The sequence below is a fragment of the Pleuronectes platessa genome, chromosome 24, assembly GCF_947347685.1.
Source record: "Pleuronectes platessa chromosome 24, fPlePla1.1, whole genome shotgun sequence".
In the NCBI taxonomy this organism is placed as follows: Eukaryota; Metazoa; Chordata; class Actinopteri; order Pleuronectiformes; family Pleuronectidae; genus Pleuronectes; species Pleuronectes platessa.
The window spans coordinates 5,860,926-5,970,688 of NC_070649.1; the positions used below are offsets into that span (position 1 = coordinate 5,860,926).

Below are 109,763 nucleotides of genomic sequence, written 5' to 3' on the forward strand. Positions count from 1 at the left end.
GGAGAGGACACATCCAGGCAGAAGGACATGCTGTCATGGCTCCCTGGGGGGACAAGGGACAGCCGGGTTACTTTTGACCAGGTAGCTGGTAGCAGTTTAAAGGTGACTCGATAATCTGTGGGTTCACAATCAGGGTTATTCGTGCTAAATATCCCGGTTTACCCACTTCCGGCCTGGTGGTGGCTTTACCTGGTAGGGCCAGGTTCCACAGCGGGACGTCCAGCAGCTCCGCAGGGAGACGGGACATCCAGTCCGGGTTCCCTGCGAGCTGCTGCCGCTGTTCCTCCTCCTCGTCCTCCTCGTCCTCCATGTTCCTTCTTATCATCTCATCGCGGAGCTCGAACAGGCTCCTTCTCTCTCTGTTGTTCGGGAGAAACTCGGGGTTTGTTTACAAAGACTTCCGGGTACGAAGCGTCAGTCACAACAACTTTTCCGGGTTTTTCAAAATTGAAATCGGATAAAGAAAAAAGAAATCGCTTTCAAAATAAAAGCAACATTCTCTTAGATATAACCCAGTTAGAGGTTAAAAGTTTGGATCCGGTTCAATACAGTTAGTTTTAGTTTTATTTTGTCATTAAAAATGGGTGCAAAATATACTATTCACAAAAAAAGAAGAAATTCCACAAATTCAATACAAAATGCTGAAGTTATCACTGCCCTGTTGTTCACCTTCACCACTGGAGGGCAATGTTCAGCCAATTTAATCAATATATATACATATAATATTCATATTGATTTCAAATTAAACTACAGGCAGCTCACAATTACATTCACACTTTTATTAACACAATATTAAAACAAATTTAATACAGAATTCTTACCATGATGATAATATCAGTATTTATGTTATTTATGCTAGCCACAGTTTGTGCGGTTGCAATTTTAAATCACATGTGAAAAGAGTTAATTTAAGGTGGCTTCAGTCAGTTCACTGTAAAATCTAATAAGACAATGAGCTAAATACTTACTGGTAAAGAAGGCAGGCAGGACACAAACATTCCTAATCATGTTAGATTTTCCCGGAAGTGTTTTTATCCTCCAGTGTCCCCTGTTGAATGTAGTTAACTTCTGTGAACCAAGACTTCTCCTCTTCTCGAAATTTCAAATCCAATATTGACAAACATATTCTCAGGAAACTTTGAGTAGTAATTCTTGGGAAACTGTTACCTTATCCTGAATACTTTCTATCTCATGACATATTTTATAATCATGCATTTTATCCCACTAGAAGTGCATCCTTGAGTCTGTAGCTGCCTTAGTTCACTTGGGTCTTTGGTCTTATATTATTTATTATTTATAAATATATTATCATACTAAAACTGCACTTATTTTCCATTATTCTTTCTATATCGCTGCAAATCATTGAATCCTCATTGTGCATTTCAAAATGATTTTTGTCAATTAAAATTCCAAATCACATTTTCATAGGACATTCAGGGCTCCATTTGAATTAACTAAGTGCAATAGGCTTTAAGGACTAAGTAGAAACACAATACATATGTAATTCAATCTATAATAATATACTGCACTGAAATACACTGTAATAAAACCGATACTAATATAATGAATCATTCAATTGATCAACAGAATGCTGTTTTAACATGTGTGTACATGTGATTGTATATTTGTATAAGATAATTGTGATATAACATATGAGGCCGAGGCTCGTTGACCCCTCCACATGCCACCACCTGCTAGCGCTCTCTGGCTGCAGCCTATGAAACTTATGGTAAACACAAGTCAATCATTAACATCACAGACAGTTTATCACGTGCACACTGCCGAGTCCAGATAGTCTCCCCCGGCGGAATGAAATTCAAATCGAATCATTTCAAGTGTAATGCAGTCATTTTGTTTTTGTTGTTGGTCTTTTTAAACATTTCTCAGTCACGGGATGTCTGAGTAGATTTAAGCATCATGGCCGCCTCCTCCCTGCAGCGGCTTCAAATCCATTCCTCCTCCTCCTCCTCCTCCTCTTCTGTGCCTGTCCTGTTTCCCCTCAAGAAATGGCAATCATTTTGGGTAAAAGGAAAAACTAAAATAAACAACCTCAGTCACATTTAATCGAGTTACATGTTTATTCTGCTTTCCAATCATCTTGTGACCTTTAGAATTAACGGAATCTTGTGACGGCCCCCCACACTCAGTATTAACTTAAAGGTAGGCTGCAAGTTTCAAAGTAAGACGGTTTTTCAAAGCGGGGGAAAAGTTTCCCCCTTACTCCTTCTGTGTTCCGGTGCTCGCCTGACATCTATTGTCACAGATTCTCATAGAAATGACCTTTAAGCTACAGTCTACCTGCTCTGTAAGTTATTTGGGGAGCAGACAAATGCAGAGAGGGGACACGGCCAGTCGTCAAATCACAAGGAGGAGGAATGAACAGGGGATGATCATCCGTCCAGACAAATCCCTCGTGTTTAATGTTAATCGATATGGATTAAACGTTCTGTCTCTCTCTTGTTCCGTAGTGTGTGTGCTTCTGTTCTTGATTTACAATAGATGGATATTTCCTCGTCAAGACTCATGCAGGTGAGGGATTGGGGCACCCTCAGCTTCCTCATCGTCACTCCGCAGGGGGTCTTTTACCATTCACAGTCGAATTGCCATTGTCATCTTCTGTCGGGGAATATTTCCATTCCCAAACAATCAGGATTTTTTATCGCTTTTGTATTTTTCTATTTATCCAGTTTTTTTTAGTACTCTTTAACTCTCATATTTTTTCTTAGCCAATGTTTATTGGACTTAGTACATGTACTTGGTAGTACATGAATATTAAGGCAATATGACGATATACACTCTAGGACAGTATACAGTCAGTTTAAATTGTCTGACATTGCGGCATATATATTATACTTTAGTATTTATCACTTTGAAATCTCTGTATCTAGCGGTGATGTAGTGATTTCTGGATTTTGTTGGATAATTTTTTCGCATCACACATGTGACTCGTGCTTAGAATTTGCTAAATACAGAAACTTATTTATCTCCTTTTATAGATTTTCCTGAAATATTCACTTATAAAAAGAAATCAAATCAACCACTTCTAGTTAAGATAGCTCATTCCCAGTCCTTCTAGTAGAGTAACCTGCTGCTCCTGACATGATGATGATAATAACAATAATAAAAATGTCTTTATTTAAATTGATAAGATAAATCCATTTAAGAATAGGTTATCTTCTTGGCAGCCTGTCAACACACATGTATGTTATGATGTACATATGCGTGTGTGAAACACTGTAAGTGGTTGTTGCACGGCTGTCGACATCCCAGTGAACCGGTGCTGTCCCTTTCTAGAGGAATGTACCAGGCGTCCTTTTCATTTTATTTTTAGGTCGCTCCTTTAATAGTGTTAGAGGGTTAATAGGTTTCTTTCAGCGACTAATAAACCAATGAACAAGAACTAAATAAACTCTGTGGTATTAGCAGAGTCGTATTGTTGGAACCGTGGGTCGATTATTTATCCAAACTGTTTTTGGAGCCGTCGGCCAAGTGGACTCATCGTCATCCTTCTTTCATGTCAGAGCCGGGCAGAAGCTCAGGCTTGGTTCACACGAGCAACGCAGATCCAGCACAATTGGAACCATTCACACCAGATCGGGGTTCTTCTCAGGTCGTCTCCATTCGATTAAGTGTTATTTTGTTGTTGTTTGCTCCCTGTTCTTGTTGTTGTTATCTCCGTTTCCTATTAACTGAAATGTACACGTCCTCAAACTGTTATTTATTCGATTATTTATCCAAACTGTTTTTGGAGCCGTCGGCCAAGTGGACTCATCGTCATCCTTCTTTCATGTCAGAGCCGGGCAGAAGCTCAGGCTTGGTTCACACGAGCAACGCAGATCCAGCACAATTGGAACCATTCACACCAGATCGGGGTTCTTCTCAGGTCGTCTCCATTCGATTAAGTGTTATTTTGTTGTTGTTTGCTCCCTGTTCTTGTTGTTGTTATCTCCGTTTCCTATTAACTGAAATGTACACGTCCTCAAACTGTTATTTATTCTTGTTTTCCAGGATTAGCCGTTTGAAAAGAGCAGCTCCATGTGACACAAATTGGGATAATGAGAGGCTAAATGAAATAACAGGATTGAGTACTAGAAAGCCTTCGGGAAAGCACACCCCTCTGCTATGACAGAACAAGTTTCACAACACAACAAACCTGGATAACACATCGCTAAGATCTTTTCTGGGCAGGCGCCACTTTATTTAGTTGAACTGTTGCACACCCGGACCACTGAGGTCAACCCAACCTGATGCTTCTTCATGTCCCGAGGTCTCAGTTCAAAAAAAGAGGTGGACGAGGCTGAATCTAATCTTAAATGTTCATATCGCTGCTAAAAGGCCGACTTTTTCTAACTTTTCTAACTGGCTAGATTTAGCTTTATTCTCAGATTTATTCTCAGTATCTTTTTTTTCAATAAGTCAAAACACATGAAAGTACAGATACGTGCTGCTACACATCAGTTGTGATGAAACTACACAAATCAATGAACTACAGCCAGGTTCACCTCTTTTTGGAGTTGTGACTTTTTCCAGCTCCTGTGTCATCGAATTGATGAGGAGAAAAAAAAAGGGGGGGGGGGATGAGACTTTGCACAAAATGTCTCCACATCGTTTAGAGGGTAATGTTACGGGGTAGCCAAACTCAGGATGAAAAAATACACACATCACAGATTAAATGAGACAACAAATCATGCAAAAATCCCTTTGCTTCTGAGCTGGGAATACAACGTGTAACACAGTGGTGCACTGGATTGTGTTGGGAGTTGTGTTACACCTGCAACCACACCCAGCACATTTCACTGCAAATCTTCGAAGAGTCAGAATAGTTGGACGGGGGATCTATGACTTATTCTTTTTTATCGAACTCTGTTCACGCAAACTCCTCGACACATAAACAATGCTTCTCTTGTGCAAGTCCAAATGAGGTATGCACTATATGCTCCACATGTGATCTCCCTTTTTCCTCTGAGCTGTGTGTGTTCTATGTTGATGTCCGTCATCGGGAGTGAGGGCAGGTTCGAGAGTCGAGGAATCGAGGATGCTGAGGTTTGTAACTTGGATTTATAGGCATCTTAATATGAAGTGACCTGCCCACTCCGGTCACACCCCTGCCTCCAGCTTCCTGCCCCCGTGCGGGTCACTTTCTGCTCTGATTTTATAAAGGACATGAGCGACAGCACTCGACAGACACCTTTTGGTCTCAGGCTGTGAACAGACTGCTACGCTGCAGGTAACATTGGTTTCACTACCTTGTCCTTGTTCTGGTTTGCTTACTGGACATATGCTTTTCATCTTTTATGTCTTTGTGTCTGATGGTTTCAGAGATCTGATCTTATTCCTGTGAAATATCTGCATTGTGATGTTTTAGGTTTAGAGGATTTTTTATTGTAGAGCTTCTTGTGCAGGTTTTGAATTGGTTGGCCGTCATCTTGTAGACCGAGAGATGTTGGGATTTCAATGAATGTCAATTGAAGGGATTGAGTTATACGAGCCCTAAAGGGATGATGCAGTGTTAAGGGGATAAATGATTGACGGAGGTGTACAAATGTTGGAGAAAGGGATAAGAAGGGTTTCTTACGATAGGTGTATGAATGGGTGCATGGATTCTGTAGGAATTGATACAAGTTTTCATAGATCTATAGAGACAGAGGATTCAGAGGTGTCTAATCCATTCATTCATTCATTCTAGAAATATTTGTGCTCCTCAGTTTTATTCACAAAATGCCTGCTTTCTTTCTACAGTGATTCTCACAATGACTTAACAGCCAATGTCCAGTCAATAGCAGCTTGAGAAGCATTGATCAATCGCTGCCAAAGTGCTTTATCAATCTAATCAGACTTTATTCATGTGGCGCCTGAAGTGCAATGATGCAACACAATTTGCTTAAAAATACAGGTGCAATACATATAGAGTACAATGCCTAATGAGCAATAATATAAAACAACATACCTGAGTGATCCATTGGGAGCAGACATTGAAAGCGTGTCTGATTCAAGGGAAAGAGGAAATAGCTTTTTTTAATATTGCTGCATTTCTTCTGAGTTTCCACTTGATGTCTTTACAGTTGTTTAAACAGGATGGATCTCTGCCAAGACTTGATTTGAGGAGATTGAATGATTTTTTCAAACAGGCAACTTTTATTTGATCTTCTATATCACAAAGAACCTTAACTATACTGACAGTGTTTGACCCACTGAAAATTAAAGATAAAAAAATGTTCTACGCTTTTCAAGCACGATACTTGCTGCTTCCCCCCCCCCCCCCTCTTCCATTCATCCCTCCTTCTTCTTGCTCTTTCCGAGAGCTCTTTTTTCTTTGAGCCAGTTAAACCAAATTCAAAAGTCACATCATACACATTCATGTTGAAGTGGAAGTCACTGTTGTATGGTACTCAATTCAATTTCCAGGTTATCTCAGACAAGTTTATTTCTGTACCTCGTACATCAAGGCGGTGTCAATTTGTCAGACCATGTGATCTGCTTTAGTAATTTCTAATGAAACAATAAAATAAGACATCTCTCCAATTCCAGAAATGCAATCCGAGTTTAGAAATGTCACGAGATGATTGATCTTGTGCATATTTTGGGAATGTTTCAGTGGAATTATTTTAATGTCATTGTTTTTGTTTTCTCTGAGACAGGCCAGAGGAGTCAGAGAAGATATTTTTGTCAACATGGCTGAACGCTGCGACTGCACCGAGTGCAAGGAATCCTTATACGGCCAGAAATACATCCTGAAGGAGGAGGACCCGTACTGCACCAAGTGCTACGAGGCCCTTTTCTCCCACAACTGTGAAGGCTGCCAGACGCTCATTGGCTGCACCAGCAAGGTAATATTGGTTACATTTCCTTTCCACCTTTTCTCTTTCATTTCAATTGTTATGTTAATCTGAACGGAAAAGAGATGGAGTCACATTAGTCACGCATAGAGTCATCTTCAGGTCAAAATTTCACTTTGTCCAATATGCAATTCAATGGAAATGAGATTTTTATATAAAGATGGACGATATGACAACTTTCCAAAAGTAAGGCTGAATCGTCTTGATCACATAAGCCCCGTTTCTGTCATTTTCTATATTTCCTTTTTGGTTTTGAATTTGTTATGCAATAAAAAGCGGGGGTTAAACGTTATGATTGACAGCTGAGACTGCCTTGCGATTGGTCGAGTGTGTGTTGGCGGTATCTTAAATATCGACCCAAGATGGCAGCTTACATCTACAGGATTCTTTAGTTTCATTTCAGGATAATGGGAGTCGTCAATCTTCACAGTTTATTATGTTTTTTGTTGTTTTTGATAGTCTGTCTCCATATTGACTGTAAGATCTCATTAGAAAATATTAGGGCCATAGAATAAATAGTCCTGTTGTATGTTTACTGTGTTGTTTCATGTGAAATTGCAATCAACAGTCCTCTTTTCATTTACAACCAAACCAAGCATTCTCTCCTCCCATTGGCACTCCAGGATCTGTCGTACAAGGAGCGCCACTGGCACAGCGAATGCTTCCTCTGCGTCACGTGCAACCGATCCCTGGTGGACCGGCCCTTTGCCTCCAAGGATGACTTGCTGATGTGCACCGACTGCTACAGCAACAAGTACTCTGCCAAGTGCAACATGTGCCTGAACACCATCATGCCAGGTGAGGAGAGAAGCAGAGCACAGAGGGAACTGCCAGGTTAGAGTGGGTGCATGGAGGAAGCATCTGGAATAATGGTGCATTAGTAAACAGCTTATATTTTCTCTGACTTATCTATTATTTTCAGGATTTTCATGCAATAAGGAGCCACCGAGGGGATTTAAATTTGTACACATTTGGTTACTTGTCATATGTAGTCCATTAATATACATATACTAGTGTTTGGTCGCCTTCACATCTTACAGTAAAAAGTATTTTTTTCTAGGTCACAGCTGTAATATAAGAAGCTCAGAAGCTGTAACTAAGATAGTTGTTAGATATAAGAAATATTTTCTGTAGGAAGAGACCAAAATTTATGAGATGGTGAATATGCAACAATGGCTATTCTGCAAAGCATTAGCCGAGACTTTATTACAGGTAAAAGCAGCACAACAGCAACATATGAACAACCATTGGTTAATGTGAGAACCATCCTCCTCCCCTCACCAGGCTCCAAAAAGATGGAGCACAAGGGCAACAGTTGGCACGAGACCTGCTTCTCCTGCAACCGCTGCCAGCAGCCCATCGGCACCAGGAGCTTCGTCCAGAAGGACGCCAGCAACTACTGCCTGCCCTGCTACGAGAAGCTGTTCGCTCTGCAGTGCGTCCACTGCAAGAAGGTACTGTGACGGCTCACTGTGAATTACACTCCCACCGCTCACATGAAGCTATGGCTGCATTAACTCCAGTTGCCGTCAATTGAAGTAAATGCTAAATCGGTACATTTCTGCAAGTGCAATATGCTTTTGTTATTGTTTATGGCTGTGAGGTCACAGAGGGGTCTCTAAAGAGCATTTCCTTCATTTCCTACATTCCTATCATGTCCCTAACTTCCAGCCCATCACCACTGGAGGGGTGAACTACCGCGACCAGCCGTGGCATAAGGAGTGCTTCGTCTGCATCGGCTGCAAGCACCAGCTGGCCGGCCAGCGCTTCACCTCCCGGGACGACTTCACCTATTGCCTGGACTGCTTCTGCAACCTGTTTGCCAAGAAATGTGCCTACTGCACCGACCCCATCAGTGGTAAAGTCTCACCTGCGGTTGTGTCCCATGTGGAACCCTGTCTCTTTATTATACTATCTCTTAGGACTTTTTTAAATCGTATGCTTTTCCAGGAAACACTAATTTGAATTGCCCCTTTCTGGCTAAATCTGGACTTTTAATGGCATTAACCTTAACGTAACACTCCAAATTCCCAGGTTTAACATCATTACTGACTAGTTTTCTAGACTTACTGACGCTCCTGCCGAGCCACAGATACAGTTAAACAAATGTTTTCCAGAGGCCGTGTACAGGTCCAATCATGACCAAACTGAAACCTGTGTGAACCCGAACAGAGACTGCAATTGTAGGAACGAGGGAAATAACAGCGCTGTGTAACTGCTGCATACTTTAAGTCATCTGACACTAATGATAAGCCAACTGTTTCAGGTGAGCTGCCATTGAAACAGGATAAAATGAGTTAAAAGTGCACGTAGAGAAGTGCAGATTAATGACAGTGCATCGTCCTGGGGTCACATGCTTCCCTCTGCATCCTGTGTATCCAATCACCATCAATTACAGGATTATTGCATTACAGAGATCATGAGACGCGTCTCTCCGCTTTTGTCGCAGGCCTCGGCGGGAGCAAGTACATCTCATTCGAGCTGCGCCAGTGGCACACCAACTGCTTCAACTGCAAGAAGTGCAGCGTGTCCCTGGTGGGCCGGGGATTCCTGACGAGCAAAGACGACGTCCTGTGCCCCGACTGCGGCAAGGACCTCTGAGTGAACTCCGGAGCTGGAGGAGCCAATCAGAGAGCATTGGTGCTGTTCTCCTAACCCGATCTTTGTTGCCTCATCTTGCATCATTTAATGGTTTCTCACACATTAACCAGTTCCTGCTGCTGAATTTGTTTTCTGCATGCGCTGATGATCCTGTGCTTTATATTAATCAGTTGAAGCCTTCATTCCAAAATGCATTTTTTTCTGTTTTATTAGTTTCTTCAAATCTTTACATTGTATATCCTCGTTTGGAATGAAAGTTTATAAGTGGCATAAAAACAGTCAATATTGATAGATATTTAGAGCTTAATAAAAGCTCCTGATTATGTTTAAGTGATGGCACTGTGGTATAAATTTCTCTTAACAAAGTCGATTACTAATCCAGTTTCTTCTAACTACATACAATCTCTATGATAGAATCTAATCTGTGAGGCACAATAAAGATTTTTTCGATTTGATGAACGCCCCTCTCGTTCAATGATTTGATTTCTTGCTGAAGCAGAAGCCTTCTCCTGTGTCGGAGATAATGAGGACATTGTGCAGTTTTGTATCATGAGTTGTTGGCAAAATTATGAACACAAAACTTTCAAAGGTCATAAAAAGAGACCGTTAAGTGAATGGCTCAATTGATTGGTAATGTATTTTATCAGTGCTTTCTTGCTAAATCTGGACTTTTAACGGCATTAACCTTGAGGTAACGCAGTCCACACTCCAAATTCCCAGGTTTAACAACATTACTGACTAGTTTGCTAGACTTACTGACGCTCCTGCAGAGCCACAGATGACAGAAGTCCTAAATGGTCATTGGGTTTTCTCACTGATTAATAAGCCACCAAGTCTGCAGTTCTATGTGTCCACAAAATAGGGATTTTTTATCAATTATTCTGCAGTTTAAATGTTTAATAAGATGTTGAAAAAAACAACATTTTCGTCAATTGCCTAAAGTTGCTCTTAATAATGGCTTATAACTTATTTATAAAGCTTGAATAAAGTATTTATTATCTTTTAATAAAGCCATAGGACACAAGTCAAAAACAGTGCTCCCTTCGAGTATTTGCACATTTTCTTTAAAATCTACTGAAGCAGTTAAAAAAAATATATGAATGACTAATGTTCTCGAATAAAGATTTAATATGAAAAAATAAAGACCCAGACCACTGGTATCTGTTGCTGTTTCAAGCATCAACATTAATGACAACTAATCATGCACAAATAAAGATTTAATATGAAGAAATAAAGACTCATACCAATACGTTTCATGCACAAATAAAGATTTAATATGAAGAAATAAAGTCCCAGACCACTAACTTCATGATTAATATTGCTGCTGGAAACAGCATCAATTCTTTTAGGCGCCTGACCGTCTTGGATACTGTCCACCGACAACTGATATTAATATTCAGCTCCATCCAGTCAATGGCTGTAAACAGGAAAGTGTACTTTGAGTATTACAGTAGAAGTGTTAACAGTAAATATAAAACATTTGGCTTCGAAAAGAAGTAATACTAAATAAAATAGCTCATATTATATTATATTTCGGTACCAATGGGCAAAGATCGTCTCCTGTATCAGCAACTGGAGGAATAATACAAAGAACTCCCACTCTGCCCGATTTCAAGATATAACCTCCCTCCTAAAGTGGGGATTAAAAAACACAAAATCTAAATTTCGTCTGATAGGAGTCATCGCTGTTCGGACACGATCTTTGGTTAGCGTACCGGATGTGGGCAGCAGGTGCCACCGGAAGTGTGCTCGTCCATCCCTGCCTGCAGAGAAGAAGAAGCTAGCGGCTCTGAATTGGCAAAAAAAACCATTCATTCATCGCAACAGAAGAGAAATAACTAATAATGTAAGACGTGTTTCTTGTATTTTCTCTCTTGAATCCTCGCCTGTCCATCTTGAAGTTTGCCTCGTCGCAGTGCAGAACGAGGGAACCGCCTGAGAGCCACTGCGGCAGCTAAAATAGGCGGCTAGCTAGGTTAGCATGGCTTTGTTAGCCACATTGCTAAGCAGAACTCCTACCGTTGAGGAGACGAGAGGAAGATGCTCGTGGGGTGTTTCTTTTCAAATGGACAGCGTGTGTTCGTATACATATATCGACATTTTGTTTATAGACAAACTATAATTTAACACTTGTCCGTTTTTAAACGCTCCCTCTGCAAAGATGGGCAAAATCTGGGTGAGGTCTGCAAGTGGTTTGCTCACATATTCATAGTTTCTGTCACTCGTGCATCAGCTAAACTTGGGTTTTATCTGCTTTGGATTCTTTTATTTATTGATTTGCAGCATCTTTATCTGCAGCTCAGTCGATAGGAGATCGCGGGCAGGCCGCTGGGTTTGGCCAAGGCCAGACTCCGTTAGAAAAAGGGGGATGATCGAAGATGTGGGATCATCTGTACTGCAAAGGATCCCCACCCCACCCCGAATAGTTTATTCTCTTCACTTCTCTGTCATCTCTGGTGGAAAAAGAAATTCTCTAAAAAATAGTTTATTGCTTTTCGGCAACATGTGGCATTTTCTAGACTTATTTAATTCAAAAGATATATCTAAAAACGCTTAACATGATCTTCATTAGTGATTTTTAATATGTTTGACAACATAACTATTGCTTATTAGTGTGATTATTTTGTGTCCAGGGCTGAAATGAGCACCGCCCTGCCCAACCACAGAAAGACCAAGCCTGGAGGTAAGTCCTCTCTCTTTAAGGTTATTTAGAGCCGGCAATGTATAATATGTCAACAATGTCAGCTTTAACAGCCTTTAAAGCTGTTGTGGCTCCATCACCTGTGATACTTGTAAAAAACTGTAATTACGACATTTCTTATAGAAAAACCTCAGAATTATTAGGTACTTGATGTGAGCTGTGGCTTTGAACCATCACTTTGCTTACAAATGGAGCCACACACACTAGCAAAGCAAGCAGATGTAATTCCCAGTTCATTGCAGGTATTAAGCCCGGGCCCGTAAACACCGGAGCGTCTGGGCCGACGTCCCAGATTCCCGGTCTGTCCCAGAGTGCTGACGAAAGCACTCCAGCGGAGAGGTCCAGCGGACGCCGAGTCGGGATATTTGCGTCCGACTCGGAGTACGTCAAGCTTGCAAAGCAGGGAGGACACAAAGGTAAAGGATACTTAATACTTTGAATTTGTATACTACACATATTACCTTGTGAAATGGCTTTTATATTTTCTTAAATGTTCATAATTGCAGTGTTTTCATACATATTTTTAATATTATTTTCCCCCCCCTGCAGGGCTGCTGAGTCATGATGTTGAGAGTGAGGATAATCCGGTGAGAGCCTACAATCCAGCGAGCTGGTTTGGAGACAATGAGACAAAGAAGTAAGAAGACACTGAAATAAGCAAATGATGAGGATGTGTCGTCTCATGTTCAGACGATGGGTTTGTGCCGTAGAATGAGAGCTTAAGTGTTTGTTCAATAAAAACTAGTCATCGAGGAGAAGACATGAAATTGATTGTCTGACGATCTCTCTTTTTCTCACGAGCCAGCTGGAGTTGTAAAAATGCCTCTCGATGTATCTGGATGCAGCGTAGAGCACTTTAAGACGTTTCCCACCGAAGCAGTAAATTCACATCGTGTGTCACCGTGGTTTTGTGCTTACAGTGGAAGCAAAGCAACGTCTCCTGACAGCCAGATGAAGGGGGGCAGCCTGCCTCTGGCTGCACCGTTTGGCACTGATAACAGTTCGTCCTGGGAAAGAGAGGCTGATAGCTTTTCCAATGATAAAGATAAGGTGAATGGACCAAAGTAGTCACCCCCCCAACATGGCCGCCATGCCAATATCCTCCATCTTTTATTAATTTAGTTTTAACATCACCTCTCCTTTTTATTTTCACATTATTTTTGCTCCATCGCCGCATTTGCATTTTCGTTAAATTTCATTTGGGTTCAATGCTCTGCTGTGGCTGTCCGGTTATTTGGGGTTAATATTGATTTAACTTTCAGGTAAGTAATGCTTTGAAAGGATCTGATAAAACAAGGCATTTATTTAAGGCGCTATAATTCAATCTTCTTATTTTACTTCATAGTAAAGCCTCTAAAGTTTCTCTTTTATAAAAAACTGATTCATTTCCTTAATATTTTGCATATATCTAGCAGAAGAAGCTTTTCCAAGAAACAGTAGCACGTCAAATGTCGATTTTGCAAACCATGATTGCAAATCTAGTGCAGTATAAGAACGTTTACATGAGAAAATAATATATGAAAAGCACCAATATTTGTCTTTTCAAGAAAATAAAACCTGGATACAGCATATTTATCAAATGTTTAAGGGTAAAATACATGTAAATGATTTCTATATGTGTGTGCTTGAGAGCAAAGTGAGAATATGAATTGATGTTGTTTGTTACAGTTTCTTCACTCATCTTCATTGCATGACTCATTTCCCCCTGAAGTTGTCCTCGTCCTCATCATCTCTCATCATCTGCTGTATCACTTCGATATTGTTTTTATTTAACCTAAATATTTTACAGTAAAGTGACTCAGTCTGGCTGTGATTCTCCAGCGTAAAGATCCGAGTTGTCCTCTTGTGAATTTGTTGTTTAAACGATGAGAGTGTTGTTAACGCTCTCATCCTGCAGATGTCTCCTGATGATGCTGCCGATGAGTTGGAGGATCTGTCCTTAGGCGGCAGTCACAAGAGAACGTGAGTAAATCTGTTGTTGTCCATCTTTGAACAATGGGCCACCAAATATTAAACCTCCAATCTTGATTTACATTTATTTTTTGGTAACTTGTTCACTAAGGGCAAAGTAAAAATCTTGGACACGTGTTTACAGTTTGAGTGAAGTCACAGTGACGGTGCTGTTTCCTGTCGCCTATTCAGGTGTGCTACTAAGGGGGCTCTGCCAGTCAGCATGACCAAGCTGCTGAGTCATGGTTATATTGAGGAGAAGAAGAAGTCTACCAATGACGACGATGCCTCAAGTACGTGTACTGGTTCCAGAGAAGAGATTGTGTTCGCCAATCCTAACATGCAAATATCTGTCACACAGAATGAGAATTACCTGAAAATGTTTTAAAACAAATTGTTAATACACAGATTTGCCTTCCTTAAACATTTTGAAAGCAACCAACCAATCAAACATATTTAACACCATTTTGCCTCTTAAGGCTCAATCTACTTCAATATCTCATATTAATAAGAAACACAAGAAATGACTCAAATGTGCACAAGTTGGTTGTTTGATCATAGACAGAAACGTTTTAAATATAAGATATTGAATTTATGTTTGCTTCAAATGTTGATATATGCGTTTTTATCTGTTTTGCTTTCTAGGTGTGACCTCAGAGCAGACCAGCACCATCGCGACGGAGGATGCGGACGTGGACGATCTGGAGTAGTGTGCACAGGTCCTCACCTTGAGGGAGAAGGGGGGCGTCGTCCTAACACTGGTTCATGGTGTCGCAAACCCACGAACACGCCACTCCGCCCGTCACGGGATTCACTCGCATTAATTGTACATCCACTGACTCTTAGGTTTTTGTACTCATGTTTATGCAACAGGTACCGTCCTATATGTTTTGCTTTAATTTATAAAAAAGGAACTCACACAGGTTTTCGTTGAGTAGACGTGTCGGTGCTCGCAGTGTATTTTTGCGTTCAGTGTTGTCGTTTCTCGGTTTGAAAGACGAGTCGTGCACAGGGCAGGAAACTAACATTTTGGTTCTGTTATTTTGCCAGCTAGTTAAATTTTTAGAATTTAAAACAAGAGACAGCTTCACCCGCTTAATTCTAGACTCTCGTGCGTTTCGCCGGTGGCAGTTGTTAGTTTCCCTCCCTGGTTGTATGAAGTTCGAGTTAGTGAATTTGTATGAAGTGTTTGTGCTTATGAATTGTGGTGCCAGTGACGTGAAACATATTTTGTTTTGATCAAGGGCTCCGGCTTTATGAAGGCATGTCCGCGGTATGTGTGTTTTCGGCTGCGGCGGTGGACATGATCATTCGTTGAGACCGCGACCCCGCAGCCATGACCACATGCCAAAGGGCGTACTGAGGGCGAAAGCCACTGCGGTTTGTGTGGTTGAAAAAGGTCCAAACATGATTTTTAGGTTGCTGCTCTGCAGAAGGTTGCTCTTCTCTTCTTTTCCCAAAAAATCTTGTCTTTTTTTTTAATAGTGAAACATGCAATAGCATAATTTTTTTGTTCAAGCTGCGTTTTTGTGAATCATTCTTGTCCCCCTCCCCCAAAAAACAAGTGCATTCAAAAGCGAATGCATCTGGAAAAAAAGGAACAAATTGCTCGAATAACTCAAGTGACGTTTGCCAATTCCAATAAGAAAAACCAGCAGGTGCTGCAAATTCAATTCTCTCATCAGTGCCTATAAATTAGGACGCTCATCAGTAAGTCAATAACTGTGCCAAGAGCTGGATGCTGGTCCAGATATGTCCGACGCTTGCTAATGATAGAATTATGTTGTTTGCGTTCTGCATGTTACATTTTTTGCAGTTTCCCGCAGCCTCGCGCAACAAGGGATAAAACATTCTGGAAAATTGTCGGAGAGAGCCAGCCTTCTGCAGGCCCACGACCCGAAAATCCATCCCAGTGTAATTCCCTGTGAAGATTAGACGAGGTTTTTGAATAAGTGAGTTCTGAACATGCCAACCAAGCAGTTTTTTCCCTGCTCACATGCAGTGTTTTGACCTAGTAGACACCAGTAGGAGAAGTTAGTTGATGCACAGCCTGGTCCCACCCAACGCTCCATCTCATCACGTGTTTATCTGCCTGATAAACATTTTATTCTGTTCAGATTAGGGAGTTTAATTAAGGCAGCATCATGTTTTTTGCATATATAAACAAAACCAAGCACAGGTAAATCTGAGCACTGTAGCAGCTGCGTGGGTACGATTCCAGTCCGGACTGTTCGCTGCATGTCATCGTCAGTCTCTTGTTTCCTGCTTTTCCACTGTCACTACCATAATAAAGGCAAACATGCCAGAAAAAAAAACAACGAAAGAAACTTCACAATCAAACTTTGCAGCACTGAAAAATACATTTCCTTGTGTTTTGAGTGGTCACAAACGATATGACACTAGAGTTTGTGGTTTGATTCGTGACATAGACCTCACACCTTTCCCTTGTTTCCTGTCTGTCTCTGTCCTCTCCACTTTCAATGAAAATGCAAACATTCGCCGAGCCTAATGGGTGCTTTAAATTCCTAAATAAAAGCCAAATTCAAGAAAAAGGCCTTAAACTAACATATCTTTAAAATAAAACACTAAGGAATGATGGTTTCCTCACTAATGTTAGCCATTTTAAAACAAAAGCAACTCAACACGTTATCAAACATTCTCCGAGGAGGAGTAAACTACCAGATTGATGCCACTTTGACAATATACTTCAAGTCGAGAAATAGATCCTGGGAAATATGGACTGAACGCGGAGTTAGCCTCGGCCTTATATGTTTATTATGTGTAAGATATTGACTGAGTCAGAAACAAAAAATAAATTTTAGGAGATTTTTTATGCCACATAAATCAAAAGGAAGACCAGGATGAATGAACAATCGTTAACTGCAGGTTTATTTGTGTTGTTTATTGCCAAGATAAATGCAAGAAGGAAATGGCAAATAATAGGATGTGCATTTTCAGTATCTGCAGGTCTTAAAAAGCCCTGAATTTACTTTCCGTCAGAGCGCTTTTAAAAAGAGCCATAAATACTTCCCGTTGTCTATTGACTGCTGACGTTTAAATCTTGTTTATGGCAGCCAGGAGATGTATATCTTATTTTTTGTGACGCACCATCACAACTTGCAGCCGACACTCACTACTGCTGCCACAGTAGTGAGGAGCCTCATCTCCTCAAGGGCACGCGCCAGTTTTTTGGCAAAACGTGAATAATTGAATTGTTTGAAAGGGTTGTTCCATTTTAAGGTTTGGTTTCCTTGAATAAGATCAACTATAGCACAAGGAATTGTAGTTATACTCTGCTGAAAACGGTGCAATATAAAGATACTGATAATCATTCCCCCTGGTTCTTAATATTTGCACTGTATGACAGTGAAATACGAATTAAATTCAGTTTAATGTGCTTTTGAAAACTTCTTAAAAAGTATTAAATGAGTTGTTGAACCCTGCCGAAACCTCTGGTGACAGAGATGTGGCTTTTGAAACACTTTGACCTTTTGCGTTACTGATAAATTAATAGTTGTCAAAGCGGTCAAGTAAATCTAACCCCCAAACTTTGAAGTTTAATGTGGAGCCCTGCTCTATTGCAGAGTTTCTCTAACTCCTCCTCGGCTGCTTGCTTATGCGATTGTACTTTAAATGACAGTTTGGCCTTGAGTCATCTAACGGTTCTTTATGAAAAGTAGTTCCGAAAACCGACACTAACACTCCTAATCCTGTCAGGACGTTTGTCTGGGGAATGAAACGCTCTTAAATTGAAAAGGACGGGGGATGTATTTGGGTCTGAGACTTAAAGTTCGAAGTTTGTCCCTATAAACCCGAACCCATTCACCGACTGCGTCTCGAAATGATGCAGCAGAAACACTCTGGTTGGAAACGGCTTTAGTTGATGTGTAATGTTCACACAATATATTTAAGCAGCGATGCATAATTCATCTGTATTATCTGTAGTATTCAAAAAAGTGTTGTGCTAAAACTATAGACGCTTTACTGTGCTTAGTGACACTAGATGTTATTTAGCAGTACAAGGAATGGAGAATGTATCATCTTTGGTTATGGTTTGCTTCATAGAACGGGTTTATTCCTTTTAAACTGTTTAAATCTTCACGTACAGTATTTGTTTTAAAACGTGATCCTGCTCTCCCAGTGAGTTGGTGCCATTATCAGTTTATAAACCAGTAGTGGGAACCTTTTATCTGCTTAACTTTGCAAAGTCTTTTACCTGCAAGTGTTAAAACTCTCCTCTACCAGAGTGAGAAGATTGTGTTCGTAGTGAGAAACTAAATCCACCAGATGCACCTCAATGTAAGACCAAGCTCAATTTGATGACTGCACACAGACTATATATTATCATTTGAATAAATGGGCATGTGCACGTGAATGGGTCCTGTTTTTTCTACAACATGGGGGAAGGTGTTACTCGGTCGTAGAGGAAATTGTACTTTCTAGACTGAAGTTACTTTTTATTTAAATTCTGGGAAATTGCTCAAGAACAGAAACAAATAAAACATTAACTCCAAGCTGAGGCACATCATTATCAGATTGGCCTAAAGAATTAGCCTGATTTCTTCAGGAAAACTAAGTTAAGAGTGAATTAAATGAATCAGATCAGGACATACATTATGCAACTAATCGTTTTCTTGTAATTGTGAATTGGTGTCAAATTTCTGATTATTAGTGTATTTCCAAACATTTTTGGCCTAAAAAGCCTTTATTCATATAAAAATATATCTCTATCTCAACTTTTTTCTGCAGAATGACAAACTTTAAACAACTTTATAAGTAAACATATTATAATTGTTCACTCCACCTTATGTTTGCTGGTATGTTAACCTAGTATCTCATCATTTTGGTTCAATAGCCTAAATTTCTTTGTAATTATTCCAAACTTAAAGAAAAAAATCTTGGCACAATTGCGCATGCATGCGTTTGACACCATTTCCACTGAAGTAGATGTGCCAACTAAACTCTGTTGTCACATCACCTATCGGGAATTCCAAAAGGATCAGTCAGGCTCTTTAGCGGTGTAGATCACGCGCACGCGCAGGCACGCACGCACGCCCGGCCGCCGCTGCAGGCTGCATCCTCTCTCCAGCAGCAGCTCCTGTGCGCGCGGAGCTGCCAGCCGCGCTGCGTCTCGTCCTGCAGCCACCGCGTGCAACGGTGCATCGGCGGATGATCGATTCCTGTATCGTTGGGGGGGTAGAGAAAAATTACAATCCACAGCCGCATGGTGACGTCACGCTGCTGAAAGGTAATCGTGGCTGGGCGTGTTGGTTGACGGGAGGGAGGGAGGGAGGGGAGGAGAGATGTGGTCGGGTGCCGAGCGGACGCCAGGGGTAGATGGGTGCATTGAACTCCCCTCCTCCTCCTCCTCCGCACGCACACGAGGAAAATAAACACACGGGCGCGATATAGGCTGCTGCGCGAGGCGTGCGTGGACGTGCACGCGGCTGTTTGTGCTGTTTGTTTTTGTTGATTCGTCGCGTGGGGAGTGTAGCGGCTGTCACGGCAGCCCGCGGGTCGGAGGATGGATGCGTAACGGGACGGATCGAGCCAGCTGTGGCCTGCTTCTGACAGCAACATCTGGCCGGTGAGTCGCGGGCGGCTCGCTTTTTCTCGCGCGCGCGGGAGGCTTCGGTTCGAGTCCCGCTCTCCAGCCCCGTGAGTCGCGGTGTGACCTCGTCCTTGGCTGCCGGACGGCGGCTGAGGGATCGATGTGCGCGTTTGACTGACTGACAGGCTGCTTGCTGCGTGTGACATGTGATGGAGGCTGTGAATGTGATGGAGAGAATGAACGTGACGTGCTGGGCAATGCATTCAGTGCGGGGGGCATGCAAACCTGCAAATGCAATGCATGAGCTATTACTGTTACTACTGTTTGTGCCATTGCATGCATCACTGGGGGGTTAAACCTCCACTTGATAGCCTCAGGAGATTAATTATATGCATGTGTGTATATCTATATATAAAAAGGAAAGCACAATAATCTTTTCATTGAGCCTCCTTATGAATCCCTATAGAAATCAATAGTACAGGCGCACGTGAGTCTCCTTATAGGAATATTCTCGTGCTATGGGAAGGTCACAGGGGTATAAGAGAGCTTTAAAAACAATATCACCCAGTTTAATGTCAAAGTGAATCCGTGCTGGATTATCATAGTGGGTGAAACACAGTGTGGTGACAACATGGTAAACACTACAAGCTCCCAGTGATTGTCTGTGCATCGTGCTCCTTGTCCACATCCTGACCCGCTTGTAGTCCTTCTGCAGGGTCAGAGAGGGCGCCTCTGCAGCCAGCCGGCCCCTGACTGTCGCGGGGGGGAAGAGGTGGAGGCGATGGAGGAGGGGGACGTGAAGGGGGAAGGGCCCATGGCGGTCAGAGAGGGGCCGGGCGACCGCGGCCTCCCGCCGGACGCCAGCACCACGACCACCACCAACCTCCTGGCGTCTGTCAAAGAGCAGGTAAGGAGGCACCTCTCCGGGTCTCGCTCTCCTCTGATCTTCTCTCTGAATCAAGGATCTTATCTTGTGCAGGATGTGATCCACGTGTCCCGTCTCCCTGAGACCTCACTGCACACCAACACCTGTCTAATTTACGAGGCTACATTCCCAAGGGCAGGTGGGGAAGGTTGCGAACGAGAGACAAAAAAGAAGTGCAGGGCTGCATTTGTACAACGTGCCTTGTAACAAGCTGCATGTTGTTCATATTTACGGTATTTAAACTTTAAATATGCAATATGAAATGAGCAATTGCTGTGTATGATTCCAAATAGCAATCAGCCATCATGAGACAAAGGGCCCCTGGGCTCTGGGGCGAGACCCCCTGATGTCTCTGTGGTGTCTCTGCCTGTTGGCATCTCTTTGTAGTCATTTTTAGATCGAAGCCCGTGACTCACCCAAATTCACCGAGCAAATCCGAGTATTATCTCCAGACGAGACCAAAGAATGCGACGGGTCTCCGGGCTGAACCGGCGGTTGCACCCCCGTAATTGTGGACACGGTGGATCTGCAGAGAGACGACTTGCAGCCGATCACATGAGGTCACCAGATTTTGTTTTTATCATCCCTGAGTAAATAGAGTTCTATATGAACCAACGGCGCCGTTATCAAAGTGTGACTCAGTTCTTGTTTATCCCACATTCCAGTTGCAGTCTTCTGGTTCTGATTAAACCGAAACCATCCCCCTCAAAAAATATGTTCTGTGTAGATTCTGCCTTCTACAGTCACACGCTGTAAAGTTGAATTAATGCCTCAGAAACACTGACACATTGGATTGGAGCATGGAACGTTGATATGAACTAACAGCCTGAGATGTTTTCTGCCAGTTACTTTTTGGGGTGTTGAGGCTAGAGACACTCTCAGCCTCCGTCGCTGTTATTTTTATGTTTCTTGTTTTTCTCTGAGTCTGTCTGTTCTCATAAATGGCTGGACAGCGGCCATGTTCTCAACCTAGTCCCCCGGTGTGTGCCTCTATATCAGGTGCACGGCTATTCAAAGAAAGAAGGCTCTGGCTTTTGAAATCTGCAATTTCTTTTCTGCAAATGGACACTGGTGACACAAGGTCTCTGCTGGTGTGAAACTAAGGGAAGGGTCATTTCAGCTTCCTTGATTTCTGCCGAGGTTCCTCGCTGAACACAGCGGGGAGCGTCCTCTGTCACCCCTCGATCGCCCCTCGTTGCCTCGGAGTCTCTCTCTGCAGCTGGAAACGTTTCTCATCTCACCTGAATGCGTGACTGACGCGTCGGTTTCCTGCAGGTGCAGTGTGCTGCAGAGCAGGAGTTGCAGTTGCTGGATGGGTTTGTTGCTTTGTGGTCTGCTTTCCCCCTCGTGATGGAAACACACAGAGCTCTAGAGCACTCAAGCAGAATCCGATGATTTCAACGTCTGTGTGTTTTTCCCATCAATCATTATTGCTAGGAGCTCCTGTCCATGTTTGATCTGCATGTTCTCAGGTGAGGTGATAGAACAGCTGTAGATTTGCTGGAGTGTCCCATGCATTTCACATTTTGTCGAGGTCACAGCTAGGGTTGTCAGTCCACCCAGGGGTGTTGCAAAAGTGTAGGCAAAGCAGGGAAGTGCCGGAGGCCCCCGAGCTGGAAGGGGGCCGATTACATTTGTCAGCAACAGCAGTTTAGTGGGATCATCCTTAAACTCTATAAAAACGTACAGATGGTTCGGTTGGTTTGATGTCCAACTTTTCTTCTTTACTATTATCTATGTGTATGCATTGCATGATCGTTGTTTGTGATTTGTGATGTGGTTTGGTATCACGTGTTTCCTTTGTGTGGTTGGGGGTCGTTCGGTTTTTCCCCTGGGGCCCAGACAGTCCCCTGAAAGTCCACCGGGATCTTACAGATAAAGAAAATGCGGTGATAATTTTTTCCTCCATCTTCAGGGTGTATAGTTATATTTCAACAGCTGACATATTACCCACCTACACGAAGCACGACAGCGTTCTAAACTTGGACGTCGACGAGAAAGCAAACATTTAATCATGTAGCTTGCTTCCGGAAAAATGTAATCAAGTTGCTTTACCTTTCTCTGCGTTGGAATTCAGGTGGCAGCGCCGCTCAGGCGTCAAATCTACCGCCTGCAGTTCCTCCTCAGAAAAGTTCAAATTAGACATGCTAAATGGAGCACATCAGTTATTGCCTTCCATTGTGTTCAGGCCCCTGATGCTTTTTCCGCTTTGCTCTCGTTTAGCCCGTTAAACGCGGTGAGCGAAAGGCGCGAGCGGGGGAAATACCAGACCAAGCTGGAAACCCAAAACCGGCCCAGTGTCGGTGCCCAGTTGAATTCTGTCACTTCCTGAGCAAACATGGTGAGATTGATCAGATGTTGAGACAACAGCCGGGCAGAGGCACTGCTCCAAAAGGAAAGAGGAGACGTGTGTAGCTGCTCTCTGCGTCGTTCTGTGAAATCAAGACTGGAATATGTGTCTGATCAGAGCTGAACAGGTCACAGGTCTGTCCTCTTCTAGTACACCAAGCATTCTGGGAGTTTGGGTTAACGCTGATATTTATCCTTCAACTGAAGGATAAATGTTCAGTTGAAGGATAAATATCAGCGTTAACCAGTGGTCAGTGGCCAGTGGTCACCTTTTTCTTCCAGTTTGGATCAAAGTCCATTTCACATACAATAATTGGATTTTTGAGAAAGTGTTGGTAAAATACTAAGGAGGAGTTTAAGTATAACTCGGCTGTCTGTTGAATCTAAGGCCACAGGAAGGAACCCGTTATTTTAGTGTAGCTCAAAGATGATTGCTTGGATTTACAACACACAGGAGGGAACCTGTGGGGAGTTACTGCTCCAAACCAAGAAACTGTTAGCCTCACATTTCTTTTTTTTTATGTCACATGAAATATTTAGACCCGAGATACAAACTCTGGTTGCTGTGTTTTTCAGGAGCACTGAGGGAAACTTGATCAGATCTCGCAGGCAAGGAAATAGCTGCAAATGCAACGAGTTGAAATCAAGGAGAGTAAACTATCAGCTCAATATATCGACTCCTCTACTGTATTTATTACAAGTCATTTAAAAATACTTGATAGATTAGTTCCATCTCTAATAGTATATATAGCATCACATATGATTTCATGTCTCCACTTCCTTCCTTTATCCAGAAATGAAGCCAAACTATCCCAAATCCGAACGCTGGCAGTTTGTCATTTGGAAACTTTATCTTTCGTTATTTATATGAGCTTGTGTCAAAATGTGATGAGGCCTTGTTAGGCTCCTGGTGGCCGGCGGTGGTGACTGTGCAGACCAGGTCCCAGTCGTAAGAGCAGAGTCCCACTGTGTGGCCGTGACGCATGGCGCTCCTGAAAAAGAACATGCACGCTCAGCAAAGCTCTCCCCAGGATGGAGGGAGAAAACAAAAAGCTCAATAAAAACGACAACAACCCGGGCAACGTCAGCGCTCTGCACGCTGATTGATTTTGACAATCAGGGCCAGGAAACGCACATGCATCGTCAAAGCCAATTCTCAGGAGCGGCCGATCTCCGTGCGGATGATTGACAGTCCCGTGCGGCCCGCTGTGTCCTGCAGAAGGATCGACTCAGATGAGGCGCCGGGGTCTCCATCTGAATCTGAGGGGTTAAACCAACTCCTTCAATCCAGTTGCGTCACCGCCTGGCTCTGCCTCTGAACTCTTGCTCTCTGACATCTGAATCCAAATGCCTGTTCTCTGTCATATTTCCGGAAAGGCAGAGCGTCTGTTGTTCTGCGGTCTGCCTTGTTGACTCCAGATCACGGCGGCCCGAGGTCTGCCTGTCAGCGTTCGAGGTTCTGCTGCAGAGTCACAGTGGTGGAGGAGGAGGAGGCTAATTCCACTTGATCTGCGCCTGTGAAAATGAAAGAGGAGCATCCACCCTGGGATACTGTTTCCGATCCCGTCAGAGTGGGATGCTCCTCGCATTTCCAGGAGTTGTTTACTCTCCCAGTGAACCCTGCGCGGCCTCCGCCTGCCTCATCTAGTTAATGACTTCCACTGTCTCCCCAAATGCCTTTTGACAGCCCTCGGAAAACGAGCACTACTTGTTGCTCTTACCATAAAAGTGGGCGCTCGGGTGAATACAGAGACCGAAAGTGTTTTAATCCATCTATGGGTTATTTGAGTGGGCGGAGGGAGCAAGAGAGAGATGGAAAAACAAAAGCTGGATGTGCGGCCCTCTGATCTTTCAAGGCGAATGTGGGTGTATCAGGAGCTGCTATCTGCTCTTCTTCCTCTGATGAGTGCTCGGCATGTGATTGTTGATCTTTGGCGCAAAATGGAGGCCGAGAGAGAAACAGAAAAGACGATCACACTTCAGTGAAAAAGTTTCCTTCTGTTTCAAACGAGCAGAATTAGGTTGAACATTTTCAGGGATCTCACAGGTGTGGCCTGGATAGAGTGGATTCACGTCCTGGGCTAAGATTAGACACAGTGCGGAGGAATAGGATGCAGAGGTCTGTGGATGGTGTCACTCGATAAGATGCAGAAGAAACGCTTTGTGACGGTGCACAGTAAGCGTCCGGTGGCCCCCGGCTGGTAGGAGACATCGCCAGGCTTGGCCTCGCATTGGCCTGGCAGGGCTAGGCCCGTTATCCAGACACCACGAGGTGACGTGGCGAGGCCGGAAAACAAGGAGCGCTGTGTGCTCCCGTCCTGTCTCCACGCTGCTCTGAAGTGATGTAAGCAAGATGCAGCAGCAGCAGAGCGGGGCCGAGTCAGCAGTGGGGACGCCGTGAGAGTGTGTGTGTGTGCGTGTGTGTGTGTGTGTGTGCAGCACGTTTTGAAGGCCGTGCTGTTTGAGCGGCACACTGCTGGCTCCCCTGACACTCCTCAGCCTGTCGATAAAACATCTGAAACTGTCACTCTGGGCTCCGGGGGGGGGGGGGTCTCGTTCATTTCCCAAGGTTTCTACCTCACATCCTCCTCGGTGATTAGAACTGTTCTGTTGTTCACCGATCTCGCTTTGTATCACCTTGGAAACCCAGTCACTGATTGCAGTGAAAAGGTTTTTGTCTAGTGGAGCGTATTGTGTTATTTTTAGGCTCTTTCAGTAAATGTTCCTGTGTGAACACCGACCTGAAGCTGCAGCTTGTTGGGCGGCAGCATTACAATTTGTTTGATAAACTTTGATCAACCAGTCAATGCTTGTTTAGTCCACCCAGATATTGGGTTCAACCCTCTTCCACTTGTCCGGGCTCGGGTCCCGGATGGAGCCGACCCAGTAGGGTATTCCAGACGCCACTCGTAGAACGTAGAAAAACAGTGGTTTGACATAATAGTTGCTACTATGTACAATTTTTCATCTTGGAATATTGCCGCAGCCTTTTCCTGCAGTCGCACAATTCATTTAACATTTTTCCATACTTCCATGCAGCCACCTCGGGGCCGTATCAGCCCTTAAAGTGGACAAACATCTCCCCAATTAACTGGGAATAATTGCCGCAGAAAAACCAACACTAATTAACACGGCCGAATTAGCTCTGCGTAGCCGGGCTCCTCGTGGGAATCATTAACGTTTCATTCGGACTAAACCAAAGCGACGTTGTATGAACGCTCCGGTGTTTGTGTGTGTCTGGCAAACTTCTCAAGGTGTTTTCAGAGGCCGACTCGTGGCGTCTGAACCGAGGCCAGTTCACTTCACTTCGGCGTCTGCTCCCAAGTCTTCGCTCTATCGCGAACGAGACGCGAGCAAACAGCCGACATGATGGGACCATTAACTAAATCACTGTACAACATCTGACTAAAGAGGCTGCCAAGGCTCCATGCATCACATGGCCAGAGCTGACCCAAATACAACAGAGCTTTTATCAAGAGACGTAAACAGATGAAAATCTGCCAGCCTGGATTTAAGTGTCTTTTGTAGTTTTTAAGGGATTATGCTTTGAGGGACGTTTACTCTACTGTGCCAGAAACCACGATGTTGTGGATAGAGTGGAAGGTGGGCAGGCAATTCATGTGATGATATCACACATTTCAATCAATCAATCAATCTAATTTTATTTGTATAGCCCATATTCACAAATCACAATTTGTCTCATAGGGCTTTAACATGGTAAAGGTATTCAGTTGTTAAATGGATTTATCCTGATGATTTCAATATCTGCATTAGTTCACTGTTAATGAGATATGAAAAGAAGAAGAAGAACAGGCTTTAAATTGTCGTTATAAAGTTTTTATTGATTTAAAATGAGTTTAAATGACCCTGGGTAGTGTGTTCGGTTTAGAACCCATGAGGATGCATTCGGCGACAGCGGCGAGGGGGGGCGAGGGGAGGTTTACAGGAGCTTGACCCCTTGCGGATACTGCCCGAATCACGTGCACAGGCCTGATATGTGTGTGTTTATGTGCTTGTTGTTTTCAGACTAAAACATTAAACCCCATATGGAGGTGGGATGTGAGCCACGGTTGGCACCGGAGCTCTTTCAGGTCGCGGCGCCGCTCTGGGACTTCGTTTTAAACGAGTTTTCTTTCATGTAAACCTGAGGATCTGCGGAGAAGGAGTGAGAGGGGAGATGAAAGTGACAGCTACAGTGATCCACCACAATGTGAACTAAGACCAACAGATGTGCCTGCAGACACATTTGTGTGATTTTCACAGTTCAGCACAGATTTGAACTAAAAACAGAAACAACAAAGAATAGTTTCTCTGTGGAGCGTTTGGAACAGGAACCACTCCCAGCTGCCACACTGTGGCTGGGCTGCTCCTGCAGGAGTAATGCTTGTATTACCATAGAGGGACATGATCAGGGATACCTTAAATACATATATAGTTAATAACAATACAAGCGTGCACAGTGAGGATGAGGAGGAACTACAAATGCGTGCACAGTGTTATTTTTGATAGTTGAAATATTCCCTGAAAACAAAGGGATCCAAACATACAACTAGCAATCCATTTCTTTTATTGACTCAAACCACAGGAATAAAAGAGATCTTAAATCTTCAGAAACGACAAACAAGGCAGTTCACTGTGTCCCGGTCCACACAGTGACCTTATCAGAATCCTTCACTTTGACATTTCCTGAATCACTGCACGACAAGGTTTCCTGGGAAGCTGCGTGTCTTCCAGTCAGGTGCTTTCTTTTACTTTTTACATTTACACGTTATTTGCAGACAGCTAATTCTCCCGCGGACCTCCATGATGACACCAGCTGTGGTTTTCTGGAAGATTTATGAAGCAGCTGGCGAGCCCCGGTGTTATGTAACAGAATACAAATGAGACGGTGCCAAAACTAGCATCCGTCCAGGAGCACTCTGCAAAAGAAAAAAATCTGTTTCACTTCCACACTTTTGAAGGAATTGGGTCCTCACCAGCTCTGCAGGCTTAAATAAGAGGCTTTTTTTTTACTACTGTGGTGTTTAGGTTGTCAGAAATGACACAAGTGGGCTCTGATGGTTCAATTCTATTGATATTTAGAGACAGATCACATTGTTGCTGCACGCAATCACATTTTAGAAATGTACAAACATCTAAAGCGAAAAAACAAATCTTGTTAAAGCTTTGTTATCGTGAATACGAGAGGGGTATTTAGCCCATTTACTTGTGATTCACTTAAATCATGAACAGAGCTGAAGAGCAGCATCTGATTCCCATTAACCTTCAGTACACATACTCATGCACGTCCTGTTCTCTAGGTGGTGCAGACTGAGAGGAGAGCACAGGGACACAAAATCCGGCAGACCTAAAAAATGTTGCGTCTCTATGTTAACGATCTTAATTACTTCAAGTCTGACCTGTAATATTTCTGCTGTCAACCCCATAGCTTCTGCAGGGGCCTTCAGTTTGTCTGAAAGATCCCCCACAATCCATCACACCCTCCCCTCACTCCCCTGAATCTGTATACCGACCCGGCCACTCCCTAAAAAACACTGAAACCGCGGATATGACTAAGAGCAAGTCGACAAAGATTCCAAGAGAGGCAACGTGATGAACACCTCGGAGCGGTGACGTTGTAAAACAGTTCACTCCGCTGTGATGAATGCACTGGGATGATTCTTAAAATAAAACAAGCAACGGCGTCCCTGTGCGAGGGAGAGAGAGAGGAAGCAAGTGATGAACGATTGAACAAACGATCTGTGCTTTTCAGACAAAGTGCTGTTGGATTAACTGTAAACTCGCAGAGTGGAGACGGAGTCGGCTGAACTGGATGAATCTTTAGAAAAGCAGGAAAACCCCGAGCATAGAACAATCATTAAATCGTTTTAGAATCACTTACAGGAGCAGCAGGACAGGTGTAATGGGGATGTGAAGCTGAAGTGGCCCATGGTGAATATGGACCCAAATTGCCCAAAACAAAATCAGGCCACTTTTGGTTGACAAATCTGGGCCAAAACAACTTTGCTATGTAGGCATCTTGCAATTAAAAGAAGGTGGTGGGGACGTATAGCTCAATCGCTGCCACCGCCGTGCGAGGGACTGATAAGGGGATTAAATTATGGCAAATATGAGAACAGAAGACCCACTGCAGACTCGACTCGGAGGTTTCTGCTTTTTAACGTCTCAAGATTTGACCCAGAAAATCCCGGAAGAGGAGAAAAACCGAGCCAACAGGGAGGCTGTGCATTACTCACACACCTGGATTGTTTTAGATATTGGTCATTTTAAAGGTTTTGGTCTCATCTACTCAGGATTCATTCTTTCTAATGGTTATTCTAATGCTAAGAGTGAAAGGAACCTGCAGTTTGCTTATGATCTTGCCCCTAAAATCGCGATTGAACCATTAGCTGCTCAATCATCGGAGCTTTGCACTGGTATTCTTCAGCTGTGTGTGTAATTACATTATCGGAGCTAAAGTCCATTAAGAGGTTGTGGACACAGTTTTAGTGTTTTTAAATCTCATATCCACTTTAACGGGTTTAAAAAAAAAAAAGGCTGCCGTCCCTCAGCGAGCTCTCAGCCGCTGAGAAATCAGTCAAGTCATGCCGGCTGAATACAAAATGGGTTTTACATTTAATTCTAACTGGCATCAAATAGGTCTTTAAAAGGAGGCTTAAATTGCCGTGTCATGGCGGATGTCGGGTTATAATCACCGACGTAAATGTCTTGCCCGTAGGAGCTGCAGTTTGAGCGGCTGACTCGGGAGCTGGAGGAGGAGCGGCAGATCGTGGCCAACCAGCTGGAGAGGTGCATGCTGGGAGCTGAGTCGCCAGCGGGAGACAGCAGCAGGTGGGTTCTCTCACACTGAACCACAACAGATCGCATCTTATTGGATTTTGTATCTCAATAAATGAATGCACATAATTTTTTAACTCCACCTGGATTACGCAAAAACGACTCAACCGATGTCCATGACATTTTGTAGAAGGGTGAGACGTGAACCAACAAAGATCCTGATAAATGTTTGTGTTGATCCAGATTCAGGATTCTTTTGATTTCTCACAGAATAATGAATGAATCTTGATGAGAACAATCATGCGTCAATAAGGGAGTGATATGTATGAGATGTATAAAAATCCGGATCTATCCCGACTAACCACTTAGCTGAAACTACTAAGAACTAAGTCATATAAACAAAATTAACAGGAGCTGCAACATTGCTTTGTTGTGCACTGAAAGTAAAGGTATATATATGTACAGTATATGCACAGTTTTTGTTTTTTTCATTCCAAACACTGTCTTCTTTCTTCTCCTTGGTCTTATTGAATACAAAGTATTGGTCCGTGACTCTGATTTGATTTACGTCTCTCTCTGCTCTCGCATCTCTCTCCTCCTGAAGCTCATCGGAGAAGTCGTTTGCATGGAGGTCTGCAGGTAAGATTTCCTCCTTTTAACCGCTCATGTTTTATTCTAATCTCAAATCGAACAAGTGAGCTGAAGGATCGGTGCCACAGGTCTCAAAATGAAGTGTTTTCTTCTACTGTTATAAAAGGAAAATGACCTGTTAAGCTACGTAGAGTTTTATACACCACAGTTTGAGATGAGATCAAATCCACAACACTTCGAGAAAACTCTTCTCCCCGTTTAAACCTCCAGAGGCCTGAGAGTTGCCAGGACTCAGCGCAGAGCGGTCAAGCAAAAACAAAACGGTGTCTCCACCGGTTCACGTGGGCTTTGAATTTACTGTTCTGTCACTGACTCCTCTCCCCCATTTCCTCACCCATAGCTCACTGTCAGTGTTCCAATAAAACAGATGAACAGCGATAAGATGCTGCAATTTTCTGTGTCAAAGAGTTGATATATTTCACTTGTAAGATTAAGAGGCTCCTGTCTGCAGAGGAGAAGCTGCTAAGTTGTTTTCATGCAGACTTTTTATCGACAGATTATCAGGGGACGTGGTGTCACTTTTTCATGTACATTCAGTTAAATGATTGGCTGAATGCTTTTAACTAAACGACGGACACTTGGCAGGTGGAGGGTCGTTGGGCGGAGCCATGGAGGCGTCTGGACGCCACCTGGAGGCGGAGGAGGGACTCTATCCGCCCGAGCAGGACCGCCACTCCCTGAATGACAGTGAGGGTCTGTTAAATGTACACTACCTGAACAACATCACTACTAATCAAAATAATTCGATTTTTAGCTGATGTGGTTGGAAACATCATTTTCCTTATTTGTAGAAAAGGCGGCATGCTTCTTAGATTGTTTTGTCGTTCCATTTACTTACTTTTCTTAATTATTAACGGCATTAATTAAAAGTAATTCAAGAGATAAGGTCTAAATTACATTATTAGTTAATTTTGTTATTGTTTAATTGACGCAAGCTACACAGTAGAGGTCAGAACATGAGTCACGAGACTCGTAACCATAAGATATTTTTAGTCCAAAGCTCCTGCCTACCTGGGCTCCAATCTGAACTATGTCTCAATAACATTAAATACCTTATAGTTCATTTAAGATTGCACGCTCACTTGTTATTTATTTAGAATTGAACACTAAATGTCAGTTAATCTGCCACATCAGGACTGTTTGGGTGTGGTTTAAAAGTGTCCTGGCTACATAAACAACTCTTTATTCGTCTATGACATCAGCAGTTTTATAGGCTCTTGTCTTGTAAACCCCCCCCCCCCCCCACACACACACACACTCCTGGCAAGAGACCACATTCAGTGATAAAGAAAACATATAAAAAGCACAGACAACACCCATGATTTGTGAGTTTTCTTGAACCCGAACAACAAATCCCATGAAGCAGCCAAAACTAATAACGATTTAGCCTCCCTCTCTCGCTCTCTCTCTCTCTCTCTCTCTCTCTCTCTCTCTCTCTCTCTCTCTCTCTCTCTCTCTCTCTCTCTACAATTTACAACTTTCCCAACCTGCATCATAAAGATCGGAATCTTTAAAGCTGATCACAAATATCCAAACAGCTGAGAACTGTCATTTTTGGCCAACAGGAGGTTTTGGAACATTTGCCGGGGGGACTATTTTCAGCAGGGGATTAATCCACATTTGGTGCTCTAGTGAGCATTTGGGGCAGCAGGAGTGTGTGGGAGTTAAAATAAACTAGTGTGTGTGTGTGTGTTTGCGTGGGGATGAAGTTAGATGTCACCCACTGGGTCACTGGTGTGTGTCAGGACAACAATGGAGATTCAAGTTGCAGAGGAATAAGCTGCAATTTAACGATTTTTATCAATATTTTGTTGTTAATGTTAATGTTTTGGTCTTTTAATGGGATTTACTGACAGTAGAATTAATATAGAATAAGGGAACTGTGTTTATAGAGCTTTTCTTTTTTCTTATTGAACTCTAAAAGCGCTCAACAGTACAAGGCAGAGTCTCCCATTCACACGCACCCACATATGGCCACCGTCTTTCTATTAACACCATTCATGCAGGCTTTATTTAGGGCTTACTTCGACTCAGGAGGTAGTGATGGTTGCCCATTAACAGGGAGGTTGTTGGTTTGATTCCCGGGCATCCCTTGTCTCCATGTGTCTAATTTTGGCAACAACATCTCCCGATTCAGATCAGCTGAAATCGCCCAAAACATAAGGTCTGTCTCCTCTTTGCTGTCTGATCTGAAGTCTCTTGTTCCGCCTGTATTCACACCGGGAGCTCTGCGGTACAACCACCAGCCTGTCGCTGTTGGACATTAGGCATCTTCACTGGAGCGGGTGACACTCGGGTCCATCAAGCTTCCTCAAAGTTTGTGTTAAAACCACTCCTGCTGCTGTGAATTCAGTTTGTCTCTTCTTCTTGGATCTTTCTTGGACCGTGCTACATTTCATCGTCATTAGTGAACATGTAATTCCTCAGTAGCTGCCTTTGGTCTTATTTATATTCCTTGTTGTTTGAGTGGTCGGAGGAACGGTGTAAAAATATCCTGCACATGTTTCCCCCTCCTTATGCTACAGCAGAAAGTAGGCCAGCCTTATTGAAGCAGCATGAAGGCTTAATGCAGATAGATCCATGCCCATGTATTGATATGCATACTGCCTTTTAACAAGTTGAAAGGCACGTAGAGATAATATGCAAATCAGGAAACCGCAGTGACTGATGGTGATGGCGGCTGCGCTGATGGGTTTGATCGCACATCCCACTGCTCCACTGGGAGGGAGCGATGAAGAGAATGTAAATACCCAGGAGTTTCCTCACCCGCTTTCATCTTTTGTTTCCTCTCAGACTCGGGAGGTCACTCGGCCCAGATGACCACGTACTCAGACAGCGGCTACCAGGACAGCAGCGTCAGCTACTACAGCAACCAGAACGTGGTGCGTTCGGAGCCCCGGGCCTCGATATCGAGGAGCCCGAGGGCGGAGGGCCAAGCCTCCGGGCAGGTAGGGTCACACCACTAGTCACATGATCTTCATCACCAGATGGTGTAGCTGCAGATGAAGATCACATAAAGTGATTGAAAGCTCCAGTGCAGCTACGTCACTTGACCTTGTGATGAGACTGTTTTCGAGGAATCCCCATTTTTTGGCTATTTGTCAGAACGTTGTCGCCTGCAATATCTTTTTCCTTTCTGCCGTGAACAATGATAATCGCCATCCCTCCGGTAATGACAGCCAGCGATCGTGAATCACGAGGAGCATCATCTAACGGCGCACAATCCAATCCAGTCTTACCTTTAAATCGCTCCGACTCAAACTCTATCAGCTAATAATGACACGCTGCCTTGCACGACAGTAGAAGCAGGAGTGACAGATAATGGTGAGCCCATTTGAATTCCCAGTTGATTTATTCCACACCCAGCAGCCTCGCTGGATGGGTTGACATGTCTCGGCTCTTAATTTCCCTCCGCGGCGTTCCAGGCGTGGATGGATTAAGGCGCCACATATCAGCATCCAGTTGCTCAGTGCGTAATTGAGGGGCAGTTTCACATTTGGTAATGGGGATGAAAAAGCAAATGTTTGTCCCTATAAATATGAAATGTTCTGTCAAGTCTAATGAATTTAGACATTTATTCAAAGGCACGTTGAGTTACTCCGACAGACGATAAGGATAATGATGCCCTCCGTCAGACGTGATGAAGCACCCTGCCTCAGAGTGTCTTCTTACTGGTAATTGGCAGGTGTATTTGCAAATGGAAGCAGCACGGTGAACACACGCTAATGTTTTCAGGTATTGAAGTGATTCATTGTCAATACCATTGTGAATATTACACCGGGAATCACGTGGATGCTAATTACAAACAAGTTAAATGTCATTTAATAATGACAGTGGAGATTTAATTTAATTTCACAAAGTTTGGAGCAGTAAGTGCTTGGCTGTCGTGATTAAAGCGGGTTCACTTCTTCTGTATGATTCCTATTATTCTGTACATTGCTTGTTTTTATAGGTAACGATAGATTTTTTTGATAAATAGTACTGATCTATTGATATGTAGAGAATTGTGATGCATTTACATTGTTTTGTGCTTATTCTTCAATTCGTTTTTAAGCTCTAAATTCTCCTTTAGTTTGGTTTTTCTGTAGTGAGCCTACTCATGGGTGTCGGCCTCCGTGCATTTCCCTTGACATTAAACACATGCTTAATAGCTACATGATTTAATTTCAATGGTATTTGCACAAGCATAACGACCCGTGGAAATAAAAAGGGCATTTTACGAAGCTTTAATAAAAACAGATGCCTTCATTAACATACAATTGGTGTTATTTGTCACGTTTACAGTCTCTGGAAGCTGTAATTTGTCTCCCCTCTTCTCTGCAGGCGTCCAGCCGGGTGCTGCGGAGGATGTCCTCCCTCCCCTCCAGGAGCCAGTCTCCTGGCGGTGGCACCGCCGGCACTGTGTCGCCCTCCCGCATCTCCCTGCGCACATCCCAAGGCAGCACCTACGACTCGCCCATCCTCTCCGAGCCCAAACCTCTGGCCGCCGTGTTTGCCGGCACCGCGATGCCGCCCTCCTGCCCGTCACCGACCTCACCGACCGGCGGCATACAGGCCCTGGGTCTTGGGGGAATAGGGGTCTTAGGAGGAGGAGGCAATGGCGGGCGCCTGGGCTCCACCCTCTCCCTGGTGGAGGGGAGGGTTTTGACGGGGTCCCCCCTGCGCTCGGGGATGATGGCGGTGCCGCAGCACTACGGCTCCACACTGCCCAGACAGAGCCAGCCACTGGCCTACGGAGCTGACCCGTACAGCCTGTACCAGAGGAGCGCACTGCCCCGCCCTGACAGCCTCATAGGTCAGTCTGACATTTACATATCCTGCTGTTTGTTGGTGTGGTCCAAATTAGACATCAGTCCAATCAAACTCCAATCCTCCCACTCTTGTTTGAAATGGATTTCCCAGATGTTCCTGTATTTTTCTGCACATGTAAAACATTGTGTCGGTATTTAGCACGCGTCTATAATTAATGAGTCGACATCCAGATCCATCAGTGGCGCTTCCCAAACCTTTTGGGCTTGGAAGCCCTCCAGAGAGAACTGCACTTGCCAAGCCTCATCTCAAGTGTCACACATTCTCACCTCTAAACCGTCTCGTTTGATCAAGTGTCCCGGGCCTGGAGATGCTAAACTGTACAGCAGCTCACAAAGAGGCAAAGATTATGCATAGTTTTGAAATATTACATTCAGATTTTTGTAGAACGCTTCACAACACATTCATTCGGTCGCAATCTGTCATAAAACTGTCACATATGCATAAATATGTATAGAATAAACTGAATATATGTGCATAAGTATCTATATTATTGGATTGGAGCTGTGGAAGGTGATAACATGAGCAGTTTCTCTTGTGTGTAAATGGTTTAAAAAAAGTTAAACCTCTGGGATCTACACTTTAGCATCCTCGTAATGGTGTTTTGATATCGTATCACTCTACACATAGACGTGGACGACTTGTATGAGTGAAAATTATAAAAGTCGGGGAGGTCAGTTTGCATCGTGGACGGCTGCAGGGTTAAATCCAACCAGGTCCCAAAAAAATCTGGGCCAGAAGAGTTTCCTTTGAGCAGCTCACAGTTCTGCAGTAAACAAAAAAAGAAGAAGATTTGAGTGTTTGCAACATTGTGTTCTCTGCAAACTCTTGTAAATAAACAAAGCCATGCTCCGCAGCCTCGATGCCACCGCTGTAGATTTAATAACCTTTCCTTTGTTGGGGGGGACCCAGCACGGCTCCCTGTATCTCCGGGAAGCAGCAGGAATCATAAATAAAGCCGAGTGTTGAACAAAATGACTTTCATACAACTGCAAGCTCGGCAGAGATTTGATCTTGCAGGGAGTTGATTTCATGGAGTTTTTTTTTTGTGTGCACTGGCAGATAATGCCGCCTGCTTTGATGGAATAGTATATTGATGCACGCCGGTGTGGAAGAACAAGGATTCTAATCTTTCTTTTGTACCAGGTAGATGTTTTGAGCTCGGGCTCGACGTGATCTTTTAGGTGCCGGGTGTGATTGATGTGCGGCAGCGTAAAAGAAAACAAATCAGAGAGAGAGAGAGAGAAAGAGAGAGAGAGAGAGAGAGAGAGAGAGGAATCTACGGTTTGAATGAGCACGATACCAGTGGATCACAGCTGTTTAAGTGCTTCCACTACATTTTCCTCTTGTTTCCTGTAGAGAAAGTGTCATGCAGCTGCATCATAAGTCAACACTCGGTTGCACATCATTAATTACAAACAAGCAAACATGTAGCGATGTTTGCTTAATAGGCTCCGACACGCCAAGTAGCTCATTTCACAATAAACCATTTTTAAAAGCACTAATCGCCTAATAAAAGGTTAATAATACGATTTAATAGCTATAATCAGATTTAAGAGCATGTCATGTATTCTCACCAATGCTAATTCACCCTATGAATTAAGCTTGTGTTATATTATATACATTTTCTGTTTATACATATACCAGCAACTGCCATCCATACCAATGTTTATACGTTCATTGTAAGGCTAATTATGGCATTTTATAATAAAGTGTTGCTTGTAATATAACATGCATGAATTGTGTAGTAGAGACAGTAATGGTACATATGATAAACCAAACAATTATTCAATGAACTGATTAAATGATAGGAAGATAAACCCATAGTAAAATAATTATTCATTGTAGCCACAGCAGCAGCAGCAGCAGCTCTGCACTTTTACAACCTTAGCTGCACTGAGCATCAACCAATGAGCAGGGGCGGTTACAGATTGCAAGTTTATCCTTCAGGGCTGCAACTAATCTCATTTTCCCCTATTGATTAATCTTACTTGTTTGTGTTTTGATGAATACTCGTTAATTAAAACTGTGCTTAATGATTCTTTAAGTAGTGAAAAATCGCTTCATGTGTTTTGTGTTTATCTCTAAAGATAATCAATGGACTGAATGATGGAAAACAGAGAAAAGCAATAAATATATCTTCATATATTTAAACCCGTAACTTGTTTCCTTAGCAACAGCTATAAAAATACACACAGTGCATTCAATAAATTAAATGATATCACCATTTAAACCAACTGCAAAAATACAACAACATAAACCAAAGAATAAGTGGCACTCTGGTTATGGATGATTTCAAATTTAGAATACCTTTTTTTTTCTGCTAGTCTACACTCTAAAATAAGTTTTATTTGGTTTGTGGTTTAATCTAAATTATCTGTCAATCGATTTATCATTTAGGATTCGTTGATTGGTTGAGGCTGAGTAACTTGAGAAGGGATCATTCATGTACTGCAGTTCAGTGTCGTCAGGGTCTTGCTGGTGTCGGAAAATTTGACCTTTAACATCGGAAATCTTTAAGAAAAACAAACCTCGTCCTGTTTTATTAACCCATCATCGACCATCGTCGTCTACACGCTGCTGTGCGGCAGGTGGAGGATCGTATAGTCGTGGTGCTGATGCTGCGGCGACTCATCCCTCCGTCCCGCCCCCTGTCACTTCACTAAGCCGCTCCCACTGACCCATATAGGGTTGTTTCCATCACAAAGCCCCGGGGGAGCATCAGCATGTGATTATCAGCTGATGGCAACTTCAAAGCTTTATAATGCCGCTCAGAGCTTGGCTGCTTTAGTCATTTCCATATGATGCGTGTCCATGTGTGTTTCTCCATGCAGCTGTGTGCGCATCAGGAGTAGAGGGACGTTTGTATGCATGTATATGTGTGTGTGTGTGTGTGTGTGTGTTGGCCGACGCAGTGAACTGAGCGAAACGCCTCCTATACAGCCGAGTCGCTTTCATCCGGCTGTGCTGCTAAGTGGCCTAACACGTCGCTTTAAGTCCTTATTCCCAGTTATCTGCAGATCTGACATAATCCCAGATTACATGAGGGAGATAAGCGATAGATGGATATATACGAGATTAGGCTATTACTGATCAGCAACACACGTAGCTTAGGTAGTGAAACCTGGTGAGCAGCCAAAACAAAACAACGTAAGCTGAAAGAGGATCTCACTTCTTTTTATTTTTTTCATAAATTTGATTTAAAAAAACGTCACCACCAGGTTGGGGTTTTGATTCAAATAATAGTAATATTGCAGGGATTTGCTATATATAATAACAGCTGTAAAACTCTAAATACCAGGTGTGTACGGGGCCATTGACCAAATACTAACTGTCTAGAATGAAAAGAGAGAAATGGGATATTAATAACGTCTGAGTCTTTCTGCTTGTTCATGGTGAGACATTATTCTGGTCATCGCTAGGTGAGGCTGTGAAAAACAAGACCAACACCACATGTCCTGACGCCGACTCATCCCAGCTGCTGTCGTGCTGGTGAGAGGCACGGCGGCCACTCGCCATCTTCCCCGTGCGTTGCCGTTGTCGTCAGCAGCGGTTTTTCCATCCTCCAATCTCACAGCAGATCAGTTCAAAGAGCGCTCTAATTATAAAGAGGCTGGAGGGCACGAGGGGGGGCAGCCGCAGCGGATCTGAAGCGCACAATATGCACCGAGCGCTGGTGATGACAGAGCCGTTTCCTCACTGCAGCTCTTCTGCTGATTTACATATTTTTCTTTTCTAATGAACATGAACAAAACTGGACAGTCTCTCGTCGCCAGGCACGCTCCTCTGGAAGGACACTCGAACGTGCACAGTCCTGTCGTATGTGCACCTCTGTTAGATAACTTTACACATTCTATTCATATTCATTTTCACAATTTTAATTACTGTTATTTAGTGAAAAGGTTTCCGTGCTGTAACGGTCAGAAAACACTGTCCATTGCTGCAGCTCCTCTTTTCAGCCTCTGTCTGAAACACTTGGTAATAGCTCTTGCCTCTTTAAATCCTAGGCTGCTACAATCTGCAAAACCAATGGAAAAACAGAAAAATTTGCAATTCTCTAAAGTTTTGGATCAAACTCTATAAACTGGTTGTTATTTAACACCATTATGAATTGCATTACAGTTGCACCAAGCCTAATAATCCTGCCAACACTGTGGTTGTACCTCTACATACTCGTAGACGCCAGTGCCGCTTTGTTTTTTAGATCAATTCCATTTAAACGCCTGCTCATTTAAAGAAAACCCTGTAATTTGGAGAGAATTCTTTTTAAACAATGACATTGCCATACTTAAATCCAAATCAGTACTGTTTGAAAATATAAATATCCACTTTCCTGCCTAACTTATTTATCGGCTCCGCTCGTCAATATCTCTTTTCGTTTTGTCGCCGTCTAAATATTTTGTCACGCTTGTTTGAACCTTCAGGGCTCCACAGCTCGTACGCCGGCCACGTGGGGCAGATGGATCCAGAGCTGAGGGCGGCGATGTCTCCAGACTGCCACATGACGCCCGTCTTCGATGAGCGATCCTTCCACAGCCCTCTGTACCATAGCCCCTCCCACGACCCCCAGGGCTCCCTCTACAGGACAGGTATTGCACTCACACAGGTTCTTCCCGACAAGCGACGGAACAAGACTGTTTAGCTGCTTTAGTATCGTTATGAAAGAAGATTATCTCTCTAAAAAATCTGTGGTGGAAAAATGGAAATCACAGTTTACAGCGACAGCAAACTGTTGTTATTACCGCTCCCCGAGGTCAGAACTTAATTAGGCTGAAACCTTTCATGTAGCCTGCCGCTTCTTAATTGAAGCCTTGGCAGAGTAATTTCAAGCTCAGAGCTCGGTGGGGTTTGATAGTGGAGGATCTGAGGAATCGTTTTGGTTTCGTTTAAGACGAGACGTTAAAACAGTTTTGTATCGAGGATTTCAAACCATCTTCTGCTCATTTAATCACTTATAACATGGTATGATTTTCCCTTTCTGTTTTACCTTGGCTGTATTTTGATCTGCAGCCCTGACGCTGCTCTTCCTGGTTTCTTTCCCCTCAGGCATGGGGACACTCCCACGGACCACAAGCCATGGCAGCCACACGCTGCCATACCAAAGAAGCAGCTACGGGCTGAGCACTGCAGCTCTGTACGTCGACTCCTACAGGACGCCCGGCGAGCCCGGCTACTCGCACCGGCACTCGGGTCTGATGGACCGGGTTGCTACACGCACCCCGTCCATCGAGAGCATACATAAGGACCCTAGGTATGCACATAAACACACAGGCAACGTCCACACTAATACGATTTAATTTTAATGTTGAATCTCCATCATGCCCACCTTCCTCTTTGTCTCCGATCAGGGAGTTTGCATGGCGTGACCCCGAGCTGCCAGAGGTCATCCACATGCTGCAGCATCACTTCCCCTCCGTCCAGGCCAACGCCGCCGCCTACCTGCAGCATCTGTGCTACGGGGACAACAGGATCAAGGTGGAGGTAAGGTGACCGGACACACGGGACAGACATGACTCAGTCCTCAGGTGGAGGAAAGGGCTTCCTCACTCAAAGGTTTCACTCCTGGACAAGGAGAACTTACGAATTCACCGAAAATGAAAATAGATATATTATGATTAATTAATATATACGTAAATCTAAAATGGCTCAAGTAAAATTACATTTATCTAAATTCTTGATATTTTTGATAAAGTGATTGTGTTGCTAACTAACTCTCCAGCAGATGTCCCCTGTTGTGTCTGTGTACATGATCTAGCAAGTAAACATGCTTTGAAATTGCCTTTTTTTCCCGATCTTTCTGCCGAACTTGAAGCCGAAGCGCCATCTGCTCCAACCAAACTTAAGCTCCGACAAGGCCAGAAAGGATGCATGCTCTCTCTTTGCTCGGCTTCCTGTCCACAGTGGTGCAGCGTCTCACCACAGCCGGTTTGGTGCCATTTGGTTGGTCCGGTGATGAGTTTTTAATTAGCCTTTCAGAGTGGGACTGGACCAGCGCCTGCTCATTTAGTCAGAGGGGAAGGTTCCCGGTGATGGTTTGAAAACAGAATGAGAGGCAGACTGGGAGCGTCTGCTGCTCTCCTGAGACCAGTTTGTTTATCGAGATGACACAGGGACGTTTTTGAACATGTCACAGCGACTCTCTGCAGGAAATGCGTCATCGCCACATGAATCTTTTCTTTTTTCCTCTCAAAACTCGCTGGACGCTTTGTCAGTTTGCTATAATAGTTTGTGTTGGAGATTTAAATTGGGATTTTTAAACTCCCATGTTTGCTATCCATAATCACCTGAAATAAACCAGAGGATAAAACTGAGTCATGTTATTTGAATTAAAAATGAATTAAAACAATGCCAGTTTTTAGGGGAAATGACTTGTGCCATGGAATTAATGGTCAGAAACAGATATATTGATTATTGACAGAATATTTCTCACTGTATGTTCTAATTATTTCCTTCCAGAATTTATCAGGATTCAATAAAACAGCTGCATTGATTCTATACCTGTGTTCATTATTGAAAAAGAGCTTCTCATCGGGAGTGTGAAGCTGTTCTGAAGGTGACCTCTTGTGGATCTGTCAAAACATGATTTGTGACAGTGACGCTCATCCCTTTGAATTTGAAAGACATAAATCCAAAAGTGACTGGCTGCAAAATGCATTTTCCGTTTTTCCCCCTCCGTTTCTTTCACATGATTAAATTTCGTTTCTGTGATCTGGAATTGGAGGAGGGGAAGCGCTCTGCTCAGTGTCTAAACGTGTCCTGCGACGTCTGGCTGCAGTAATTTGAGAAAAGATGGTGATGAACATTGGCCACAGCTTTGAATGCACAGATTAAAAACTGATCAGATTAAAGTCTTGAGGACCCAAAGAGGCAGGAGTGTGAACCTGGTCAAGTAGCTCAGTCCTATAGAGGATAGACTTGCAAACCAAAAGGCCTGGGTTTGATTCTTAGTAAAGTCCATCCTTTAACAATCGGATCTACTTGACCAGAGACACACAAGCCTACTTCTTTGAGTTCTCAAGTCCTACTCACTGAGACTGAGTGGAGTTATGAAGTTATACACATGAAAGACTTGAGAACCCAAAGAAAGAGACTTGTGTGAGTCTGGTCAAGTAACTCAGCTTCTTAGAAGATGGAATCTCATAAGAATCAGTTCCACCACCTCAGACTGCTGAGTCCATCCTCCATCAGACTGAGCAACTTGGTCAGGATAATGAACGTTCTGGGTCCAAAGCTCATTTAACTAGTTTTCTCAAGTGAAAATGCTCTATACATATAGAACGTCTGTTTACTCCCATTCCAGCGTCCTTCTGTAGCGTAGAGGAAAGGCAGCAGGTCTCGATAGCACAATGTTCTTGGTTCAAAACCTGCTGAAGTTACCTTTTAAGTTCTCTTGTGAAAATTGTACTCTACATGTAGAACATCCGTTAAAGTTATTCCATTGTCCTTCTGTAGTGTGGGGGTAATTCTAAAGGTCTTTGGACCAGAAGGTTCTAGGTTCAAATCTGACATTAGATAGTTTTCTATTCTCACATACTCCATGCAATAAAAAAAAGAGTCTTAACTAAATTTTGAAGAAAGCAAAGACAATCGTCCAGTTGAATGGGTCTAATGGTTAGAAGCCTGCCTCATAGACCCTTGGCCCCGGGCTCAAATCTCTCAGTTAGAGGATCTACTGATACATCTGAGAATGTGGGTTCAAATAGTCAAAGCTTCAAAGACACTTCAAGTAGTAGTCTGATGCAGTGGCTTAGGCGGTTAGATGGTTGACCCGTACATTGTAGGCCATGGGTTCAATTCTTGCATCGGCCAAGCAATTTTCAATGACCAAACCCAACGCAAATAGTCAAATGTTCTCAGACACTTCAAGCAGTAGTCTGATGAAGTGGCTCAGATGGTTAGAAGGTTGACCTTTAGATTGTGGGCCATGGGTTCAATTCTTGCATCGGCCAAGCAATTTCCAATGCCCAAACCCAACGCAAATAGTCAAATGTTCAAAGAAAGCACAAATGATTCTCCAGTTGCTTGGCTCAAATGGTTAGAAGTCTGCCTCATAGACCCTTGGACCCGGGTTCGAGTCTTGGAGTTAGAGGATCTACTGATACATCGGAGAATGTGGATTCAATATCCATGTGCAGTCATGCTGCAGTCAATTTATCAAGATTAACATACCATGTGTAAAGATAAGTCATTTAGCATAAAAGTTTTTTTTTACAAAGATCAAAAAACATATCTGTTTTACCTTCTACTCTATCTCTCCTCCTACTCTTCTTACTAATCGCATCCTGTATGATCAGTTTAACACACACACTCACACCACACAATCAGACACTCAGACACACACCACAAACTTCATACACACCTTGTGAGCGTGTGTGCCACTCTGACTACTCTGACATTTATTATTATTTTTTTTTATTATTAGACTACCACCTCCTCCCTTTAAAAACTCCTCCCACCCTGACTATGAACTCCTCCTCCTACTCTGAACTCCTCCTCCTACTCTGTATACCACATCCTCCCACTGTGTCCCACTTTCTCCCCTTACGATATGTCATTCACCAGCTACTCGTGCAGGGTTTGAACAAGCCTCTCCTGGACTGGCCGGCAGGCTCCATAGCCGGCACGCAAAGCCCCCACGCCACCGAGCATCGGCACTCGGATCTTCTCTCCTGGCGTTTTTAACTTTACAATTGTTATGTCAATCTTGATAAATTTACCGCAGCACATAAATATTGAACCGACATTCTCCGAAGCATCAGTAAATCATCTACCTGAGAGACTAGAACCCAGGTCCAAGTGTCTATGAGGCAGGCTTCTAACCATTAAAGCCATGCAACTGGACAATTGTCTATGCTTTCCTCGAACATTTGACTATTTGCGTTGGATTTTGGCATTGAAAATTGCTTGGCCGATGCAAGAATTGAACCCAGGTCCAAGTGTCTATGAGGCAGGTTTCTAACCATTTGAGCCATGCAACTGGACAATCATTTATGCTTTCTTTGAACATTTGACTATTTGCGTTGGGGAATTGAAAATTGCTTGGCCGATGCAAGAATTGAACCCATGGCCCACAATCTAAGGGTCAACCTTCTATCTGTCTGAGCCACTTCATCAGACAATCAGACTGTGGGACTTGGCTCCTGAAGGTGCCTGGTTCAAATCTGACCAGAGCCGAACTGGCTTTGGCTTTGTCCTTGGAACAGGGTGTCGGGGAGCAGGTGGATGATGAATAGTAGTATGAAAGACCCCAGTCCTCACCAGGCTCCGTGCAAAGCACAAAGACTGGGTGAGTCCAGCAATGTGTGTCTGGCCGGAACTAGGTTCTCCAGAATAGATGCCCTCTCCCATGCTAAGCAACTACCTTAAAAGGATCTATGAGGCAGGCTTCTAACCATTAAAGCCATACAGCTGGACAATTTTCTTTGCTTTCTTGGAAACTTTGACTATTTGCGTTTGGTATGGGTATTGAAAATTGTTTGGCTGATGCAAGAATTGAATCCAAGGCCCACATTCTACAGGTGAACCATCTAACCGCCTGAGCCACTGCATCAGACACCTGCTTGAGGTGTCTTTGAAAATTTGACTATTTGAACCCACATTCTCAGATGTATCAGTACATCCTATAACTGAGAGACCAGAGCCCGGGGCCAAGGGTGTATGAGGCAGGCTTCTAACCATTTAAATTTAAAAGGTAACATCAGCAGGTTTTGAACCTAGAACATTGTGCTATCGAGACCTGTAGCCTTTCCTCTATGCTACAGAAGGACGATCGAATGGGAGTAACAGACGTTCTATATGTATATTGCATTTTCACTTGAGAAAACTGGTTAAATGAGCTTTGGATCCAGAACGTTCTTTATCCTGACCAAGTTACTCAGTCTTATAGAGAATGGACTCAGCAGTCTTAAGTGATGGGCTTGATTCTTGATTCCATCTTCTAAGAAGCTGAGCTACTTGACCAGACTCATACAAGTCTCTTTCTTTGGGTTCTCAAGTCTTTCATGTGTATAACTTCATAATTCCACTCAGTCTCAGTGAGTAGGACTAGAGAACTCAAAGAAGTAGGCTTGTGTTTCTCTGGTCAAGTAGCTCTGCTTGTTAAAGGATGGACTTTCATAAGAATCAAGCTCAGGCCTTTTGGTTTGGAAAGTCTATCCTCTATAGCAAGGGTTCCCAAACTTTTCAGCTGGTGACCCCCAAAATAACGGTGCCAGAGACTGGCGACCCCCACCGACCCTGGATGTTTTATATAATGTTTCGCACAGCCACGCACACGCAGTATTAGGTCTATGCAAACACAGGCATTAATACAACACAAAAGAACAACAGCCTTACAGCCATGATATTATTTTATAGCAATTTAAGAAATAGAATATAACCAGAATACAGGGAAACTCATATCCTGTAAGAATAAAAAAAGTGCGCAGGTGATGTATGTGTGCGTCTGTATGCATAACGGACTAATCCTTCTGTACTAATGAGGGTAGACAGCAGACTCTAAGGTTTACTAGACAATGGCCACCAGTGTACTGACACATTTTCAGCTGCTGCTAACTTGTAAAGCGAGTGTGTAACTTCCTCTTTCATTGGTCCCTGGTCCGCAGGTGTCTCACCTGGGTGGCATCCAGCACCTGGTCGACCTGCTCGACAACAAGGCGGCGGAGGTTCAGAAGAGCGCCTGCGGGGCCCTGAGGAACCTGGTTTACAGCAAGGCCACCGACAACAACAAAGTGGCGCTGAGGAACTGCGGCGGCGTGCCCGCGCTGCTGCGACTCCTCCGGAAAACAACCGACAACGAAGTGCGCGAGCTGGTCACTGGTACGTCAAGTCGGGTTACATTCATGGTTTTCTCCCAAACTAAGATGAATACATTTCCTACCACTTTAAACATTTTTACACCTTTAACAAAAAAATGGTGGTTGTATATCACTTGCCCCGCCCCTCTTCCCAATAAGCCAATCGTCTGCATTATAATGAACAGGAAGCACATGGAGCCAATCCCTGCACATGCTTATAAGACGCATTTAAGAGACCTTATTTAAATCCTACTCTGGGGCAAGATTGCCAGACTTTTTAAGCTTTTTTTATTTTTTTTATCAGATTAAATCAGATTCAAAACACGTGCAGTTTCTATTTGAGTGAATGTAGTCCTGGCTCTATCCCCATCTCTTCAGACGGGATCCTGGTTTTGTCAGCCTGAAATCTCCCCCTGAAGGCGTAACGATGGCTGCCGAGTGGCGTGACGTGTCTTAAAGGCTTGAATTTGTGTCTTTAAATAATACAAATGCAGGAAAAGTTTGCATCTGTACATCTGTATCTCAATACGTAGATATAGACGATCATAAAGTACTTGTAGGCTACTTTTCTTCTTTATTCCCCGAGGGGTAGATTCAGGTGAAAGCTGCACGCGTGTCGACAAAAACAGATTCTGAATGCAAAATGCAACGCGATGCATTGTGAGTGGGCGTTTGCCTGCTATGGAGGTTTGTTGTCTGGCCGGCAGTGTCTAAATCTGAATGTCGGCTGTTCTGTGGGAGGTGAGAGCGGCGGCGGCGGCTTAAACAGTCGGCGCGCGGCGTCGACGGAACAGATCTCGGCACAGTCCTCGGGACAGATGCTAGAATAAAGTGCTTTGGAAACAGGATGCTGCCGACTGTGCCTGCAGCCACACATACTGTTTAATACCAGGAGATGAAGCTGCTAGACGGAGCAGGCACAGAGGAAAACACAGGAGAGGCCTCAGACGGTTTTAAAACTCTGGGAAAGTCTGGATCCACCTTTTCTCCCTACATGAAGTACAATACTTGATATTCAGGTATATATCTGCAAATGTATAAATACATCACTTTGTTTTTTGCCTATTATAAATGTTTAGGATGCACAAAAACACTCCAAGCTTGACGTTGACATTTTTTTCTGTCTGGGTTTTTTCCCAGTCACTCAACTTTTCTGACTTCCTGCCAGTGTGGAAGAAACTGGTCTCTCACCCGGTCACTGACAAAATTCCAAGATATAAAAAGACTGTAGAACTGAATATTATTTCTGCATTAAATCAGATTTTTACTATACGACAAACAGTTTTGGATGGAATCACATATTTGAAAATCCTTCCCCCCCTCCCTGCAGGTGTCCTGTGGAACCTCTCCTCGTGCGACGCAGTGAAGATGACCATCATCCGCGACGCCCTGAGCACGCTGACCAACACGGTGGTCATCCCCCACTCGGGCTGGAGCAGCGTGTCGCACCGCGAGGACCACAAGGTCAAGTTCCAGTCGTCCCTGCTGCTGCGAAACACCACCGGCTGCCTGAGGTGAGGAGTCGAGCACAGACTTCTGAACAGTTTAGAACAAATGATAAATTCTGCCATTCGTCTTGTTATTTATCAAAGTAAATAAGGAGCTGTAAGGAGCACGTTTGGACAAATTAATCAGCGCTTTGCTAAATATTTATACAACTCCTTACAGTCAGATCCGTCCCAATCCACATAAATCACTTCTCGTTTCCTCATGAAAAAACATTTAACAAAGTGTTCTGCCTCCTTAGCCTGTTGTGTTACCCGGCATGGCATTAGCTCATTAAAATGTTTTCAGTTTTTGAAATGCAAGGGCAACTTTTGAATTTATTAGTCGTCGGCACTCCTGTTTTGCTTTCTGATCTCCATCTTGGTGATTCTGTAAACCCACAGCACATTATCATGCTCACACAATCCGTCAACGGGAGGCTCCCTAATGGAGATTTTATGCAGGCGTGAAGTCTTCAGTGTGCATCTGATCACAGATCTTAAAAGAAAAGCACTGACTGGACGTTTCAGTGCACAGCTCACGAAACAGAACTGACCTGAGCAAAGCATCACACCCCCGACCAATCACGAGTCAGTCTCTGCTCTCAATCATGAGATATTATAGCATCATTAGATGACAGAAAGTAATTTCACATGTAATTTGACTTTTTAGTCCCATTATTTAACATGGAGGCGGCAGTATAGGAGCCTATACTGAAGCCAGCTACCAGGTGGAGATTGAGGCCCTTTGCCAAAGTAACCGGAGGAAGAGAATTTTCGATTTTTTGGTCCAGCAGCAGCAAATTCTCCCTTTGAAGAAGCTAAAACCATCAAATGTTGAACGTTTTTGCTCTGAAAGTTGTCAAAGCAGCTCTACTGGGCCGTGATCCTTTTTCTTTATTGACTAATCAACGAAGCCAGGTTTGATTGTCTCATGGAAACACATAGAGTCTAGTAGCAGAGAGTCGACGTTGCAGCTTTGCTTGCATATAAATGCCAAGTGGAGCTTGAAAGCAGCGTCCAGTGAGTGAATCAGACAGCCGTGCTCTGCAGTCGCGGGCTCTGATTGGCCCACGGCTCGGCTATATCAAATAACTTAAACCTGCTGAGTGGAGACTCCCCAGTTCAATTGGGCTTGAGAGGAACCGGTGTCGTCACCAAGTTGTAATCATCATCCATTTCCTCTGAGTGACTCTAAACAACGCTCCTGCACACGGGAGCCTCCAGGCGTCTCTCTGCACTCCCACCGAAGGAGGCTGTAGATTGATGGTATAGAAATGCATTGTGGGAGCACGTTCCGTTGTGCAGTCGTCTCATGTCAGCCCTCCATTAGCAGCGGCTGAGGGTTCCTATTGGAGGATGGGCTCAATCCGTTACTGTATCCAGGCAGGTTTTCAGCCGCCCTGTGGGGGAATCCAAGCACTGCACCTCACATCTGTGTGTGTGTGTGTGTGTGTGTGTGTGTGTGTGTGTGTGTCTGCGTGCGTGTAAGGAACCTGAGCTCAGCAGGGGAGGAGGCGAGGAGTCAGCTGCGTTGCTGTGAAGGTCTGGTCGACTCCCTGCTCCACGTCCTCAAAGCCTGCGTCAACACCTCCGACTACGACAGCAAGGTGCTGCAAACCCCCCCCCCCCCCCCCCCACACACACAAACACGTGCACTTAAAGCATGTTTCATTTACAGTTTCTTACATGAACCTAAATCCAACTCAGAATGTGAACCATGTCATGAAAACACAATTTGATCATATTTCAAGATACTGTTCATGTTGCTACTCTCACCATTACTACTTTTCTATTACTGGAACTATTATAACCAAGTTCTACTTAATAAGTAACTATGACCAGCACAGATTACATTTAAAAAAGCAATTTGATCATAGTTGTATCATCAATGATTGCATGATTATAATTAGTGTTTCCAGGTAATCACTAAATACATAACCACCTCCGTCCTATTTATTACAGTGATTCTATTTCCCTCCTTCTAGCGCCACCTGCAGGCTCACTCTTCCTTGTGTCCCCTCAGATTGTGGAGAACTGCATCTGCACCCTGAGGAACCTCTCGTACCGGCTGGAGGTGGAGATGCCCTCCTCTCGTCTCCTCGGGAACCAGGAGCTCGACACCCTCCTGGGCTTCTCCTTCCCGGGCAAGGAGCTGGACTACCTCTGCTGGGGCAAGAGGAGGCGCGGCAGGAAGCGCAGCGGCTGGCCCGACGACAAGGTACAAACAGGAGGGTGTGGTGTTCAGCACATGGAGAACCTTTTGAATTTCTGGAGGAGGAGATGTTCCAGGTCTTGATTGGAAGTTTGTGTGTGCAGTGGGATGACGGGGGGCCGATCCCAGGCTTCTCCCAGCCTCTGAGAGGAGCCGAGCTACTGTGGCACCCGATGGTGGTGAAGCCGTACCTCAACCTGCTGGCCGAGAGCTCCAACCCCGCCACGCTGGAGGGGGCCGCCGGGTCACTGCAGAACCTCTCCGCCGGAAACTGGAAGGTAAATTGTTTTAAAAGATCTGAAGCAAAGATTTCAAACCTATAACATATAGGTTTGAAATCTTTGCTTCAGATCTTTTAAAACTATTTTTTAATGGTAAATAATCATGATCGCATTCCTTCAAGTTAACAAATGAGACTCAAAAGCTCAAATACTTCAAATAATCCTGAGTGGTGCATGATAAATGACTTTAATCCATCAAGGGAAGAAGCAAGAAAACCCCCCCCACAGAAATCTATAATGTGAAATAACCAAAGAATCTGTGTGTGTGCAGTTTTCGGCGTACATCCGAGCGGCGGTGCGTAAGGAGAAAGGTCTGCCCATCCTGGTGGAGCTGCTGAGGATGGACAACGACCGGGTCGTCTGCTCCGTGGCCACAGCTCTCCGCAACATGGCGCTGGACAGCCGCAACAAGGAGCTCATAGGTCCAATCACACGCTGAAACACACATGCACCCCCCCCCCCAGCCAACAGATTGATACCAGCTCGGCTGAGAAAAGAGCATTTTCACACTTCAGTGGGGAACAGCATCAGCTCATTGGATATAGGTTTTCATATCAAGCAGGCTCAGGTTTGACAGAGTGAGAACACGTCGCCCCCTTGTGGACTAGAGTCAGAGGGAAATCATGAAGAAGCTTCCACATAAAACCAAGTCATTCATTAAAGTGCCTGATATTCGTATTTTGTATCATTACAGTACAATATTGTTTTGGTTTGCTCTCACAGTGAAAAAGCCACGGACTTCAACCTGCCCATTAGCAAACAGCAGACCGACCCAGTTAGAGAGCAGCTGGTGAACTTAATGGAGCATTTAGCAGCTAAGGAGGCAGATATTTCCCTCAGGAGAGGGTAGAGACCAAAAACAGGGCTTAGAAATTGGGAAATATTTGACTGAACGTACTCGACAGCACTCCAAATGAAGACTAATGGTTCTAGATAACCGAGCCGGGCTTTAAATATTCCCGTCAGTCCAAATCCTCTGATTTATTATTTTGCCTCGTCTCCCACTGCAGGAAAGTACGCCATGCGCGACCTGGTGAACCGGCTGCCCGGCAGCAGCCCGTCGGTGCTGTCGGACGACACGGTGGCGTCGGTGTGCTGCACGCTGCACGAGGTCACCAGCCGCAACATGGAGAACGCCAAAGCTCTGGCCGACAGCGGCGGCATCGAGAGGCTGGTGGACATCAGCAAAGGGCGAGGGAAGGGGTAAGAAACAGCAGACGATCATTGACCTTTAAACTTTAATTTCAAAACATAAACCCTCATCGAATCATTATTCTGGGATGTTATATTTCTTCGCAGGTACTCGATGAAGGTGGTGAAGGCGGCGGCTCAGGTGTTGAACACACTGTGGCAGTACAGGGAGCTGAGGAACCTCTACAAACAGGTCAGTACCAGCACAAAGATTTTAAGCTGTAATATGTAACAACATAATTCACATGTACTGTCGAACAATACTTAAACGATAAAAGACACAGATGTAACCACAGTGAGGATTTCAAACTCGCTTCTTATTTTTAACTGGGCCGATGTAACCTCTGTGCAGGACGGATGGAACTACACCCACTTCGTCACACCCGTCTCCACCCTGGAGCGAGACCGCTACCGCTCCCAGCCGACCCTGCCCACCAGCCCTCTGCAAATGTCTCCGGTCATCCAATCCGGTGAGTGTGGTCGAACCGACGGCCCCAGATCTTCTTTTTCGAACTGTGGACAAGTAATGTTTTAATGAGAAAAATATACTTTTGTGTTTTTGTTCCTCAGGCGGCAGTGCAACATCTTCTCCAGCGATGCTCGGGATACGAGGACACAGTTCAAACTATCAGAGGGCGCAGTCATCTATGCAACTCGACACCTATTACGGAGACAACAGTTTACACAAGCAGCAGTACACAGGTTTGCATTCATGAGCCTTAACTGATTAAAGATCCCTGTAAGGACCCACTGGTGTTTTGGACTTATGTTTTTCTCCCATCTGTGCTCAGGGTCTGAGAAGAAAACACCGTATTTCATCGGGACATATTCTTCCCAGTCAGGGGAGGATCTGAGAAGATCCCAGGTCAGAAAAAGAATGGACACTATTTTAAATCATTCGTTTTAAGTCACATTTTATGCAAACATGTCTCTAGCTTTTTAAATGTCAGCATGTGCAGTGACACAATCCTTATTCCCTGCTCAATAAATCCCCTCTTTGTTCCGGTCCCAGCATCCAGAGCCATTCTACGACGAGCCCGACAGGAAGAACTACAACAGCTACAGAATGTACCTGTCGTCCCCTCAAGGCTTCGGGGAGGAGCAGTACGACGACGAGCCGGTCCACCTGACCCCGTCCTCCCCCGACGGCTACGCCAGCCAGTCCCTCCGGTTCAAAGCCAACACCAACTACGTGGACTTCTACTCCACCACGCGGAGGCCTTCGAACAAGGCCAACAAGTTCACGGGCTCCCCCGACTCCTGGGTGTAGATACACGAGCGCGTACATCGAGCTTTGTCGTCTGTTTCTGTGGGTGTTTGTGTGTGTGGGGGGGTGAGGGGTGCACACGGGTGCTGAATGAAAGATGGAGGATGCATGTGTGCAACTGTGTTGCAACTGTACTGACTGACCAGGGCGGTGTTCGCCATGTGCAGCTTTTGATTAAGTTGCACATGTGTGCAATCATGCAGATAAATTCAAACTGTCAATTTATTTTTGATAGATTAGATGATAAAGAAATTCTAAAACTTAACAAATATTTAATGTTTACTTAAATAATCACCCATTTTTTTCATTTTCTGGAAAATTTGTCTAAATACGTGAAATCCAGATGAAAACTTGACTAAATTGAAGATCAGACTGTTGCCCATGGTAGTAGTGTTGCAGCCTCCTGTTGAGTGCAGGTCGTTCAGAGCTCCTCCCACGTCACTCTAACGCCTGTCACATGACCACCAGGTGGGCGACCCCTCACTGACACTCAGCTGTGAACGAGCCCTCAGAGGTTTCCAACGTGGGAACACAGGAGTGAAGTTTCTCAAAAGAGAGGTGAGGAACTGAAGTAAGTGCAGTTGCCCTTTGAATTAAAACTAAATCTTCAAATATTTTTACATATTTATGACATTGGGTGGACAGGGTTTCATAAAATTAAACATTTTGACCTTTTATCTGCATCATTGTGGATTTTGCGACGCGGAGACGGACGTAGTCAAAAGATGCTTTTTGAGAGAACCCGGCCCTGACCTTGTTGTTCACCAGAGTGTTTGTTACCGTCAACTGGTTTGTTTTTCTCTGCAGTAAAAGTGTGCAGTGCGTTGGCTTTATAACATAAACATCGTCCGCCAGCATTATGTTGAATACAAGTGAAACAAGAAGTTATCCCAGCTCCTCAGCTTGGAGAACTTCTGTAAAAAAAAATTGACACCTGGGCCAAATAATAATTACCAGTAGGTAAGAACACAGGAGGAAACTCTTAACTCTAAAAATGACTTTTAAATATTATTCGACCCGGGTTTGGAGAAGAGAAACTCGTTAATGATAAGTGTCCTCACTCTCGGGGAACCTCTCAAGACTCAGAGAACCGAGGTTACGCCCTGTAACCCGTCGCTCTTCTGTAATGTTGGCCAACAAGTGCAGTATATCATAAAGTACGTGAACTATGTGACAAGAACATGTGAAAATCTATTTGTACAGATACAATGGTCTAACCGTCCTGTTACATTGTTGTATTGAATATGTAGAACTTTATATGTGATAATGTGGAGAAGAGTTTTTCTATTATTTATCGATTCTTTTTATTAATTTACTCGTGACCTGACCAAAATACCCCACCTGTGTGTTCTGTCCAAAAACTGAAGATGACGATGATGTGCAATGTTACAGAGGGAGATGTGTGTATAGGGATTAAAGATTATATCATGACGACATCTGTAATCTCTTTTTAAAAAAGACAAAAAAATGAAAGTTAAATAGATAGATCTTTATTAGCATCTGTTGTAGGTATATTCAGATATGATGCCACAGCCAAAAGAAACGAAGGGAACTAAAAACAATTGTCAAACTCAAAATGTACATCACGATGAGGTAAACACAGTTCACCCTCCCTGAGCATGCCTTTCAACACGAGCTCTACTCCATGCAGTAACATTCACTTGTTCAGGAAGGACGCCTCTGTCCCCACAACCTCCCTCCAGTGATTAGACATCCAATGAGGAGGGAGATAATCTGGCTCAGAGACGTGACGTTGGGAAAAGCAATTAAACCGAAGCTCTGTCGCCTTAAGAGCCGTCGGGTGCTAATGTACATTCAAAAAACATGCTCAGCCGGAAGCACAAACAAAAATCTGACTAGAGGGGAAAGGGCTCTCGTTGAGAACAATCTTTTGCTTTCAGGAAGGTGCAGGGGGCATTTATATGTAAGTTTATTTAACATGGTTGATTCTGAAGTCTGGTGGTCCAGGTGTTTCCCAAGGCACAATGTGTGGCAGAGTGTAAAAACAGACTTTTCAGCCAATCAGAGGGCAGGAATTTCAAGATAAAGGGGGCCTTTAGTTTGTCTGCTTTTGTTTTTTTAACTAATTTAGGGGTTTAAGTCCTCTGACTTGATGATCAGGAACTTTCCAGTATAGTTAAATTTAAAAAGGCCTTCTCCTAATGTCCAAGTCCGAGGAACATCTGATTGGCTGGTCAGTGTCCCTGCAGGGCTACAGAACAATACAAGCAGGCAACAATTTTATAACTTAAAAATCCTGGAACGCAAATAGACTTAAAAATTACAAAACAAATTCCTTTAAATGCAATCTATACACTTTCTTAATACATGATTAAATGCGTGTCTTCAGGGGTGGGAAGCTGATGTAAGTTTGGATTTAAAAAAACTTTAGCGATATTCGAGGGTCATGAGATTTTATACAAACAGCACAGATTATGAAAATACGTTCTAAAGCTCGATGGCGGGTTGTGTGGATGATTGTCAAAAAGGACACAGCTCAAGATATTTGTACAGAAATCCAACAGAGTATTTGGGGGGGGGGGGGGAACAACACATTACGAGCTGTGCGTCAATAACTGCATAAAGTAAGTGAATTTCATTTCCGCCTTAACTTAACAAACTCTCAGTGACCACCCCCCAATCTTTTAAAGAAAGCAAATAAGCATATTTCCCAAAAGTAGTCTTTTAAATGAATGAATGCTGGTTTAGGATTATACTAACAATCTAGGTTGGTCTGTTTCAGTCGTAAGTGAAAAAACAAAGAGATGCAACAAGTCATCTGCTAAACTTTAATCTGTTGCATAAAGTTAGAAATGAGGCCTCTGCTATTTACGCTGAGCAAACGACAAACTGTTGTGATGATCTCCCGCTGGTGCTCCAACTGTAAGGGGCGGGGCTTGTGGCTCCAGGTGGACTGGTCGGCATGCGTGGAGTCATTTCTGGTCCGTCTGCAGGAGGGAACCAAGATAACATTAGAAAGATGCAAAAACGACAGTCTGCTGTTATATATCATGATTATTTATTATTTGCTTTATGTAACAAAAAAGGTTTTTAACGACATTTGACACACTCACAGGGTTAAATTTGCTGTCGTGGTTTTAGTGGGTGTAGATGCCTCCGGCCTTGATGCAGCTGCTGATGGGGGATGACAGTGGATGGTGGCCTGGACGGATGGGCTTTGCTGAAATACAAAAATAATATTTGTGTCTCCTAACATATTTTTGTTTGCGGGGCGAGAGTAAACCACGAGAATCTGGAAAAGATATATCTTCTCACCGATCTGTGCAGAGTAGCCCCTCCTGGTCATGTTCTTGGAGCGCACAGCCTCTTTGATGCGGTCCACCTCCTGCTGGTAGCGCTTGCGGTCCCTCATGGCGTTCTCCTTGGCATCCTTCAGCGCATTCTCCAGGGCCTTGACTCGCTCGGCTGTGGCCCGGAGACGCTTCTCCAGCTTGGGCAGTTCACAGCGAAGGTCGGCGTTGTCTCGGACCAGCTGGAGAGAGAGAGATAGAACTGTGACCTTCCTTGCAAGGCATAAAGTACTTAAAAGACTACGGTTCTCTTTATTTCAAATGTCCATCACCTGCTTGTGAACCTTGGTGAGCTGCTCCAAGTTGTTCTCCAGGAAGGAGATCTTCTGTTTCTGGGCCCCGTTGCCGAGTCCCTCCTCACAATCCAGCTCCGCACTCTAAAAAAGAAAAGAACATAGGTTTAAATGTGGAACTGGCATTTGGACACTGAACAGCAGAGGATGGTGAAGGACCTTTTTGACCCGTGTGGTGAGGTCCTGGATGAACATTTTGCGGAGGTTGTGGAGGCTCTGCAGTTCCTTAGCCTGCGAGAATATATAGAAAAAGTCACATTTCACTTCCTTAGCAGGGGATCGAACCTACGTTACTGTCCAGCTATTCTTGGGTCGGGAATTGAACTGGCAACCAAAGCTTTCAGACTCACCACAGTCTCCTCCAGCCCCTTCAAGTCCTCTTTGGCCTGTTCCCTCTGTTCGTTCAGCAGACTGGACAGAAACCACACACACACACACACACGTTATCCCAACACTTGCATAACCTCTGCACCCCCTTCAATGATTTGCATGGGTACACTGGTACTTACATTAGTTTCTGCAGCTTGGCGTCCTTCTCCTGCTCCTCAGACTTCACTTTATCGTAGTCTGACATGAGTCTCTCCTGCTCCAGTAAAAGACCCTGGTTCAGACTGGGGGAAAGAGAAATCCCAGTAAATCAAATGCTGTTGTCTTCACCTCACTTTGACCTCAAACTAAAAACCTACAACTACTCAAGTGTTTCAGATGTTGTTAGTGCTGCTATAACAGTTTAGTGTGATTGTGTATTGATTCCCTACTCGGTCAGTTCATCCAGCATCATCTGTTTGTCTCGGAGGCGGCTGAGCAGCTTCTGATGAGCCTCCCTGTGGTTCTCCAGCTGCTCCTCAAGTGTCTTCTGGAGGACGGAGACAAAAGGACACATTTGAGACGTTTAGTGTTTATATATTAGTTTGAATCATCGTCTTAATTACTGTAATAAAATGCTACTTTATTAATGTGAATTGAGGGGCCCTGCTAGGTTAAATACTAATGTCACTGTAGGACATATAACATTAGCTCCAGCTCGTGATCTATAATTTCTAGGGCAAGCTCTGAACTGACATTATGTAATTTGAGTGCAGCAGTTCACCTTGATGTCCTCGCCTCCGTCCAGGCGTCCGATGTCCTCCTTCTCCACCCCCGTCGTCTCGTGTCTTTTCTCTGAGGAACAATGGAGACGACAAATTACTTCAGCTTTCGTCCCAGATGATGTGAAATGACGCAAATTAAATGGTATGAATTCGACAAGAGGTTTGTTTAGAAGGGATTTGTCGTGCGCTGACCCTGGGCCTGTAGTTTGGTCAGCTCCTCAGTCAGAGCATCCTGACTCTCCTCCAGCTGCCTCTTCTTCTGCTCCATGTTCTGCATGTAGTCAGTCAGGGAGCGGATCTTGGCCTGGTGCTGGACACAAGGTGAAACCATGGATGGTCATAATTCAAATCATATGGTTAAACATTTAGGGGTAAAAATGACCCCCGGATAGCAGTGAGGTGACGGTTACCTGGGAGATGAGCAGCTGACAGGATGACAGCTCCTTCTCATTGGCCTGGATCTTGCGGTGGGCATCGGCCTGAGCGCTCTCCAGCTGTTTGCTGCGGTTGACCAGGGACTTGACCTCGGACTTCATCTTGCTGATGTAGAGGCGAGCGACCGTGAACTCCTCCTCCACCGCCGAGCCGTTCCCGTTCGTCTCTGAGGACTGGGTGGGTGTGGGGGGGGGGGGGGGGGGCGCAGAGGTCAGACTGGGTGGAATGATGGGAGTATATGTGTTTATACTGGTTGTGTGTGCTTACCTTGGCGTCGCTGGTGCCAATGATGGCGCCGATGTCACTGAGGTCCCGCAGCAGCAGGTTGAGGACCTCTGCGGCTCTCTTCCTCTGGAGGCCGTTCAGCTCCTGCAGCTGACCCAGATCCCTCTGCACCGCCGACAGCAGCGCCTGATGAACACACACACACACACACACAAATAAGATCTAGGTCTTTTCAGTGCTTTCACAACAAACGCAAACATGAATGTGCCTACACGCACACAGTCTCACACACTTACAGTCACACAAAGTCATTCATATGCACACAAATGAAGAGAAGCGCACATACACTGTAGTACACAAGTAGTGGCAGACATATACACAGTCATCCAAACACACACACACACATATGAAATTTCACTAATGAAGGAGATTTTGGATTTTGAGCACTGATAATAAAAATGAAGAGAATATTAATATATTTGTTTGATTATAATGTCAACAAAGTTTAAATAAAAGCAAATTGTCATATATACACTAATTGCTTCTTCCACAGCATTATGAAATGTGACCTTTACAGAAGAACTAAACAAAGGAGGGTTTGTCTTCCATTTTTGGAAAGATTCTAGATATAAATTCGCTTATAAAAATAATTATTTATGATCTTTCCCATCATACAAATCAAATGACATCTTTAAAGAATCATGCTTTAAAGATGGGTGCCTGATCAAAAATTAAAGCTGGTGGTTTCAAGCTAAAACAACAAAAAGTCGCGGATTTGTTAAACAACACTTTATTTTAGCTTGAAAGAGTAAAGAGACATGTTCCCGATATGCATACTGAAAAACTGCAGATGAATATGACGCTTTTAATTGATCATTAAAAAACGTCTGGCTATAATGCTATAAGATACGTCATGTGGATAAAGTGTCATAGGGCCGGTTCCATAGACTTTGGTTCCCAGTTGCTGCAGCTGAACGAGAACAACTGCACGTTCTGATTACAGCTAACTCGCTCCCACAATATTTTAAGGTCATGTGACATGGTGATGTTTTGCAGAGCTGGTAAAAGTCAGACAATTTCTAACCAGCATGCATTGTGTTATGTCAAGGCTGCTGCTGACATCAACAGTCAATATTTGGGGGCGTGGCTTGTTGGAAAGCCTGGTGTCAGCCTATGATGTCAGCTGTCCTGGATGCATCTGTTCCCCTTTAGTGAGTGTGTTCTCCCTTTAATGTGTACTCTTTAGTGCGTGTTCTCTTTGGTGTGTTTTCTTCCTCGATAGTTGAATGTTCGAAGTAGTCTAGGGCAAACAGAGAGAGCACTTACTATGCCCAGGAATACAAGGATATTCAACCTGATTTTTAAAAGCTAAGCCAATAGCAGAAGTACTGAAAAACAATATCAGGATAATGAATATGGACATCGACAGCATTTTACCCATCGTGACGTCCTATTTCGAAGGCATGACATCAGAACAATGGAATCTTTCGAAAGCAGGCAAACCTGATGTGGCCATAGTAACCCTACTGGGAGAGAAACTGCTGGAAATTGTCTATTTAGTGACACAATCCACCTTAAAGGATCATGTGAGCACCGATGGGCCTGTGTCTCCGAAAAGTGTGATTTGCTCTTTGGGCAACACACTTCCTCAGATTTTTGCTCAGGCTCTTGATGTTCCAGATGAGGTCAAGCTGGTCAGCTCAGAGAAGTTGACAGGGTTGATTTCTAAAGAGATTGCAGAGTGTGTTAACTCTGTCCTCTCCATGAGCGTGGACAGTGGGAAGGAAAGTATTCCTCGTATCACACCTCCAGAAAGACTACAATGTCTGATTCAACAGGCTGGCCAAATGATCAAAGGACTCATGAGGAATCTGAAACGTGAGTGTGCACCTTGTGAGAGCAGCAAGAAGATCAATCAGTCATCATCCTCATCCTCAAAGACAATCTCAGAAGACAGAGAAAGTCTTTTGTCTGCAACATCCAAAACTGTCCAGGAGATCATCAAGGATGAGGTCTCTCAGTTCACCAAATCTTCATCTGAGGAAATTTCCAACTCTGATTATGAGCAGCTGGAATCTGGCTCCACTCTGGAGATGAAGAAGGTTGATCTTGAAACAGCCCAAAGCTCACCCTCGCTGAAGAAATTGTGTGGAAGGATTAAGACATGCGCTGCAAAGCAGTTTGCCCAAGCGTCCATTGGACATCTTGTGGAGAGACTGAATAGCAAGTACTTTGACAGCCCTGACAACCCTGCCTTTGACCAGGTTTTAAATGGGCAGTCAATGCAGTCTGTGATGAGGGATGTTGACGCTCTGCTTCCAACAGTAGATGGTGAGATAGAGCAGGGGCAGAATGTGTCTCAATGGATTGATGTTATCCTCAGTGGTGAAACCGTAGAGTTAACCAATGAGCTGAAAAATGTGCTCATCAATCACATTGATAGGATGAGACCAAAGATCACCTCAGGACCAAAGCGCTTGAGCATAATGGTTTTACCGCCACATGCTATCATATCAGCTGACATCCTTGCCATGGTGTGGTGTTTCCTTGGAGTAATGAGGTGGTGGCTTCACACAGAGTCCGAACCTCTCACTTCAAGGGTGATAACACATACTTTGGAAAAAGCTGTGTCAGAGGGCTCGATCGATGGGGCCAGTCTGCCTTCGGATGAAAGTCAAGGGTCTGGATCAGAAAGCGAGGTGACCTCTTCTGAATCCACGGAAGAATACAGCGAAGAGCAAGAGGACGGGAGGAAATCCCTCATCAGGATAATTGTTATGAAGCTGGTTTCGAGGATCTTTAATAAAGCAAAGGTGTTGGACACGCTCAGATCACCAAACGCCATCATCAAGCGTCTGGTCGAAATCATATGGATCGAAATCCAGGATGAAGATTTTGAGATCACCCCAAAAATGATGAAACGCATTGACAAAGTCATTTTCTCAAAAATCTGCAAAAAGTGGCACAGTGTTGTCAGTGTTCTTTTGGAATTGGAGATGAAAGACCCAGCACTGGAAGAATATATTGTATCTTCCTTCAAACAGCAGCTTATGCCGCCAACTTCCTGTGGATTTTTCTCCTTTTTTTGCTTCTTCAAATACTTTCATTAAAAACGAATTTCTTTCAAAAACAATGTTGTTTCTCTTGTGTTTGGGCTTTTAAGACAGATTGCTCCTCTCTACGCCTCTGTGTAAGTCTCCTGTTGTTCGGGTTTCCTCCTACTTTGCTAACTAAGAGTGTGTTTATGTGCATGTGTGAGAGTGAGAGAGGGAAACAGGGTAAACAAAATGAGAGAGAGTGTATTGAGGGAATGGGGGAAAAGGAGGGTTGTTTGTGAACAGCGAGGCGTAGCGTGATGTGAGTTGTAAACTTGCAGGTGACCAGCTTGTTGGTCTAACCTGGCAACTTCAATCAACAACTGAAACACACACACACACACACACACACACACACACACACACACACACACACACACACACACACACACACACACACACACACACACACACACACACACACACACACACACACACACACACACACACACACACACACACAGAGAGAGAGAGACAAGTGTGACACGAGCGGCAAATTTTCACAAAGTTTAAATAAAAGCAAATTGTCACACTAATTGTTTCTTCCACAGCATTATGAAATGTGACCTTTACGGAAGAACTAAACAAAGGAGGGTTTGTCTTCCATTTTTGGAAAGATTCTAGATATAAATTCGCTTATAAAAATAATTATTTATGATCTTTCCCATCATACAAATCAAATGACATCTTTCAAGAAACATGCTTTAAAGATGGGTGCCTGATCAAAAATGAAAGCTGGTGGTTTCAAGCTAAAACAACAAAAAGTCGTGGATTTGTTAAACAACACTTTATTTTAGCTTGAAAGAGTAAAGAGACATTTTCCCGATATGCATACTGAAAAACTGCAGATGAATATGACCTCAGCTTTTAATTGATCATTAAAAAACGTCTGGCTATAATGCTATAAGATACGTCATGTGGATAAAGTGTCATAGGGCCGGTTCCATAGACTTTGGTTCCCAGTTGCTGCAGCTGAACGAGAACAACTGCACGTTCTGATTACAGCTAACTCGCTCCCACAATATTTTAAGGTCATGTGACATGGTGATGTTTTGCAGAGCTGGTAAAAGTCAGACAATTTCTAACCAGCATGCATTGTGTTATGTCAAGGCTGCTGCTGACATCAACAGTCAATATTTGGGGGCGTGGCTTGTTGGAAAGCCTGGTGTCAGCCTATGATGTCAGCTGTCCTGGATGCATCTGTTCCCCTTTAGTGAGTGTGTTCTCCCTTTAATGTGTACTCTTTAGTGCGTGTTCTCTTTGGTGTGTTTTCTTCCTCGATAGTTGAATGTTCGAAGTAGTCTAGGGCAAACAGAGAGAGCACTTACTATGCCCAGGAATACAAGGATATTCAACCTGATTTTTAAAAGCTAAGCCAATAGCAGAAGTACTGAAAAACAATATCAGGATAATGAATATGGACATCGACAGCATTTTACCCATCGTGACGTCCTATTTCGAAGGCATGACATCAGAACAATGGAATCTTTCGAAAGCAGGCAAACCTGATGTGGCCACAATAACCCTACTGGGAGAGAAACTGCTGGAAATTGTCTATTTGGAGACACAATCCACCCTAAAGGAGCATGTGAGCACCGATGGGCCTGTGTCTCCGAAAAGTGTGATTTGCTCTTTGGGCAACACACTTCCTCAGATTTTTGCTCAGGCTCTTGATGTTCCAGATGAGGTCAAGCTGGTCAGCTCAGAGAAGTTGACAAGGTTGATTGCTAAAGAGATTGCAGAGTGTGTCAACTCTGTCCTCTCCATGAGCGTGGACAGTGGGAAGGAAACCATTCCTCGTATCACACCTCCAGAAAGACTACAATGTCTGATTCAACAGGCTGGCCAAATGATCAAAGGACTCATGAGGAATCTGAAATGTAAGTGTGCACCTTGTGAGAGCAGCAAGAAGATCAATCAGTCATCATCCTCATCCTCAGAGACAATCTCAGAAGACAGAGAAAGTCTTTTGTCTGCAACATCCAAAACTGTCCAGGAGATCATCAAGGATGAGGTCTCTCAGTTCACCAAATCTTCATCTGATGAAATTTCCAACTCTGATTATGAGCAGCTGGAATCTGGCTCCACTCTGGAGATGAAGAAGGTTGATCTTGAAACAGCCCAAAGCTCACCCTCGCTGAAGAAAGTGTGTGGAAGGATTAAGACATGCGCTGCAAAACAGTTTGCCCAAGCGTCCATTGGACATCTTGTGGAGAGACTGAATAGCAAGTACTTTGACAGCCCTGACAACCCTGCCTTTGACCAGGTTTTAAATGGGCAGTCAATGCAGTCTGTGATGAGGGATGTTGACGCTCTGCTTCCAACAGTAGATGGTGAGATAGAGCAGGGGCAGAATGTGTCTCAATGGATTGATATTATCCTCAGTGGTGAAACCGTCGAGTTAACCAATGAGCTGAAAAATATCATCATCAATCACATTGATAGGATGAGACCAAAGATCACCTCAGGACCAAAGCGCTTGAGCATAATGGTTTTACCGCCACATGCTATCATATCAGCTGACATCCTTGTCATGGTGTGGTGTTTCCTTGGAGTAATGAGGTGGTGGCTTCACACAGAGTCCGAACCTCTCACTTCAAGGGTGATAACACATACTTTGGAAAAAGCTGTGTCAGAGGGCTCGATCGATGGGGCCAGTCTGCCTTCGGATGAAAGTCAAGGGTCTGGATCAGAAAGCGAGGTGACCTCTTCTGAATCCACGGAAGAATACAGCGAAGAGCAAGAGGACGGGAGGAAATCCCTCATCAGGATAATTGTTATGAAGCTGGTTTCGAGGATCTTTAATAAAGCAAAGGTGTTGGACACGCTCAGATCACCAAACGCCATCATCAAGCGTCTGGTCGAAATCATATGGATCGAAATCCAGGATGAAGATTTTGAGATCACCCCAAAAATGATGAAACGCATTGACAAAGTCATTTTCTCAAAAATCTGCAAAAAGTGGCACAGTGTTGTCAGTGTTCTTTTGGAATTGGAGATGAAAGATCCAGCACTGGAAGAATATATTGTATATTCCTTCAAACAGCAGCTTATGTCACCAAGTTCCTGTGGATTTTTCTCCTTTTTTTGCTTCTTCAAATACTTTCATTAAAAACGAATTTCTTTCAAAAACAATGTTGTTTCTCTTGTGTTTGGGCTTTTAAGACAGATTGCTCCTCTCTACGCCTCTGTGTAAGTCTCCTGTTGTTCGGGTTTCCTCCTACTTTGCTAACTAAGAGTGTGTTTATGTGCATGTGTGAGAGTGAGAGAGGGAAACAGGGTAAAAAAAATGAGAGAGAGTGTATTGAGGGAATGGGGGAAAAGGAGGGTTGTTTGTGAACAGCGAGGCGTAGCGTGATGTGAGTTGTAAACTGGCAGGTGACCAGCTTGTTGGTCTAACCTGGCAACTTCAATCAACAACTGACACACACACACACACACACACACACACACACACACACACACACACACACACACACACACACACACACACACACACACACACACACACACACACACACACACACACACACACACACACACACACACACACAGAGAGAGACAAGTGTGACACGAGCGGCAAATTTTCACAAAGTTTAAATAAAAGCAAATTGTCATATATACACTAATTGCTTCTTCCACAGCATTATGAAATGTGACCTTTACGGAAGAACTAAACAAAGGAGGGTTTGTCTTCCATTTTTGGAAAGATTCTAGATATAAATTCGCTTATAAAAATAATTATTTATGATCTTTCCCATCATACAAATCAAATGACATCTTTCAAGAAACATGCTTTAAAGATGGGTGCCTGATCAAAAATGAAAGCTGGTGGTTTCAAGCTAAAACAACAAAAAGTCGTGGATTTGTTAAACAACACTTTATTTTAGCTTGAAAGAGTAAAGAGACATTTTCTCGATATGCATACTGAAAAACTGCAGATGAATATGACCTCAGCTTTTAATTGATCATTAAAAAACGTCTGGCTATAATACTATAAGATACGTCATGTGGATAAAGTGTCATAGGGCCGGTTCCATAGACTTTGGTTCCCAGTTGCTGCAGCTGAACGTGAACAACTGCACGTTCTGATTACAGCTAACTCGCTCCCACAATATTTTAAGGTCATGTGACATGGTGATGTTTTGCAGAGCTGGTAAAAGTCAGACAATGTCTAACCAGCATGCATTGTGTTATGTCAAGGCTGCTGCTGACATCAACAGTCAATATTTGGGGGCGTGGCTTGTTGGAAAGCCTGGTGTCAGCCTATGATGTCAGCTGTCCTGGATGCATCTGTTCCCCTTTAGTGAGTGTGTTCTCCCTTTAATGTGTACTCTTTAGTGCGTGTTCTCTTTGGTGTGTTTTCTTCCTCGATAGTTGAATGTTCGAAGTAGTCTAGGGCAAACAGAGAGAGCACTTACTATGCCCAGGAATACAAGGATATTCAACCTGATTTTTAAAAGCTAAGCCAATAGCAGAAGTACTGAAAAACAATATCAGGATAATGAATATGGACATCGACAGCATTTTACCCATCGTGACGTCCTATTTCGAAGGCATGACATCAGAACAATGGAATCTTTCGAAAGCAGGCAAACCTGATGTGGCCACAGTAACCCTACTGGGAGAGAAACTGCTGGAAATTGTCTATTTAGTGACACAATCCACCTTAAAGGATCATGTGAGCACTGCTGGGCCTGTGTCTCCGAAAAGTGTGATTTGCTCTTTGGGCAACACACTTCCTCAGATTTTTGCTCAGGCTCTTGATGTTCCAGATGAGGTCAAGCTGGTCAGCTCAGAGAAGTTGACAGGGTTGATTTCTAAAGAGATTGCAGAGTGTGTTAACTCTGTCCTCTCCATGAGCGTGGACAGTGGGAAGGAAAGTATTCCTCGTATCACACCTCCAAAAAGACTACAATGTCTGATTCAACAGGCTGGCCAAATGATCAAAGGACTCATGAGGGATCTGAAATGTAAGTGTGCACCTTGTGAGAGCAGCAAGAAGATCAATCAGTCATCATCCTCATCCTCAAAGACAATCTCAGAAGACAGAGAAAGTCTTTTGTCTGCAACATCCAAAACTGTCCAGGAGATCATCGAGGATGAGGTCTCTCAGTTCACCAAATCTTCATCTGAGGAAATTTCCAACTCTGATTATGAGCAGCTGGAATCTGGCTCCACTCTGGAGATGAAGAAGGTTGATCTTGAAACAGCCCAAAGCTCACCCTCGCTGAAGAAATTGTGTGGAAGGATTAAGACATGCGCTGCAAAGCAGTTTGCCCAAGCGTCCATTGGACATCTTGTGGAGAGACTGAATAGCAAGTACTTTGACAGCCCTGACAACCCTGCCTTTGACCAGGTTTTAAATGGGCAGTCAATGCAGTCTGTGATGAGGGATGTTGACGCTCTGCTTCCAACAGTAGTTGGTGAGATAGAGCAGGGGCAGAATGTGTCTCAATGGATTGATGTTATCCTCAGTGGTGAAACCGTCGAGTTAACCAATGAGCTGAAAAATGTGCTCATCAATCACATTGATAGGATGAGACCAAAGATCACCTCAGGACCAAAGCGCACAAGCATAATGGTTTTACCGCCACATGCTATCATATCAGCTGACATCCTTGTCATGGTGTGGTGTTTCCTTGGAGTAATGAGGTGGTGGCTTCACACACAGGCAGAAACTCTCACTTCAAGGGTGATAACACATACTTTGGAAAAAGCTGTGTCAGAGGGCTCGATCGATGGGGCCAGTCTGCCTTCGGATGAAAGTCAAGGGTCTGGCTCAGAAAGCGAGGTGACCTCTTCTGAATCCACGGAAGAATACAGCGAAGAGCAAGAGGACGGGAGGAAATCCCTCATCAGGATAATTGTTATGAAGCTGGTTTCGAGGATCTTTAATAAAGCAAAGGTGTTGGACACGCTCAGATCACCAAACGCCATCATCAAGCGTCTGGTCGAAATCATATGGGTCGAAATCCAGGATGAAGATTTTGAGATCACCCCAAAAATGATGAAACGCATTGACAAAGTCATTTTCTCAAAAATCTGCAAAAAGTGGCACAGTGTTGTCAGTGTTCTTTTGGAATTGGAGATGAAAGACCCAGCACTGGAAGAATATATTGTATATTCCTTCAAACAGCAGCTTATGCCGCCAACTTCCTGTGGATTTTTCTCCTTTTTTTGCTTCTTCAAATACTTTCATTAAAAACGAATTTCTTTCAAAAACAATGTTGTTTCTCTTGTGTTTGGGCTTTTAAGACAGATTGCTCCTCTCTACGCCTCTGTGTAAGTCTCCTGTTGTTGTAAACTGGCAGGTGACTAGCTTGTTGGTCTAACCTTGCAGCTTCAATCAACAACTGAAGCACACAAACACACACACATGCACGCACACGCACACGCACACACACACACACACACACACACACACACACACAGATAAGTGTGACACGAGTGGCACATTTTCACCACTTTCTAACTTTCTGCCAATTTTTGTAAGAATTTGAGCATGTTAAAGCCCTCAAAAAGCCAAATCATTTGCCTGAATAATAATAATAATAATAATAATCATTACAATTTCAATAGGGTCTCACCTGACCTTTCATGTCAGTGCTCGGGCCCTAAATACTATTTAAGTGAGATATTATAAAGGGTCTACCGACAACACATGTACAACCCACCGTCTTCTGCTGCAGCTCCTCAGCCAGCAGCATGTTGATCTGATCCCGCTCCTCCACCTCCTGGCTCTTCTGGTCGTAGTTGACGGCCAGCTCCTCCAGGGCCTGCAGCACCTCCTTCACCTCCTCTTTAGCCAGCTCGTTCTCCGCCTGCAGCCGGCACATCTCCTCCTGGATCTTCTCGTAGTCTCGCCGCGTGGACGCCAGCAGCTGGGAGGATGTAGGGTGTCGGTAAATACAAGGGGGGGGGGGGGGGGGGGGGGGGGGTGTTCACACAGATACAGATAGACGTATTTAACTCACCTCTTCCTGATCCAGCATCTGTTCCTTGAGCTTCTCAGCCAGCTGACTGTGTTGGTTGATCTCATCATCCTGCAGAAGGAATTTTGCAAGATTAAATAATTTTCTCCTCCATGTTTGATGGTTAAAGACACTTGACCAGGACATTTGTGTGGAGGATCCACGTCGGCCTCTTCCTCTCCCTCACCTTATCGTCCAGCTGCTTGTACAGGTTGGTGATGTCCTCCTCGAACTTGCCGTGCTCCTCACCACAGACGGCGACGCCTCCTCCGGCCGGCGGCAGGTTGTCGATGACGGGGGTGTTGTCGCACTCGATGCTCTTCTGATCTTTGGAGCTCAGCTGCTCCTCCTCCGGGACGTTCTCCCCTGTAATGTGCACTGGTGTGTTAGATCATTCACTAATAAACTAATAATTATGCTGAGCTGCTTGTTATATAAGCCTGGTTTCATAGGGATTTATTCCAGCAGATTTGTTGAACAAGAAAAATAAAAGCCAAAAATTGTGGATGCTTGAAACTTTAATAAGACAAAATGTCATTAGTGGGAAAACGTCTCTTTCAGCTGCTTTGATCAGGCTAAGCTGGAAGGAGCTTTGAAAACATCCTCCTCCCACAGCCTCTCTGGAGAAAGATAAGGGTTTGCCTGTAGGTGGCGCTATAGGATACATCAAACTTCAGATTCATTCTCAGCAGAATTGAAAATCTGCACATTTTATGGACTAGTCCCCATCGAAACCATGAAGTACTCAAATGTAATACCAGAGAATATTTGGCTTAAAAATACTTTGCAATTGTTAATATCAACTAATGCCAATTAGTTGCCTATAAATAGTACAGTAATTAGTTCATTTTTTGAGCCTGAATAATAATATAAAAATGACAAAATATCATGCAGTATATTTGATTCAGTGTCTTGTGAGGTAAACCAGAGCTAAGTGTGTCCACAGCCTGTTGGCAGCACTGGGATCCCAGCACACAAATAACTGCTGTCTCAATAATTATTGACTCCTTAATTGAGCTTTTCTAAAACACTGAAGAAAGCCAACAGCAGAGGAGGCGACGGAGGAGGAGGAGGTGAAGTGCTGCTCTGTGTGAAGGAGCCGGCAGCTGAGTCACGGCATAAGCACCGCATCGGCATCGTGTGTGTGTGTGTGTGTGTGTGTGTGTGTGCAAAGAGTGTAGGCTGATTTGTTGCTAAGGTGGGGGAGTGTTATCAGCATCCACTTGGGAATTGGAAAAAAAACAACCAACAATGACCAGAGAGAGAAAGAGGGAGAGTAGAGGGGAGGGGTGGGTGGAGGCGGGGTTTCAGTGGTTACCATGCGACAGGGATGGAGAACAGGCGGGGGGGATGCTGTGAAGCAGACACTGCAGTCTCAGAAACAAACACACAGAATGAAAACAGACAGTACAATGATGAGCGATTGTGTTTATATATTATCTAAACATATATAAGGTACAATGAGGAACTTGTATCCTCATCTGCTATCAGCACAGACGGACAACTTCCTCCCACTAGCCAGAAATTAAGGCATTAAGGCAATCGTCCAAACTGATGAGGTCATTTGGAGTCTGGGCAGTAGAAGAATGAGCACTTGAACATACATCAGTGTGATGGGAGCTACCTGCAGTTAAATGGCAGAAAGAGTCTTTGAGAAAAATGGATTTGACATATTTTTGGGCCATGTCCCATCTGCTAATAGGGAGGAGGGTTTATGACCTATGCTGCAGCCAGGAGGGAGCTAGGGAGCAGTGAACGGTTTGATGAGAACGTTAGGATCCATCTTTATCTCAATCAGGATCCCAGAAACCTCGAGGATTTACAACCTCTGGAAGACAAGTGTTTACTCCAGTGTTTTCCTCACCGTTCCTCCAGCGGGTGAGCTCGGCCTCCAGCCTCTGGATGACGCTCTTCAGGCCCTTGTTCTTGTCCTTCTCCTTCTCGTATTTCTTCTTCCACTCCTCGGCCGTCAGCTCCAGGTTCACCGACACCGTGTTCTTGATGGTCTTGGCTCTAAACGGAGCAGAGTGAGGTCGGTTTGGACGCTGACAGATTGTTTTTTAGCTCCCGTCTGCCCGATCTTTACCTTTATCATTAGCACATGGAGTTAAGTGACTTCATATTGACAGCATGGAGCTGAGGCCGAATCACTCTGGAGCTTCTCATCTTGTTTTTAAGCAGGAATATGGAAACACTACTTTACAGATCACCACGAAAGTCAAAGACTGATACCTTGTGTATGAGGAAATAACTCATTTAAATTGTGCATCAAGAAATCAAAGTAAATTATTCATGAAAAAAAGGATACATGAGCAATTTGTGCAGCTTGATTGAATTTAAGGAGAGTTTTGAGCCTTGGTGGAGATATGGGCTCTACTGAGGGCTATTCTAGTTTAGTATGTTAAAATGGAATTCATTTTATGAGCTTCATTTGTCTGTAGAATCCACTGGAGCGCCCACGTGCTTTTCACTTCTTCTTACTGCTAAACTAGCGCACGATTCAAACATCCTCAGCGAGCGGTTGCCGCAGATAGTCCGATTTGAAAGGATGCAAACTGTGAGAAGCTGCCACGTTGTCATTTGCCAGAGGAGCCTTTCCACATCTCCCCCCCTCTGATGAGGAAAAATCTCATTTGAGCCTGAAACCCTTCATTTCCTAGGCACAGAGGGCAGATGGCTGCACAGCACTGGCCCATCAGCCTCGGCCCATCACTGCCGCTAACGCTCGATTACATAAGCACTGTGAACTTGGACACTGAGTGAAAGCAGTTTGGTTTTAATACTGAGTTTCATTAGGCAGGATGAAGACCTAAGATGTTTTTAAAAAGCTGCATCATAGCATCTCTATTTGAATTAGTGAAAGGAAATTGTTGAGTGTTTGTGTGTGAAGCGGGAACGATGCAATTTTGCCAAACACCACAGAGACCAACAAACACACAAGGTGTGGCGGGTTTCACCGGAGCGATCTATAAATAGGAAGAAACCCGGATGCACAGTGTGAAACTCTGAGCCATCTGGCTGCTGGTGTTCAGCACTGACGTCTGCCATTGGCCTAATTTCTCTCACTTTTAATTTGCTTTACAATAACAGAAACTATTAATATCAGAGGTGGTTGCATCTTTCTCTGTATTTAGACTGAAATAAGGAGTTAATCGTTCAATTGATGAAGTTATTAACAAAACTCTGTTGTATTTCATCTTTCAATTCTATGAGGAGAAAAGTCTTTGGTGACGAGGACGGATTAATTGCACCTCAGAGGAGAAGGATGAGTTTTTCCTCTGAGGACCGGATGAAGCTCAGAGCCATAGAAGAACTCTACCATATCAAATCTTCATTTGAGATGTTTTTTTTAAATCTAAAAGGTTTGTCACTATAACTTCTGAAAAGTTGGAGTAAAAACAAATAATACAAATAACTCCCCAATATTATCAGAGTCACATATTTAAGAAGAAACTGTTTTAATTTGAAAAGCACTTGTTGGAGGGGCAGTGAGAAACTGTCCCTCATGTATGGACCCTGCCTACTTCCTGTTGATAGGTCAGTACTGAGGAGCTGAAAGACGAGTGGGACCGGTACCTCTGTCCGAACATGAGCGTGGACTTGGTCTCGGACTCGTTGTAGACGGACGGCGAGCAGCAGATGATGATGGTGGTGCGGCAGTTTCCTCCCAGAGAGTCCTGCAGGATCCGGGTCATCTTGCTGTCCCTGTACGGCACGTGGCTTTTCTGGAGAAATAAAAAGAAACTGTCACGATGGGGCGACGCCACACTGACACTCATGGAAGCTGGAGACAGAACTGCGATGGACTCAACTGTTCCCTCTGCCAGAGCGGAGATGACGTTCCCCAGCGCCGACAGAGACTTGTTGATGTTCTTGGCCTCGTCCAGCACCGCGCCCTCAGCCCCCGTCTTACTCACCTGTTCAAACAATCCACTCGCAGCGTTATCAACTTGCCAATTCACAACACACCCCCTTAAACCAAACATTTAATTCCATTTGTTTCCTGGTTTGACCTTCTCGCTGCCGGCCAGGTCGACCAGGTAGAGCTTCCCCGACAGCTTCTTCTCCGTCTCGATGTTCTCCTGCTTGATGTTGATGAGGAAGATGCTGTGGCTGCGGGAGCTGTGCTCGTTCATGTCTGCAGAATAAAGAGTTCTTTTAAAGTGGCAAAACCTCGAAGCCATGAATGTCTGTAGGAAATATTATGATTCTCTGTGCAGCAGCTGTTGAGATGTTTCAGTATGGAGCGACCAAACGATACAGCAACATCTCCATTTACCGACAGAGACATTCAGATGGAATACGGGTGCTGGGATACGTACTGGTCACAGCCACGTGCCGGTTGTCTTTGCCCTCGTCGATAACATCCATCACCTCCTCTGGACTGGACACAAAACGTTCAGTACAACCCTGAGAGAGGAAGATCAGCTTTCAAATTGATTTCCTCACACTCGATTGAGGTTTTCACGTTATACGGAATATTATTATTAAATATATTACAGTATTAAATTATATTCGGATGATTAATCAAGTTTTGTATGTCCTGTTCACCGACCTTGACGTAGGGCACTCTGTTCTTGTCCTCATGCACCGAGAGGTTCGTCTTCGACACTTTAAATGAAGCAGAAATCACACGTCTCTTGTTGCAAACTAGCAACTACCTAACAACACAATACAGTGTGTGTGTTGATTGTTGCACACTTACCATCGAGCAGGTCTCTAATCTTGTCCATGTAGATTTCAAAATAAGAGACCTGCACAGAGAAATTGAACAGGCAATCAAATTCTCGATATATAAAAAAGACTTATATGCAGGACCTCCAAGACCCAAAGACCCAAGTTATGAACCAATATTTCAGGAGTTTGATTGTTTTTTAAAGGTTTGTGCAATAACACAAGTTGATTTTTTTCTTCTTTACCTTGATGTGAAACTCGAGGTTCTCGTCCATGGAGTAGATGTGGTCGAAGATGTCCTGGGCGATGCGAGGGATGATTCCCATCAGCTGGGGGTTGTGCAGTTTGCCCTGAACACAGCAGCGGACATCGTACGAGGATATTAAACATTTACAAAAAACTAAGAAGCCAGGAGAATTAAAAACAGCCTTTGGTGGATTAGTGCATGGACTGAAGTCATTAGCTGGAGTCAAGTTTATGCTTTTTCTCCATCAAATCTGTGAACGTCCCTTCACAGTGAACCCTCTGAACCTGGACATCTCTGGCTTCTCATTCCTCGAACCTCCACATCTGTAAGAGCTTGAGTGGATTGAGCGTTGTGCAGTAAGTCGGTTACACAATGACTGCCGTGCTCTAATCCCCCGAATGGAGATGGGAGCTCATGATGAAAGGTCAGTGGCCGCCTTCACACAAAGACTCAGACTCCGGGTCCGATCGATTGGCAGATTGCTTGTAAGATCTGACTCCAGATATTTCGGGCACTGTGTTTTGGTGTCAGTGGTTGTGTAGCCGACTGAGTGAGTCTCTCACCTCCATCGTGTGTGTCTTCCCAGACGACGTCTGCCCGTAGGCGAAGATGGTCCCGTTGTATCCGCCCAGCACATCTGGAACCATATTGAATTAAATTATAAATATGGAAAATGGTGATTCCCAAAGTCAACTACAACAACACACAATACTGTGGGTTTCACAGGTAGTAAACCTTTTGTTTTGCAACTGAATATTCAATTAATATACTAATATTCCTACTGCAACTATATTTTTATTACTTTCAGTATTACAGACATTGTTATTACTATTAACTTTCTAGATAACAGGGAACTTCTGCAGTGTGTAGACTACAGTTGTATAAAAAGTATGCTCTATGTCTCCATTATGTAAAGTGAGAATGAAAAACAAAAGATGGCGGACAGATTAAGTCTGTGTGCAGAGACACAATAGATTAACGTTACATAAGAGCAGCGGCTTCATCAGATCATGTCGTACCTTTCACGATCTGTTTGGCACACTGGTCGTACACTTGGCCCTGCGACGTGTTCGGAGGCAGCACGCGGTCGAACACGTACGGCTTGGCCTGTGGTCAAACCAGCACAGGACACATCAGGACAACAAACAGCAAGAATACATATCTTCATAAAAAGGTCCAAAACACACAGGAATTGTTTCCGTCACGCTGATGCCTCAAATGAGGATTTCTGAGCTGGAAAAAACGCCAGTAACTTCCAGGATGCTTCGGTGTGATCATCCATCACCCCTCCTGCCCTTGTCCAGCTAGGAACTCTTACTGGGGGGGGGGGGGGGGCTAAAAGCCTCGTCGTAGTGAAAAGCAGCCGTCAGCACCTGGAAGCAGCAGCAGCAGTATTCTGACTCTAAAACTGAAGCAGGGAAACCATTGCCACGGGGTCAGAGCTCCTGGGTAATGTGTTTGAGTGCAGTTTGATTGATGGAACGAGGTGGTGACACGCACTTAGTCATGGTGGGACAGGGACGAGGGGGGGGGAGTTAAAATATATACAGCATTTTGTGCAGATAAATACAAATGCAGGAATTCCAGAGGAGAAATGTTCTCGTTCCCCATGTAAGCTCCGCCCAGCTGGAGTTCCAAGGGGTACAAAACAAACACGAGGCCTAAAGAACATGTAGTGTAGCGCTTGTGTCGTCTCTTCCCTGAGTTCCTGCATCAGCACTTTTTTAAAGATGGTGACTCAGCGTGAGCGCAACCTTTGACCCCCCCCCCCCCCCCCAACCCAAACGATTGCACCCTTTAGCTGCTTTTGATGGAGGAAAACAAACATGTCCCTCTGCAGGCGGGGGGGCGTTAAGACAGGGTAGGCCAAGCAGGTGACTGCATCCACAACTGTTTTGTGAGACTGCCCTTATATTCTATAATGAGGAAATAAAGGTTCCATGTCAATATGCTTATTAACTTGGTTGGTACTGGTTTGGTCTGGTACGATGTAGGGGCCCCACTTCGCTTTTGCCCTGGGGGCCCCCAAAGAGCCTGGAAACACTCCTGTCTCTCCAGATACATTTTGATATGAAAGGTTAAAGGACACAACTGCTATTAGAGGCTGTTCTCTAGTTCTCTTCATACTTTAGGTTTGTGTGATCATCATTTAAAGTTAATTAAACCTCCAGTGATATAACTGCATCTTCGTTTCGGAATCGAATAGAAGGATTTTCTAGAAATGCCTGTTTCGAATTTAGATGACACGTAAACACATCACAGTCGTATCATGGTTTGGTTTTGTTACCGTTTGTCTCTGAGCCGGTTCCAACACTTTAACGTCGTTAAACTATGTGAAATGAAGATTGTCTGATTCTTTTTGCATAATATATAGATTAAATCTTGAATTTTCAATAACAGCCTTACTATCATTTATAAGAGCCTTGTTAAAAACATGTTTTCAAATGGGTCCTGATGCCGTTTTATGAAGAAGAAGCCTAGAGGGGCGGATGAAAGTTTTAGATGACACTATCCTGAATCATATTCCTGCATCAGACACTACATCTCTGCAATATTGTATGAAATCATTTGAATAACATCATCAGAATCTTGTGACATCTAAAGTATTGGATGCTTATTGCGCACTTGGCATCTCCAGCCCGTCTGCAGGGCTCCAGGAGACTTTCTTCTGAAACACTGCAGTGTTTGTGTTGTGCCTCTCTCACACACACACACACACACACTCTCCATCACAACAACAGGGAGCAGACCGACTCACCGTTATCACCACGGTGTCGTCCTCCTTGAATTTGGGGATGTATTTGTCTCCCCTGTTGATTTCGGCCTCGTTCAGGGGCCTGAAGCGACACATCACTCTCACCCCGCACTCTGCCACATCCACCATGGCTGCTGCTGCGGAGGACCCTGTATCCGAGTGATGCGAGGAACCAACGCGACTGGAGGATTCGGTGTGTAGTGGTCCAAGGGAGGCTCGGGACCTCAAGTGGGGCCCGGGGTCCTGAGTTCAGTTTCCCCTGCAGCAGAGACTCAGAGCATCACTTGCAGACGAAGCTGAGGTCAACCGCGTGGTTCTCTGTTTTCCCTAAGTTGAGAAACCTCCACTGCGCAACGCGTCCTTCATCCAAGCCGGACCCCTCGGCTGCGCCATGTCCAGAACCGGATCCACCGCAGCGCCGCGTCGTTGCACAGGCCTCAGGCTGCAGGGGTGACACCGACACGCCGTGCAGACAGCGGGCTGGCGTGTGTCTGTTGGTGGCGGAGGGGGGTGAACGCGGGGGTCGGTGCCGGGTGTGCAGGGGGAGAGACCGGAGAGGACGTGCACAGACAACCGCATCGTCCGGGACTGGCAACGGAGGCGCGCTCCCGGCAGGATGACGCGGCGCGCTGCCGAGCCCTGCATCAGCAGCACAGTCACTGAGATGCTCTTGTGCACGCGCTTTAGGTTAGTTTCGTTCAGCAGATAGAAAATCATGAGTTATTATATCTCAGCAATAAAATGCATTAAGAATGAGATACCACTGTCCAAAGTTGTATTATGTACACAAAATTGTATGGTCCTATATCCCCTTCAACACCAGTGTGTATATAACCTACATTTCCTCGTCATTCATTTGATAGAACTAATATTTGAATGATTGATAACAAAAAGCCACCTCAGTTAGTGAGTGTTAACTTGAAACTGAATCTCACCATGACGTCCAGCTCTGGAGCTTTTGATCGCATCGCATGATCTTCATCATTAACAGATGAAAGGCAAAAAGGTTCTTAAACTGCATTAGCTAAATAAATATATATTAATATATAGGGATTTAAAGACTATAAAACAATTCAAGCATCTGTTTTTTTATGACAGCAAGTGTGCTACAATTCATTCTAAATTTCATGATTATAATTATACTTTACCTTATAATCCTAGGTAGAGGATACGAAATCAATCATTCATTGGCCCACATAAAAAATTTGCAACCCTTTTTGACCACTAGAGGCCAGTGTTCATCAAGAAATATTGCCTTTAAACGCATCACCGACACTTTGAACTTGACACATGATTCATCACATTTTAAACTCGAATAAAAGTTAATAATCTGGAAACAGGAGATGTAAAAACACGTGACACCAGATTATTCAAGTAAGAGTGACCATGTTTTTAATATCTTAAACATCTGTGCAACATTGTTCAAAATGTTACATCACTGCATGACCTGTAATGTTTCACAATATTTACAAAAAAATGCTGCTTACATCAAACCATTAAAAAACAGAAAGTCCAAACAATCTCAAAATAATGGACTCTGACAAACTATCCCTAGCCCACATTAATGCAAAAAGAAAAAGAAAATAAACAAGAGCAATCAAGTGCACATCATACTTCACGCAAGTCTATTTTCTGTAAAGTATATATTAGTGAGAAAATATATACTTAATTACAAGTTGAAAAAATAAAATACTGACAAGGAAAAAGGTTGGAAGAGGGAACGGAGATTCAAAAGAGCAGGGAAAAAAAAAAAACACACACCTCAACATGCTCACACAATCACAGGCATGAGGAGGAAAATAAAATAAATGCACACACCAAAAACACACAAAAAAGAAGCTTTGAACTCTTGACCACAAATAACATGAAACTGATATAACAGATCCAGAACACATTGGTTCCCAACATGAGACCGGGGTTCCTGCAAGTCATTGCACAAAAAAAAAAAAAAACGGGAGGCGGGGGGGGGGGGGGAGAGGCAGAATGAACTTTACCGAAAGAGCTCACGTGGTTCTCGACGCCGAACGGCACATTTGAGTCTGATATTTATCAAGTAATACTGATATTTTTGGAAGTTATTAGACTTTGCCGCTACAAATTCAAAATGTCCTTGTTTTCCAAGCGTGCACAAAGTCGTCTTTCTTCAAATAAGTGAGAGATCTCATCTGAGAATAAAGCCGAAATGACTTTAAGGTGGTTAAAGGTGAAAACCCATTAACAAATAAAGTAAGACCTGTTGCAACTGATTCAGAGTTGGGTTTTGAAGCTCTTGGTTACAAGTCAATTTAAAACCTCCACAAAAACTTGTGAGCAAATCCAAAAGTTGTGCACATTTTTAGTAGTAGTAGTGTTGTCATGTTTTAGTTGGCGAGAGGCAGAAGAATCTTGAGTACCATTCATAAGTAGATCAAACATACTGAAGAGTTCAAGTATTTAAATGGAACTTTTATCTCGGAGGGTTAGTGTGTGTGCGTCGGATATTTCGATTAATGCTGGATTACCTCAGCACACTTTAAAAAAATGACACTGTCGGAGTTAATGTGTAATGGTAAAGCTACAAATAAATTACTACTTCATGGCTCTGAGGTTAGGATGCCAGAAAAGGATAATAATGTAACCCCCCCACCCCTAAAAAAAAAAGACAGAGTACACGTCAGAGGAAAAAGTACAGCCCAAGTATTTGAAGTTGTGTACACAAGAAAATCAGAGATGCAGTGTTTCTAGAACGGTTGTTCTTTGCTATTGACTGGTATATTGCACTTAGTAATTCTGTAGTGAATTCAGGTTATTAGTTGATCTGGAGGAGTGTGTGTCTGTTCGTGTGTTTATCCCGATATTGTGCGTCGCTGACCATTTAGGATTCAGCCTGAACCTTCTGATAAGTTTGTTAGTGTTCACAACTGCATTTACTACCAACACAAAATCCCGTCTGCCGTTCAGACGAGCGTATTCATAAATATTATGGTCTTCTCTTGAGCCGAGAAGTTTCCATGAAACAATCTGTAACAAAAACTTGTAAAGCCTCGCTGTAAGAATAAGGGTTAACTGTAATGCTCGCTTCTTAAATAAAAGGGAACATGACCACCTCTGTAATGAACTATGAATACATGATATTTTCACAAAAAACATACATATACACATATAAGGCTTGAGTTCTCAACTCTCGGTAGTATTATTGCCATCTAGCATATTTGTAAAGCTTAAAATAAATATGAAGTACTGTACATAAATAATTTACAACAATAAGAAAAAAGAAAGAAAATACACACAAGGCCCCTAAATGTGAGAAATGCTTCCACTGCTCTTGAGTTAGTGTTTCGTTTTCATGATCTAGACTCTGAGGTCGGTTACTGTACCTAAAGCTATAGCCGTGGCGAACATGACTAGAATCATGGGAGGAACAAAATGTTAAAATTACTGTACAAACGTAAATCACAACAGTCAAAGGATTCTGGGTTTTCAGAGAAGGAAAAATCCACCGTTAGAAATCAGGTTGTGTTGCCTTCATGAATAAGATCATCTCAGAAGAAGATGGAGGAAATTTGTACCGGCTTTCAAATGTAGTTGAAGGTGAAATGCTTCATATATAATGCATCTGCACATGTAGGCCTGAGAGCAACGACACAGGAGGTGATATTAGGAAAACATGCAAGCATGTTGTTTAATTTCGCGAGGGCGATATTTGACTTGTGATAAATAAACATAAACAATCCCTGGCTACGGACGCAGCACCACGGACAGCTCCACCTATAGTGTTAATTTGGAGTCTGCATGTAATTTGTAATTCACAATGATAGAAGCTGGATACAGAGTTTGATTACATTCATAATCAAAATGAGGGGGAGATTATTCATTGTCAATGACACTTGATAAAGTCATAACTGTGTGAGGGTGGATTTTTCCTTCTCAAAACGACAGGTAACCAATTTTCTCTCGTCTGCCTGTCAAACTGGAACAATTCACCGGCTCCACCAGACTTTTCTTCAAATTATTATTCATTAAACCACAATATCAGGATTTTCCTGTTAACGAGCAGATGAAGATTTACCAAAGATGATCCGACGGGGAGGGGGGGGGGGGTCCTATCCCGACACTGAACACTTTCTGCTGGTAAAGTTCATTCTGTGTTTTTTAATCTTATCAGAACAAATGAGCACAACTGGAGTAAAGTGTAATAATGGAGAGAACTCATATACTCGTGCCTGTTCCACTGCTATTCCCTTATTCCAAAAAAGGGGGGGGGGGAAATAATAACAAAAATTAAATAAAAATTTAAAAAACAGCACATCTTACAGTTCCTCATATAAAAGCTTTAGGCTGTATTCTTAATTATCCTATGCATGCGGCCGTATGCAACCGCACTTCTGAATAGAAACCAAGACATTGGTACACTTCTTCTGCTTTGTTTTTGTACAATAAAAGATAAAATGTGCATTAGGTACGCTTGTACATGACATTGTACAATATTTACATACATTTCTTGATATCATGAAATTTCAGGATTATCTATATACATATTGAAAATGTATCAGAAATATTTGGACTGTCTATTTTTCTTAAATATGTAAGGTAATACTTGTAGCTTTTTTTTGTTTATTTTACTATATTATACTAGAAAAAAATAGTTAATTCAGTGAGCAGTAGACAAATTGCAACCGTTTCTGATGTTTTTCTCAATTTCTTTCCCTCATCTTTTTTTTTTTTGCTTTCAACCAGTAAAACTGTTTCTGTGATTGGAATTTCCAGCACCTTCTGTGGTCGGTCAACAAGTCGAGTTCCTGTCATGGAACAACGACGTACCACCGCATGTCCATGTGTAGCACCTGTTAGAGAGCTCAGATCGCGTGAAGGCTGAACGGACAAGTCTGCCAAGGCTTTGAGGACGTTCCCCGGCCGACACATTCATTCAATGTTATCTGGATATTTTCCTCCTCTTGGGCTTCGGGAGCTTCACCTGACGATCCCTCGATGGGATCTGGAGACGGAGAGAAACGTTATGGTAAGGCCGGACAGGTAGGTGGAGGGAAAACAATCTTTCATGGAGATAAATATATTTTAATCCATCCCTCTTGAGGATCGTGGAAAGTTGTAAACACTCACCGTGCCCGACATCTTGTCCAGCTCACTCATGGCCTCGTGGATAGCAGCTTCCAAGTGATTATTCAGTTTCCCCGGTCTGCTGGAAAACATTTACAATTTACACTTTTAACATTTGGGCTGATACAAGCCAGAGGGAATGCAGGCATCTTTTTGCTTTAGGACATTTGGTTTCTGCAGGAACCGAAACCATGTTTCAGGACATCGTCTTTAAAACACCAGGTTTCTGACTGTAAAGCACCTAAAGTCAGAATCCCCACTAACACCCACTTACTGTTGTTTTTGCTTTTGTCGAAAATGGGAATGGATACAATTTAGGATTTACTCCTGGGTCAGCGGACTCTGCAGTAGACCGGTTCTTATCAGCTCAGGCGTTAATCAGCAGTGATGGGAACATGACACCCATGTGAATGCTCTCATTTCTTCTTCTGTGTTTTGGCAGTGGAGGCTCTGACGCTGAACCTTTTCTGGCGAGACATTATGACGTATACAGAGCTATCAGGCGTAAACAGCCTTGAACATTTGTGTACATGTTATTTTGGGAACAAAGAGCTACGGCCATTTCTTTCTTTGCATCGTTCAAGATGCAACCCTGGCAAGACAGCGAGGTCAGTGAGCCTCAGCTTCCTGTGCGTTAATGACGTTGAACATGACTCACTGGGGGGAAAAAAGAACAGAAAGACCAACTCCTCTAATGGCGATGGCCAAGGAATCATGTAATGATGTAAACAACAGAGGAAACACTGTTAATCTGCTCTAGGATGCTTTGTTGGTGTGCTTGGCTAACTGGTTTACACTATATTGTCGGATTTACAGAATAGAAAAAACCCTGTTCTAGATTGGAACATTCACAGTGTTGGAGCTGGTATTAAAACAGATCCTGGATCATTTTTTTTTAATGGATCATATTCTATTCAGATTTACTTACTTCAGGCCTCGTTTGGCGGCTCGGTCAAGGGCCTCCAAGTCGTGAGTTAGTGTTTTTAGCTTCTCTGGCTCTACCTGTATGAACAACAGAAAAATATTACAGTACATTCAAGGTTGTTGAACAGGAGACAGAGAATTCCCTTCCAAGTAAAACAACGCAGAATTTGGACAGTAGTATTTCAGTTTTTAATGTGTACTAGCAAATTTGGCAAAATTCGGATTTGGCTGGTAAAAGGGTGAGTTTGGAGCATTTTGGAATCCATCTGCTGCTATGGCCAGGGAACAAAAAGTCCTGTTTCCTTCTGACTTTTCAATCTTGCAATCAAGTCAAAATCCCTCATTTTGACTTGCTGGAAAACAAGCACCACAAATGGTAATCCAAGAATCTACAGAGCTTGTAATGTTTCTATAGAGGGAACATTGCTGGCTGGTGAGTTGGTGCAGTCACTGAAATCTGTCGTCAATCTACAAACTTAATTAGTAAAAAAGATGACTAGTAAAATGATGACAGGTGGTCCCAAACTGAATTCTCACCTTCGCCTGCTCCCGCAGCTGCATAGCAGCGCTGTGCACTTGTTCGTCCCCGGCCAGCTTTGCAGTCCAGGGCGGGAAGCCCTTCAGCTGTCCCCAGACCAGCTCCCCCATGTTGAAGGTCCTGGATCGGTAGTGAAGCATATCTGAGGATGGAGAGTCTGGCTGCCGCAGGTCTTCCTCACTGCTCAGGCTCTTTGTGTCGGAGGGACTAGGCGCCATACCATTGAAGTGGCCGTTGTAGTGGCTGTAGTCTTTGGCTGTGGCCAGGGGACCCTCCAGGCTCGTGGAGGAGCTGGGCGACTGGTCGTCACCCGTCAGCTCCTGCCGCGGGGGACCTAGGACATCACCATAGCCGCGGGTGTTGAAATGGGGGGTGGCTCCGTTGATATGGATGCAGCGTTCCACTGTCTGCTCGAGACGCTCCTTGTAGTTTACAGGAGTCCGGCTACAGTTATTAAAGCGATATCCATCATCGTGGGCCATGGCCAGACCATGATCGTTGGAGCCTTCAGTGGGGCAGAGAGGGGCGGGAGCCAAACTGGCGGGTCGCTCCATGCACGGACTACTCCTAACTTGGGTTGAACACTCTAAAAATTCCTCGCCGCCCCAGGTGCTGTTGTTGCTGTGCGCGTCAAAACCTCCCCCGTGCTGCGTCTCCCCGTCCCACTGCCCCCTGGGAGTACCACGGCCAGGAGAACGGAAGTAATCATTGGCCTCAGGAGTGCCGTCTGGAGTCATCTTCCCAGCATCCATGTTCTTCTGACCCCGTCCTGGCCTCACCTGCCTCTGCCTGGTGTGCAGGGGTAACGCATCCCCCTCCTGGTGCCGATGCAGGACTGCACTAACTGCTTGGGGGAGGTTGATAGGCTCCCCTATAGAAGCAGTGAAGGCACTCATGGCGCTGAGGGCAGGCACCGGACTCGCTTGCGTGGTCCCGCTCACTGTGGTTGTTATTGTTACATGCATGCCCTTGCTGGCGGCGTCCACCACAGCTCTGTAGATGGCGTCCACCGACTCTGGGCCACCGCCGGGCCCCCTGTCAGAGCTAGGTGTACCTGGAAGCCTCTCTCCCTGGGGCTGCTGCCCCTCCCCAAATTGTGGGTGCTGCAACATCCCCTGCTGTAGACACAACATCAAGGTTACACATGTTTTAAGAATTTGGAATGCCATCTGAAACGCCACTGGCAACTCATCCCACCTGGTAGTTCTGGTAGAGGCAGGCCATGGAGCCAGCGTTGACCATGTTGCCGTCTGTGTAGGGTGTGTTGTCAGAAAAGTGCTGCTGGCCCTGGTAGGCCGGGTGGGAGGCCACCACCTGCTGCATGCCCTGGTGGACCTGCTGCTGGTACATCTGACCTCTGTTCACATGTGGTGGAAGGCCTCCCACACCACAGCCAAGGGATGATGGGTTTCCTGCAAAACCAAGAGGACAAAGAAGTCAAGTGGATGTCAATGCAGTCTTTTTTCCTCTACCTTTAAAATAGTAATGCTGAAATCATAGAGTAAAGGAAAATCTGAACATGGAAATACCAAGTCGTACATAATGATCAGTATATTTGGCATTTCTTTAAATTCTGTTGTTTGCATGAAGCTTACATTTAAGAAAAAACTGACACTCTTGGTGTTAGTTTGCTCTTCACAGCTTTCTCGAGAAAAATGAACTACTTAATTGCAAACATCACCCATAGTCCAAATTTGCTGAGTCAGAAAGTCCCTGAAGGAATAAATTTTCAATTCAAAACCAAAAAATACATCTTTGTCAATAAACCACTTTAATGCTTTTAGTACATCAATGAAATAGGACAGCAATGAGACCATCCCTTTTCACTGAAATCCATGGTTTCTCAAGAGTTGAGAATTTGTTTGTGGCGGTCGAAGTAACTTAGAATTATTTAATTATTTCATCACAACACATCAGTGCACAAATAAGAGCAGATTGTGCATCATCAACTGCATTTCCACTTAGTCTTTTGCGATCAGTGCACTATATAGTAAAACAGAATTACCAGAATTTTTTTTTCAAAAGCTGTCGTCCAGGATATACCACTGTTCTGTCTGCTGAGCAGTTTGTTAAAATGTATACCTTTCCACATTCACTGCGCTCACCAGAACATGAACAGCAAGGCTGAGTGAGTTCCTCTCAACAGACACATTCGCCATAAAACAAAAAAAAGTTGCACGTTAACAATCTGTCGCAGCCCAAACTAGCAGACACACACACAGCTGCTAGATGTGGAGCACAGACCTGTTGGCAGAGCACACAAGGACAGAACATGAAGGAAACACATCAAGGCCACAAATGTATCAATGGATGAGAAAGCCCAGCATCGATGTTATGAAGACAAAGCCGACGCAGATACAAAATCTCAGAGGCCTAATGCTGTGTGTGTGTGTGTGTGTGTGTGTGTGTGTGTGTGTGTGTGTGTGTGTGTGTGTGTGTGTGTGTGTGAGGGAGCAGTGACTGGAGCAGCTGGTGCGATGCTACGTAGCTGAAGGGCAGCTGTGTGTGTTCTCCATTTTTTTTCTCCTCTTGTCTTTCTTCCCCTCTCTCTATCTCTCTCTCTCTCCTCTCCAACGCTGAGAGCCATGACTCGGCCCAACCCCCTCCCCCCCTTTCCCCCTTCATCCTCCACTACTGCTATGATATAGTGACGGCTGTTGCCAAGGGAGGTTGCCATGGGAACCAAGTGATGATTGGTGGTTCTGTCCGCTGCCAGGAAGCTTGTGGGGGGGGGGGGACGAGGACGAGGGGGGGTTACGAGGGTCGGGTGGTGTGATTTTTGCCTGCTGGGGGATGGGGGGCAGTCAGCTTGGTGGCAGGGCGTCTGGGTGGGGGGTTACAATGAACTTTGGAGTATTTGTTGATGGCAAGAGTGGAGTGGAGGGAGGGGGGGGGGGGGGTTTCAAAGCTTGCTAGCTCTCTAGAAACAGATGGTATGAGGCTAATGCTAAGAAGCCACTGACAAGGCCACTTTCAAAGAGCTTTCAATGCTCTTAAGATCCCTGACATGTCATTCAAATTAGTTTCAAGTAGGGGACAATGCACAGAGTTACTCTGCAGCATAACATCTGCCATTTGGTGACAAAAAGTATTTTATCCCCAGAGCCTCTAAGAGCTTAATGTTTATGAGATTGTGTCACCATCCTAGTCAGCTGAATGACTGAGCTGAATTGGGTTCATTTGCTGTACTGATCATATTGGGAGGTTCTGAATAGTCTCTGGCAAACAGAAAAAAATGAAAGGCCTTGCAGGTTTTAGACAACTAGATGCACTGAAATGTTTGGCTAAAATGGTCCCATGTTCATGTTGACGATAGTTATGACACAAAGATGTTCATGAATTAGCACATTTAAACCATCAGTACAAGTGTTAATGTACCATACATGGTGGCGAGTGCAGATTTAAGGACATTAGTTATGAAATTCATTCCACATGATAAATTTCAATAGTACTAATAATTCTAGGGGAAATTCCTCAAGGCAAACATAAAACCATGATTCCCCTATAATTAACATCCCAAAAGAGTATGAAGCTATAATGTATAAAAGCAGGCAGCTGGTCAGTTTTCTTTGTTGTGAGGAGGCTTAATAAGTGACTAAAACAATCAACCAATTATCAACATAATACACATGGTTGTAAATTCCCCGAACAAGCTGATGATGCGAGTTTGCGGTGAAAAGGTAGACGGCTCCAAAAGGATTAAATGCCGGATATTTGTAGAAAAAACACCAGAAGAAGAGATTATCAGCCACATAACAGGGAAAAATAAAATTGACAACACAAGCAACAGGAGGATGCAACAGGTCGCCTCACTTCCTCCTGGTGTTGCTCCTGTATGTTGGCTCAGTTATGAGAAATTATAACATGGCCATGGGTGTATTTGGGTCAGTGGCATGAAGCTCATATTCCCCCTATGGTTTAGTTTAAATTTACTTGATTTACTAAACTTACAATTAACTTGAATACATCCTTTTCTTGGGACCTAGTCTCACATTTCTGGATTTAATCAATTAAGAGAGAATCTTTGGGTACAAATGTGATTTAAAATGGCATGAAATCAAAATAAATACAATATATACATTTTAACTAACCTGGTGCATGCTTTTAAAATCAGTTTTTCAAAGAATTTAGAATTTCTCATGAGGCCAACCCTTAATTGTCAATGTCCCATTTACAAACAGCATTACACACTTCAATATTTATTTCATGTGTTAAACTCAATAAGTGGATATTGACCTCCTGATGATTGTTGAGGATATCAAATATATTAATGTAAAAAACTGTTTTTAATGAATTTTCCCCCACCGGCTCTACCCCCTGACCCACACTGGACCACCTGAATTTCAATGACTGGACTTCGGAGAAATACAGAAGGCACCTGGTGATAAGAGCAGGTGGCCTGCAGCAGACCTCGGTGATATCTCCATTATAAACCATATGAGGACACACAGATGCATGTTGAATACATAAACCCATTGCCCGGTCCTGCAGCAAGCAGGGGAGGTGGGGGAGAAAAATAAGATCTAGGTCTTTTCAGTGCTTTCAAAACAAATGCAAACATGAATGTGCCTACACGCACACACCCTCACACACTTACAGTCATACAAAGTCATTCATATGCACACAAATGAAGAGAAGCGCACATACACTGTAGTATACAAGTAGTGGCCAACATGTACACACATTCAAACACACACACACACACACACAGGCCAAAACACTCATCAAAGGCTTCAGTCCGGTCTCTATTCAGGGTCCATCGTTACTATAGCGACCAGCTAGCAGAGAGAAGCTCTAAAGAACACCCTATCTGGGCTGCTTCCCTGAAAGCATGATGCAGATCCCATTCCCATCTTCTAACACCATTGACTCATGCTAGTATACAAATAAAACAAAGAGAAACACTGGTTGACTGACAATTAGCTGAGCTTCCAAAGATGAAGGGCCTGCTCATTAGCTCAAAGATGCTGGAGCTACAGCTACATTGTCCAGGCTCGGGCCCATCACCTTAATTCTTTGGTTCTGGTTTACTCATTACCTTAGAAACCACGGCTTTACCAGTAGCTTATCACTGAGATGGGAGGGGAAATGCACAGTCAATGTACGAATCTGACTTTGAAACTGGCACTGGAATACATTTATTGCCATTTTAAAATGAAAATCTGTAGCATGATGATGATATTAGTGATAGCACCTGATGTGCTGTAGTGCTGACATCTCACCTGAATCGGAAATGCTCTGTGTACAGCCTCCATCACCCCCTCCATGTTGCATCACGACCATGTTAGTCCGCCCCATACTGTGAAGGAGGTTCTGCTGTGAAGGATGAGGGCTAGGGTGGGATAGTGGCGGGGGATTGGTGTTGGGGCGTCCCAGCGGCATGCCATCAGGGCCCACTGGTCCACCACCTGGCCCCATTGGCCTACAGTTACTCATGGAGGAGGCCTGCATTTGGGCCATTATGTCAGGGTACTGGCCTGGACGTGTGCCCAGATGGCCTCCAGAGGAGTCCATGTTCCGGCAGTGCTGCATCACATCTCCTGGACCCTGCAGCCTCTGCTGAGCATGCAGATTATGCTGAGGGCCACCAGGTACCATTCCCGTGCTGTCGTTGTAGTGCAGCTGCGGAGCTCCTTGAGGACCCTGACCTGGACCAGGGCTAAGACCTGGACGATGGCTACTCCCAGTCAAGTTATGGGAGCTCTGGCAGCTCATGGACTGGAGAAGCTGGGCCATGGAGGCGTTTGGGGGAAGGTTCCCAAGTCGGCCCACTTTTCGCAGCTGCTCAGTTGCACTGGGCCCTGGCATGTGGGGTCCACCCATGCCTGATTTGTTAAGCATGTTGTAGACCATGTTGTTACTGTTATCGTGGTTTACAGCAGCACCACCGGACGACTGCCTCCGTTTGCGCATGGGGTCCCTCTGTTGGGCCATGAGTTTGTCTCTGAGAGCTGCCCGACCACTCTGGCCCTCAGGAGTATTGAGCAGCATGGCGGAGTTTGGCGGGAGCATGGGATTTAAAGTGCTGTGTCCCTCCATGCCTCGAGGGCCGGTTATAGAGCCAGGGTGCCCACCGCTCCCTCCACCAACCGCCCCCATGCCTCCGATACCAACTCCACCACCAGCCATGCCAGTAGTGCTGTTGCCAGTAACGCTGAGTTTGTTTTGATTTGCTAGCTGTGCTTTGGCTGCAGCTGACAAGAGACTGCTGGCGGGGAAGGAAGTGGCGTTCTGTGGGTTGAGGAGCTGGTTGAGGGGCATCCCCAGGAGACCTGGGTGGCCCTTCTGGGAAGCGCTAGGGGTTGCCAGAGAGGAGGATGACGATGAGGAAGAGGTGGGTGAATACATGGGGTTACCATGCTGCTGGGTTCCAATAGAGTTGACCATCCCGGGCAACAGCTGGGAGTCTTTGTACTGGTGGAGTGCGTCTGTTTTGTTGGTGGAGGGGCTGGAGGGCATGGCCGGTCTGGGAGACCCGATAGCGGACCTAGGGGAACGAGGAGGGACCTTCATGGTGCCACATGGGGCCTGGTGCCCGGAGGGCATTGCAAAGTTTCCATGATCAGATGAGGTGGAGGATGAGCGTGAGCGATGAGGGGAGGCCTCCATTCTCGCAATGGCAGACCCAGTCATGTGGACAGGGGAAGTGACAGGGGAGGGGGACATGGAGGAAGCTGGACCACCCTGTTGAGTCCTCTGACCATGGCCACCATGACCTACAGGCCCAGGCTTTGCTGTTGGTAAAGGTAAGTTGCTTGGCAAGGGAACAATGGTAGGAGGGGGTATGTTTACATTCATCATTGGTACCTGAGAGTGGATATTAGGCTGGAAGTTTGAGGGGTTTTGGGCGTTGGTGGGAGGCTGGTTGACTTGTTTCCTAGGTATAGGGTCTAAGATGCCTAAGGGGTCTTTTTCGGAAGTCAACTGCCTTTTCTGAAGGGCACAGGATGGTGGTATGGATGGGGTGGGTGGCACCGTATGCACAGGCGGCTGTGTTTTATGGTGAAAAGCCACACGGGACATATCCATACCCGGGGGAAAGTTGCCCCGTGGCACGTTCATGTTCATGACAGGGCTTTTGGCAGTGGCTGTTGGGGAAAGAGGCGTGCTAGTCCTCCCTGTCATGGCGCAGGATGGCTGGCTCGCAGGGGAGCCATGGAGCATCACACTGGGGGGGGAAAGAGGCGTCCTAGTATTCCCATGTATGGAGGCTGAGCCGGGACTACCAGCTCCTGGAAAACCACAAGGATTGTTCCTTGGAAAGCAGTCAGGGCTACCCAGAGTGTCCGTACTTGGAGACTGTGACCCATCTCCATATAGCTTTGCACTGGAGGGAGGTGGGCTTAGCATGCCTCCGTAACCAGCCCTGTATGGGGATTTGGGGCATGGCTCCCCACTGCCCAGCCTCTGTGGCCTGGGGTACCCAGAGTAGAGCTCCGGGTGCTGGGCTCCACCCATCTCCTGGGATGAATAAAGCCTGTGCTGCTGTTGTCCTACTGCCATCATCATCTTGAAATGATTGTTGCAGTCAGGGCCAACAGCATTGGACAGGCCGTCGTGGGGTTTATTCCTTATTGCTCGTTGAGTCGTGGAATGCGCTGCAACCACATGTGATGTACCTTGAGGCAAAACAAAGCACATTTGAGTTAACACATCTGACAAAGTATTTGGCAGGACACTAAAGTCATTAACTACAGTAACTATGAGGGCTGGGACTACTACAATAAAGAACTTAATCTATAGACCTGGCTGATTACCTGGTGTTTCTTTACAGCAGAAGCACACACAATGTTTCTGTAGATAGGAGCACCAGCCACCTGACTTACCTCAGCATGTTTTACTTTGTGTGTCTGAGGGCCACCGACAAACTGAATTTGTTTATTGAGCTCAGCGGATTTGTAATGAATGTATTTATAGGTACTCGTACCTCTTCCTGGACTGGTCAGTGTCAGAGGTGGGTGCGTCACCATGCTCTTGTGCAGCGTGGCCACGGCCAGAAGCTTCCTCTTGTGAATGCAGAGTTTGGTGACATCGTCATCTGCTCTCACGTCCTCCGCTGTCCTCTGCTTGACAGCCGCCCCTGGGTCGAAGTTGAACACCTGAGGAACAAGAGGAATTATGTATGGCTTTTAAATAAATGTATTCAAGTGAAATGATCATGAATTTAACAATAATAGTAAGCTTTTTATCAGTAGTTTGAGACTTATCTGAGGACCTTCAGGAATGCTGTGGATCCAGGATAGGTGGGTTATGGTTTAGTTATTAAGTTGATACTTGATGGTGCCACAGAGCCCAATTATGGATCAGGTATTCTGAGCATTTGGAGGAATTGAGTGGGGATAATCTTTAGGGATTGACTGTTTATATTACTGTTGCTTTATTAAATTGATTGTTTCAACACAAACAAAAGCCTAATTTTAAGAGTAGCTTGTCAGAAGTTGTGTGCACTTTGGTTTGACTAGAGTCACGTGAATTCTTCCTCACGGACTATCTTCCTCCTCATTCCTACCTCTATCTCCTTCTCTCCTTACTACCTGCATTCATAAATGCCAAATATAACACATGGTGAAGTAGCTGGAAAAGTAAAATATGTCAAGGTTAACAAGTTTAAATCTGTACAAGGCTCATGGAACATTACTTTCATTTTTTTGAATGTTCATTTTGTAATAAAAATGGCTGAAACCTCTGCAAGCTATGTCTTCACTGACCTTTACTTCTCCTCCAAGACAAACTATTCATGCATACCTGAAAGAGCAGGGACCAGATCCAACATATGATCCCCTGAACTAAACCAAAATCCTTTTTGATGTCATCTGCTAATGCACTTTAAAAATGATTCCACATCTTTTTTTCAAAGTGAACAGCTGAAGAAAGAAGCCTGTTGCAAAAATGTTTTTAATCTGTTTGGGGACCTTGCTTAGCGCCAATATTTGGACAACACCCTTTTAATTTAATTTGCAGATTGTGAGTTCCACCTTTACCTTATTAATTAAGTTATATTCTGGAGAGCCAAGTTGAGAGGAAGCTGGAAAATCAACCAACCCAAAAAATTGATTACCTTGTGAAGGATGAGTGGGCACTCCAGGCCACATTTGCAGGTTCCATCTGTCAGCAGGTAGGTCTTCACCTGCTCAAAGCTGGACAGCACCGAGCCACTGGGACTGCGCACACACACAAAAAAAAAACACAACAACATTAGGCCGAGGACAGACTTCAGCTGGTGTAGCTCCAGAGCACAAAAAACCTTCAGTGAGATCATATGTTTCAGCAATTATTTGCATTGTAACATATTAAACATCAATTTCTTAGGTGGGTTAGAAACTTCTTGAGGCTTATTTTACAGGCTTGCGACCATGAAATCATATAGTAATATTTGACAAATTTTGCTTTAATATTTTAGCCCTATGAGAATGAAACTGGGAGAGATTAAATGTTTTGTGACCTAAAACTAAATTCTCTTGGGGAACATTTCAAACCTGCCACAGATGAAAGAACAGTCTGTACCATTGGTTGTTTCTATCGAGCAAGTGCAGCAAATGGACATTTTAGAATGTTGTGAATATGAGCAATACAAAGTGTGCTGTGACAGTACCAGGCTACGGTCACAGAAGTAGGCAGGATTCTTTCCAACACCCAAAATAAACCTGACACCAGCCGAGTGCTTTAGATCATTGTGGCTGGTAAATACACGTGCTGGTGTTCATGTGCCAGGAAGGACGACTTCAGGTCCACAACAAACTCAGTCAAAGTCCCTGATGCACCAGCTCACTTGATTTTCTGACCGATTGACTTTATTTATTTATTTATTTATTTATTAAGGGGGAGATAGGCTGGAGAAATTTGCCAAAGTTATTTTATTCTGTGAAAACGTGAGCAGCACTTCACCTGTTACAGAACAACGTTTCGTGACAACAGCAACCTACCAAAGTTGATTATATTCTAGGATAATTGTATAATAGAAAAATACTTTTCTATAACCATGAGTCCTCACAGTGAGCAACATCATTATATCAAAGAAACACTAAAAACACCACGTTTGTGTTGATACCCTGCAGAGGCGATCCATTAAGAGGAACCATCTGTGTGGAGCAGGTGAACAAACCTGTTGGTGCTCTGGTTTTAAAGGAAGTTCTTACCTTAAGTATAAGACCCCTCTGCCACGCTCTGCCTTGCGCTGCCAGCCAATGGGGACCTGGACAGGGGCTGCCTGCCTCTCATCTCCTGCCTCACAGTCCTTTCCGCCATTCATTGCTCCACTGGAATTACGCTCAACACCTCAGAGGTATATAAATCAGACATCAACCAGTGTCTTCGCAATGCTCGTCATGTTCGTCTTCCAAAGCGATGGTGGCGGCTGGGTGGAGGAGATGGGTAGGGCTGCAGGATTATGCTTTAATGTGGGACTCTGATGGGGTGGTGGATGAGCGGGTGGTCGGGTAGGGTGAGGCGAGCTCACGGCAGACCCTACCCTTTGAGCTGCTTCATGGCTACAGAGCTGAATTGCCCATGGACTTCCATTACTGCCTCTTGTCATTCAGAGCCATCCAGCTGAAGAGGGGAGGATCGGGGAGTTGGAGCGCACTGTGCTTTACTAGTTTTTTTATCATTTGTCTTCTGCCGACCAGAAATCCGTCCCTCAGTCGGACAAGTAAAATATGTTCAACATATCGGCTCCCAAGCGCAGATGGGCAGTGGTATCCCCATGGTTCCTGTGAGGGCAGAACAGAAGAGCAATTAATGGTCAAGGCCATCAATTTTCTGAGCAAGAGCCTAAATCGATAATTTAATCTGCTCTGAGAACATAAAGACATAAATTGTACAAAAGCCCCCTTCAATTTCTGACATTAGTGTTATCATTCAAATCCAATTATTTACATCGTCCTGCTGAAAGTAAAAATGCAAATCATTGATAAAAAAAAGGTGTATTTAATTGTTTCACTACAATGAAAGATACCAGACATCTTGAATTAAAGAAGGATTCAAAGTCACATAAAAAACATTTTCTAACAAAAACTCAATCTATTATTTCAGCTTCACTTTCTATTAAATATTAAACCACTTGTTATGAGCTGCTGATGTTTTCACCAGTTTAAAATGTGTGGTCGGGGAAAAGGATTAACCAAACGGCAGATTAATCGATCATGAAATAATAGTGTGGAATTTTTCTTCCAGATTTCGACTACATAAATGTAAAAACAACCAAACCTGGCCTGTTAAAAAGGGACAATCATGCATATCACGTATTGCATCCTCCAGAGACTTATCTGACAGTTGTATGATGATACAGATTGATCCACTAGCCCAGTACATGCCCCAATAATAAACCGATTAAGCAGATCAGGTATCATTGGCCAATCTTTTTCATCAATGTCATTATAGACACATAATCCGGTTTTAGTGCCACGTCGAAACCAGACCTTGTGTTACCTTAAATAAAAAAGGATTTCAGTAAGTGATAGCTGAATGTTTCAGTAAAAAAAAACTATATTATCCTATATAACTTAAAAAGGACAACTTCTCTGCCTCACTGTATTCTGTGAGCCGTCAGATTCAGCGGAAACATTGATTCAACATTCACTTGATAATAAAGTACAAGTACTGAGATGTAGTTAACTTCAATTTCACTGTGTTGTTTACCTTTTTACTTCTATGGCTTCTGCCGCTGCAGCACAGCTCCCATAGGGGGAGAAATGAGCGAACGCAGGGTTAATGAATGTCACAGTGCAGTAACAAAATGTGTGATTAAAAACCTACAACCCCTTCAGCACTGTGGAGTCTCCGTGGTTTAGGTTTGATGGTTAATTACTATTGTTCATATTAGTGTCAGTATCACATTTGTCTGGTAATTAGTCCCTAAATCACAATTGAAATGTTATTAATGTGATTGAATAAACTAGATTCTCAAATATCAAGTTATAGCTTTTGCTGTGTAACTGCGCTGAGTGAAATGAAAATAGCACCCATCTTTATTTCTGAACAAAACTCTCAGTATCAGCCCACAAAAATCCATATAGCAGTCTGGCTGAATAGGAAATGTACAAATAAATCAAAATATATTTAGAAAAGACACCAGTAAACCAGGCTGAATCCAGTCTGCGAGAGATGGAGCGTCATGTAAAGCCTCCTCTCTGCTGCTGACTCATAACCGCCCTGTGAGTGGCTGAGACCAACCCCAGCGACACCACCACAGACGAGGAGAGGCGAGGAGGGCGAGGCTGTGGCACGGTGAGAATGAAGCAGCAGTTTAATGTCTACTGTTTATCTGGAGATACGCAGCGGCAACAGTGGCACCTCATCACCTCAGGAGAGCCACGCAGTGTCCTATCAGAGCAACGGCCTCATCGTTAAAATCTCATTTCCAACAACTCCATGTTTGGAAAATGCAGAGGTAACAGAAGGCATAATTCCAATTGTTGTATTCTCTCCGGAGGTAAAAACGAGTTATTTTCCAATTGCTTAGTGCAGCGTTGGTGTTCATGGCAGGGAGAAATATTTCACCTCCATCTTTAAGGGTAGTTTTCAGTGTTTTGTCTTTTCGGTTTGGTTGGATCAGGAGTGATAGAGCAAGACCAATGGACAGATCAGATCAATAATGACATCGATGAAATTCAGATCCACCGACATTATGATGAAGAATCGCATTGGGGCCTACCTCACCCCAATACTCCCTTATATAAAAAGGAGTAAAAACTGAAACATCTCTGACTCATAGCTCAACAATTACCATGTGCAAATTACTGACAGTTCTTTCTAATCTCAAACCTTTTATTCTTGAGAGATATTTCCTTTTTGGAAAATTACTCTTTTGGCCTCTTTTCCTTCATTGTTCACAGCATCAAGAAAAGACCAGAGAGCAGCAGAGAGGTGGTCAACCTCAGGACATTGTGGATTCAAAAGAACACTCAGGAAACTGAATTCAATTATTTCTGCCCCGAAAACAATTTAACAGGGATATTTATTTTTAAGAGTGACACGCTAAGGTCTTCTAACAACAGAGCTTTACAGATGTACATAGCTGAGGTCATCGTTCATGTTCACCTTCGTCAACTACATGTTGGGGCTACAGCGACAGAGGACATGCCACATGCAGGACACATGAACTGGGATTTGTAAGCTGTAATACCTAATCTTATGTAAACATATGTGCAAACCACCATTGTTCCATACTTCAAAGTGAATGAGAAACACTATTAAAGCCCAACACGGCCTGATCACATATGATAAATGTGTGTACACGGGTGCCAACGATGCATGAACTCCAACACTGAACCACAAATCAAAACGACAGGCGGAAGGTCTTTCTTCAAATGAAATCCATGTGTATTCTTTAAGGTTAATATCAATAAAACTGAACTTAACAATACAAAAAAAGCCACTGGGTGCTGTATCTATGGCTTGTACACAATTTTATCGTGTTCATACATTTCAGAAACTGATATGTCAACCTCATTGGCACAGAGGACATTGAATGCCATGTAAAATATTTGTTATCCTTATAAAAGCTGATTTCTTTTTTGGCAGAAATATGGAACTTGATTAACCGACATCCTGTTCTTGTAAAATGTGTGACGCAGAAATAAACAAGTCACATGCAGAGCTCCGCTGCAGATCATTCTGCCGTTACATAGAGCAGTGCTTATGTGGCAAAGAGCAGGTTGAAAACAATAAACATTTGAATGTTTATAGGAGGCTATGATCCAATTATCCTCAAAGTGAAAGCAACAGATCATCTAAATTACCAACTCTACAAGAAAAAAATATCTTATTTAAGGATTTATACCTAGATGGCATAACAGCAATTTGGGGAGACTCTGAGCAATCAGTGCTAAATTTATTATAACAATTATTGTGCAGAAAAACACCATTTAAGTCCTTCTGTAGAGTTTTGACGCAAAAGCCAGATACCTGTGATAGACGCAATGGTTGTACTATGATAATATCTCATTGGCAACTGCACCAGATCAGCTGCATCAATAAGGGGAAAAAAACAAGATATGGAAATAGATCAGAAATGCATCGTGAATATAATCCACCCTGATGCACTAATTCTGCCCTCCCTCACAATCGATGTAAAGGAGAAGTGACTTCATAAATGACAAAGGAGAGAAATGTGGAAACATCACTGCAGTCTCTGATGTCTGTGAATCTGAGACACGACTACAAAAGCGGAGTGAGCTTCGTATATTTTTTGGGGCCTGCGAAGGTAAATCTGATTTATTTGATAAGGTGAAAGTTGATAATTGAAACAATCAAGAAAGAGGAAAAAGATACAGCACTGCTACAAACATATTTTGGAAGAGAAGAAACTGTTTCAGGCACATGTGTTGGGGTAAAGCAACACAATCCAGCTGCAAACTTCATACAAGCTGTGCGTGAGAGGCAAAGGACTCGCAGTAAAGAAAGATAATGCCGAAAACGTCATAAATACAGGCACTGGAGAGTTACAGCAATGCAGTCTAAGAAAGGGGGGGAGGATAAAAAACAAAACAAAAAAGAAATCACATCAAAAAGGCAAGTGGGAGACACAGCCAAGGGTTCTTGAGTAACTGAGTTTGCAGTCCATTAAGGATGGCAGCTTATGTAAATGAAAGTGTTCCATCCAAAATCTATGTCCAAATATTAAAGAATATGATCAGACTAAGTAGCTTGTGTGCATTTTCATCTCATGGTTAAGTAGTAGTTTGTTCTCCTAGGACCTAGTGTTATTAAAGTGGTTCACACAGGGATATTGTTTTGCATGTTTTACGGGGAAATAGAAGCATGATAGCAGCTATTTCATGGGAGGGATCATGGGAGCGGAAAGCCTGGTATTCACATTGTCTGTTTAACCCAAAATTCACTTCCCTGACCACGACAGCAAACTGAGCTTCTATCAACTAGCTGTTGCAGCGGCTGGCAAACTTTAAACACCGACTTGTGACGCAGATCAGAAAACAGCCACTGCAAAAGGGACACCACTGAAGCGAAACACAATTTGGATTGTCGTAAATTCACCTCCTAGTCCTGTACCGATGCTGAGCCTTGATTCTTAACAGTGTCAAATAGACCATGTTGATTAAAAACAATAACAGTGAGAGGACAGTATTTGTCAGGCCTGCAAAAATCAAGAGAACGTAATCTCAGCCCACAGCGACCTTAATAGACGAGAAAAACCTGCTGACCCTGAACGTGCATCAGAGCAGTCCAAGTCTTAACGTGATTTAATGTCTGGTCAATTCTACGCATAGCAAACATTATGTGTATCCATATAAAGCCGGAGGCAGGTGACACCAGGAATCAGATTATCTCAGGTGCATTTATATCTACCACAACAGTGAAATACAAATGTGTCAGCCACACAGATAAAGTAAAGCCTGTATCGTCACCTTGAATAGAGACAGTGTTTGGGATCTGTTTTCATGTATGATGCACAAAGTGAGAAGTTCACATCCACAACTGTCCCTGAACCAGTTCTGAGCAAGAATCCTCGTGCATTTCTATGCATTTGAATCTGCGTTTAGAGCTGGATACCTGTAATCAGACCCTTGGCAATGCATTAAGTGCTTTGTGAGGAGGGTCTGTCATATGCTGTCATGTAAAGCAGGGGTTAAGTGCAGGTAGCAATGCCTGCACAGGGCATGTACAGTCTGTGGAGCATGATCAAAAAAGGGGAATACACGACAAAACTGCAGTAAAGCAAAACACTCAAGGCATGTACTATTGCTCCTTTGGCTACTAGCTCCATTAAAGCCACTAGTTCTCAACCTAGCCTTCCCATCTTGCTGTAACCCTATGCTACAGCCTGGGCTAGCTTTAAGGGTAAATTAGCCCTAATGTCCTGCAGCAGCCTTCAAAGTTGACAGCCGTACAAGTTGTCGAGCAAGATGCCACAGGACACGACTCCCCCCCCCCCCCCCCACCAAAGCTGGAGAGCACGCCAACCAGCTACTGTGCACACAACCAGAGCGACCATAGGTGCCTGAGCGTTGGTAGATGGGCTAATTAGCTTGGTGACCATTAGCCGAGGCAGCCCATCAACTGTGCCAAGTATTGCTTTATTAGGGCTTTGGCAACAACCGTGTGGCGCACGGGGCTGTTCGGTGGATCACCGGGCGAGACGTGCAGCCCGAGCCCCCTCGCCTGCGGGCCTCCGTGTGGGAAACGGACCGTGTCAACAAGCGACATGGGTCCTGTCTGACTGGGCTTTTTGATGCATTGGACACAGCATCCGAAATAGCTGGGGGTTAGCATGCCAAGCCTCAGCTGTCTAGCTCCCGTTAGCCAGCTAGCTAGCTTGTTGTAACGATAATGGATAGGAGGGGGAGAGCTCGGCTACGCTAGCGACATTTCGGCGTTTGATTGGCGAACCGCAGCAGGGGCCACGCACGTCGAGGGGCCCGCGGTCCCCGTTCCGTGCTCGAATTGTCGAAGTGAAAAGCGCACAGGCCCTGCGCAGGGGTTTGGAGCCAAGGGGGCCAGGAGAGGCCAGGGCCGAGTTAGCACGGGTTAGCTTAGCATGCTAGCTAGCAGTAGCCTATGCAAACCCGTTGCGTTCGCAGGGAGCGAGAGAGAGGGTGAGAGAGGGAGAGAGGGGGTGGGGGGAGCGAAGAAGAAGAAGAAGAGGCAGAAGCGAGAGACGCTTTTCAGGCACTAACGTTTCTGTCTGCGTCAAATCAACCCGGGAGCCGTGCGTCCTTACCCGGGCGTCCCGGCGAGCGCGTCCCGCTGCTGGAGCCGTGCGGCGACCGAACGACTGTGTTGTTTGTGAGCCCGGGGAGAAAGAAGAAGAAGAAGAAGCCTACCCATTAGTTCTCCTGCCTCCGCTGGTTCTCCTACACTGGGAGATTGGGAATGATGGAGAGCCGCACTGCGCATGCGCCCGGGCAGGAGCAAGCCCGCAGATGGGTGCGAGGTGATGCACGTTTTTCATCCAGGGGCTCGGTGACACATGAACCCTGCGCAGCCCCCCCACATGAACATGCACCCTCACAGAAAGTACTGCCTGCTAAAAGTACTTCGTTGTACAGTTAGAGTACTCGAAACAACAGTATAAACACGTGAAGCACACTCGATCTTTGTTTATTTTCTGCAAGAACTCTTAAAGCTCCAGTGTGTTAGATTTAGGTGAAAGGGATCTATTGTAGAGAAATTGAATATAACATAATCCTCATGATATTTGCACTGATCTTATAAACTGTTTTCTTCACCCTACAATGTGTTCTTTATATTTACATTGGTAGCAAGTCCTCTCTATCGGGGGCCCATGTTTGTTTTACAAAAACCCGGACTGGAAAAACTAAACACCTTTTCAGTTTTTACGTTTTTTGGAAGGGGAGGCTGAGTTGAGGGGTGTTCAGCTGCAACATGCAACTTCACCACTAGATGTCAGTACATTATACACACTGAACCTTTAAACAAGATTGGATTAATTGGATTTCTATAACTGAAACCCTGGAAGAGATTAAACTCATTTAAACCCTCTCACAGAATGTATATATTCAACTATAACTGTCTTATTGTATTATTATTACAGTATGCATGAACATGTATACATTTATTTAAATATCTCATCCATAATGCACAAAGCCAGTTACAGATTCTTCTGCAATCATCCTGGGCCAGTCCACTTTACTCAAGTAATAATTCCGTCTGCAGTGAAATGTGTAGATTGTATGGACACATACCAGCAGTATGATTTTTAGATACACATCCACCAAAGTGGTTCTTCAAACACATAAACCTCATCATTAAACAGACACATAATTTCTACCTGACAACGTAACATTCAAATTGAATTCTCACACGTAGAGCTTTAAATAACAACCCCTAATTATTGTGATAAAACTGATTAATATAATAATCGCATTAGCAGGGGCTATTTTGCTAATAGCTTGGAGGTATTGTGTCACGTTTAATGAGGCACAATGTGTTAACAAGATGATTAAACTGTTAACGGCAAATTGTTGTAATGTTAATAATTAATTACTTAACTGGAAGGTTTGACAACTTTTATCACCGGCTGTAACACCTCGAGTCTTTTAAGTGTTTCATCGACCATCACGCTAAAATAATTAAAGCCAATGAACAGATTATCAAGAAAAAAGCGCCTACTTTCCTTTTACAGGAATATTAAAATCATATTATCGGAGATAAAGAAACAAACAAACCAATGATATCCAAATTACAACCAAGGAATTCTCAGTCAGAGGCCCTTGAGCAAGCAACTGCTGTTTTTTAATTATTTCCCCAGATAATTCAGCTTATTTATGATCTGTGTTTACATGTATGACAATCGGAAAATACTAAAACAGTTGCAAAGCAATTTAATTTCCCTAAAAGATAGTAAATAAATTAAACTCATGAATTCAGTGATGTGGAGTGAAAAGAAGATGCAACTCACTGTGCAATGCCTGAATTTCTGTGTGAAGGTCAAACCTGAGGAGATGTTCAATTAATCCTGTGTATGGCTGCTGTAAAAAGGGCCGCTTCATGTATTTTTAAGGGCAAACACGGAGCCGAATGTGCGAGCGGAGAGTCGTATCTCAGAATAATGGGACAGGCCGAGCAGGAGCGCAGACTGGGAGACGATTTGCGAGATATCTGGTGGTTTATTGTGCTTTTTTCATCAGTCAACCAAAAGCCACGGGAGGCGTTTAAGTATCTCCAGAGCTTCATCATCATTGTGGGAGAGTAAGAGATGTTGATCTGCAGCGAGCCGCGAGCCATTCAGATGAAACATGCCTCCTAATTTTACCAAGAACTATGGCGGTGGTGGCAGTTATGGCCTTTCGAATTTTTAATACATCTAATTCCTAATTACACATAATTACCACCATTAGAGGAGCTATTTTTAATGCTATGCATCACATGCTATGCATCACATCTCCACATTAAGTCACAATGACATAGACAGTCAATAATGACAGATATTTCCTACAATTGTTGTTCTTATGTTCGTTGATTGAGTCCTGATTGGATTTTTGTTTGCCCGAAGAAAGTAAACGAGGTGGGAGATGGGATATATTTACTGAAATACAAATAAAATAATATAGTTTGCGTGATGATGGACATTTGAATAATAAACATGGAAAACAATTAGTTTCTTTAAATGATGTGTTTGCTAATTAGTGTGAAAATACTTTAGACAATTAAAATGTATGCCATACGTTGTTGATATTTAAAAAAAAAAGCCATCGGCTGATGAAGACCATGAGTTGGTGTTGAAAGCTCCAGAAAAAGATAGCAAGTGGGCATTTAAACAACATTTAAAAATTATAAAAGGTGACTGATTACTATTTCTATCCTTGGCTGAACTATAAATTAAATTGTAACTGAAATATTTACTTCCTGTATTTGTAACTTATTTATAAACAAACAATGATGCTTAAGCTACTTGTAAATGGAGATTTCTTTCAATAAAGGACACAAACAAATGGCATTTTTTAAGATTTCTTTTAAAGGCAAGTAAAAATTATAGCTTCTTCCTATTTTATTCTCCTCCATTCCGCCCCTCAGCCAATCAGCGCGCGGAGATTATTCAACACAGGAAGTCGTCATCGCTGGCTGAGCAGAATTCCCGCGAAGACTTCAGACTTCTCAGTACGTAAACTACTGTTTTCTTTAAGTTTGTGTCTTTATTATTTAGTTGTGTTCACGTTGTTGAACTAACAAACGTTAACGTAACAACCTGATCTGAGTGATTTCTACTAATGTGCTTCTGCACCGTCCGGGCGACATCGTGAAAAAGTGATACCGAACTCCATTCAGAAATTATAATAGATTAGATTCTCTTTTCACTCTGTTAAACACTCATTCAGTGCTGAGTACGAAACGCGATTGCTTCTAAACTATAACTCTTTGCTTGATAATTCGGCATCAATAGTATCTGCTTAGGCTACAGGAGTTCGACTTGATTGTTGAGTCCAACTGTATTATGAGCAAAACGTGTGCAGCATCAGACCGTTATTTAAAGGGAAATGTCATTAAAACTAATGTCTATCGCCGCATTACTCATGTGCCGAATTGAATGGTACTTTCTTCTAATAAGTGACATACATGAAGTTGTGGCACAGCATTGACGCTTAGGTGCAAAAACCGAGATTATATATTGATTAGACGAATACTGAAAGGGAGTTTGGTGGAAATGTGTCAACGTCCTGCATATAGTCAGTAAGAGGAGCTGAGGCTGTTGCAACCACTGGGTCAGAGCATTTAAATGGGATTTAAGTGCAGTTCTACAAGGATATTACTCCATCTGATATTAAATGAATGATTATATCTTACTTGTGAGAGACCGAAAGTCAAACAGTACCTAGAAAGTTATGTTTGAGATATTCTTTACATAATGTATTTAAACAACTTTTGTCGTTCCCAGCATCATGAGTAAGAGGAAGCTGCAAGATGCTCATCTGCCAGTGGGAGAATGCATCACAGAGGTTGGTATCATCCAGTATCTATCCTCTCTTTAAAGTTATTCCCACACTCAAGTTCTACCACGCAGTAATACCTTGATCATGTGCCACTGTGATGACTTAACGCCTCTTCATTTACAGGTACAGAAGATTTTAAGGGAGCGGCTCTGCCATCAGCGGCTCCCCGACAAGCCGGAGGGAGTAGAAGCTCAACACAGGTAAGTTTATTTACGTCTGAAAACTAAAGTGTTCCTTCAAAGCTTCTAATTCCTTTAAATCCCCACAAGCAGGAAATTGGAATTTTTGGCACCTTTGCTCAAAATTACAATTTGTTGATTATTAAACCAGCTGCAGATTAAGAAAGGGATGTGGTGTCGCTGAGAAGGTTCATCACAGAATCAAAGAAAACCTCTTGAATGCAAAATAGAAACTGTAGTAGAAGTGTCATCTATATATATATATATAAAAAAAAAAAAACAGAGGACGTGGAGCTCAGTGACCCAGTTCAGTCTTACCTGGCTGACATCACTGTCCCAGTTTGCTGGTTGGAAAAGCTCCCAGACGACTCCTTCACAACACGAGCATCTGGGCTGTTGCTCAGGGAGTGAAATCCACCTCCAAACACTGAGGATTTAACAGTTACTGCATTAAATAAAGCAGGCGGTTTAATTACTTATTCATATATTGCAAGTGGAGGAGCATTATGGGCATTGCAGTCAAAAAACGTGTGTCTTCTCTTCAGGCACCTCCTGGAGCTGCTGAAGCGCACGGCCATCCACGGGGAGAGTAACTCGGTGCTAATCGTCGGCCCCAGGGGAGCCGGGAAAACGATGGTGAGCCTCGCTAGACGGCTTGAACTGGGATGATGAATTGTTTTTGAAAGTTGTTCAAATCCCAGGGGAGCGCTTATGTCTGACGGCATCCCTGTTTGTGTGTTTGTGGGTCTGCAGCTGCTCAGGTGTGTGTTGAGAGACCTGCTGGAGGACAAAGAAGCACAGAAGAGCCTGCTACAGGTTCATCTCAACGGTACAGGCTCCTCACCACACCTCATTCTATTTAGTCACATTTTAACAACTCTAAAATATGTGTGTTTATATGATCTGATCTTTTTCTCCGTAGGTCTCCTGCAGACAGACGACAGAATAGCACTTAAAGAAATAACACGGCAGCTCCACCTAGAAAACGTCGTCGGAGACAAAGTGTTTGTAAGTAATAAAGAGTTTAGTTTGTTCAGTGATTTTTCTCATTGATATTAACAATTAAAAATGCCACAAAAACACGTTGCTGCTTCTTTTCAGGGGAGTTTTGCAGAAAATCTGGGTTTCCTGCTGGAGGCACTAAAGAAAGGTGTTGTTTTAATCTAAGTTAAAGACATTAAAAGTATTATTTATTGTCTCAGCACATGACATAAGGTTGTTTTATTTTGCCAATCCCGTCCAGGTGATCGCAGCAGCAGCCGCCCGGTGCTCTTCATCCTGGATGAGTTCGACTTGTTCGCCCACCACAAGAACCAGACCCTGCTCTACAACCTGCTTGACGTTTCCCAGTCCGCCCAGGCCCCCATCTGTGTGGTCGGCATCACCTGCAGACTGGTGCGCCTCCGAATATTCCCTCCTTTCCCACAGACTGACTCTCCGCGGTCCCTGAAGTACATCTGTGATCGTTTGCTTTTACTTTTCAGGATGTCCTGGAGCTGCTGGAGAAGCGGGTGAAGTCGCGGTTTTCCCACCGTCAGATCCACCTGCTGAGCAGCGCTACGTTGGCTCAGTACGTGGAGCGGGTCCAGACCCAGCTCAGCGTGCCGGAGGATTTCCCCGACACGAAGTTCGCCCAGGAGTGGAACGACAGTATCAAGGTGAAACGAGGAACTCACAGATGGCAGAAGGGTTTAGCTCTGAAGTCTTAAAACATCACATCCTCCTTTTTACTAAAGAATAATTTTATCAAAGTTTAAAGGTGTATATGCTGCGACCTGTTCTACATACTCCACCTTTTCCCTGCAGGTTTTGTGCGAGGACAAATCAGTCGAGGAGGTTTTACAGAGACACTACAACTCGAGCAGAGACTACCGTTCAATGCACATGCTGCTGGTGAGAGTAACACACACGTTGTAAATACCATCTGCTGTTTGCAAGCAGGTCAACACTATATTTACACGAAAAATCTGTATTTCCTATTCCTTTCTTTGCCTCCCAGATGTTGTGTCTGAGTCGCGTCTCTGTCGCCAAACCTGCAATCAAACCTGCCGACCTCCTGGAGGCCAGCCGGCTGTGTTTCGCCGACCCCAAGGCCAATATGCTCCATGGTAAAACCCTCAAAGGAAAAAAGGGACTGTCTTAAGTGACACTTTGCAGTTTGCATTGTTATTAATACTCCCCCCCCCGTCCCTCTTTTATAGGTCTGTCCATCTTGGAGCTGTGCCTGATCATCGCCATGAAGCACCTGAACGACCTCTACGAGGGAGAGCCGTTCAACCTGCAGATGATTCACAACGGTACAAGGGCATGGTTTTTGGTTTGTCACTCAAATGGCTCTTGGGCAAATAGACTTTCTAGTTTTAGCACTTGCAAGGACAAGAAGAGCAATTTGTGTGGGTTTAATTAACAAAATGTCTAAAGGAGGATGCAGGATGTAAAAACTACAAAATAAAAGCGTTTTAGCTGTGATGCTGAAAATGTATGACTTATTATTTGACCTTTCGACTCTACGTCCTTTCATTCAGAGTTTAAGAAGTTCCTGCAGAGGAAGTCCAACTCCATGTACAACTTCGAGCAGCCGGTCATCATGAAGGTATGGATATGTCAAATCCTTTCTTAATTAAAAAAGAAATATAATCAATATTGATATTTTATATGAAAGCATCCAACTCCCGAAGCAATGGCTCACTTCAGCCTTTATCCCCCTCAGGCCTTCGAGCACCTGCAGCAGCTGGAGCTGATCCGACCGGTTGATGGCTCCTCGGCCAAAACCCAGAGGGAGTACCAGCTGATGAGACTCATGCTGGACCACAGTCAGATCATGGACGCTCTGCAGAAGTACCCACAATGCCCCACGGAGGTCAAGCAGTGGGCCATGTCGGCGTTCGGTTAGGACGTGTGTTTTTGCTGTGTCACCAGCCCCGTGAGAGAAAACAGGAAATAACACCTCGATGTTTGGAGACGTGGATCCTAAAGAAACAAGCTGTTTATGTTTCTGGGATTTTTGTGGGATCAAAACAATATAAAGCTCCGAAGTGAACATGAGGACGACAGCCTGAACCCAAGCACTGGAATTACAACTGACTGTGTAATGTCCTCAACCATTACATTTGTTTCATGTCAGGAGTTTTTTTAATGTATTAAAGGATCAACTATCACTAAATAAAAAGTGTAAAGTCATTGATTTGCAGATGAGAAAGTAGGTCAAGTGCATCCCATTGGCTGGAAGGAATTTTTGGAGGGTTTATCTGCTCAATGCTGCCACCTAGTGGGGGATTTCTGTAGCGGCCACTAGCCTGGTCAGGGAGGACAAACCCTGAGAAAACATGGAACATACTGTACATATATGCAGTAAACATATCTATTAATAAGTCAGAGCACCAGGCCTGTTATAGGAATATGTAGAGTTCAACGTGCTTTAGTTTGAAAAGATAACACAGCCTTAAATTCAATTTGAGTAAGTCTCAGTAATTATATTGTAATTCTCTGTTTCATATGGTATATTATTTAGAAGTGAAGGGCACCTCACACTCGTCAGTGCTGCTATTTAAAAGGTAATTTTTTTTAAGTGCACACGTTTTTAAAAGCAAAATCTTTTATGAAACTAAAAAAGGATAAATTTAAATAAAATAAATTAAATAAAAGTTGCACTACCGCAGTATTTGAATATAAAAACACCCTGTTGAGTACATTGAACTCCTGTTTTGTATTTCATGAAGTTACTGCATTTATTTTAATAACTTTTATTCATCCTAACCTCTGGTACATTTTCAAATGACTTTTGTAGAGATTTCCTCGATGGGTGGTGTAATGAATGTTTATATATAGTTATAATATAGGTGAGTTTGATTAATGAATCATAATGAATAGCTATTGAAACCTAGAGTATCACTGCAGAAGTTGATCTGTAGAAATATGATGAATTGTTGTAAAAGAAAAATAAAGTCCAAAGAAAATTGTCAAATCAAAAGCTTCTTGACTCCAGTTGTCAAATAAACACAAGTACGAGTCAGACATTGTGTTCAAGTCAGTGAAAAAAAGAAAAGCATCAACATTCACAATCTAAAAACACATTTATTTACATCACGTGGATCTCTTCAGCTGATAAAAACCATGGCCGGCGGACATGAGCCGGGAGTCACAGCGCTGATCAAGGATCAATTCTGTCTCCTCTGTGATAATGAGTCCAGGGGTTTCTGAATGCTTTCCTTCTACTATAATACTTGGCAAAGGGAATTTCCCTTTTCTCTGAACCTCCCTCGTCCCTTCACTGGGAGGCCACAAGGTCAGAGGTCAGGGTGAGAAACCCTGGCGCTGGTAAAGCCTCAACTCTTGCTCAAGAACACGCAGAGGGATTCTTTTTGTTGTCAATTTTCCAGTTTTGAAATTCCAGGCCTCAGTTTCTTTTGTCCTATTTTCACATTTTGATCAGTAACATAAAAAGTAGAATCTCGAGGTTCAGGAGTAAAGAAACAAGACAATTTCATCATTTAATAAAACAACCCACTGAAGTTTCCTGAACAAATAAATGATCAGATTTATCACTTTTTCTTCCAGCTTTGAAAACCAGAAACCCTTTGAACACCATTACCGTGAGAGGCTGCATTGGCAGATCCTGGAGCAGCGATGCAACTTGAACGCCTCGAGTAATGTGGGGTCAAAAATGCTTTAGTGTTTTTTTTTCTTTTGTAGAAATTTCAGGCCTGGCAACCAGACCCGTCTTGCTGCCAAGACAGTCTTGGAGGCGAGGTCACCGGAGTTCAATGTTTCCTCCAAAATTCTTACCAACGAGTGGGAAAAAAGCAGGAGATTGAGATGCTGGAATGAAATACCTGTAGTGGATGATTGTACTATCACATATGGAGTATTGCAACTGCTCTCTTCGAGAGCTTCTGGGGTTCGTCAAAATACAACCAATAGGGGGACCCGATTCGGTTCCTCACGGAACTCCTGAGGCTTATCATTCAATACATTTATTTTCTGCTGATGAATCCTTAAGTGCTTTCTTTCTTTGTTTCTTTCCAACACCAATGAGCCTCTAGCTTTCAGCTTACACAGAGCTCAACTTAAAAGTTATTTTTTCGCATAGTGACGGACATTTATCATGCAGCCGGGCCAGACCCCCCGCTGCAGTCAAAAAAACACAAGAAAAAAGTATACATGAATGCAGAGGAAACACTGAAGTTCAACACGCACTTATAAAGATTCAGCTCAAGAGTATATAGTTGATACAGTTATTTATGTTCTCATGTCTGTACAGATCCTAGACTGCTTAAAATAGTGGGGGCAACAAGACACAAATGTTTCACTGGTAGTTTATATGCACAGCAATGTGAGGTGCTGGGCTGGAGGAGGTCGGGATAGAAAAAGACGCAAAAGCCCGCGCGCAGAGAAATCCATTCATCCACCGTTTGACAACAAAGTTCAGGGTTGATATTGAGTGGAGACAGCAGGTTTGTGAGGATAGTGACGTCCTGAGGGGAACCGAGGAGATGAAGCTCGTCCTGTGACCGGATTAAAGGTGCGTGAATGGATCTCGTGCGCCGGTTTTACTCGGGTTTTTTTCTACGGCGACGGGGCACAACCACACGAAACCAGCCAGACGCAAAGCCCTCTAAAAGTTACACAGGGCCGGGCTCAATCCATCAAAGTACACACAATACTGGAATCCAGGAGGCTGAAGAACATTCATTCTCGGTCGATTTTGTCCGTAGACTGAATAGAAAGATGCATGTTACAGTTTATATTCTTTTTTTCTTTTTTAGAATTAATGAAGTATTTCCTGAATAACAACCGAAACCCCCCAACCCCCCCCAAACCCACCCCCCCTCCCGACAACAACAACAACAACGACAACCGTAAAACGTGCCAACTCTCGCAACATTATTCTGAGTTGCACCTGAGCTCTGATCCCCAAAACCTCAGGCCTGTAAATTAAAAAATAAATACAATATATCAATATGCAAGGTCACGGATTTAAAAAAGAAAAGAAAAAAAATCAAAATGCTACAAGTTATTTGTGTGTGTGTGTGTGTGTGTGGGTGTGTGTTGTGTGTATTGAAAGTCACTCCTGCAGCTGATCCTACAGAAGAGTAGGGTAGATTGCGGCACTGGTTGCATATAACTCACTAGAACTTAGAAAAGCATAGTACTGAATCCCTGAATGGTATTTTGTCGGTTTGGGTCGGTTTCTCAGGCGCAGTTTAAACTCAAGCTGTCGAACTGAAATCAACATCTTCCACGGTACTGGGATGGGACCGCCAACCAAATGCTGGCACGTTTTGTTTGTTTGTTTGTTTGTTTTTTTAGCTGTGGCTGATAGGTTAGACGACACTCATCAGCCACTTTGGCAGGTGAGCGACCGAACATCTGGCGGCTGTTTAAAAGAAATATCCACGTGGTTGTTAAAATACTGGTGAGGACATAAACTTTGTGAGGAAAAATGGAGTAATACTCTTAATATTGCAATAGTACTACATTGCGATTCTCCTTTTAAAGCAACATTATGCAACTTTTTAAAGTTAAAATAGTAGCTTGGACATTCGTTTGCTGGTTTTGCTGACTTGGAATTGGGAGAATGTTTCCTCTTATTAATAACATTTGATTCATTGATTGAATATTCAGCCAGGAAACTTTCCAAATATGAAGAATTCTATTTCAAATTACAGTGGCAATTTTTCTTGTTCAGGAAGCTTGGGTATAAGAGCTTTTTTTTTTTACATCAAAACATTTGTGTCTGCAGGGGGCGCTGTTGCTCAGGAAAAGTTACATAGTGCTGCTTTAAATATGCCTGCTCTTCTTTAGCCTTGTACAAGAATGTAAAACTTTCACAGAAGATAATACATAATAGTAAAAATCCAGAAACTTCTTTGAATGGTAATTTGCTTCGTCAGTCTCAAACCTATGAGAAACTGACACTTTATCCCGATTCAGGAAATTTTGTGTCTCTTTTCCATTGGAGGAAACTGGTAATGGTTTCCTTTTTTGTTTTGCCATACTTGCCTACTACCCCCAAAGAAATCCCTGTGAGTGAGGTAGTACTTTTTGAAGGGCTGCTGGGGTTCGTCTCTAACTCTTCAAGCCTCAACGCGGACCTCACACGGCTGTTCTGGAAACGCGGGGGAGTCGAAAGA

At 43.7% G+C, this 109,763-nt stretch overlaps 7 protein-coding genes across 12 annotated transcripts in view; 4 read left to right on the forward strand and 3 right to left on the reverse strand.

Moving 5' to 3' along the window:
• LOC128430840 (PI-PLC X domain-containing protein 1) overlaps window positions 1-440 on the reverse strand; it is a 4,059-nt gene extending 3,619 nt beyond the window's left edge. The window contains exons 1-2 of one of the 2 annotated variants that reach the window (XM_053416924.1): window positions 190-440; window positions 1-43 (exon numbers count right to left, since the gene is read on the reverse strand). The exon at window positions 1-43 is cut by the window's left edge and continues 94 nt beyond it. In XM_053416924.1, the coding sequence (XP_053272899.1) occupies window positions 1-43; window positions 190-325 (179 nt within the window). In that variant the 5' untranslated portion in view covers window positions 326-440. Of the gene's footprint in view, window positions 116-189 lie in introns of both variants that reach the window. The other variant, XM_053416923.1, reaches the window with a different exon arrangement.
• Window positions 441-6,662: 6,222 nt separating this feature from the next.
• On the forward strand, window positions 6,663-9,511 carry LOC128431023 (four and a half LIM domains protein 2-like). 2 transcript variants are annotated; one of them, XM_053417220.1, is made up of 5 exons: window positions 6,663-6,827; window positions 7,460-7,634; window positions 8,121-8,290; window positions 8,508-8,694; window positions 9,286-9,511. In XM_053417220.1, exons 1-5 carry the CDS (start codon window positions 6,672-6,674, stop codon window positions 9,435-9,437), a joined length of 840 nt encoding a protein of 279 aa, XP_053273195.1. In that variant the 5' UTR covers window positions 6,663-6,671; the 3' UTR covers window positions 9,438-9,511. The 2 variants fall into 2 exon arrangements, with proteins under 2 accessions (XP_053273195.1, XP_053273194.1); XM_053417219.1 differs by having other exon boundaries at window positions 6,672-6,827; window positions 7,460-7,638; window positions 8,119-8,290.
• A 1,637-nt stretch (window positions 9,512-11,148) lies between these two features.
• On the forward strand, window positions 11,149-18,463 carry c24h7orf57 (chromosome 24 C7orf57 homolog). Its single transcript, XM_053417292.1, has 8 exons — window positions 11,149-11,283; window positions 12,071-12,120; window positions 12,381-12,554; window positions 12,688-12,775; window positions 13,059-13,188; window positions 14,036-14,100; window positions 14,281-14,381; window positions 14,734-18,463. Coding segments are annotated over exons 1-8 (675 nt in total). The 5' UTR covers window positions 11,149-11,281; the 3' UTR covers window positions 14,799-18,463.
• Window positions 18,464-20,420: 1,957 nt separating this feature from the next.
• Window positions 20,421-53,918, forward strand: LOC128430973 (plakophilin-4). Its single transcript, XM_053417134.1, has 21 exons — window positions 20,421-20,546; window positions 29,632-29,744; window positions 30,295-30,329; window positions 30,927-31,034; window positions 33,135-33,289; window positions 34,665-35,136; window positions 39,575-39,739; window positions 40,197-40,401; window positions 40,499-40,631; window positions 45,755-45,968; window positions 47,277-47,460; window positions 48,923-49,040; window positions 49,457-49,651; window positions 49,750-49,923; window positions 50,198-50,348; window positions 50,937-51,129; window positions 51,226-51,310; window positions 51,470-51,587; window positions 51,688-51,819; window positions 51,909-51,982; window positions 52,130-53,918. Exons 1-21 carry the CDS (start codon window positions 20,421-20,423, stop codon window positions 52,385-52,387), a joined length of 3,408 nt encoding a protein of 1,135 aa, XP_053273109.1. The 3' UTR covers window positions 52,388-53,918.
• Window positions 53,919-55,482: 1,564 nt separating this feature from the next.
• LOC128431014 (kinesin heavy chain) lies at window positions 55,483-75,613 on the reverse strand. The gene is made up of 25 exons (XM_053417212.1): window positions 75,488-75,613; window positions 73,749-73,836; window positions 73,293-73,366; window positions 72,728-72,832; window positions 72,514-72,562; window positions 72,364-72,419; window positions 72,131-72,218; window positions 71,822-71,946; window positions 71,621-71,725; window positions 71,385-71,533; window positions 69,673-69,821; window positions 67,996-68,174; window positions 67,812-67,880; window positions 67,512-67,718; window positions 57,782-57,925; window positions 57,490-57,687; window positions 57,272-57,389; window positions 57,079-57,149; window positions 56,747-56,844; window positions 56,498-56,599; window positions 56,339-56,399; window positions 56,148-56,219; window positions 55,968-56,072; window positions 55,661-55,877; window positions 55,483-55,565 (listed from the first exon to the last, which is right to left on the reverse strand). The coding sequence occupies exons 1-25, from the start codon at window positions 75,611-75,613 to the stop codon at window positions 55,483-55,485; spliced, it is 2,838 nt and encodes a 945-aa protein (XP_053273187.1).
• Window positions 75,614-78,296: 2,683 nt separating this feature from the next.
• Window positions 78,297-98,934, reverse strand: LOC128431252 (methyl-CpG-binding domain protein 5). 3 transcript variants are annotated; one of them, XM_053417518.1, is made up of 10 exons: window positions 98,825-98,934; window positions 92,180-92,752; window positions 91,102-91,204; window positions 89,971-90,142; window positions 87,266-89,662; window positions 83,241-83,455; window positions 82,043-83,161; window positions 81,510-81,583; window positions 80,585-80,660; window positions 78,297-80,459 (listed from the first exon to the last, which is right to left on the reverse strand). In XM_053417518.1, the coding sequence occupies exons 2-10, from the start codon at window positions 92,290-92,292 to the stop codon at window positions 80,397-80,399; spliced, it is 4,332 nt and encodes a 1,443-aa protein (XP_053273493.1). In that variant the 5' UTR covers window positions 92,293-92,752; window positions 98,825-98,934; the 3' UTR covers window positions 78,297-80,396. The 3 variants fall into 3 exon arrangements, with proteins under 3 accessions (XP_053273493.1, XP_053273491.1, XP_053273492.1); XM_053417516.1 differs by having other exon boundaries at window positions 80,585-80,663; XM_053417517.1 differs by having other exon boundaries at window positions 80,585-80,663; window positions 98,722-98,856.
• On the forward strand, window positions 96,145-106,600 carry orc4 (origin recognition complex, subunit 4). Of its 2 annotated transcripts, XM_053417520.1 has the most exons (15): window positions 96,145-96,246; window positions 101,538-101,621; window positions 102,397-102,457; window positions 102,575-102,651; window positions 103,176-103,266; window positions 103,384-103,459; window positions 103,553-103,638; window positions 103,732-103,780; window positions 103,874-104,025; window positions 104,115-104,288; window positions 104,437-104,523; window positions 104,630-104,738; window positions 104,832-104,927; window positions 105,156-105,223; window positions 105,341-106,600. In XM_053417520.1, exons 3-15 carry the CDS (start codon window positions 102,401-102,403, stop codon window positions 105,521-105,523), a joined length of 1,305 nt encoding a protein of 434 aa, XP_053273495.1. In that variant the 5' UTR covers window positions 96,145-96,246; window positions 101,538-101,621; window positions 102,397-102,400; the 3' UTR covers window positions 105,524-106,600. The 2 variants fall into 2 exon arrangements, with proteins under 2 accessions (XP_053273495.1, XP_053273496.1); XM_053417521.1 differs by lacking the exon at window positions 101,538-101,621 and having other exon boundaries at window positions 96,147-96,246.
• The last annotated feature ends 3,163 nt before the right edge of the window (window positions 106,601-109,763 follow it).

Bases quoted from the DNA above. Each gene is read 5' to 3' on its own strand.
- LOC128431023 (XM_053417219.1), top strand. From the start codon at position 6,672: ATGGCTGAACGCTGCGACTGCACCGAGTGCAAGGAATCCTTATACGGC. The intron at 6,828-7,459 runs GTAATATTGGTT...TTGGCACTCCAG, and splicing joins TCATTGGCTGCACCAGCAAG to GATCTGTCGTACAAGGAGCG. The intron at 8,695-9,285 runs GTAAAGTCTCAC...CTTTTGTCGCAG, and splicing joins CTGCACCGACCCCATCAGTG to GCCTCGGCGGGAGCAAGTAC.
- c24h7orf57 (XM_053417292.1), top strand. The intron at 12,555-12,687 runs GTAAAGGATACT...CCCCCCCTGCAG, and splicing joins AAAGCAGGGAGGACACAAAG to GGCTGCTGAGTCATGATGTT. The intron at 14,101-14,280 runs GTGAGTAAATCT...TCGCCTATTCAG, and splicing joins GGCGGCAGTCACAAGAGAAC to GTGTGCTACTAAGGGGGCTC.
- LOC128430973 (XM_053417134.1), top strand. From the start codon at position 20,421: ATGGAGGAGGGGGACGTGAAGGGGGAAGGGCCCATGGCGGTCAGAGAG. The intron at 29,745-30,294 runs GTGGGTTCTCTC...CTCCTCCTGAAG, and splicing joins CCAGCGGGAGACAGCAGCAG to CTCATCGGAGAAGTCGTTTG. The intron at 51,983-52,129 runs GTCAGAAAAAGA...TTCCGGTCCCAG, and splicing joins AGGATCTGAGAAGATCCCAG to CATCCAGAGCCATTCTACGA.
- LOC128431014 (XM_053417212.1), bottom strand. From the start codon at position 75,613: ATGGTGGATGTGGCAGAGTGCGGGGTGAGAGTGATGTGTCGCTTCAGG. The intron at 57,688-57,781 runs GTAAGCACACAC...ACACCCACCCAG, and splicing joins TTGGCACCAGCGACGCCAAG to TCCTCAGAGACGAACGGGAA. The intron at 55,566-55,660 runs GTGAGAAGATAT...TTTGTATTTCAG, and splicing joins GGGCTACTCTGCACAGATCG to CAAAGCCCATCCGTCCAGGC.
- LOC128431252 (XM_053417516.1), bottom strand. From the start codon at position 92,292: ATGAATGGCGGAAAGGACTGTGAGGCAGGAGATGAGAGGCAGGCAGCC. The intron at 90,143-91,101 runs GTAATCAATTTT...CTTGTTCCTCAG, and splicing joins GCCCACTCATCCTTCACAAG to GTGTTCAACTTCGACCCAGG. The intron at 80,664-81,509 runs GTAAGTAAATCT...AATGTTTTCCAG, and splicing joins GCCGCCAAACGAGGCCTGAA to CAGACCGGGGAAACTGAATA.
- orc4 (XM_053417520.1), top strand. From the start codon at position 102,401: ATGAGTAAGAGGAAGCTGCAAGATGCTCATCTGCCAGTGGGAGAATGC. The intron at 102,458-102,574 runs GTTGGTATCATC...CTTCATTTACAG, and splicing joins TGGGAGAATGCATCACAGAG to GTACAGAAGATTTTAAGGGA. The intron at 104,289-104,436 runs GTGAAACGAGGA...TTTTCCCTGCAG, and splicing joins AGTGGAACGACAGTATCAAG to GTTTTGTGCGAGGACAAATC.